The 138811-nt window shown below is 58.5% G+C and overlaps 5 protein-coding genes across 5 annotated transcripts in view; 1 reads left to right on the forward strand and 4 right to left on the reverse strand.

Moving 5' to 3' along the window:
• Positions 1–4498: 4498 nt before the first annotated feature.
• Positions 4499–14967, reverse strand: RAB36 (RAB36, member RAS oncogene family). Its single transcript, XM_052655015.1, has 10 exons — positions 14899–14967; positions 10691–10782; positions 10121–10186; positions 9626–9727; positions 8972–9036; positions 7565–7616; positions 6855–6936; positions 6538–6628; positions 4759–4878; positions 4499–4563 (listed from the first exon to the last, which is right to left on the reverse strand). The coding sequence occupies exons 1-10, from the start codon at positions 14965–14967 to the stop codon at positions 4499–4501; spliced, it is 804 nt and encodes a 267-aa protein (XP_052510975.1).
• A 5558-nt stretch (positions 14968–20525) lies between these two features.
• On the forward strand, positions 20526–67796 carry RSPH14 (radial spoke head 14 homolog). The gene is made up of 6 exons (XM_052654501.1): positions 20526–20724; positions 22006–22108; positions 24597–24715; positions 65787–66012; positions 66229–66365; positions 67530–67796. Exons 1-6 carry the CDS (start codon positions 20526–20528, stop codon positions 67766–67768), a joined length of 1023 nt encoding a protein of 340 aa, XP_052510461.1. The 3' UTR covers positions 67769–67796.
• GNAZ (G protein subunit alpha z) lies at positions 31234–60597 on the reverse strand. Its single transcript, XM_052654500.1, has 3 exons — positions 60524–60597; positions 47283–48472; positions 31234–31592 (listed from the first exon to the last, which is right to left on the reverse strand). Exons 2-3 carry the CDS (start codon positions 48003–48005, stop codon positions 31248–31250), a joined length of 1068 nt encoding a protein of 355 aa, XP_052510460.1. The 5' UTR covers positions 48006–48472; positions 60524–60597; the 3' UTR covers positions 31234–31247.
• A 4406-nt stretch (positions 67797–72202) lies between the features above and the next one.
• On the reverse strand, positions 72203–119105 carry LOC128062146 (sodium/glucose cotransporter 1-like). The gene is made up of 15 exons (XM_052654485.1): positions 118989–119105; positions 114492–114563; positions 111448–111552; positions 109939–109998; positions 102656–102760; positions 101119–101224; positions 99897–99977; positions 94803–95023; positions 88943–89078; positions 86396–86503; positions 85095–85245; positions 78252–78420; positions 75736–75951; positions 74449–74548; positions 72203–72477 (listed from the first exon to the last, which is right to left on the reverse strand). Exons 1-15 carry the CDS (start codon positions 119103–119105, stop codon positions 72203–72205), a joined length of 2022 nt encoding a protein of 673 aa, XP_052510445.1.
• A 17513-nt stretch (positions 119106–136618) lies between these two features.
• The window catches only part of LOC128062329 (immunoglobulin iota chain-like), a 16863-nt gene continuing 14670 nt past the window's right edge, over positions 136619–138811 (reverse strand). Inside the window, exons 3-4 of the mRNA XM_052654774.1 lie at positions 137076–137127; positions 136619–136938 (exon numbers count right to left, since the gene is read on the reverse strand). Of these exons, the coding sequence (XP_052510734.1) occupies positions 136619–136938; positions 137076–137127 (372 nt within the window). The remainder of the gene's footprint in view (positions 136939–137075; positions 137128–138811) is intronic.

Here is a 138811-nt window from a genome sequence, read left to right on the forward strand (position 1 = left end):
CGCCAGTGGATCTGGCAGAACCAGAACCCAATGCCTCTGGAACCCCATTCCCTGGCCGTCAGCAGGGAGAATCCCAAAAGCATAAACTGGGTTTTTTTCCCTTGCTAACAGGGTCCCTGAGTTTCCAGGGGGTACTTGTGGGTTCATCTGGGACAATACCATTAAGCACCAGGGAAGAAAAAAATACTTTGGCCGGGGGGAGCTGCTGCACCCATCAGTGCAGTGTTCCTCTCTGGTTTGCAGGCCCCCAACTTGGCTCCGCCTTAAATCTGTATGCGTTGGAAACTGGCACTGCAGGTGGGGGTTGCACACCCTGTTCTCTTGGCAGAGCAAGTGGCTTGCTGGGCACAAGGACACTGCGAGATAGTGGGACAGTTTCTTTTGGCCCCAAGGACATTCCTCTCCTCCCCAGAGTCTCCCCCGGAAGCACCCCCGCCCGAGGTCTCTGCTCCTTCCCCATGAGCTTTCTTATCATCCCTCCCTCCAGAGAAAGGGAGGGCAGAGGAGGAATGTGGGATCCATATCCATTAACAGTCTGCGATCCCCTCTCAGTGTGTGTTCCCAGCTAGATCTAAACTTCCGAGGACGGAGATCTGTCTGTCTTGTTCCCCAGTGAACACTCAGTGCTTACGACAAAATAGGTGTTCAGTCAGTCCTGCCCCGCGGGGGGGAAGAGGCAGTGGTGAGCACAGGGGAGGGAGGAAGGGGTGAGGCGGGCAGAGCCAGGCCGCGGCAGAGGCACAGAAGCTGTGTGAGTGGGCATCCCAGAGGACGCAGAGGTCTGGGGAAGGCTGGCTGGGGGGCGACGTCTGAGCTGGTCCTGGAGATGGGGACGGACAGGCAAAGATGGGGAGTTCGGAGGTCCGGGTGTGTTTGAGAAAGAGCTAGGTTAGGGGCCAGGCTGGTGTAGACTGCAGGAGGTCAGATCTGGGGTTTCACTCACGAAAACCATCATCACCATCAGTTAACAAACATTTCCATCGCTCCTGACATTTTTTTTTTTCCATCCCAAAACTAAAATGGGACAGGAAAGTGGGATTGTCGGTGATATTTCCCCATTTCCACTTCCATCATTTTCCGGGACAAAGCTCTATAATTCATTTCAAAAGCTCAAAAGCTCTCTCTCTCACACACACACACACAAACACACACACGCACACCCTCATGTACCCTCAGCAGCAGCCCAGGGTTCTTGAACCCAAGACCAGGTTCGTGCAAGCCCCTCCTCAAACGCTACCTGGTCCCTTCGCTGCAATGAGCCGCTGAGACTCGACAGCCCCCTCTGCTGGACAGAACTCAGAACTTCCGAAGCCGCAGAACCTGGGGGATGGAAACTCGTCAAGGGAATATGACGCTGGAATATTATTTGACCATCAAAGAAAATGCAGTGCCCGTGCATGCTGAATACCCACGGACCTTGAAAGCATTACGCCAAGGGAAAGAAACCAGGCACAACAGGCCGCACATTGTATGACTCCGTTTACATGAAATGCCCAGGCCTCTGGAGACAGAAAGGCTGGTGGTCGCCTGGAGGCCGGGGGAGGGGAGGCGTGGGGAGGGACGGCCGATGGGCTCACACAGCAGGGAGGGGGGCTGCGTTTCGGAGGGCTCCCTTCAGGCGGGGATGTGGCCTCACGACCCCCCAGCTGTCATCCATCATCCTTCAGCCCCAGGGAGCTGCAGGCAAGACTGGGACACGGGGGTGATCGATGCCGCTGTGCTGTAGCCCTGCCCGTGGCGCTGTGCTGGAGGGCGCCTGGCGGGGCGCCTGCTGCAGGCCCCCAGCCCCGGCCCAGGGGAGCGGGGTCTCTGCAGGGCTTCACAGGCCCCGGGCTCCGAGTGAGTGAGCCATGGACCTTTCCTCCCCTCTTGGCTGGAACTCCCCCGCCTTCTGCCGAATCAACTATTGATGAGGCCCTGCAGTGGAGGGTGGGGGTGCAGATCCCGGTGCGCCCCTCAGCGGCTGTTTCCAGCCTCACAGAGAGTGCAGGGGCCTGGACAAGATGGGCTAGTTCCTGAAGGCCTGGTCAGCGACACGGTCCGGGCCATGGCTTCCCGTGGTCAGAGACCCAGGGCACCCTTGGGCGGGGTGGGGGGATGCCACCCTTCCGTTGGGGACCAGGGGGCGGCGGGAGGGGCCTGTGAAGAGCGGCCTGTGGACGGAAGGCCCCACCCTGCTCCCTCCTGGGGATGCAGGCTCAGACAGGTGGCCGGGGCCCGGAATGCCAGGGGGATGTCTGGATGAGGGTTGGAGGCCTGGGAGGAGGCTGCGGGACCCCACGCTACTCCCCATCGGCCTGACACACGGAGAGTGGTGGGGAGGCCGTGGCAGATGGCAGGGGAACCCGGGGCTGCTGGGCACGCGTCGTGTCGTCTTGGGGCCCCCAGCTCCCCCGCCCCGTCTCCAGGAACACGGAAGGCTCAGAGGACGACGGTCCTCTCTGAGCTGCGGCTGCTTCTGAAAGCTCCCGCGCCCCACACCCACTCTTGTCTCTGCCCCGGGACTCCTGGGTCCCAAGCGCCTTCTACAGCTCACAGGCCAGGAAGGCCCGTCCCCGCCCCCCACCCCACCCCCTCAGGTTTCTATCTGCGTGACTGTGAGTGGAGCGGGCCCCCCGCCCATCGTCACGTCCCCTTACCTCCATCTCTGGCGACCTCAGGCATCCGCCTCACGTGCCCAAGGCCCTCAGGAGCCCACGGTCCCTTGGGAGAGGCCTGTGTCCCGTCGCCAGGCTGAAGGGGGGTTCTGGACGCATCCGAGGCCCCCGTTTCCTCCAGACGCCTTGGAAGTGCTTGCACACAGCCCTGCGTCGGCGCCCAGACACGTCACTGTCTCTGTGGACTTGTGGGATCAGTGGGCCCACGGCCGCTTCAGAAGAGACGCCGTAACAGCTGGACACACGCAGGGGGCCACAGGAGGAGAGTTTCCCGCCAGGCAGCTTAGAGGGCTGGGTGCACACGAGCCGGCGGTCCTGGCTCAGGGGCCAGTGACAGCTGGACACAGGCCCCGGTGCGGGGGGGAGGGAGCCGGGAGGAGGCCAGCCCACCTGAGCAGACTCACCCGTCCCCACGCTGTCTCTCACGTGCCCCAAGCCCGGGCCTGGCGAAGCCAAGGTTGGGTCTGGTGGGCCAGCCCACGGGAGGCCCAGGTAGGCCCCTGCGGGAATCCCGAGCGTGGGAAGCTGCCGCTGTGAGGACCAGAAGCGAAAAGCCGACTGTCCCAGGGCTGGGCGGCCTGAACGGAGTCTGGCCCGTCTGCAGGAAGTCAAATCTACAGCCCTGAAGGGACACACAGGCTCGCCCAGCCTGGGAGGAAGAAGGCCGCCAGTGGGCCAGGGAGAGGTCACACTGGTTTCACAGCAAACAAGGAGCGGGAGGCCTGCACTGCTTACGTCGGGCCCACGGGAGGCGCCTCCCTGGAGGCTGAGCCCTGTGCTGGCCCATCTCACAAGGCGAATTTACAGTTCCTGCAGGAGCGCTTTATGCAAAGGAGTACCCTCTATCTACGAAAAGGAGAGCTGAGGACGTGGGGAAGGCGGAGCGAACAGAAGACGCTGCATCCCTCGGCCACCACCCACCAGCTGCCCGAGACACGCTTGCGGTCCCCGAGGACGAGGACGGAGGCCAGACGTGCGCCCCCCCGTGGCCGTGGGGTGGGGGCTCAGTAGGCCCCGTGGAGGAGCCCCACAGCAGCCTGGAGGGGGCCGGGCACTCTGGGCGGGAGCTGGGGTGGGGAGGCCAGGGCGCCCGCCTGTGCCGGGAGTCAGGAGGGCTGTGGAGACGGGGCGCCTGCCTCCAGGTGCTGGAGAAACTCCGATGTGCTGCAGACATGTGGGGCTATCATGGGGGTCCCCAGAGACCTGCGTGCGGCACCTTGTCCCCAGGCAAGTGGGAGAGAGGGGCCGGGGGTGGGCAGGGGTGTGTGTGGCCTGTTCTGCCCATCCTCGGCCCCTGACCCGGGGGGCAGGATGTCACGGGTCATGGTGGAGCCAGAGGTGGCCCCTCGGTGGCCAGAGAGGGGACCCACAAGTCCACGGCGAAGGGACGGTGGACGGCGAGGCCCAGCCCTGCTCACAGAAGAGTCGGGGCCGGGAGAGAAACCCGGCTTTCCCTGGGCTTCCGCTGACATCGGCGAGTCCCACTCGCCTCGGCCCCTGAGATGAGGGGGACTCCGAGGCCAACCCAGGAAGGCTGGGGAGGGGCCTGGGGAGCCCCAACTGTGCCCGGGGTCTGGGACCCGGGAGACAGGTGCTGTGCCTGAAGTCCTGAGCCTCTGTGGCTGGGGCTGACGGGCAACTCTGTAGGTGCAACTGGCCTTTCAGCACGGGCCCCTGGGCGGCAGTGGGGGCCTCCTCTGGCTCCCGCCCCGCTATGGAGAGGAGGAGACAGGGGGGGCCCTGGGGCTCAGCGCGATGGGCGCCCCGCGTCCCCCTCTGTGTCCCGGACGCAGCACCAGCACGTCTCGTGGAGGGTGGGGAGGCCTCTGCCGCAGGCCTGGCTAACAGCAACTCAGGCTGGAGGACCTCCTGTTGTTCGGGGTCTCGGGTGGACATCCCTCCATCCCTGCAGCAAGAGGAGAAGTCACCTGGTGTCGACCGGGCACCTGAGCTGGCTGGCAGGCGGACGGCCTGCAGCCGGAGGTCAGCGGGATGGGAGAGGGGCCTAGACAAGCTGGGCAGACGGTCGAGTCTCAGCAGAGGTTGGTGGATGCAGATGTTGGGCGTGAGCCCCTCCCCAGCCCGGGGGCCGTGCACGTACGGATGAGGTCCCCGCCGCCGACCTGCAGCGGGGCGCTGCTCCTCAGCTCCAAGTCCTTCAGTACCGAGCGCTCGAAGGCCAGGGCTGCCACGCGGCTGAAAAACGCCTTCACGTTCTCCCCTGCAGGCACGGGACAGTCATGACCCCCGCCTGCAAGCACCCTGTCGGGGGCGGGGGGAGCCGGTGGGGCAGGAGGCAGGACGCTCCCTTCCCTGGGCAGGGGACAGGCTCCCGGCCCAGCGATTAGCCCTGGCCACTCCTGACAACCTCTGAGCCTTGGTTTCCAGGCATCTAGTCTTTTAATCGGGCTTTCCAGGTGGCGCTAGTGGTAAAGAACCTGCCTGCCAGTGCAGAGACTTGAGTCATGGGTTCAATCCCTGGGTTGGGAAGGTCCCCTGGAGGAGGGGCATGGCAACATACTCCAGTATTCTTGTCTGGAGAATCCCATGGACAGAGGAGCCTGGCGGGCTGCAGTCCATGGGGTCGCAAAGAGTCAGACATGCCTGAAGCGACTTAGCTTGCACTGTTTCAGTCAATCACGGCTGAATGCCCACAGGCCAGGTGCTGGGCTGTGCAGAGATCACAAGTGGGCCTGCTTTCTCGTCACCTTTCTGCATCTGTCCAGCGGGCAGCCACGAGGATTAGTGCCCCTGGCCCCCACGTGGAGCCTTTTGTGCCTCCTCCTCCAGGAGGACAAGGCCACCCATCGGGGCACAGGGCCAGGTGAAGCCCTCGCTGGACACGCACACTGCATCTGTGCAGTTAACAACCTATACAACCGCGCAAGGCGGTCCTGCTTGGTCCATAAGGAGCTCTCTGGGAATGGGCTGTTACTCCAATAGGAGAGTGGATTCTCACAGACTTGGGGGTGCCCTCAGGAAGGGGCAGGGGAACTGGGCACGGCCACCACTTTGTGCTGGACCGGAGGAGGTGGTGCCTCCACCCGCACCCCGGGCAGGCGTCCGCGGTGGCCCCTCCCCTGGGGTAAGGACTCCGAGTATAGCTCCTGAGTGCCCACAGCCTTGGCGCCTGCCGTGCGCCAGGCACGCCGGGTTGTCTCATTGCATCCCAACAACCTGTCTGCAAAGTCTGCTCTTTGCTTCTGTGCGCTCGCTCGTTTTTCCTCAGTGAATCCTGTCTTTTACCATAAAAAGCGTGTTTTCCAGTGTTCTTGCCTGGAGAATCCCAGGGACGGGGGAGCCTGGTGGGCTGCCGTCTCTGGGGTCGCACAGAGCCGCACACGACTGAAGCGACTTAGCAGCAGCAGCATTAAAAATACAAGAGTGATGGCATCGCCCCACTTCCCGGGTGAGGATGCTGAGGCTCAGAGATGTTGGGGGCTGCGGTAAGCGGTAACCAGTGAAGCCGGGCCGACTGGGAGGGGTGTGGGTGAGAGCCGGCGGGGGCGTGGCCGCTGTCTCAGCGCCTTCTCTGAAGACGGCCGGGGAAGGGAGGGAGCCGTCAGCCGGCCCTTCCAGGGCGCATCCGTCCAGCGGGCACAGCTCGGCCCGCGGGCGCTCAGCCGCGATTGGTTGACACGGTGCGTGCTACGCCGTCAGGCGGGGCCTCCTGCCCGCGTCGGGTGGGGGGCGGGCCGAGGCTGCGGCTCCAGGGGAGGCTGCCCCTGCCTGCCTGCGATGCCGCGGGATCCGCAGGGACCTGCCCACGCGCAGGAGTAGGGGTCTCCCTGGAGAGCGCGGCTGTGCCGCTCCTCCCCCCCACGGGCCGGGCCCCCGCCCCCGATCGCCAGGCCGCGGCGGCAGCCCCACACCCACTCACCGGTCTTGGCCGACACGGACCAGTACTCAGCCTGCATCTCGTTGGCCAGGCGCACGGCCTCCGCCTCCGCCTGCTCGCACGCGGCCCCTGACTGGGGGAAGCGGCCCTGCTGACCCAGCACCCTCGCCCCCTCCCCGGCCCCGCGCGGGGACGCCCAGCCTAGGCACCCGCCTGGAGGTGATCCCGGGCGGGTCTGAGCTCCAGCGTCCCTCCCTGACTGGACGGGGATCGGGGACCGAGAGCTCCTGCCTAGGCCCTGGGGGTCACCCTCTGCTCCGCGTCCCCCGAGGCCGCCTGGCCCGCCTGGCTCCGCTCACCAGCAGGTCCTTCTTGGTCCCCACAAGGAACAGGAAGCAGGCGCCCGGCTCGTTCTCCCTCAGCGCGTCCTCCAGCCATTGCCTGGAAGGCGGGCGACAGGCTGGGACGGACCCACCCCATCCCGAGCAGTCGAGGGAGCCCGGGGCCCCCCAGGGCCGGGGGCGCCGCGAGGGGATGTGGACCAAGGGCGTCTCCAGTGGGTGGGGGCGCAGGAGCATCAGGGACTCAGGGAGCCCCGCGGCGTCCCGCACCCTGGGTCCATCCCGCGCTGCCACCAACGGGACTGACCAGCCCGGCTCCCCTCACAGGGCTGCAGACGCAGCTGTGAACGCCCCAAACCAAAGTCAGGGGCGGGGGGCTCTGGCCCGTCAGCCGACGACCCCCGGCTCTCACCCAGATCTCGGCCGGAGACAGCAGGTGCCCAGTGGTATCCCCACGCCTGGGGCCCAGGAGCGGTGAGGACGCCAGGCCCTTCCCCCAAAACTGGTAAGGCTTTCAAGCTGAGCCCTGAAGTCAATGCGGGCCGCTCTGCACTGGCCGAGCATAACAGCAGCCGCGCTGCCGCCGCCCCGTGGGCAGCTGGTGCTGACCGGCCAGCCTGGTCGGTGAGATTGGGCTGCACCCGCCGTTGGGCTCCAGCTCGTGGCCCAGGGTTGGGGAGCCCTTCAGGCAGCCTCCCCAGGGAGGGGGCCACCGAGCCCGGACTTGCCTGCTGTGCTCCAGGGTCTGCACGTCGGTGAGGTCAAAGGCCGTGATGATCACTGTGCGCATGGGGTGGGGGTGGGGGGAGCCGGTGAGCAGCAGGTAGGCAGACGGTGTGACAAGGGGGCTCCCACACAACTGTCCTGGGGGGCCCCTCAGGCACGCAGCCCTGGACCCGTGGCATGGGGACTCAGTCCCCACCCCTCTGATCCGCACCCAGCAGCCCAGCTGCAGTGGGGCCCAGGGAGGCAAGGTGAGCCCCCTGCCTCAAAGTTTCTCTGCCTCTGATGGCTGTGGGGCGCACAGGGGAGGCCTGGACCGCTGAGAGGTCAAGCGGCCTCCCCGGCCGTGACCCGGCGGGGACCGACCATGGCCACCTCGGGCCCTCAGGGTGGCCAAGGGGATTAAGCTGGAGCAGTGGTGGGAGAGCTCTGGGACCAACTTCCCATGCTGGCAGCTGGGGCTGAGCGGCCACAAGCGCCAAGCAGCTTCGGGGCCCTTGGCGGAGAGGCAGGCTCGGGGCGGGGGGGGGCCTGGCAGTGCAGCCCCCCACCCTCGACTCCTCTGTCACTGCCCTGCCTGCTCCCATTTGCCCTGGGTGGCCGCACGCCGGCCACCCCCTGCCCCGCCCAGCCTGGGGGCCAGCGCGAAGGAGCACGCTGATGATGGTGGTAACCGAGGCCAGGAGGCTGCCTGCCAGGCTTATTCCTGGGGGTGGGGGCGCACACCAGCCCCCCACCCCGAGAAGAGGCCACAGTGGGCATGGCAGAGCCGTTACTCCAGCCCACAGCTTCCTGGCTTTGCTCTTCACCAGCCTTTGTGAACACGTGACTTCTGACAGCAGCAGCGTGGATGCTGCCGTGCCTCGTCTCCTGAGTCTGGACGGGACACCTGCGACCCCGGGCCCCTGCCTCCCACAGGAACCCTCTCCCTCATCTTCCTGGTCTCCGTAGGGGCTGTACTGCCACCGCCTGCTGCCCGGGAGGCCTGCCCAATGCTGGGGTGCCCTCAGCATGGAGGCAGTGGTCAAGGAGCCCCGCTGGTCTCCACGGTGTGTGTTGGGGTGGCGGGCACCCACCTCCTCCCCTCCGGCCAAGCCCCGGCCCCTGCTCTTGAGCCAACCCGCTCTTCTCTGTGGGGTCTCTGCCCAAACACTCCCCACCCTGAGCATCTTTCTGAGCTGAAACTGGGGTTGAGACCTTCAGTGGCAGAGCACGTGCCACCCAGGGCCCCCTAGAGCGTGTGGCGGGTGCCCGCCCAGGCCCGGCTGGAAGGCCAGGACTGGCCCCCCCCATGCTTCCTCCGTGGCTCTCGGAAGACCCAGCTTCTCAGGGTGAGCCCAGCGGGGAATTCACAGGGGACCCCCAGCTGCACGTGGTTGAGGCCCCGCCGATGGCATCAGCTGGTCACTCACCCTGGGCACCCCGGTAGTAGGCAGATGCGATGCACTTGAACTTCTCCTGCCCTGCTGTGTCCCAGCTGTGCCGTGGCCGAACGAGAGAGGGAGACCAAGAGGCAGCAGGTTTAGCTATGCTCGTGGGGTCTCAGCCAGCAGGCTCGTGGGACCCCCGGCCGGAGACCCAGAGCTCTTCCCAGCAGCACAGACATTGGGAAGTGCCTGCTGCCAGCCCCCACCTGCTCTTGATCCCTTCCTAGGGTGCGCCCCCTGTGGGGTAGGGAGAAGACAGAGAGACGGAGAGAGGCAGGGGGAGGCGAGCAAGGGCAGGGGTAGGGGGATGTCCAGCCCCAGGAAGGCCTGGGGGCCACGTGACCTCCACTAGAGCCTCGCACGCAGGGACCAGTTTTGGCCCTGTTTTCCAGGCGTGAACAGCTGCTCAGAGGCCTGAAGTGACTTGCTGGAAGCCATGCCCAGGCCCAGTGCATGGGATCAGAGGGACATGAGGCGCATGGGGTAGGTGTGCCTGGGGCCTGGGTCTGCAGAAGCAGGAAGCCCAGCCTCACACAGCTGGCCGAGGCCTCCTGCTCCCTTCCTGGGGCCTTCCCCGGGGTTTCCACAAAGCCCACCGATGACCGTCGGGAGACGCGCAGGCAGACGCCAGACACTTACATCTGAAGGCTGAAGGGGGTTCCAGCGACCTCAAAGCGCTCGATCTCGAAGTCCACCCCGATGGTGGCCTTGTAGTCATGGTCGAAGACATTCTTGCAGAACCTGTGGGACCCAGGAAGCTGTCAGAGGCCACGTGTGGGGGCTGCAGGCCACGGGAAGCCCGTCCGCGCGGGGAGGCCAGGTGGCGGTGGCCACAGGGACGGGCCACAGGCGGATGGAGCCGCCAGCAAGAGCTCCCTGGCAGAGGCTGCCGCAGCCAGAGGCCACAAGTGGGGGTCAGGATGGGGAGAGGCCCATGCCCGCCGACAGGGGGGCGGGGGGACCGCCTCACCATCGCCAGGCTCCCGGGAGGCCACGCTCTCTGCACGCCTGCTGTCTCCCCGATTTCCTGCACCCCCTCCCAGCGGCCACACGGTCTCTGCTGTGACCTGGGACTGGGCCTCCCAGGCAGGCCTGACAGCGGTGCTGGGAGGGAGGGGGTGGCCGGCCGCGCACCTGTGGATGAGGCTGGTCTTGCCCACGTAGAGATCGCCGACCACCACCACCTTGGAGAGTCTGAGCCTGAGAGGGGCGTGGCGTGGTCTCGCAGGCGTGGTCATGAGGGGACCCTCACGCACACGGGCCCCTCCTTCCCCGCGGTCCCCACTCGTGACGGGGACAGGCCACCCGTGAGACGCTCTGTGGTGTGTGCCCCCCTCGCTGGCCCAGGGGAGGGGCAGAGGGCCTCCGTACCCCTGACCCCATCAGGCCCACGTCCCTGTTGTGAGAATCAGAAATGTGCACCACGGGAGGCTGAGTCCTGGGCGGAGGGGCAGGCGTGGTGGGGACTCAGAGGCAGCCCCGGGGCCCCAACCCTAAGGCTGAAGCCCGAGGGAACAGCCGCGCTCAGACCTCAGGCACTGGCCTCCCCAAGGGCAGAGAGGTTCCTGCGGCAGGTGAGGCGGGATGACCGGCCCAATGGTGCCTGGGCCGGCCGGGCTGGCACTCACGCGGTCTGCTGTCCCAGGAGCGCGTCTGCCTCCACGTGCTCCTCTCCCCACCCTCCCCCGCGGGGACAGCGCTCACCCTACGGTCCCCGTGTTCCCGCGCTGGCAGGCGGCGCTGACCTGCCCGTGGAAGTGCTCCCGGAGCTGCAGGCAGGCAGCGGGCGTGTACCACTGCAGAGAGACAGACAGGCGGCCACATCCCCCTGCGGCACTCTGGAGCAGGAGCTGGTGGCTTACTTCCCAAGGTCCCCTCCTTCCCCTTCCAAGCCTCTGTCAGGTCCCTCCTTGTCAGCACCTCCCAGGCTCCAAGGCTGTAATGTGCCAGGGAGCCCAGGCGGGGACCCAGAGAGCTGGGTCTTGTTGGAGGAGGGGAGCTGTGCCCTTGCTGTGGGTGCCTCACACCTCTCTCCCCTCTGGTGAGAGGAGGGGCAGGCTGTAAGGACCCTTTTAGCACCAAGACCCTCCTTCGCTTTCTACTACGAATTTCTGATGCTGCTTTCTTTTTAAATATGCATATTCGTGCATGAAAAATATCCTAGAAAGCACTTGCTTCGTCCACATTTTTCGGAAGGCAGGACCGAATAGTGGCCCGAGAGCAGGGACGCTCAGGTGCTGTGTGACCCTGGCCAGCTGCCTCACGTCTGGGAACTGCAGCTTTTGCATCTGGAAACCTGGCGAGACTTGGGAGCGTGAATGAGGTCGTGTTTGTAAAGCCGCCAGCGCAGAGCTGGCCTGGCACATGCATGCTGGGTGCTCAGCAAAGACACTCGGGGAATGCACGTTTGTTCTACAGGCTGAAAAAAAAATCATGTTAAACAAACAAAGTGAAAGTCGCTCAGTCGTCTCCGACCCTTTGCGACCCCAAGGACTGTAGTTCCCCAAGCTCTTCTGGCCGTGGAATTCTCCAGGCAAGAATAGCCATTTCCTTTCCCCAGGAGATCTTCCCGACCCAGGGATCGAAGCCGGGTCTCCAGCAGGGCAGGCAGATGGTTTACCCTCTGAGCCACCAGGGAAACCCAAACAAACGGTTTTTCGGTCAGATTGGCCGAGGCTAAGCGTAGGGAGGGGCCGGGGCATGGGCGGAGCCTCGCTGCCGACGGCGGCTGTGCTTTGCAGTCCGATTGGTCGAGGCTACGTGGGGCGTGGCCGGAGCATGGGCGGAGCCTCGCTGCGTTCCGCAGCTGCGCTCTGCTGTGGCCCCGCCACCTCCGTCGCCCTGGCCGGCGGCTCTCTGCCCTGGCCCACGTGCCCCCTCGCCCCGTGTGACTGCACCAGGGCAGCGAGGAGAGGGAAGGAGCTTTGCAGAGGGCGAATGCGGGGCTTCATGGAGCCCACGTCCTCAGCTGTGCGGTGGGGGCACTCTCACAGCGCCTCTTGGTCTGCGGGCTGCAGGGGCAGACGGGCAGCTCAGGCAAACGCTCAGCCCAGGGCCACGGCCACGCGGAGGTGGGTGGGCCTTCTTCTCGGGAAGGCTGGCTGCTTTTCTGTCCGCTTCTCTCCCTGTCGGCGTCAAGTCGCGGGAGGTGATGCGGCGGGTGAGGGATGCGGCGCGATCGAGACGCGGCTGTCAGGAGAGGGGGCCCACCACTAGTCCAAAAGCAATAAGGAATCTGGCCGTGCAGTGCGGCAGGAAGAAAGGCAGCCAAGACCCGACACAAAAAAATGCAGTTCAGCTGGTGATGGTAATGAGCCAATGGAAGGACGCAGCCTGGTGCCCGCCAAGAGGAGGAAGATGTAGAAATGTTGGGGACAGAACGAAGAGGGGAAAAGAACAAGATAAAACGATGCAGTGGATCCCGGATTCTTCCTAAGAGAAAAGCTTTTTCAAATGTACTGTTTTTGTTGTCCTGAATAAAGGCTAGGAATTTCTTTTCAAGAAAACTTACAGCTTAAAAATAACTTTCAGGTGTGTTTTTTTTAAAACAGTGATAAAACTTTCTGATAGGCAGTATTAATTCTATCACGTTGATATATTGCAGGTTAATGCATAATACAGGCTTCCTAGATGGCTCAGTGCTAAAAAGTACACCTGCCGAGGCAGGAGATGCAGGTTTGATCCCTGGGTCGGACAGATCCCCTGGAATAGGGAATGGGAACCCACTCCAGTGTTCTTGCCTGGAAAATTACGTGGATGGAGGAGCCTGGCAGGCTACAGTCCATGGGGCCGCATAAAGTTAGACATGACTGAGCGACTGATCACGCACCGCACCACTCAGGATACAGATTAGAGAAGTGTGCTAAAGAAGGCTGGTGGGCCCTGCACACAGGGAGGTCAGACACGTGGGATGAAGGAAGGACCGGCCCGCCCGACCGCAGAGTGCTCAGGCCTGAAGTGCTGTGTCCCCCGGGGTGCGGGTAAACCTGGCCACAAGCAGATGGCAGAGAATCTCACCTTCTGTGGAAGCAGAGGTGCCCCAGGCTGCCTCCCAGGGCAGGGGACAGTCAGAGCTTGGAGTCAGCCATGGTCCGGTCAAGTCTGGGCTGCCCCACGCACAGCTGTGTGACCCCTGGCAGGCAGCCCTCCCTACCTCTCTGAGCCTTGCTGTCACGCTCTGTAATTGAGGTCCTTCATCCCATGAGACCTGTGCCAGTCACCCCTCCCTTCCTTCAGCTCTTCAACCCCTTCATCCCCAGCCACCACTGACAAGGGAAGCAGTTGCTGGGCCTCTGATGAGATGGAAAGTCTTTCAGGGACCATCCACCAGTCAGAGGCACCAAGGCTTTGTGCGAGCTGGAGACAGAACTCAGAAGAGAGGAAGCAAGAGATGGGGAGGAAGAACCACTGCGGACCCCAAGCACCCACAGTCTACCCTCCTCCCCCACTGGCCTGAGCACAGATTTCAAGACTCAGAAGGGAGGCTTTCTGCTGCACACAGGGCGGCGACCACAAACAGCAGGGTCTCAAGCGTGCTTCCGCCGGAGAAGGCAATGGCACCCCACTCCAGTACTCTTGCCTGGAAAATCCCATGGACGGGGGAGCCTGGTGGGCTGCAGTCCATGGGGTTGCTAAGAGTCGGACACGACTGAGCGACTTCACTTTGACTTTTCACTTTCATGCATTGGAGAAGGAAATGGCAACCCACTCCAGTATTCTTGCCTAGAGAATCCCAGGGATGGGGGAGGCTGGTGGGCTGCCGTCTACGGGGTCGCACAGAGTCGGACACGACTGAAGCGACTTAGCAGCAGCAGCAAGCGTGCTTCCAGATTCTCTGCATGTGGAAGCAAACACGCACGTGGAACTGCTTCTTCTCTTCTGCACCTTTCTCACATCTGGCGCTCAAGCACTTACTTTGGCCCTCATCATCACGCATCAGCCGGAGAGGTGCTCGTCTCTCCTGCGCCCGTGTCAGGAAGCAGCATTTGCTGTCCTAAGTGGCCCCCTCTCTCGGACATCGTGTTGTGTCTGACCTTCTTGGTTACAAATTGCTGCAGAACCTGGCCCTGAGCGGCGGCGAGCAGACGGTAGGTGGAGCCTCTGCAGGGCTGGGAGACCCTGGTCCTCCCAGCCACTTCAGGTTGTATGGATTTGTGTCCCCTTCTGTGATTAAAGACGGATTTTAAGATAGCTGTGAGTTTTCAGTAGGGACAGAGGGCAGAAGGGTAAGGCGTGAGAACCTTTGATTTGGTCCCAGGAAACTGGAGGTACTGTTCAATAATGTAATGATAATTTTAAAATATTGATTGATTTTTGGCTGGGTTGGATCTTAGTTGCAGGCAGGATCACTGTGGCTTCACAATGGGCCTAGTTGCTCCAAGGCATATGGGATCTTAGTTCCCGGGCCAGGGATCAAACCCGCGTCCCCTGCATTGGAAGGTGGATTCCTAACTACTGGACCACCAGGGAACCCCTGATAATGTAATAATTATAATGAGAAAAGCAGCAACCACCACCTGGGCAAGAGACCCGTTGACCGTGAACCAGGCGTCCAAAGTGAGCAGAGCTATCCTTGTGGGCCAGCAGCTCTGAGAGGTTGAGTAACTTGTCCAGGGTCACACAGCTTAATGACACGCAGGGTTCACACCACTGTCTGACTGCAAAGTCTGTGCTCTTAACCTCCACGTCACACTGCCTTCTAGTGTCACCTTTCACCTGCCAGCCCACCTTGGGCAAGTCCATGCCAAGCTTCTCAAGAACTCTGCTGAGTCCCTGGGGTCTATCGGCGAGGGACTGGCCTCCTGATTCACCTGCCTTGCTCCCGGGGGTGAGCGAGGTGGGGAAAGCTGGGTTGTGGGCATGCTGTCCCTGGAGCAGTGCACACATCAAGGGCTGGCCTCAGGCCTCCCTACCTTAGGGAAGCTGCTGATGACGCGGTCCCGGCTCACAGAGGGCCCCAAAGGTGTCAGGGAGGACCTCATCCTTCCAGGAATCCTGTGCCCCCAACAGGGGAAAAAGAGGGTTAGGGAGTCCCCGGGGATTCCCCAGAGTTGATGCTGAGCATGGCTGTAGCTTTGAAAACAGTCCAAGCCTCCCTCTCTGTCGGGGAATGTCAGGGGCCATCTCCCAGTCTGCAGGCAGTGTGTGCAGGGCATGGGGGTGAGGCAGTGTGTGCAGGGGTGGGGGTGCAGGCCTGCGGCCCGGCCTGGGAGGGCTGGAGACCTGGGTCTGCTGCGGGCTGCCCTGCCAGGAGTGGCCCCTCCCTGAGCTCAGCGCTGGCCTCTGAGTGACTGTGGCACAGCAGGGACCCAGAGTCCTGGCAGAGGAAAGAGTAGGGAGGGGGTCCCCACTCCTGGCCTCAAGGGATGAAGGCTCTGGGTGCGCCGGGCCCTTAGGGTTCAGCCCACAACCTTTCCCAGAAGCACCCCACCCGGCGCTGGGCCCCTCCCGCAGATATCCACAGGCCCGGGTCTCCTCCTCCGGGTCAGCGCCCTCCCCACTGAGTGGCCTCGATCGAGGCCTGTGGTCCTCCGCATCGGATCCTCCCTCTCCAGACCAGCTCTTGGGGGCCGGGGTGGGCGGTCAGGAGATGAGAAGCCCCGGGGGCCCTGGCCGCGTTCAGATCGTGAGGTGGGAGGGTATCACGCGGGCTGGCGAGGGTGACAACCCAAGGGGAGTCTGACTGACCTGCGGCCGCTGACACAGCTCCTGGCGCTGCCTAGTCCCGGAGGGTCGGGAGGCCGCGATCACCATGGCAACGAGCACCCGCGGGACCCGCCTGCTTCCGACGAATCCTGGACGCTGGGGGCGGGGCTCACAGCCGAAAGAGTCCCGCCAGCGCCCTGCGCCGCCATCACCATAGCAACCAGAGCCTCGCGGAGACTGGGACGCCGACCCAGAGCGGCGATCACCATGGCAACGAGGGCGGGGCTGATGGGCGTGGTCAGGGCGGCCAGAGGTGGGGCCTGGGCGGGGCTGACCGTGCAGAGACTTGCGCAACTGACTTCCTGACGTCACCATGGTAGGGGAGAGGATTAAGTGTTTATTTTCATAGTATGTCAAATATGAATTTTTTCTGGTTATCTAAATATTTCGTGTTTTGCTTTATATCTAGTATGAGATCCCTTGACTCCTTCCCATCACATCCCATGTCTGATCTATCAGTAAATCCTGTAGGTTTTACCCTGAAAAATTGACCAGTATCTTCTCTCTCCATCGCACTTTCACTGAGCTCGCGATGGTCCCAAGCATCATCGTCTTCTCTCCCGTTAACTGACCTCCCCACCTTCCATCCTCGCTCCTACCCTCTTCCCAGTTCCGCGGTCCCCAGGGACCCATCGTTAAGACACAGATGAGATTATGTCAGTCCGGCTGCAAACCCTCCGGCGCCTCCTCATCGTCCTCAGAATAATAAGTCTTTCCAGGAGCCCAAGAGGCCCCTCGTGATTTGCCCCATTTCTTCTCTTAGCTCGCCCCCTACTGCTTCCCGCCTCCCCACCCCCGCCCCCCACACGCTCCACTGGCCTCCTTGCTGTTCAACACGCCAGGCACCCGGGGATGCTTGCTCTGTCTGTCTCCTAGGCCTGGAATGCCCTGTCCCCAGACAGCCACGTTGCTCAGATGTCACCTCTAGATGAGACATCCTATTGACAAAAGCTGCATCCTTCCAGCCCCTTCTGCTCTATTTCTCCCAGGCACTTCCTGTTTCTAACAGATTATATAACTTCCTGTTCGTGTGGACTGTCTCCCTCCACTGAGCGCAGTGAGAGCAGGGGTTCAGCCCCTCCACTGACTGCATCGGCAAAATGCCTGCACATAAGCAGCGTGGAGTGAGTGTTACATGAGTGAAGGAATATTGCACTTAAGAAAGGAAGTGGAGAACACTGTTTGAAGTATGCCGGCATTACATTAAAAGGCAAATAAATTGTATTTACTTGTATCACTGTAGTGTATCCCTGAAAAGACTCCAGTGGGTCGTACAGATGAGGACAATCCGTTGGCTGGGGCCCAAGGAGGGAAGGAGACATACTCTCATACGCTTGGGATTTTACTCTATGTGCATATATCATCTATTTGGGAAATAACTCAAATGAAAAAAACATTTGGAACTCAGAGAACACAATAACAGCCTCCATCTGGGCCCTTCGGGTCAGCCGCCTTTCCCAGACACCTCCTCCTCGCTGCAGTTGCGGCTAAGACAGGACTCTCGCTGTAGCACTGCAGCAGAGTGCCGTGCAGGGACAAGGGATGGACACGCCTCCCGTTTCCTGACCTTCATCTGCACAGCTCTGAATCGAATGATGCCCGAATATCACAGGCTGGCTTCTAGAGCTCATGCTACAAAGTTAATTTCCGTAATTAATGGCTGTGTAAAGGCTGACCTGAGTCACGGAGCTTCTGGGAGCTAGTTTCTGTTTGCAGAGAGAGGCAGGCGGGGCTCGACGGCCTCCAGAGGCGTTTGTGAGATGCTAATCGCAGAAGCGAGAAGGTAGCTTCGGAGAGAAGCACAAGCAGGGGATGAGGGCACTGGCGATGTTCTCCTGGTGAATCCAGGGGCATTCATTATATTTTTGGTCTCACAGGTGAACATATCTGCTGCACAGAATGCTGTGTGTATGTTTTCAAAGATAAGAAAAAGGAGATTGAAAATCAGACAATGGAAGGACGATTTTACAAAAAGACTCTGTAACCAAGGCCTGGGAGATGAGCTCCCAGCTTTGAGAACCTACTTGATTCAGCTCCCTGATTTCACAGGGAAACGAAGGCTCACATGTTCCAAGGATTTGCCTAGAGAGTCGGAACTAGACCTGGAACCCCCAGCCCAGGGCTCTCCACACCACCTTCATAAAAAAGCTCAGATGCTCTGGGTTAGAGAGACCTTCACGACTTGGTCCCTTGACAGCGGTAGGGGTGGGCCTCCATGGCCTAATACGGGGTCCACAGCACAGAGATCGAGGCCAGTTACCTTGGTCTCAGAGCTGAATGTGCTGGAGGCTGACGCTTGGCGCCTTATTAGTGGGTTTCACTGCTAAGGGCCCAGGCCTTGGGGTGAACTTCCCTGAGTTGCTTAGCTTCCTCCTGTGTCTCAGTTTACCCCACTGTAAAATGGACTATATACTTCAAGGGGTTTTTGTGAGGATCACATGAGATGGTGGAAGTACTTTGATTACGAAACTTGACTCAAACTCATGAACCATGCGCTTCTTCTACACTTACTGAAACCTCCTGGTATATCCCTGGAACTGGCGGGGGTGGGGGTGGGGTGGGGGTTGTGCTGTGGAGCAGGGGGATGGAACCAGGCCCGATGTGGGCTCCAGCCTCAGGGACGTCTGCCGGGGGAAACAGAGAAGTAAGCAGAGAATCAGAAGAGGGAAGCCCGCGCTGGGGTAACTGAGCTCTAGGATCACTTGCTAATTTGGAGTTGGGGAAACGCTGGGCTTCCTGGAGGAAGAGTACGCCAAGCTGTGTCCTGAAGGACCAAGAGGTGGCTAGCAGAGTGTCACAAGCAGCCCAGCAGCAGCAAAGAGTTAGCGTCTGGGGGAGTAAGAATCCAGCGTGGGTGGAGGAGGCCATCACCCAGGGCCTCCAGTGGCAGGCTAGGAGTCTGGACTCTGTCCTGAGGCCAGCGGAGAGCCCGGGGAGGGTTTGGCGCAGGTGGCGGCTCAGTCTGGCTCGCTTTCAAGAATTGCCGCTCCTGCCAGCGCTGCGTGGAGCCTGCTGCAGGGTCCGACCTGCGCCCTCACGAGCCAGTCAGCTTGCCGAGGAAGGAGCCGAGGCTAGGGCTAAGCAGTCCCGGGATCAGGCCTCTGTGATTCTGGGAAAGCTGCAGAACCTCTTTGAGATGCTTGTCCGTAAAATAAGAGAATGCATCACCTCCCAGGCTTACGCTGAGAATTAAAGGCGTGCCAAGTGCCCAGTACAGAGAAAGGCGCACACAGTCACTTGTCTTCCTTTCTGCATTACGAACAAAGCTGAGCCCGCCTTTGTTCCCCCACGGTAACCCCGGAAAATAGCACCAACCCCACTTTACAGCCAGCCCTGGCCTGGGGCCGTTTGCGCCTGCGCGGTGGGCGGCCCGGTGTGCGGAAAGCTGCCCAGAGGACGCCTCCCAGGGTCGCCTGGCAACCGGGTTGCCTGGCAACGGGCGAGTGCTACAGAAACTCACGCGCTGAGGCAGGTGAGCCGGCGGCCGCAGATTGGGGGCCCCGGGACAGGGGCTCCCCCAGACTCACCCAGGCCCGATCAACAGAGCCCGTGCCCCTTGGAGGGTGACAGGCGCCCAGCGTTTCCTGCCCGGGGAGCCCCGATCCCAAGTGGCCGGGTCCCACCTCCTCTTCCATCCCCACCTCCTCGCCTCCTTCCCTAATTACCTGCTGCCAGGAATCCAGGGTCCAGTTCACCACCTCTCTTAGTGGGGTGGATTCGCACAGGGCTGGGGCTTGTCACTGCCAAGGAAACGCAGTCACAACCACCATCCGCGTAATAACAATGGCAGCCGAACTATCTATGCCCTGGTGAGCTATGCTCCATTCTCAGCGAATACGCCAACTCTGGGTGGGGGTGGGGGTGGGGGTGGGGGTGGGGGGGGTGGGGGGAATACTATCCTCTCCCTTTCAAGCTGCTTGTTAAGGGCCATCCGTCGGCTTGGGTCTGGAGCCCATTTTTAACTACTCAGCCACACTGCTTACAGTTGCTCCAAGTGTGTGTGTAATAAAAAATAAGTCACACTTTACCCTTGATTCCTTCTCTGTGGATGTGCTGGAGGCATCCGACTGTGGGTCCCTGATGGGTGGATGTCCCAGACCTGGATTAGGACATTGGCTCCTAGCCTAGCTCATGACCTCCAAGGCTCCTTGTCCTGAAACCTCAGTTTCCTCCCGGGTCATAGAACTCCCCGCCTCCTCCTGGGGTAGCTGAGCCGCATATTAGGTATTGCTGGCGCAAGATAACCTCTAAATGGAGCTGTTCGATCAGTGTTTGCTTGTTTGACTTAGTGTGTCTTTTTCCTTTTTAAAATTCATTTTCATTGGAGTATGCTCAATTTACAATGCTGTGTTCGTTTCTGCTGTACAGCAAAGTGAACCAGTTATACACATATCCCCTTTTTTTAGATTCTTTTCTCATATAGGTCATTACAGAGCATTGAGTAAACTTCCCTGGGCTACCCACCTCATCCTTATTAGTTATCAGCTTTATATATACTGGTGCATGTATGTCAGTGCCAATCTCCCAATTTATCCACTGCCCCCCCCACCCACCCACCCAGTTACCTTTTTTCAATGCCTTTGTCCTGAGGCCCAATTTATATAGTTATCGGGAGAACACTGAAGTTTGTGGTCTGGGCTGCCACTTACCTTTGCTGTGACCTTGAACAAATTCCTTCACTGCTCCTAGTCTCTGTTTGCTCATCTGTAAAATGGAAGTAAAAAAATGCCAGGTCACAGTAGCAATGACGATGACGTCTGGGTTCTTTTAACCAGCAGTCTGCTTGGAGCTTTGCTCTGAGAGCTCCAGAGTCTCCCCGAGCAGGAGCGGGACGATGGCGGACGCCAAGATCTCCACGTACCTTCCCCCCAACGTCAACCCCACTCAGGCTGCCATTGCCTACGGCTGCCGCGCGCTGCCCAAGCTGAACGAGGAGCTGCAGTCGGATGACTTGCTGACGAGGCAGAAAGCCCTCATGGCTCTGTGTGACCTCATGCATGACCCCGAGCACGTCTACACAGCCATTAGCATCGGTGAGCGTGTCGCAGCCCAACGGACCACGACTGGGGTATGGGTGGACAGATGCAGAGCAGCTGGAGGGTGGGGGGGGGTAGGTGGGGGGAGCTGACCTGGCCCCTTCACAGCAGCCCTCCCAACCAGTCAGTGGGTCCTCAGCTGGATGCCACCAGTGGTCAGCCCCTCTTGCCAGGACTCAGCCCGGTGGCCACACATTCTCCAAAGAGGCCTGTTTATCTGTCTCGTTCACAAGGCTGTCACAGAAGCTGGGCGCGAGCCCTGCGGAAGCCACACAGAGGCGGGGACCTCTGTCCATTTTCTCCCACATTCCTAGCTTCCCGTATACATGGGGCTTCCCTGGCGGCTGCCAGTGCAGGAGACATGGGTTTGATCCCTGGAGAAGGCCACTCCGTGCTCTTGCCTGGGAAATCCCATGGGCGGAGGAGCCTGGTGGGCTGCAATCCATGGGGTCTCGAAGAGTCAGACACGACTGAGCGACTTCACTTTCACTTTTCACTTTCGTGCACTGGAGAAGGAAATAGCAACCCACTCCAGTGTTCTTGCCTGGAGAATCCCAGGGACGGGGGAGCCTGGGGGGCTGCCATCTACGGGGTCGCACAGAATCGGAAACGACTAAAGCGACTCAGCAGCAGCAGCAGCAGTTTGATCCCAGAGAGGGCAGCAGGGGTCCCAACCTGGCCTCAGAGGCTGGGTGGAACTTCGGCAATAAAGGCTGTGATTTAATGAGCCCAACTCCGGGCCGGGACCATGACGAGCGCGTGCATGCCCGTGTTTATCTCAGTCCTCGTGGCACTGGCCCGGTGAGGGAAGGCGCCTCCTCAGCCCAACACGAAAGAAACGGAGTCTCAGCAAGAAGGACTGTGAGGCCAGGGGGCACCCCACAAAAAGGCAGGATTTCTAGGCGCTTGATCTGGCGTGCCATGGTGTAACCCTTTCAAGGGTACGCAACGGCTGATGACAAGATTGGAATCTGACTTCCAGTCTCTCCAAATAAAAGGGGTCTTTTGAACCCCAGGGAGGGCCAGGAGGGCTGGAACCAGCGAGCGGCATGCACAGAAATCGGGGGGCGGTGTGGAGACAGGGTCCCTGGGGTGAGCCTTTCTGGTATCCAGAGGCCCCGACAGTGACTCTGAAGCACTCGGTCGCCCACACGGCGTCCCCACGCCCGCAAGCAGTGGAGCCCTGGTGCTCTTGACCCCAACATCGGCACACCTGTCGACTTCCAGGTCAGCCGTTTCTGAGCCTGGAGGACACTCATCGGTCCCTCTGCCCCGCAGGCTGCCTGGAGAGCCTGAAAGCCTTGCTGAAGGACACCAACGACCTGGTACGCATCAAGACCACCGAGGTGCTGTGCATCATGGCCACCCACAACGTGGGCAGGTGAGCCTCGCGCCCGGGCCCCTGCCCACGCTGAAGCTGCCGCCCTCACGAGGGGAGCGGATGGGTGCGGGGGCCTGGCCCCGTCACTGTGGGGAGTTACAGCTTATGGAGCTGACTTACTGTCGGGGAGACTCGGGGTGGGCACCCAGGCGCTGAGAGGAGAGGCCTGGACACCTCACTCGGGGCGCAGGGACGGGCCCGGCCACCTGGGGGACCCCCGTGACCTTCCCCTCCCAGAACGAGGCTGACCTCAGGCAGAGCACAGCTGGGCACTTCCTGTGTGCCGACCCGGGCCAGGCCTCACACCGAGCTCTCTCTTAGGCCCGACTGCTGCCTGGAGACCCTCACCAGGCGTGACCGGGCCCAGCAGTGAGGCGGCTAATCAAATGGAACGGTTAAAAAGCCAGTAGGGGGAGAAAAGCCGGGAAAGAGGGCCTTCTCCAGTGGCCCAGCGTTTCAGCCTTCACCTTCCAATGCAGTGGGCACGGGTTTGGTCCCTGGTTGGGCGGCTAAGATCACACGTGCCTGGTGTCCAAAAAATGGAGACATAAAGCACAAGTCATAGCGTAACAAATCCAACCAAGATTTTTTAAATGGTCCACATTAAAAAAAAAAAAAAAAGCCAAGACAGAAACCGTATATCCCCTTCTACACTTGGTCTGCGTTTGCCGCCGTGTGAGTTGTGTTCCCTGAAGCAGCAGCGCCACGCGTACACTCCACTGCGTCTGACTCCCGCGACCCCGTGGATGGCAGCCCACCAGGCCCCTCTGCCCGTGGGATTTCCCAGCAAGAACACTGCGGTGGGTTGCCATTTCCCCAAGGGGTCCTCCTGACCCAGGGATCGAACCCGCGTCTCCTGCGTCTCCTGGCAGGCGGGTTCTTTACTGCTGAGCCACCTGGGAAGCCCGACCACCACAGATCAAACCTGTGCCCTCAGCAGTGAAAGCTCGGGGTCCCGACCACTGAACCATCAGGAAATTCCCCACACAGTTCATCTCAAGCCCAAACCCCTGAACGATTAGGCAGCCGCCAATCCCTGTGCCCAGCAGACCATGTTTCCCGTCATCTTTTCTGCTTAAACCACGCCTGTACCATCATGAATCAGTAGCTTCGCTTCTTTAAAGTTAACCAAGAACTCAGACATTAATGAAGTAATCTGCAGGCCAGACCCTTCTAGAATCTTTACAGTCATCTCTCTACTGTTTCAGACGCTCATTTTTAAGTATTTCCAAAGCGTTCAACTTTGTTTTGACAAGGAAGTTTAAAAAAAAAAAGAAACCCGGAAACTAACAACTCTGCTCTCATCGGATTGGCTCACAAGCATGCTGAGTCCCCTCCGCCGTGTCTGACTCTTTGCGACCCCATGGACTGTAGCCCACAGGCTCCTCTGTCCATGGAGATTCTCCAGGCAAGACTCCTGGAGTCAGATGCCATGCCCTCCTCCAGGGAACCTCCCCGTCTTCCCCACCCAGGGATCAAGCCCGAGCCTCCTCTGACTCCTGCACTGCACGTGGGTTCTTTGCCGCTGAGCCGCCGGGAAGCCCTCGAATGGGCTTACCTGACAGTTAATGAACGTATGTCATTGTAACGACAAGCACAACAGGCTCACGTGGGTTTGGAGGGATGGGCCTGGATGGAGCACAGGTGTGTGTCCGGCAGGTGGAGAGAGCGCGGTCAGCCCAGCCCAGTGCTCAGGGAGGTCGGCCTCTGGCTTCTGTCGCCCGGAGTCCTCCACCACAACTCAGGCGGGCTCGATTCAAGGACCACTGCAGCCTCTGCCTTCTCCCCAGAGGCTGCAGGGATGCAGTCTGTCCCAGCCGGCCCGGGCTCAGGCTCCAGCGGGTTGAGGGGGGTGCGGACCCCCTGCCTCTAGGTTCTTATTGGGTCCTCTCCGGGCACAGCCTTCAATTCAGTTCAGCTCAGTCACTAAGTCGTGTCCGACCCCATGGACTGCAGCACGCCAGGCCTCCCTGTTCATCACCAACTCCTGGAGTCTACCCAAACTCATGTCCATTGAGTCGGTGATGCCATCCAACCATCTCACCCTCTGTCGTCCCCTTCTCCTCCTGCCTTCAACCTTGCCCAGCATCAGGGTCTTTTCCAATGAGTCAGCACTTCACATGAGGTGGCCAAAGTATTGGAGTTTCAGCCTCAGCATCAGTCCTTCCAATGAACACCCAGGACTGATCTCCTTTAGGATGGACTGGTTGGATCTCCTTGCAGTCCATGGGACTCTCAAGAGTCTTCTCTAACACCACAGTTCAAAAGCATCAATTCTTCAGTGCTCAGCTTTCTTTATAGGCCAAAGCTCACATCCATACATGACTCCTGGAAAACCCACAGCCTTGACTAGATGGACCTTTGTTGGAAAAGTAATGTCTCTGCTTTTTAATATGCTGTCTAGGTTGGTCATAACTTTCCTTCCAAGGAGCAAGCGTCTTTTAATTTCATGCCTTGGCCATGTCTAAATCTGACTTTTCTTCCCCAGAGAGGGCTTTTTGGAGCATAATGTCATCCAAGCCCTGTCCTTCCTGCTGAGTGACCCCCAGCCAGCCTGCCGGGAGAACCTCTACACGGCTTTCAAGCACCTGGCCCAGGTGCCTGCAGGTAAGCTCTCCATGGGCACACAGGCGGCCCAGGGGCCCTTCTCCCGACAGGCACCTGCTGTGCCAATCACAGTTTACAGCTTTTATTGAGATACAACATACCTGTTAAATGGGACTTCCCTGGTGGCTCAGATGGTAAAGCATCTGCCTACAGTGTGGGAGACCCAGGTTCGATCCCTGGGTCGGGAAGATCCTCTGGAGAAGGCAATGGCAACCGACTCCAGTACTCTTGCCTGGAAAATCCCGTGGACGGAGGAGCCTGGGGGGGTTGCAAAGAGTCAGACGTGACTGAGGGACTTCACTTCCACTTTTCACCTTCATACCTGTTAAAAAGGCCGACGTTGTACATGAACACTTGATTAACTTGTACCAAGTGAGCCTGCCACTTCTGGGCACCGCTGCTGCCCAGATCAAGAAACGTGCCAAGGGTCTACCCCCTGGAAGTCGCCGCCCCTCACCCAAAGGTCGCCGGTTCAGTTTGTCTCTAGTTTATTAGGCCGTAGGTTGATCTGTGCTTCTTTAAACTTTGCATGGGGCTTCCCTGCTGGCTCGGACAGGCAAGAGTCTGCCTGCGGCTTGCAGGAGACCCGGGTTCGACCCCTGGGTCGGGAAGACCCTCTGGAGGAGGGCACGGCCACCCACGCCCGTGTTCTGGCCTGAGCCGGTGGACACAGTCTTAATATTTTGCCCCTGGCTTCTCTGTCGCTGCTGTGTGGTCGTGTGTGGCTGGTTCTTGCCGATTTGCGGTGCAGTGTGGTACACACGCTGTACGAGGGGACTACAGTTTATTTATCCCTTCTGTTGCCCGTGTGGGTTTTCGTTGAGAATGTGTGAATTGTTTCTGGTGTGTGGCAGCTGAGAATACAGCGGCCACTAACAGTCTAACCTGTCTTTCGCCGGACACGCGTATGTGTTTCTTTTGGGATCCGCCTTGCAGAGAACTGCTGAGCACAGACAACTGTACGTCCAGCGTTAGAAGGTCCTAGGAATGATTTCCTAAAAGAGCTTCGCCAATATGCGCCCCCCCCCAGTTGTGCGAGGGAGCCCCGGGCGGCCTGTGCCGTGCCCCACGGGGTCTTTCGGCGGTGCTGGTGGGCGGGTGGTCGTGTCTCATTCCGGTTTGCACTGGTACCTCCCTGGTGACGAGAGCCCTGTAAACACCCTCTTCCGAGAAGCACCGGAGCGCATTTTTAAGGACGGAAGACCCCTGGGTCACCATCCCTCCAGCTGACCACTTCTGCTAATCCGATGAGTCCAGGCCCACCACCACCCGCTGACTGACCGCGACTAGAGGGTGGGGATTTGCGTCAGGGTGACACTCGTCCCGTCGCGTGACGCAGTGAGCGTTTGTAAATGAGGGGCTCCTTCCGAGAGGCAGGAGGCCAGGCCTTGGAGGGAGGGCCTTAAGCCTGACCCAGGCCTTAAGATGTCAGGCACAAGGAGTCGGAAGGGCCGGGTCCATCTGCTCTCCCCTGGAGCCCCGCGCACCCCGGGACAGGCTGTCTCCTCATCGGGAAGGGAGGCTGATGGGACTGTCCCCGCCTCGGACGCCCGCAGTGAGGACCGAGTGGGGTGCTCCCTGAACCCGGGCCCAGAGACAAACGGCCAAGGGAACCAGTCAGTACAGAGGGGCCGGCTGAACGGAGCAGAGCTCCGGGGCTGCGACTGCGGCCAGCAGGCGGCGGCGGGGACCACGCCCTCCCGCAGCTCGGCCCGAGGGCACAACCCCAGGGGGTCTTTTTAAAAAGTCCGCTCTGGGACGACCCTGGGGGTCCAGTGGTTAAGAACCTGCCGTGCAATGCCGGAGACTTTTGTTTCCATTCCTGGTCGAGGAGTTAAGATCCCACGTGCCGTGGAGCAGCAACGTCCACGCGTGTGACTAGATTCTGCACGTTACAACTACCACCCAACACGGCGGAATAAACACACAAATCAAAGACCCCCCGCCCGCGACCCCGGCCCACGTCTTCCTGAAACACCCCTTGCCTAGCTTCTCCTGGGCGACCACGCTCGAGGGCTTCTGGGAGATCGGGGCGTCTCCAGGAGGAACCAGTTCTGGGGCTGAGCTTCACCTTTGCTCACCGTGTCGGGGCACCCCTGCTCGGGCTGTGGAGACAGGGCACTTGCCGCTCTCACCCGGGACTCGTAAAGCTACTGTGACCTCTGTGAGCATTTGGGGGAACAGAGAGGCAATGATAACAAACATCAGGAGCCACCGCCAGCTTTGCTGAATCTCAACATTCTACCACCCTGCACATTTGCTTGAGATTTCTGCTGAGAAAGGTACAGTCCCCTGTGAACCGCAACACCGCCCCCCACCCAGCATACTCCCTTCTGCCCTCCCTGGAGCCGAGAGTGGGTTGCTACACCCACAACACACGCCTCTGCATATTACCACAGGCGTAATTATATACACTGAGCTTCCCTCGTGGCTCAGCTGGTAAAGAACCTGCCTGCAGTGCGGGAGACCCGGGCTCGATCCCTGGATTCGGAAGATCCCCTGTAGAAGGGAAAGGCTACTGACGTCAGTATTCTTGGACTTCCCTTGTGGCTCAGCTGGTAAAGAATCCACCTGCAATGTGGGAGACCTGGGTTTGATCCCTGGGTTGGGGAAGGAAACGGCTACCCACTCCAGCATTCTGGCCTGGAGAATTCCATGAACCGTACATGGGTCGCAAAGAGTCGGACACGACTGAGCGACTTTCACTATCATGAATTATATACAGATCTTGCCTCACCTGTTTTAAAAGCTGTATATAGGTGGATCTTGTTGTACGTGTCTGCCTGGTACTTTAAACACCGAATGCCACGACTAGGGATGTATCGACGTGTGTCACGGGCTGTTTCCTGATGGCAACCTCCGCCTGCCCATCCCGTGTTGGAACCTACAGTTATTTTCAGTAAACTCGCCCCAGCCTGGCTGACCTTGCATGTGCTGGTTTCCCCTGGGGATGGTATCACGGGGCTGCAGATACAATCGCTTCTCAGCATTCCCGTCCCGGCCGGGAGGGCCGGGCGTGCCCCCTCATTGCATGGTGCTGGCTGCATAGCCTTAGCTGTCGCTGACTGTGGCTCTGCAGAGGTCCCCAGGCTGGCAGAGGGCTGTCTTCTCTCCAGCCAGAGCCTCTTGGGAGCCCGAGTCCATTCTGTCCAGTTGTTTGCTCCGCGTCATCGATTCAAGGGAGTGTTTCATTTCTCCCAGATTCTACCCTTAGCTGGTCACACACAATGCAAACACCATGTGCCAGGTGGTTTGATAGCTTTCCACTGTTTGTTCATTTGAATAAACAGTTACTTTGTATTTAATAAAAGGGCAGTTTTTCATCTGAATAGTAGTGCGCTTCCCTCAATCTTCTCCTTTGTGGCTTTTGCTGGGGGGTGCCATTTAAGACTTTGGTGCTAAGAGCTCATGGAGGCATTCTGTCACATTTTCTTCTAAAAGTTGAGAGTTTTGCTTTTCACACTCAGCTCAAGAAGGGACCACGGTGGATTTCTGTGTGTTCTGAAGCCAAAAGGCCCTTACCAGCCCAACACTGTCTTCCCACTTTCCATACAGAGGCGCTCTATGGCCTCCTGCAAATTTTTCTGAAATTCACAGGGGCTAGGCTCACCCAGGGAGCAGGGAGGCCAGAGTTTCACCCTTTATCTCAGGATTTCCTGGGCGCTCTCATCCTCTGTGACCCGCCCAAGGGAGGCCGGGGACACTCTGGGGAGGCGTCGGCGGCAAGCGGTGGGCAGCCTGGACGGAGAGAGGGGGCAGGGACAGCGCGCGTGGCGGGCGCCCCGGGAGGACCTTCTGGGGGCCCTGAGCGCCGGCCTGCGGGGCCGTGTCCCGGGGCGTGCCCTCGCTGGGGCCCGTGTCGTGGGCCTGAGTGGGCGAGGGCCGCGGTTTCTGGGTCCCCTCCCCGCGGTGGCCGGCAGGGGGCGCCGCAGGACCGGCCACCGCCGCGCGCGGCGGCTCCGCTTCGCGGGGCCCGAGCGAGCGGCCGGCCGCCCGCCCCGCGCGCGCACAGCCCCGGAAGCGCTCCCGCCCCTCGGGCGCTCGCCCGACAGGGGCCCCGAGCGCGGGCCGGGCCTTCCTGGGGTCCCTCCTGGGGGCCGGACAGCGGTGGGGGGCTGCGTCCAGGCGAGCGCGGGGTGGGGTGCGCGGGCGTCCTCAGCCGGACCCTCTCCCCGCTCAGGGCCGCCCTGCTTCAGCTCCAGCCGCCTGCCCCAGCCCCCGCGCTGCTAAGCCTGGGCCTCTCGGCACCGCGGCTCAGCTCGTGCCTTCCCGGAGGGAGGCGGCTCCATCCTCGCCAACGGCCCAGCCCTGCCTGCCCGGCAGAGGGGACTCCGGAGGCCCCGGCGGTGGGTCTTGGGCCCCCTCAGCAGAGGGATCAGCTGGTCAGAGGAGGCACTGAGCAAGTAAAAGGCTGTCGCAGGGAATCTTCTCGCCTCCTTGAATGCATCAGGGCAGGAGGCAGACGCCTTCTGTTTCCCTCCAGTTGTGTGCTTTTAGTTAAAGACGCTCACAGTGAGGCTACGGCTCTTATCCCCACTGGCACGAAAGCACAGAATAAAGCCTCGAACAGCTTAACTCGCAGGTTCTTCTCATACAAAAGCCTCCCCCAGGGTTTCCGCTGCTTGGGGATGAGCAGGAGGCCTGCACACACTGTCTGCGTCCCTCCCTCAGGGCGTCGGCCCGGTCCTGGGTTTGGGACGGCGCCCTGGGGTGGCTGTGTGCACCCCCATCCCCAGGCCCCTGCCGCAGCTGTTTGGGGGCAGAGCTGAGCAAAGACCCAGGCCTTGGGAGGCACTGGCCCCCAGCCCCGTCTCTGCCCCTCCTGGAGAGGATGGCTCCGCCGCCCCCGCCCCCGACCTTGGGCACTTTCCATCCTCTCGTCAAATGGGTTGCCACTGACACCCCAGAGGACCCCGTGCAATGAGGATGACCTTCCCTGAGGAGTGTTTCCCACCCTCGGCGATGCCGCTCCCCACCCCGCCGAGTCAGCCGGTGCTGGGCTGGGACCCTGCTCCACACCACCAGCCCGCCCTGCAGGGATGACTCTGACCCTGGATGTGGTGTCTTCAGGGCAGAGGGAGTCCAGGTGACTGAGCAGCTTGGGCTGGAGCCCCTCGGGACACGCAGGCGGGCGGGCCTCCGTCTCTGTTGGGCTTCTTGGTTCTTGACGTCCATCTCCAGATGGTTTTTCTAAAGGGGTGCAGGAAGCGGGCAGAGGGACCTGGGCACGGCCACCGTCCTCCCCGACCCCGCGCCGCACACAGAGGACTCGGGGACGAGGCCTGGCTCATTCAGGGTATTTTATTTTCATAAAGGAGACAATCTCGGACTTTCGCGCCATCCCCCGGCTCCTCTCGCCCCCTCAACAGTCCTCAGCTGCGACTCTGGGCACCGACCTTGGGCTCAGGGTCCCGGATGAGGGACCAGAGGGGGTCCGCCCAGCGAGGGCTCTGTGGGCAGCCCTCGGCCGGGGCCATCCACGTGGCGGGGGGTGGCCCCGCGGGCAGGAAGGGCCCCCCTCAGGCGGCCCAGCCTTCACAGGAGGCTGGCTGCCCCTCAGGCCTCCCATCCCTTCACATGCAGAGAAGCCACAGGTCGTTTCCCGTTTTAAACACCGAGACACCGAGCTACTGCTCATCCGCTCCCGCGGTGAAGGGCCTTCTGTGAACAGGGCACATTTATTTTCTGAAAGAAAAATGAAGCGGAGGCCGCACCAGGGACGAGGGGACGCTGCTCGGGCCTATGTACAACTCGGCCCCGAGGCTACCGCCGGGCAGACGGACAGATGCGTCCAGTGACAACTTTGACACTCAGCAAGCCAGGACACGAGAAGGGCCACCCGGAGGGGGGGAAAGAAAAAATAGGCTTTGAAACTCTGCGTTTAGAAAAGAATACTCAACTGCATTGGAAATTTTCTGTATCTCTGCGAAACACCACGAGATTTGCCCCCCACTCCGAAAAACAAAGGATATCAGAGGAGGAAAACCAGGGTTCGGTTTTATAAAACGTCCGACTCGTAGGAGAAAAGCAGGAACCCAGCGGGCCGCGCCACGTGGGTCACCGTGCGGCTTGCTGCGTGTCCCCCAAGCGCGTCTAAAAGGGCGGTGAGTGGCTGGAGGGCCAGTCAGCGCTGCGGCCGGCCTGGTGCCCGGTGCCCGCGTGTGCCGGTGGGGGCGGCATGGCTCCGGCCCTGGGTCTCCTCCCGGGGAGCCGGCCGCCCGGCCCTGTGGTCCCCCCGCGCGGAGCGGGGCCGCGTCGGGAAGGCAGAGTGACGTGGCAGGAGGGTCTGGGGATTTGGGGGCGGACTTGGCAACAGCTCCTCAAGCCTTCACGGACCTCAGCCGGGCGGGGAGCCTGCCCGTCTGCAGAGAGTGTGTGTGTGCGTGTGTGTGTGCACGCGCGCAAGTGTGTCTACCTACCTAGCAACCTATCCGTATATAGTCGTGTTTGCAGAGCCGCGGGGGCCGAGGGGGCGGGCCGGGGACGCGCTCCGGCCCCCGCCCCCGCCCCCGGGCTGGGCCCCGCCGGGCCCTCAGCAGAGACCGATGTACTTGAGGTTGTTCTGGATGATGACGTCGGTCACGGCGTCGAACACGAACTGGATGTTGCTGGTGTCCGTGGCGCAGGTGAAGTGTGAGTAGATCTCCTTCGTCTCCTTGTTGCGGTTCAGGTCCTCGAACTGCCGCTGGATGTAGACGGCGGCCTCCTCGTAGGTGTTCTGGCCGCTGTACTCGGGGAAGCACACGGTCAGCGGGGTGCGGCGGATCTTCTGCGCCAGCAGGTCCTTCTTGTTCAGGAAGAGGATGAGGGACGTGCTGACAAACCAGTTGTTGTTGCAGATGGAGTCGAAGAGGCGCAGGCTCTCGGCCATCCGGCTCTGGGGGGAGGGGCGGGGGCGGTCAGCACAGCCGGGCCCCAGCAGGCCCCGCACAGCCCCCCAGGGGTCACGGACCCCACGCACCTTCAGGGCTGCCGGCCGGGGACCCCCCCACCCCCGCCACAGGCCAGCCCCTGCCTCCCACGGAAGACCATCCACGCCACAGCCCCCTGCAGCGAGCACGTGGCCAGCCCCGCCTGCTGAGGGTGGGCCGGTAGGGAGCCTCCATCCCACCAGGCGTCAGACCTCACAGAGTCTCAACGTGCAGGAGGCCTCTGTTCCTAAAAGGTGCCAGGGCGGAGCTGGGCCAGCCTAGCCCCTGGTGGCTGAGTGCTCACCTGGTGCCCCACACACAGGAGCCCTCCGCCGCCCCCGAGGAGGTGAGGACGGCCCCCCGGAGCCCCCGTGACTGCAGTGTGGCCCAGGGGGCCCCTTCCACCTCCCCGAGAGAACCAAGGATATGCGTGCAGCCTGCGGGCTCTGGAGGAGCCCAGGGCCTTCACATGCTCCCCCCTGCCCCCCACAACTGATCTCCTTGCTCCTAAAGGGACACCTGCGGGTGGTGAGCTGCCCTGTGTTTTAAGATGCACAAGATGAGTGTCCCAAGGGCAGGGCCAGTCTAGAGCTGAGCTGTTAGGTGAAGGACTGTTCTGAGCATGCGCAATGAACAGGGACGCCCTGCTGACCGCCCTCGACCTTATCATCCCCATTCTGCGGATGAAGAAACCGAGGCCAGGAGGGGCCAGAAATGTGCTCCAAGGCCCCCGGGCTCGCTGACCCTCCGGGGCAGATGTGCAGAGCTGCTGGCCCCACGGTGGGGGTGCCCAGGGCCACCCTCATCTCCCAGAGGCCTGGCCCTCTCCGACGTACAGGGTCTGATGGTATCAGGGCTGACAAGGCACCCCTCCCCGCCACCCCCTCACCACGGAGACACAGACTCCAGGCCCCTGCGCTCTACCTGGGAGGCTGGTCTCCCAAACCCTTCCTGTGCTTTCGTTAGAAAGAGCCTGGTCTCAGGTCTTGGGGAGGGTGTGTGTTGGGGGGTGATCGTGTGTGTTGGGGGGTGATCGTGTGTGTTGGGGGGGTGATCGTGTGTGTTGGGGGGGTGATCGTGTGTGTTGGGGGGTGTTCGTGTGTTGGGGGGTGATCGTGTGTGTTGGGGGGTGATCGTGTGTGTTGGGGGGTGATCGTGTGTGTTGGGGGGTGATCGTGTGTGTTGGGGGGTGATCGTGTGTGTGTTGGGGGTGATCGTGTGCTGGGAGGTGATCGTGTGTTGGGGGGTGATCATGTGTTGGGGGGTGATCGTGTGTGTTGGGGGTTGATCGTGTGTGTTGGGGGGTGATCGTGTGTTGGGGGGTGATCGTGTGTGTTGGGGGGGTGATCGTGTGTTGGGGGGTGATCGTGTGTGTTGGGGGGTGATCGTGTGTGTTGGGGGTGATCTTGTGTGTTGGGGGTGATCGTGTGTGTGTTGGGGGTGATCGTGTGTGTTGGGGGGTGATCGTGTGTGTTGGGGGGTGATCGTGTGTGTGTTGGGGGTGATCGTGTGTTGGGGGTGATCGTGTGTGTGTGTTGGGGGTGATCGTGTGTGTTGGGGGGTGATCGTGTGTGTGTGTTGGAGGGTGATCGTGTGTGTTGCGGGGTGATCGTGTGTATTGGGGGTGATCGTGTGTGTGTGTTGGGGGTGATCGTGTGTGTGTGTTGGGGGTGATCGTGTGTGTTGGGGGTGATCGTGTGTGTGTGTTGGGGGGTGATCGTGTGTTGGAGGGTGATCGCGTGTGTTGGAGGGTGATCGTGTGTGTTGCGGGGTGATCGTGTGTATTGGGGGGTGATCGTGTGTGTTGGGGGGTGATCGTGTGTGTTGGGGGGTGATCGTGTGTGTGTGTTGGGGGTGATTGTGTGTGTTGGGGGGATGATCCTTCCCCAGACAGAAGCAGGATGCCAGCCCCCAGCATGTCTGAGAGCAGGATGGAGTCGCCCTTGCCGTAGCTGGTGGTCCGGGAACACCGCCTGCCACTGGGTGGCAACGAACGCTAATGGATTCCCGGAAGCCGCGTGGAAAGGACCAGCGGCGGAGCTGTCTGTCATTTCACGGAAATGATGTCTTAATCAGGGTGCTCCCGACCCCAGATCTCACACGTACAATAAACAACAGATGCGGCCAGGAGCACGTATTCACCAATCACCGAGCACACACTTGCCGAGCATGTCTCTGGTTGCGGGCGGGTGCCAGAGCCCAGAGACCGGAGGCCGAGTGGCCGGGGGGCCCTGCATGTGGCGGAGCTCCAGGGGGGCTGGGCCAGCACGGGGCGGGGGCAACAGCTGTTGGGATATCCAGGCATCTGGGCCCTGCTGGGTCACCGGGGTGGGGGGAGACAGGCGGCTCCTGTGTCCAGCCCGCCTGCCGAGGGGTCACTTGGGGCTCTGCTGGTCCACCCTGCAGTGGTGGGGGGTGGGACCCCGTTGGCACGAGTGCGGTCTGACCAGCCCCTGGGCAGGAGGGAACAAAGGCCCGCCCACCCCCACAGGGAGGCTACCTCCCTGGCCAGCTCGCGGGGTCTCTGGCCTCTGGCGGGGAGGCGGAGAGGACATGGAGGGTCAGGGCGTGTGGGCCACTGGCCACCTGTCCGTGGGGGCCCCCAGCACCTCCTCCCACCCCGACAGCCCCTCCAGGGGCCCCGGAAAGCCCGGCCCGTCAGCATCCCCGCACCCTCTGCCGCTCAAGCTGGCTCCCCTCACACCTCCCCGGCCTCCCCGAGCAGCCAGCACCCCGCTCTGCCAGCCTCCAGCTGTGTGTCAGGCCTGCTGCACCCCCGGCAAAGGGGGCTCTGTCGGCCGCCCTCCTCCAGAGGTTGGAGGCAGAACGGGACCCCCATGGGAAGCTGAGAGGCCCCGCGCTGGGCACCAGGGCCCGCAGCAGCCATCACGTGCTGACTTGGAGACGCAAGGCCAGATGTCCTGGGGCGGCGGCGGGGGGCGGGGGGGGGGGGCCTGGTGGCCAGGAGGGGGCGGCAGGGTGCGGGCCGGCGCTTGCTCGGCTCCTTGGAGCCCAGCACGAGGTCCTGGCCCAGGAGGGCCCCGGTCTGCCTGCTGCAGGACCAGCCTGGGGTGTTTGTTCTCGGGAGCCGTGAACCCAGCTTTTCAGGCGGGGAGGCTGGGCTGCAGGCGTGAATAAGCTCCATTCACCACAGTGCCAGGCACTAAGGGCGCCGAGGGTGGGGGCTGCCAGCGGGGACGCTTGGCGGCACCTGGCTCGGTGGGCCGAACGGGGAGGGTCCATCCGGGGCTGGACGTCGAGGCGGGACCGGCGGTCCTCGGGGTGTGAGGGCGCTGCTGGCCGCAGGCCCGTCAGGGGGGCCCATGCTCAGCGTGGCACTGACCGCCCCCTCCCCCACGGCCTGCAAGGCAGCTGAGGCCCAGACAGCCCTGTGCCCTGGGTGGAGGAGCCCCCGGGACCTCCCTGGCCCGCCCTGAGCCCTGCTGCACGGGTCTCCTCTGCTGAGGACAGGGCGAGTGGACCCCGGCCTCACACTCCGTCTGTCCCAAGGTGCTGGCAGGGGCACCGGCGGTGGGGGGGGGACCCGTGTCAGCTGCACCTGCAGCTGCGGAGACAGGCTTGTCACCCAAGTCGGGGGCTACAGCCTATGGCTGAGAGTGGGCTGTGTCGTCTCCATGCAAAGCTGCAGAAAAGTCTAGCACAGCCTGGGGGTGCTGGGGGCCCTGCTGGGAGGCTGCGGGTTGGGGGGGCAGGCAGAGGCTGCCAGCCCCCTGGCCCTGGGATCCACAGGAAAGGGACCGGGCCCGGATCGCAGGCTGCGCGGCGGTTTGAAGCCGTGGGTTGCCCCCGGCCCATCCCCCCCAACCCCGCATCCACTAAAGGTCCTCAGCCTCCGCTGTGAGTTTCCCTTTGGGCTCCAGCTTGTCGTGAGTCAGGGGCAGGGTGTGCTCGGGGGTGCAGGGCCCAGCTTGTGGCTACAGCCCTCAGGCTGAGGGGCGCAGGCAGGAGGGCCCCCTGGGGACAGGGAGGAGGCGGCCAGAGGCAGAGGCTGGAGGCCTGGGGCTGCGACCTAGACTTCTGGCCCCGGGGATCGCGCGCCCCCCGTGGACAAGTCCACGAGCCTGGCTCAGCCCGGCCAGCGTGCAGCCACCACCGCCCCGTGCAGATGGGGGGCGGGGCAGGCACGGTCCCGGCTGGCCTGCCCACAGGGGGCCTGGGAACGCCCATGGCCCCTCGGGCCCTTCCCACCGCCAAGTCTGTGCCACCAGGGCAGCTAAGCGCAGTCCTGCCGTTTCCACGGCAACTGGGGAGGCAGCCTCCACCCTCAGCTTTGCACAGCGTCGCAGACCCAGACCCTCAGGCTGGGCCAGGCGGCCCTCTTGGAGGGGCATAGAGGCCCGGGCTGGCTGGCAGCCAGGCGACACTGTCCACCACCGTCTACTTGCACCTGGGGGTTCAGGAGCCCTCGTGGCCCCCCGGGGCACGGGGCAGGGAAGGGGGCAGTCCTCCTGGGGACCTGCTGCTGGTGGGTGGGGGACGGGGTAGTTACTGCAGGGAGCCCTGAGGCCGTGTTGGCCTCGACGGCCGCCCCGCAGGCTGGGCCTTGCTCCTCTCCATGGCCCCCGTTTACCCCACGTGGGGGCTGGGCTGAGGGCCCCTCTGCGCCAGGGAGAGCCTCTGACAGCCGGAGCCACCTGCAGTCCCTGCTGGCCCACACCCTAAACCCTGCTCCCAGCGCCTGGGGAAAAAGCTAGACAACTGGGTCGCGCCCAGGCCGATCGAGTCAGCGCTGCCCACATGTTCCTCCCGCAGGGCCAGGCGCCGGCTGCCCCGGACCCAGGACTGGGTTAGCGAGGCTGATGGGCGCCGGAGCCCCGTGGTGTCCGGGGCTGGTCGGCGGGGGCGGCTGCAAGCCACGGTCGGGGCGGGGGCAGCGGGGTGAGCAGGCCGCCCGCCGCGTCTCCTCCTGCCCGGATCCGCGAGCCCTCGGAGCTGCCCTGGCCCTCGACCCCTTGGGCCCTCAGGGCCGAGACAGCGCGGTCCTGCCCGGGGTCGGTGCTATGGCCCCAGGACCCGACTCCCCGACTCCGAGTGCCCTCCGCCGGGACCCTCCCCCTCCCCCAGCGTCTGCCGCCCCCTGCAGACAGGCAGCCCGGTCTGGGTCAGGGGTCAGAGTGGGGGTCAGCGAGCAGCACTGGGATCAGCAGTCGGGGGTGGGGGGTGTGCCCGCCCACCGGGCACTCACGGCCCTCGGACCCCCACCCCCAGGGACCAGAAGGGGGCTCCGCAAAGGGCCCAGCCTGCCCCCACCCCAGAGGGTGGCTCCCTGCATCCTGGGCAGGCAGGGGTGGGCGGGGCGGGGGCGCTGGGCCCCACAGGCCTGGGGCCATCGACAGATGCAGCTTCGCGGGGGGTGGGGGGGTGTTGTGTTCTGGAGGCCCGTCCCCTGCCCGCCCTCCAGGAACAATTGTGAGGCTCGTGGTAACCGTGTGGCCAGGCCAGCCCCTTCAAACAGCAGGGCTGTTTAAACAAGATAACAGGCTGCGGGGAAGCTGTGCTCAGGCCCTGATGGAGCACCTCGCCGGCTGCCCCTGCCGCCCCGCCCAGCGCCCCCCCCGGAGCAGGTCCCGGATCCCCCCACGGGGAGGCTCGGCAAGCTGGGATGAGCCATCTGCATAGGGGGCCTTAGAGGTCTGCACGAAGGCGCCCTCAGCCTCCCAGGGGCCCGGCCCCCGGACAGGAAGGAGCACGGCCTGGGTCCCACTGGGGCGCCTCAGGACAAGCGTGCTCGACCCTCACAGCCATGTTGGCCTGGGGGCGCCCCGCATCCTCGGGGGCCAGGCGGGGACAGCCCACGGCCACACGGGCAGGCTGCCAGCCCGCTCTCAGGACCAACGCGGGGGCCCTGCCCACCCGTGCAGCAGGAGTCGCGTGAGCGGCCGGACGCACGCATCAGGGACCCGCTCTCACGGAACCTCAAGGGCCGACGGGGTCTCAGAGCCAGAGATGGCGGCTCCCGAGCCCACGGGCGGCCGCAGGGCCCGGGCAGGGGCACGGGGACAGCGGGCGGGGAACGAGTTAGGGTCGACCCCCAGAGTCCCAAGGCCATGCGTGGAGCGCTCGCCCTGATGGGCACGGAGCCCCCGTATGCTGTCCCCGCCCCGCCTGGAGTCAGGCCCAGAGGGGGCGGGTGCTAGCCTCGAGGAGGCCCAGGCTCTGGGTCCCACCTGCGGTCACATCATCTCCCCTCGCCCCCAACGCCCTCACCCTTGCCCTGCAGGGAGCACGCCTCCTTCGAAGCCCCCGTCTTTCCTGGCTTTGGCTGAAATGAGACTTGCCTGCTACTTGTCTTTCTTAAACTTTGCGGGCTTGATCCACGTGCCCCTCACCCTCCGAGCGTCTGTCACTGATGAGAAATTAGCCAGCGGCGGGACGCAGGTGTGGGCGGGCCTGGCCCACGTGCAGACCATTGCCACCACCGCGGGAGGGCCGGCGGGGGGCCAGCAGCCGGCCTGGGACCGGAAGGGGGACCCCAGGGGCCCAGCCCTCTTGCCTGACGCGGCCCAGCAAGCGGGGCTCCTGCAGCCCCGGGCCGCCCCTCCCCGAGCGGAGGCAGTGGGTGGGGAGGCATCCCAGTGCGGAACCTCTGCCCCGGGCTGACAAGACGGTTTCAGAAGTGCTCGCCCTTAGCGGGCATCTGGGTCATGACCGCCCAGCACTGGCTTCTCCATCAGCGGGGGTGCGGGGTGGGGCTGGGCCAGGGCCAAACAGAGCCTCTCCTGGGAAGGACGCCCACGTGTGGCCAAGGGCCTCCCGAGGACCCTGGGGCCATGGCAGGCCAGGCCTGGGCGGCAGCCGGCACTCTGCCCAGGATGCTGGCACAGTGGCTGACCCCAGCCCCCGCCCTGCAAGGTGCTCCAAGCCCCGCAGCCCCCTGCCCAGGGGAGGCGAGGGGGTGAGGAAGCCGGGCGGGGCCCCGTGTCTGGTTTCCAAGCCACAGTTCCCCCAAGACAGACAAGACGTGCCCTTCAGAGGTCACCTTCTCCCTGGTGAGTCCCTGAAACCTGCCCTCTCCAGCTGGGACTCCCTGGATCACTCCCTGGGTCGAGTCGGCAAACTAGTGTGGCAGGAAGCGTCTGGGCCGTGGGGTCACAGTGGCTGTGCCTGGGGCTGGGCTGGAATCACATGTGGGGGCCCCGCCCAGGCCCTCCACAGCCCTCGGGGACGGTCCGTTTTCCCGCCCCTATGGGCTCCCGGCTGTCCAGCAGAGTGCCCTGCCCTCCCTGGAGCCCTGCACCACCGCAGCAGGGCTCGGAGGCCCCGGGGGGAACGGGTGCTGTGCTGGGGCCCCCGGCCAGCCTGCTAGGTATGGGCGTCAGGGGAGCGCCCAGTGACAGCGTGGCCTGGCACCGCCTCCATCCCTGCCCGGGGTGGCCTCTGGCCTTGGCAATGCCGCACCGGGGGGCACTTGCAGCCTGACCCTGGCAGGCCTGAGCCGGACTGCGGGAGGCGGGGGAACGGCAGAATGGCCACCAGCGGGCTCCGAGGCTCAGCTCAGTCATGCTGTGATGGGCTGGTCTTGACCTTGATGGCGTCGTGCTGCGTGGGGGCCCAGCCCACCTGTGCGTCCAGCTCTCTCGTGTGAGAGAGAGGAAAGGAGGCGGCCTGGGGTTCCCATAGCCTTCCTAGCCAGCACACCAGGCCAGCGAAAGGGGTCTACACTCCACTGCCCGGCGGGGATCTCCATCTGAGCGCCAGCCCCAGAGCCCCAGGCCCCGCGGGTGCCAGAGACGGGCGCCAGGAACGGCAGACGTCAAAACTGGGCCCTGTCCCCGAGTCACAGGCCTATCGCCCAGCTTTGCGGGTGGGAAGGCGGGGCTGGACCCTTATGGCCGAGGGCTGCCCTCCTGCCTCCCGGGGTCCCATCCTCCGGCAGGTGAGCTGGAGGGGGCGGCTGCACTGGAAGCACGGGCCACCCGGTCGCCGTGCCAGTCTCCTCCGGCTGGCCACAGGAGGCCTGGGCCTCCTCGGTCAGGACTGCTGGCACGGTCGCTGGAGGGCAGCAGAGGTGTGCAAGGCTGCGGCCTGGGCGAGCCTCAGAGGGAACCTCAGGGCAGGCCCCCGGGGCCCGCTGAGCTCAGCTCCAGATCTGAGGACCCGAGTCCAGTGGGGAGCCAGGTGCGGGGAACGGGGCGGGGCGCCTGCTCTGTGGGGGGACTCCCTCCGCGTCGCTGACTGTATTCAGACCTTAACCCAAACGCTGGGCTGTCAGAGCCGGCGGGGCCTCAGGGGCCGCCCTCCACGTTCTGTCAGCACCAAGGCCACCGAGGGGGTCCCCCGGAGGTCTCAGCCTGCTCCCTGCAGCCTGTCCTTGGTAAACAGAGGAGCTGCCTTGCAGCTCTCGGGTCACAGAGACCCTTTGAAAGAATAATAACCTGCGTCTTAAGCCCCAGGGCCGCTCTGATGAGTGTGTGTGTGTGTGAGTGTGTGTATGTGTGTGTGTGGAGCAGGACGAACACGCTCAGGAAGTTAATTACCCCACTGGCCTGGCGGCTGCAAGCTGGGAGGGTCCTCTGCCCCGAGGTCTCGCTGAGCACAGACACGCTGGGGGGACGTGGGCGGACAGAGCTAGGGGCTACGGAGGCCTGGTTGTGACTGCCACCCCAGAGACCAGGCTGTGGGCTGGACTCCCCTGGGAGGCCCCCCAAACCCCTTGATCCTGCCTCGAGGGGCTGCCCCCGGCGAGCTTGGCAAGGGGGAGCCCCGGCCAGCACCCCCAGCTTTGCCCCAGGCCGTGCCCCCGACGTCGGGCCCTTCTGCCCACACGCTGGTCTCTGGGGCAGGAGACCCCCCCCTGGCTGCTGCTTGGGGCTGCCTCCCTGCCAGGCCCCACGGAAGCCAGTCTCAGTCTCCAGAGGCTGCGCCATGCAGTCCCCGCGTGACCTCAGGGGAGGAATGGGGGCTTGTCCTTGGGCCAGTGCGGGGGAGGACCCCGGGGCTGGCCACGAACACGCTGACGGACGCAGCAGTGCCCCTGGCTCCCGGGCGGCCCATCTGCACACAGCATCGATTTCCCTGCCTGCAGAGAGCGTGAACCGCTCTGGCAAAGGGCCGTCCCCCAGCGGGGCAAACGCGAGCAGAAATGACGCGTATGGCCGCAGGCCCAGAGCAGGGCGGCTCTGAGGGGTCGGGGGCGGCTGGCCCGGCTCTACGAGGAGCCGGTGGTGAGCACCATTGTTCACTGAAGACCGAGCCTGCTGGGCAGGGACGTGGGGGAACCACTGCCTGGAGGAGGCGGGGGCCGTTTAACATCCACCTGTGGGGGGTGGTGGCCGTGGCACCTGCGGATATCCGCGGCATCACTGCTCCCACCTGGCTGATCTCAAGCTGCTAATGTGGTGTCCACTGCCTCAGAGGACGGGGCTGCAGCGTAGCGGGGGGCAGCCCTGCCTACAGAGCCCAAGACCTGGCAAGAAGCTGACCCCGACCCGGCTGTGAGGCAGAGGGCCCCAGCCTCAGATCCGAGAACACGTGGACACCCCCCGGCAGAATCCACCAGGTCACGCGGCGAAGGCAGAGCGACCGGGGGTGGAGGGAGGGGGTGTATCCCAGCTGCCCTGCTGTGTCCAGTGACGGCCTCGGGGGCAGGCGGGGGGCCTCCAGGGTCACGGCAAGAGGCAACCCCCATGGAGGGGCGAGTCCACAAGGACCCAAAGTGAGCAGCGGGGCTGGAGGAAGGCCCTCTGAGCGGCAGGCATCCTTCCGTCCAGCTGACGGCTGGCGGAGGATGGACTCTGGCAGACGCTGAGCGCCAAGGGAGCAGGAGGCAGGGGCTCTGGGAGCACCCTGTGGGGTGGGGCGGGCCCCGTCTGGGGCTGAAATGTCAGCGGGCACGTGCCCACCACCGGCTGCCTGCAGGCGCTGGGGAGGCTGACCTGCCGGGGGAGGGCCGCTGACCTGCAGGAGGGGGGCCGCCACGGGTGCTGCCTCTCCACCCGCCCTGCCCACCCCCAAGTGAAGCCCAGAGCCTTCGAGGGGAGGACCAGATGCCCCCCGCCACCAAGGGGGGCCGAGATGAGGGCTGGGTGGGGGAGCAGGAGCCCCAGGCGATGCCAGGGCCGGAGGCGCCCGGGCGGAGGCGGCCAGGGCCCATGAGCCCTGGCAGCCGCTCCTGGCAGCAAGCGTGCGACCGGCCCTGCGGGCTCCCTTGGGAGGGGTGACGGGCCACAAAGAGACAGGGCCGGGCCGAACACGCCAGGGACACCTGCGGGGAGGGACAGTGTGGCCAGCTGAGCCCTGTGCCTGCTGCAGCTGGGGTGGGAGGCGCCGTCACGGCCCCGCCAGGGACTCAGGGGGTCCTGCTTCCAAGGTCGGTGCTGCTAGGGCGGCGCCAACCCAAACAGCCGCTCAAGCCCCCCAGGCCCACTCGCTGTCTGCACCCTGGCTCCCAGCCCTGGGCCCACGATGGCGACCTGAGCCTCGGGCTCCCCGTCTGCGGAGCTGGCTGGGTAAGGGCCCTGGAGGCTGCATCCAGCCCCTCCCAGGCTAAGCTGGGCGTCGCCCACGCTGGGCCCCCTCTTCTGGCCACGTCTGTCAGACAAATGCCTCTTGCTCTGCCACCAGCAGATGCTGGCTGCTGGGCCACACTCCCGGCAGCACTGCTCTGCAACGACGGTCTTCTTACGGCAATGAAACGTGCGCCCTTTCGGGGCTGAATGACAATACGCGGTGTGCGGGTGGCGGGTCACAGGACTTGCAGGACAGCCTGGAGCGGCCCCCCTCAGCAGCACCTGCAGGGGCCCCCTCTCAGCTGTGCCCTAGAAGCCAGGGCCCCAGACATTGGCTCTTCCCGATCCTGGCCACGTCTATGGCACGCCACTGTGTGCTAGCCCCTGCCAACCATCTGCGGGTAGGGAAAGGCTCCCCAGGACCAGGAGGGACCGCTAAGGCACACACTGACCCCTAAGAAGCATGCCCCTGTGTCCCCTGCCCGAGATCCTCAACCCAGATGACACAGCTGACCGGATACTGCTGGGTAGTGGTGGGGACACCAGGCCTCCTGCAAGGAGCCCTGTGAGAAAGTGAAATCACCCCAGGGAGATGTGCCTGCCAGGTCCCGGAGGAGGGGCAGAGTCCGTAGGCAGCAAGAGGGTCTGCAGACATGACAATCAGCTGTGCCGGGGGGAGTGCCCCCACCTCAAACCCTGTACCCCAGACACTCGGGCTCACCATGGCATCTGGCCCCACCTGGGCCTCATACCCACAGCAGGCACATGGCAGGCGTGCAGCAGGCGCACAGCAGGGATACAGCAGGTATACAGTAGGTGCAAGGCAAGCATATACCAGACATACAGTAGACATGCCTGAAGCAAACAGCAGGCGCACAGCAGGTATAGAGCAGGCACACAGTGGGTATACAGCAGGTGCACAGCAGGTATACAGCAGGCGCACAGCAAGCACACAGCAGGTATACAGCAGGCGCACAGCAGGCACACAGCAGGTACACAGCAGGCACACAGCAGGTATACAGCAGGCGCACAGCAGGCACACAGCAGGTATACAGCAAGCACACAGCAGGTATACAGCAAGCACACAGTGGGTATACAGCAAGCACACAGCAGGTACACAGCAGGCGCACAGCAGGCACACAGCAGGTATACAGCAAGCACACAGCAGGTATACAGCAAGCACACAGCGGGTATACAGCAAGCACACAGCAGGTACACAGCAGGCGCACAGCAGGCACACAGCAGGTATACAGCAAGCACACAGCAGGTATACAGCAAGCACACAGCAGGTATACAGCAGGCGCACAGCAGGTATACAGCAGGTATACAGCAGGCACACAGCAGGTATAGAGCCGGCACACAGTGGGTATACAGCAGGCGCACAGCAGGTGTACAGCAGGTATACAGCAGGTATACAGCAGGCACACAGCAGGTATAGAGCAGGCACACAGTGGGTATACAGCAGGTGCACAGCAGGCACACAGCAGGTATACAGCAAGCACACAGCAGGTATACAGCAAGCACACAGTGGGTATACAGCAAGCACACAGTGGGTATACAGCAAGCACACAGCAGGTACACAGCAGGCGCACAGCAGGCACACAGCAGGTATACAGCAAGCACACAGCAGGTATACAGCAAGCACACAGCAGGTATACAGCAAGCACACAGCGGGTATACAGCAAGCACACAGCAGGTACACAGCAGGCGCACAGCAGGCACACAGCAGGTATACAGCAAGCACACAGCAGGTATACAGCAAGCACACAGCAGGTATACAGCAAGCACACAGCAGGTATACAGCAGGCGCACAGCAGGTATACAGCAGGTATACAGCAGGCACACAGCAGGTATAGAGCCGGCACACAGTGGGTATACAGCAGGCGCACAGCAGGTGTACAGCAGGTATACAGCAGGTATACAGCAGGCACACAGCAGGTATAGAGCAGGCACACAGCGGGTATACAGCAGGTGCACAGCAGGCGCACAGCAGGTATACAGCAGGTACACAGCAGGTGCACAGCAGGCGCACAGCAGGTACACAGCAGGTGCACAGCAGGTATACAGCAGGTACACAGCAGGCGCACAGCAGGTATACAGCAGGTGCACAGCAGGTATACAGCAGGCGCACAGCAGGTATACAGCAGGTGCACAGCAGGTATACAGCAGGCGCACAGCAGGCACACAGCAGGCGCACAGCAGGCGCACAGCAGGTATACAGCAGGTGCACAGCAGGTATACAGCAGGCGCACAGCAGGTACACAGCAGGCGCACAGCAGGCACACAGCAGGTATACAGCAGGCACACAGCAGGTATACAGCAGGCACACAGCAGGTATACAGCAGGCATACAGCAGGTGTACAGCAGGCACACAGCAGGTATACAGCAGGTGTACAGCAGGCACACAGCAGGCGCACAACAAGCCTGCTGACAGCCCACAGCCCACAGCATGGCAAGCCACTGAAGGTGCTCCCATGAGAACTGACACCTCGCGGCCGCCTGGCCTGTCCCTTCTGGGGGCCCCGCCGGCGAGGCTAGAGCAGGCTGACAGCAGGGTGCTGGGGCCCCATCTGCGGGGCACTCACGGGGGCACCTGGGGGCTGTCCGGGTGGGTGGGCACCCGCGGGGGCCACAGCTGAGCTCCTCATCTTTTCCACCCTGACGGAGGCCGGCAGCCAGGCGGTGGGGGCGGGGGGGGCGCTCCACAGAGGGTGGGTGGGGTGGGGCGGCCTGGCTGGGCTGGTGGGCTCGGCCTTCGAGCTGTCCTCACGCCAAGACAGGGACCCGGGCACCAGCGCCGGCCCATGGCGCCCACGGGTGACGCCTGGGCTGAGCTCCGGCAGCCCAGCACGGGGGACGGGGCCCGGGCCGACTCAGGACCCGTGAAATCCTCCTGGGACAAGGGCCCGGCACCACGCCCGAGGCTGGGCGTGGCTTCTGCGACCCGCGGGCTGCCATGGTCCACGGATACCCCGGAATCTGCCCCTGCCCAGGGGCTGCCCTGCACGCGCCTCGAGCCCAGCAGTCTTGACGTCACCCTTGGCAACACGCTGACGCAGAAGCCGGCAGGGGCGGGAGGGGCCCTGGTGGGGGGAGACAAGGCTGCAGACGCCGAGTGGGGGGCAGGGGGAGCTCCGCCGGGCCGCGTCCGGAGCCTGGCACTGGGTCGCAGGCCCCTCTGGTTTCTCGGGGCCACCCGGCTTCCACTGGGGCTCTTGGAAAGGCAATGGCGGGGGCAGGGCAGGGGGCAGCCCTGCAACCCCCCTCCCTGGCAGCCAGCCCCACTTGTGGACTCAGGGCGGCATTGTCTCCACCCGGCAGTGTTTGTTTTCCATCGAGATACTGCTGGTGGAGCATGAAAGGTCAGAACCACTTGGAATCCAGTGAATTTCCAGCCCTGCTTGAGTTTCTCATTGAGAATCTCCTTTTCTGGTGAACAGTCACCTCCCCAGGCCTGCCGAGCCCAGGCAGGGGGCAGGCTGGGGCTCTATTTATTGCTCCAGGAGACACCGTGACAACCCACGGGCCTCGGAGAAGCCGCCTGTCCACCTGGCCATGCACTGGGCTCAGCCAGGCGGCTGCTTGCCCACACACGACGGGGCCCCGGTGTGCAGAGTGGCAGTGTGTGGGCGCCTGCCGGGCGGGCGTGATGCCTGGGCTGAGACCTGATGGGCAGGGTGGGGTGCAGGGGGCAGGGCAGCCGCATGCCTCCATGGAATGCAGGGCGCCCCGGGGCCTGGCCCCCCACGCCCCTCTTGACCCAGCACTCCTGCAGGCGCAAGCTCTGTGGCAGGATGTGCCGGCCGACAGCCTGGGCACCCCGCCCGGCGCCCAGGGAATTCACCCCGCCTGTCCTCTGGTCCTGGAGATGACAGAGGAGGTGGCCCGGAGATCCGGGCCTCAGGGCCCAGGGCCATGACCAGCCAGCCCCGGGGGGGGGGGCAGAACCAAGCCGGTGCCAGAGAGCCGGGGGGCGGAGCCCGGGTGGGCGCACACCCATCCGGGCGGCCCCACGCCCTCGGCCGTGCTCAGCAAGGAGCCTGGCCTCGCCCTGCCGCTGCCCAGGACCACACGCCACACAGAAGCGGGGGTGGGCAGATGCGGGCACAGTGCTGGGAGTGAGATGGGCTGGCCCCTGGGGCTGTGGGCTGGCCAGGCCCCCCACGCTGGGATCGGAAACCTCTGCCTGCCTGACTCAGACCCTCCCCGGGTCCTGCCTGTCTCAGACCCTCTGCTGGGGGGGCGGCCCGGCCACACCCACCCCTGTACAGCTGAGCGGCCCCCAGCACTGTGGCTCCTGGCGCCCGGGGTCTCTTGCCCAGCTGGGCCTGCGGGGCACTGCCCAGCCTCCTTGCCGGGGGCCTGCCTCCCAGCCTGCCCAACAGCTCCCGTCAAGCCCCAGTGGCTTCAGCCCCAGGCCCAGCTGTCCCTCGGCAACCTCCTATACTTGCCCACACGCTCAAGGCTGAGCCTATAGGGCAGTCCTCAGCCTGGGCAGAGGGCCTGAAAGAATTCCCAGTCCGTCCTCGACCCCAGGGATGAAGCCTCAGAGGAGTTCCTTCACCCTGCGGCTGACGGACGCTCAGAACTGGGTCAGGTCGTGGGGCCGAGGTTCCCGGGACCGAGCCTGGTGCTCAGCTGGGGGGAACCGCCGCCCAGGCCCACGACTGGCCGCCTGCCCTCCTTGGTCCTGCCGAGCAGCCAGCCTCGGTCCTGCCTCCTGGGCCCCTCCCCACACACCTGCTGCCCCCGACCTCACCTGCAGCGAAGCCTCTCGGGGTGCCAGCCCCTTTCCTCCCTGCCCTGGGAGGTCCATGGGCTCTGAGGGCTGGGGGGCAGGCCCCAGCTGGCCCGCTGTGCCTGAGAACAGCAGGCACGGGGTGTGGCCTGCGCGCAGCACCAAGGTGCAGGCCCCCTGGGCACCGGGCCCCGCTAGCACCCTGAGGGCGCCATGGCCCAGGGCAGTCTCCCTGCCCGGGGCTGCGGGTATAGTGGTTACTTGGTCAGAGTGGGCCGGGGGTCCTGGAACGGAGTGACCACCGAGAGCCGCGCTCTGGGCGGACGTCCTGGCGGCAGGTGCGACCCTGCGGTCCTCGCGGGGCCGATGGCCGCCGGCTCCCCCTTGAAGGGGCCCCCGCCCCCGGGGCCGGCGCACGCGGCAGCGCGGAGGAGCCGCGGCGCACTCACCGTCTGGTTGTCCTCGTAGAGCTTCAGGTCGTAGCCGCTGAGCTCCACGCAGAAGATGATGGCGGTGACGCCCTCGAAGCAGTGGATCCACTTCTTGCGCTCCGACCGCTGGCCGCCCACGTCCACCATCTTGAAGGTGAGCTCCTTGAAGGTGAACTTGTTCTCCACGATGCCCGTGGTCATGTCCCGGGAGCGCAGGATGTCCTCCACGGTGGGCACGTAGTCGGGCGCGGCGATGCGCTCCAGGTCGTTCAGGTAGTACGCCGCGTTGTCCTCCAGGTGGTACTCGCTGGAGCGGCCGAAGCAGGCCTGCGCGCCGGGGTCGGCCCACAGCCGCCGCATGACGCCCAGCAGCTCGGGCGTGATCTCGCCCTTGCTCTCGGCCGGGCCCGTGAGCGCGAACAGCTGCACGGCGTCGTAGGCGCGGTCGGGGTTGTGGAAGTCGATCTTGAGCGCGGCCAGGGCGCGCACGATGCGCGTGAGCGAGTCGATGGCGTTGTAGACGATGAGCGGCTTGTACTCGCGGCAGGCCTCCAGGTTGAAGCCTCCGCTGTGAAGGATCTTCATCTGCTTCACCACGGTGCTCTTGCCCGAGTTGCTGGTGCCCAGCAGCAGCAGCTTGATCTCGCGCCGCTGCCGCTGGCTCTCCGAGCGCAGGTGGCGGTCGATGCGCCGCGACCGCCGGGCCGCCTCTTTCTCCTCTGAGCTTTGCCGGCATCCCATGGTCCGGCCGGGCAGCACCGGGGGCCCACCAGCCGCGGGGGGAGCGACGATGCTGAGACGATGCCCAGACGGGAGGCTCGGGCCCGACGCACGCACGCACGCACGCACGCACGCGTGCCCCGGCGGTGGGAGCCGGTGCAAGGCGGAGGCGCTCAGCGCGCCTCGGGGGGCGAGGCCATGGCCCGCTGCAGCCCCTGCCCCGGCGCCCCCGCTCCAGTTGGCATGGCGCTCCCGCCGCGGGAGGCGGCCCAGCCCCTCCTCAGGGACACTCCGCCGCCCCCCAGGCCCGCGGGGCCACCTCCGTCATTCCCTGTCCTCCGGATGGCGGGAGGCCGGCTCGGCTGCTGGTGGCTGGGGTGCGGCTCCCAGGTGCGTGACTGGAGGGCGGGTCCCCGGTATCGATGCTGACGTCCAGGGCTCTCCCTGCAGCCCCGGAGGCCTCGATCATCCGATCATCCGCCCTTCACCTGCCAACGAGAGAACAGCGTGAGCCTCCTCCCACACAGGCCAGCAGGGCGGGGAGCCCTGGACGGGCCTGGTGGGCGGGGATGAGGAATCAGAGCCCTTCCCTTCCGTGGAGCTCACCCCGCAGCCCAGGGCGAGGGGCGCCCCTGGAGACGCCCCCGAGACGCCTCTGCTGATGGCAGTGACTGTACGATGATGGGCCAGTCGGCGCAGCCCCAGCAAGGCTGGCCGTTTAGCTTAGAGCAGAGACCCCCAGACGATCCCCGCTGGGCATGCAGGGGCCGCACAGAGCGAGTGCTGAGGACGACGTGAACACTAAGTTGGCAACAACCACACGCGTGAACCCCCAGTGTGCACGTGTGCACACACGTGAGCAAGGGCCTGTGAAGTCGCCCCAAGCAGCAGTGAGCTCTAGGCTGTGACAGTTCCAGGGGCTCCCCCATTCACGCCCTAAGAAAGGTCTGCAGACAGGAGTCCCCGCCAGGAGCCGGGCGGGCCCAGCGGCTGCTCCGTGGTCCGGGTGCTGACTCTGCCCAGCCCTTGGCCAGCGGCTCTGCATGTCTGGTTCTGGCCCAGCAGCTGCCCAGGGCTCCCGGGGGCCCAGCCTCCTGAAGGTAATGCCTGCCACATTACCGGGGTGCCTGGTGGCGTCAGTTCTGATTTTCTCAATTTGGGGTCATGTGCAGGCCCAAGTGACCAACTCCCTCAGCTGGCCGGCGACAGGGACAGAGGTCACCCAGGAGAGCAGGTCCCTCCCGCTGTCCAGGGCCACCAGAGATACACAGGCCCCCCGAGGTGACCCCCACACCCCTCAGGACACAGTCCAGCCCAGGCAGGTGACGCGGCCCGGGGTCCAGCGGCCCCTCTGCGTGCAGGGTGGCGTCCGGACAGACAGCACCGATGGCCGTCCTCGCGGTGCTGCGCACAGCCCCTCCCCGGGGGGCCTGGGGGGCCCACCCACAACCCACCTGCTCCCTCATGGGCCTCCTCAGGCCCCCGTACCCCCCCAGTGGGCTCCCCCCTCCCCACCACGCCCACCCCTTCTCAGGCCTCTCCTACCAGGTTGAGACCCTTACCAAACACCACATACACAAAAATTAACCTAAAAAAGAGCAAAGACCTAAAGCTATAGAACTCGCAGGAAAAAGCAGAGCAAAGGCTGCCTGATCCTGGGTCCTGGCATCCATTTCTGGGGCACAACGCCAAACACACACACAATACCACAAACTGGATTTCATCAAAAGTTAAACATTTTGTGCATCAAAGACGGCGTCAGCAGGCCGAGGCAAGCCGCAGAATGCAGAAAACGTCTGCAAACCGTGCACCTACTGAGCAACCAGCTTTGAGAGCATGGAGAACTCCTAAAATTCGCGAGAACACACAACCTGAGTCAATGCTGGAAACGGACTCGAGTGCACGTTTATCTAAAGGCACGTGAATGGCCGAAAGCACATGAGGACGCTCAGAATCGCTGATTATCAGAGAAACATAAATCAAACCCACACTAAGGAACCACCTCACAAGCTGTAAGGAGAGTTACTCCACGAAGAGGGTGGAATCCCTGCAGACTGCTGCTGGGAAAGCCCGCTGGTGCGGTTGCCGTGGCAAAGAGCCCGAAGGAAGGGCCCTCAGAAAACGAAACACACATCTACTCCACGACCCCGTGCGCCCACTTCCGGGTGCAGGCCCGAAAGCACCGGCAGCCGGGTCTCAGCGAGATGCCCGTTCACCCGTGTTCACAACAGTGCTGTCCATCAACGGCCAAGAGGGGAAGCAGCCCCGCGTCCACCGACGAGCCCGAGGGGCCGACAGACTGGGAGGGAAACGCACACGGGAACGTTCTTCAGCCTCGAAGACGACGACGCTCGCGACGCGGGCCACAGCGGATGGACCTTGGGGCCACGACGCTCAGTGAGGCCGGCCTGGCCTCAAGGACAAGCGCTGCTGTGTGATTCCCGGCGGTCCCGACCCGGGTCACAGGCGCAGAGGCCGGAGGGGACGGTGGCGCGGGGCTGGGGGCGGGAGGGGCAGGGCTTAAGAGGGAAGGCGGCTCGCTTTAGGGAGACGGGCAGGCTCTGGAGACGATGCCGGTAGTGGTTGCACGACGTGAACGTGCTTGATGCCGGGGGACTGCACCCGTTTACACACGGTTGAAGGGGCTTTCCTGGAGGTCCCGTGGCGAGGCATCCACCTGCCAGTTCAGATGTGGGTTCGACCACGGGTTTGAACCCAGAGGGTCCGTGTGCCGAGGAGGTGCAACTACCACGCCCAGAGCCCGCGTTCCACCAGGACAGCAGCCTCCGCAGCGGGGCCCCCGCGCACCCCAGCCTGGGAGGGGCCCCTGCTCCCCGCACGAGAGAAGAGCTCCCCGCGGCCAGAGGACCCAGCATGGACAAATGGAGGCGAGTGAAGACACGTTTAAAGAATGGTTACGCGGGTAAATCTCGTTACGCGTATTTTAACACCCCCGTGAAAAGGTGGGGCTGCTCACGTGGCCCCTGACCGGGGTGGCCACAGGGCACCGCGGGGGTCACAGGGGAATGTGGCCGGGGCAACCGTGCCCGATGGGTAGGCCGTGCGTGGATTGTCAGAACCAGGCCCAAGGCCCCCAAGAGCCTCCCTGCAGCTCTGCAGGGCTCAGCCACAGCCTTGGGGGTCTCCGCGGTGGGGCTGGCACTTTGGGTCCGATTGCGCTTCCTGGGACCCCCGAGGGGGCCTCCAGTCAGCCCAGAGGCACAGGCCCGGGGCCGACGCCACGTTCCGCCCTGGCCAGGAGCCGCCCTCCGGTCCCCAGCACCTGACACCTGGGAGCCCCGCTGTGGTGCCGCTGGGTCCGCCTAGATTCCATTGAGGTGTGGGGCTGGGAGAGGCAGGCGGGGGGGCACAGGGGATGGACTGACCAGGGAACTTAAAGACGGCAGGACCCTGACAGGAGGGGAGAGACGCGGGCGGGCGAGCAGGCCGGCCCAGAGCCCACGGTGCACGCCGGGGACCGCGTGGTGCGCGTGCCGACGTGCTGTGGCCACACGCATGCAGGTCTGTGCGCCGTGCGTGGTGTGTGATGAGGGCTGCACGTGGACTCAGGGCCCTCACCCACAGTTACTCACTGGGCTGGCCGGCGGGCAGCGGAGGTCTGCTGGAGACCCTCGACCGAGGAGGGCGGGCATTGGACCAGAGGCGGCAAGTGAGCGGTGATGGGGGCCCGGCTTTAGAGCGCAGGCTGGGGTGGGGTGCTGGGCTGCGCAGGGCCGGCCTGGGGGAAGCAGAGGACGCGTGGGGCTGGCCCGACAGCGGGGGGCGGCCTGCTCTCCGGGTCGGGTGGGCCGAGTGCCGCACTCCGTCTGGGTGTGAACAGCACCCCTGGACGCAGAAGGCTCTGCACGTAGCTGTCCCAGGGCCGGAGGGGACGGCTGCAGCTGGCTGGTGGGGGCCCCGGGGTCTGGTCCAGGCTGGGAGGGGGGACCCTGGTGGGAAACGGGCTCAGTGTTCACAGGTGGACCAGCCCGGGCTCCCCGACAGCTGCGAGGGCAACCGCGTCCTCTGAAGCTCCACCCTGGCCCCCTCAGCGGCCTCGCCGACCCGTCTGCCTGTGGACCCGGGGGGCCACCTGGGCAGGACCCCAAACCCAGAGCCCACTCAGGACCCTGCGGCTGGAAGCCGCCCTCCCTCCCACAGCCTTGAGAGAGATGCTTCCCCTTGGAGCCTCCCTGTTCCGACCTCGACCCCCACCCTGGCCCCCTCCCCGGACACGCCCCTCTCAGGCCTCAAGTCACAGGGCACGGGGCCACCGGGGCCAGGGCGGGGTCGCGGGCTCGGTGGGGCCCTGCACATCCAGTAAAGCTGCACCCTGGACGCCCCCCGGGGCCTGGCCCGGCCCTCCAGCCCCGTGATGCCCGGTCCTGCCGCTGCCCTCCCCGCGGCCGCGTCAAGAGCTGGAGCACGGCTGTGGGATGGCAGCCCCCTACTGCGTGCCCAGCGGCCCCCTGCGGTCCCCACCCCTGGTGCAGGCAGGGAGGCCAGGGCCAAGGTCACCTAGGGTGTCGTGCCCAAGCCGGCCTAAGCCAGAGGGTCTCTGGGACGGGAGACGGCTTATCGGCTTAGGGGGCCGAGGAACCCTGGACCCGGCGGGCGGGGCGGGCTCGTCCCAGGGCCGGCTTCCTCCAGGGAGGCAGAGATGAGACAGGGGAGCCCCCGCCCCCAGGAAAGCCTGCTCTACACTGAGCCCTGGGCTCCCAGGCAGGGCTGGGCTTGAGGGGGCCTGTGGGGTCCGAGCAGAGGTCACTCGCTTGGCCAGCCGTGCGGGGGGGTCAGGGGAGAACCCCAGGGCTGGCGCGGCCAGGCAAGACCACCCCAGCACCGGGCCGCAAGCCTGACGCTCTAGAGAGCTGCGCCTGGACTGACGCCTCCATGGGGACCTGGGGGCCGCCGGCCTGAGCCCCAGTGCCTGGGGCCTGGCCACGCGCCTCTGCCACGGGCCTCTGGGCCGGGATCATCTCTCACTCGGGGCCCCGGCCCCGCCCTCCTGGACCGCGGTCCCTGCTGACCCCACCCCCGCCTCCCAGGAAGGACGCGTCTCTGCCCCCCGTGTAGGCCCGCTCAGCTCCACTCCCACGTCCCGAGACGGGTGGATACTTGTGTCCGAGCACCAGGCCCCACGTGCCCTTGCTGGGCCTGCCGGAGCTCGGCCTAGGCCCATCTGCGGCCCCCGCAGGCCTGTGTCCTTCGCCTGTGCCTCTGACCTGCCTGCACCCACTGAGCGCGAGCTGTGGCCCCAGGACGCGGCTTTGACCTCGGGGCTCGTGGCCCCGCCTGGCTGGCCCAGGTCCGCAGACACGTGGGGCGGTCTGCTCGCGTCCTCGAACTCAGGGCAGCTGTGGGCTGGGCCTCGGAGACACTGTGTCCCCGGGAAGCTGGCGCAGTGGGGTCCGAGGGAGGGCCTGGCTGCACCCTCGGTGTCTGGGACCCATAGGGCACGGCCTTCACTGCCGTCCCGCGGGCACAGCTCCCGCGTCACCCTCACGGGGTGCCCGGAGCTGGGCATGGCGCCCCGGGTGTAGGACTCAGGTCTGGGGAATGGGCAGCGCCCCCGGGGCTGCCTGTGGGGTGGGGGGCCCTCCGACCCCCCAGGACCCCTGGCGCCAACACAACCGGTCACCTGTTCTTGTCGTATGTGGCCCCGTCTTCTCTAAGCTGATTGCCTTCTCACTGAGACATCTCTGCTTTAAAATTGCCCTCGCCGTTCCTGCTTCGCAGGAAAGCCCGCGTCGCAGCTCTGACAGAAGGACCGAGACCAGCGGGGTCGTAGCTGCCAGTGCAGGGACTGCCAGGGGCAGGCCATGGGCCCGCTCCCGCTGGACAGTGGGGTCAGCAAGACCGGGGGGTGGGAGCACGCAGCTCACGGGCTCCAAACGGGGGCTTTCCCCTTAAGGGAAGGGACAGAGGAGGAAGGCAGCCGACCCGGGTGAAGGGTACTTCTCGCAGCTTGGGGTCTCAGGCCCTCTCTGTGGCCCGGCGACCACCCAGCCCCCAGCATGCAGAAGGGCGCACCCAGGCTGAACCCTCCCTGCTGGACCCCCGGGGCGGGGGTCAGTGCCGTCCCCTCGGCCTCGCTTGGCATGGACGCTGTCTCAGAGAACTGCTCCGCCCTGACCCCCTCAGCCCACTTCATCAGACCACAGCCTGAGGCCCTCCCGATGGGCGACCATCCTCACCCGGGCCCGTCTGACCACTGTGGTGCCGTCGGGGGCCTGAGCTGGGTGTCAGGCTCCACTCTGGGCTCGGGGACACAGGGGTGAGCCTATGTACCCGGGGCTTGCGTTCTGGTGGGGGAACCCGGGAAGGGCAGCGCCATGGAGATGGGAGTAGGGTGTGTGTTGGAGAGCTGCCCCAGGGAGTGTGGCGGGAGGTCCAGGGAGCTGACGCTGGGGGAGACAGACCATCACACGGGGTGGGGGAGGCCAGGCTGGGGACACCTGGGCTGACACTGCCCGAGAGAGGGCCTGGTTACAGGCAAGCCTGCCCCAGCAGCGTCCCTCCCACGGTTCCCCAGGGGGTGGCTCAGTGTGGGCTCCCTGGCAGGGACCCCCAGGGCCCAGAGCGCAGAAAGTGCACGCTTCCCACCCGGAGACGCCCATCCTCCAGAGGCGGCGCTGCTGGCGTGGGAGGCGGGGGCCTGGCCGACATCACTGCGGCAGAACCAGACTCTGCTGCTCCCGGACACACAGCACCTTCTGAGGTGACCCCTACGTGCCCAGACGCCAGGAGCACTGGACAGGACGGGGCAGGCCGCCCTCCCAGCACCTGCCCCCTGCGCAAAGCCGGCCTCCCTCAGTATACTCCCCGCTGCCCACGGCACCCTGCCCGTGCCCCCCGCTGCCCACAGCACCCTGCCCGTGCCCCCACGCTGCCCACAGCACCCTGCCCGTCCCCCCACGCTGCCCATAGCACCCTGCCCGCGCCCCCATGCTGCCCATAGCACCCTGCCCGTGCCCCCACGCTGCCCATAGCACCCTGCCCGTCCCCCCACGCTGCCCACAGCACCCTGCCCGTGCCCCCCGCTACCCACAGCACCCTGCCCACACCCCGCCAAGGCCAGGGAGACTCTGCCCCTGAGCGCCCAGCCGTAGCAGCGCCTTTGAGACCTGACGCCTTTCCCAAGGGACCCTGAACCGAGGTTCTGGGGACCCCCACCCAGCAGCGGGTCAGGACCTCCCCCAGGACAAGGCCTTCCTCAGCCTCGCCCGGCCCCTGCCCCTCCTTCTTGCAGGCCGAGGCCCCAGGCCCTGCTCTGGACTGCCCCCGACCAGCCAGCAGGCCCCGGCTCTCTGCTCCCCGGGGACACAAGGCAGAGCCGCTCTGAGCTCAGCACCCGCCGCCCCAGCGTTATTTATGACCCCCCCCATGACACCGTGGCTGCCTAACCTGTGGCTGGATCAGCATGTGCGGCGGCGCCCTGGCGCCCTCACGCTCGAGGGACGCTGGTTCCGCGGGTCGGGGCGGGGCGGGGCGGGGCGGGGCGGGGGCTGTGGGCAGGTCCTGTCACTAAGGTGTCCCTCGACCCACAGGTACCCGGCAGGAAGCAGTTGCCAGATGAACACACCCCGCCCTTTGTACTGAGCAAGGGAGGGGCCCACTCGGGGCAGGGAGCGGCCCCGCGGGGACTTCTGGGAAGCCTTCCAGCAAGGCCAGGGCGACCCTCGCCACAATGGACAAGGTGTGTGCCCCGACACACCCTGACCCAGCCTGCCTGCGAGCCCCCGACCCAGGCTGGCCCTCAGGCTGGTAAGCCTGCAGGCCCCACGCCACTCGCCCCACCCTGAGGCCCCTCGCAGGCCCCCCACACACACCCCCACCCCCATCCTCAGCACCCAGATGCCGTGCACGGCCTTCCCTTCCTCCCTCTCCCGCCCCAGAAGCGCCCAGGACAGCCAGGAACAGGACTGGCATGCCTCTGCATTTCCAGAGCGGGGGCTGTGCTTCCACCCCTGGCCGGCGGACAAAGACCCCCGCGTCTGCGCAGCAGGGCCGAAAAGCAGGCCAATGCGCCTGGAGAGCGGGCCGCGGGGCCGTGTAGGGCAGGGCCCAGCCCGGGACGGGGTGGCTTCCTGGAGGCGGCAGGCCATGCTGGGGAAACCAGCTGCCGCCCGCCGGGCGAGGCCAGGGATGGGCACGCGTGCGTGGAGGTACCACCGAGGCAACCGATGCCTGGCACCGGCCCAGTGCTTCCGGGAGAGGAGCAGATTTTGGCCGAGGACAAAGAGAGTTTGATTAATCAGAAATTGGATAATGGAGGCAACACTCTAATTATTTTTTCTTCCTAGCATTTTCTGGAGAAATATGTTTGCACAGCACGTCGGAGGTAACGGAGAGGGTGAGGGGGCGGCCACGCCGGGGGAGAGCCCCACACCCACACGTGCCGGCCAGGGCTGGGGGGGGTGGGCTGGCTCGTGGGGATCACTGTGAGGGGCCCCAGGAAGCAAGGGGGGACAGGTGGGCAGGCCGGAGGCACGCACACACCTCGGGTCAGCTGGGCGCTGAGCAGGAGGTCAGGGCACCACAGAACCAGGAGAGGCGGGGACCGGAGGAGCTGGGGAGGGCGCGGGTGGTCAGCGGCTGCCGGCCGCAGGTGGGACCCGACGGTCTGTGACCCCCACCCCCCGCCCCAGCCCGGAGGGTTTTAACAGGCTCCCTCCTTAGCACTTTCACGGATCCTCCAGGGAGTTCTCTGCAAGAGAGTGCCACTGTCAATTTAGAAGGGAGTAGCTCCAAGCTCTGCGACGTGCAGCAGGTTCCTCTGGAAAAGAGACGAACTCAGGCAAGCCACTATCCGTGAGGCTGCGCACCACGCGTGCCCGCTCCTGCCAACGGGCGGCCCAGGCCGCCGCCATCTGGCCGTGCCTCCCGCCCGAGGGCCAGGGCCTGTGAACAGAGCAGGAGAAGCGTGGCGGGAGGGCAGGCGGCCCCCGAGGCCAGCTCCGGCCCAGCCGCCCATGGGCCGGGGGTGGGCGCTGGCCTGGGGCGCCACCCCACGACGGGCCTTGCTGGGCACGCACACAGGGCCCCCTGGCCTGACTCTCTGCCGCCACGGGCCTCACAGATGCTTAATGACCTGTAACGCAGGCCCCGCAGACGGTGCAGCTGGCCCTGCTCTCGGTGCTGAGTCCCCGCAGGGGACGCCACCCCTCCCGCCAACATGCTCCTCCAGGGCCCACCCCATCCTCGACCCCGAGAAGCCTCGCCGGCCCCCGTGCCCCGGCTCCTGGTGTACGGACCCCAGGGCTCCAGCACCCGCCAGCTCTCCCCTCGGACCACCACATGCGCCTGGCTCCCCGCGTCCCATGCAGCTTCTGCGGCCTCCTCGCCGAGGCCAGCCCCGTCCTTCCTCTGCCCCGTCGGCGGGCCCGCTTTCAGTTGACCCCTGCGTCCGACCCCTTCTCAGCGCCGGGCCCCGCCCTGGGTCAGCAGCCCCTCACCACGAACGCAGCGGTGGGCCCCACGCCGTCCACCAGGTGGGTCTCTTTTAAAAGGGCGATCCCACCCGCCCGGCTCCCCACAGCGGCTCCCTGACCCCCGGGCCTTTGCAGCGGCCACCCTCCCCCTGGAGCTCTTCCCTGGGGGGCATACAGCTCGACTGTCGCCTCTCCAAGGCGCCGTGTCAACAGCCGCGCCACAGAGACGCCCCTCCCAGCCACCGCGCTGGTTTCCTTCACAGCAACTGTCCTGCCTGACACCGGTCACGGGGTGTCCGTCAGTCCTCGGGGCCTGAGTGTGCCTGCCCCTGCACTGGGCACGGCCCGAGCCCTCGCATAAAGATCAGCCGAAGGAGCCCAGGGCTGAGCCGGGCGAGCGGGCGAGGTTCCGCTTCCCCAGGGGGGGCGTCCAGGGAGACAGGTGGTCCCTGCAGGCTGCTCCCTGTTAGCTCACTTGCGGGGAGTGCCCGCCCTGGCCGTGTGGACGCCAGGGAGGACCACACAGGGGCGGGCAGGGCTCTCCTGGATCTGCCTGCGGCAGGGACGGAAACAGGCTGGGGGGCCAGGGGGTCTGTGCCCGCCCGCCCTGGGGCTCGCCGCGCTCCCCGAGGCTGCACAAGTGTCTCAGGGCCCCCACCAGGGCTGAGCCTCAGTGTCCGCCCCGACGTCTGTGTCCGCTTCCCGGGGCTGCCTCCCTGCCAGCCCACAGAACCGGCCCTGGGGCTCGGCCGCCCTAGGCTTCCTTCCTGGGGGTGCGTGGTGGCTAACCCACCTCCTCCAGGGTTCCCGCCAGGCCAGTCGCGGCTGGCAGCCGGGAGCACGCCACACAGAGTCCGGGTTCTTCGAGGGGCGGCATGGGGCAGTCAGGGAGGCTGTGTCCTCGGGGCTGTGCAGGAGGGCAGGCGTGCGGTCATCGTGTGTGCTCACGGGGCAGCCTCACAGTGGGGTCCAGGCTGCTGGGGCCATGCCCTGAGTCTGAGGCCAGCCTTCCCCGCCACTTGGCTCTGCGTCCCCCCTCCCCAGCCTCCTGCGTGGGCCCTGGGCAGCCTGGCCACGTGCCCCTGGCTACCCAGAAGTTCCTGGGATCGCCGGAGAAGCTCCAGACAGTTAGACCAGGAACCTGTCCTCCCGGGACTCCAGGAGACAGAAGGGCTGAGAAGCAGGGGGGAGGGCAGGGCAGAGAATTCATTCCCTGTGCCGCCGTCTGGAGTTGCGTGGCGAGCAGCTCCAGCCCCCTGAGCACAGGCCGCACCCCACGAGGGCAGGCAGGCGGCCCCGCTCTCCCTGCAGCGAGCTGGGCCTCAGCCAAGAGCGGGTGTGTGTCTGGGGGGGGGCGCACCACACAGATAGACACACAGCCCCTTCAGGGGGAGGGCAGACACACCCTCGGCAGCGGGCAGGCAAACAGATCCAGAGCGGAAGGTCACCCTGGCCTGCCGAGGGGCATGGAACTGACTCTTCACCTCCCGTCTGAGAAAATCAGTGTCTGTACAACACACGCGCTCTACCCCAGACGCCAGCGTCTCGTCCGTGAAGCGTGAGGCACGCTGAAGGCACAGTGCTGCCTAACCCAGGGCCTCCCATGCCATCGGCCCCTCCCCGGAGACCCCCACGTCTCCACGGTTACGGCTCAGGAAGGTGTGCACCCCGGAGGAACAAGGCCACCAGCTCAACACCATCACCCTCCGTGCGGGCCAGGAAGGGGGAGCCGGTTACCCAGGAGCCCAGCCCTGCTTGGAAGGGCCGGCGGAGGCCGCCAGCACCTCGGGGTCTTCCAGGCTCTTCCCCGGTCCGCGGGCCACGCCGCTGCTCCTCACTCGGGTGAGGACACGGCAAGTCTCCCCAGAAGCGGCCACCGCTGACGGGCCCGGGGGGTCGGCTGTTCCTCCCGTGTTCCAGCCTCGGGCAGCCTCTGCCCTTTCTCGCCTGACCTCCGGTGCCCCTGCCAGACCCAACTGCCTGAATGGCTCCAACATCCGAGCCTCAGTCCACGCTCTGCCCACTGCCCGCCAGGCCCACCCCAGCCGTGCCTGTGTCCTTCAAGCTCCAGTTCAAACGTCATTTTGCCCACAGGGCCCAGCTAAGTCCGGTCCTACCCAGGGGCCCCCTGACGACACCCACCCTCAGGGCTGAATTCTCCGAGGAGCAGACACTTGTCCCTCCTGGGGCGGTGAGTCAGTCCCGGGAGGGCAGGGCCAGTCCACTCCCACCCCAGCACTGGGGCCTAGGGGAGCAAAGGCTCAGTAAAACATTTGCTTAATTGAATTTGGCCAAGGAGCCTCCTCCAGACGGGAGCAGAGGGACACGATCTCCGTTGGGGGTGGGGGGAGGGAGAAACCAGCAACCCTCCTAGCAGGTGGGCCCCTGCGTCCCCAGACAGACACAGGGCTCCCAGCCTGGGTGCCGCCCTCCCATCCCCTTTCTCTGCTCACAGAGAACCCCGATTCTCGGCCTAGGCGGATTTCTGCCACCGACGCCCGGGGAGGCTCGGCTGCCACCCTGAAGCCAGAAGAACCCTTCGGGCCCCGGGCAGCAGGGCACTGAGCCCCGGCCCAAGGCCCGCTCCTCCCCCCACCCCCCGCACCCCAGGGCCCCCACCGCCTTTTAAGGGAAACAGAAACATCGAGCCGGGAACCCATCGCAACGGCAGCGGGTCGATATTCGCCTCTCGCTCTAAACGCCTGCGAGGAGCCTGCTCGGGTGCGAGAGCGACGACCGAGAGCCGTGCGTCCCCCGGGGGCCCAGGCCTCTGGGGCCCACGCCTTCCGCTTCAGCCCAGGCCACGCGCCGGCCCCTCACCATCACCACCGCCGCCCCGGGAGGGAGACCCCGCCGGCCCGCGCCCCGCGCCCCGCGCCCCGCGCCGGCGGCCGCCCGGGGGCCCCCGGCCCGCCGCACCCCCGGGCGCGGGCGCCCCTGCCCGCACCTGCCGGCGCGCGGCGCCCCTGCCCGGCGCGCGGCCCCCGCATCCCGGCGCCCCTGCCCGGCGCGCGGCCCCCGCATCCCGGCGCCCCTGCCCCGGCCCGGGCGGGGCCCCCCACCCGCACCAAAGGCCCGGGCGGGGTCCGGGGGCCGCCCGCTCACCTCAGGGCCGCGGCCGAGCTGCTCCGGCGGCGCGGGGCGGCGGCGCCCGCGCGGGGACGTGACCGGGCCGCGGGCGGCGCACACGCTCCGCCGGCCGGGCTCCCTCCGCCCGGGCTCCCGCGCCGCCGCCGCCCGCGGGTCCGCCCGCCCGCCCCGCGCCGCCGGCAGAGGGCGGAGCCGCCAGCGCGCAGTGTTGCCGGGCCAACCGCGGGCGGAGGCCCCCGCGCCCGCCGGCCCGCCGCCCATTGGGCGGGAGCGGCTGACGGACAGGCCCGCGGCCCAGCGACGGCGGGCCGAGGGGGCGGGGCCGGGGCTCTGCGCGCTCCGCGGCCCCGCACGCGCGCGCCGCCCGCTCGGCCGGCACCCGGAGGGGCCCTGCGGTCTCACTGCGTCGAGGCCGGGCGCCCACCCCGCTCCCCGCCGCTGCCCCCGGGAGGCCGAGTGCGCGAGCGGTGCGTGGCTCCGGCCGCGTCCGGCGTCCCCGGCCCAGATCCCAACCTAGCCTGAGCTCCGCGACCTTGGACACCCGGTTGACCTCTGTGAGGCCTGTTTGCAAAGTGGGGCTAGTGGCACCCGCTGCCCTGACTTGTCGCGACGGTCGCCTAGGACGTGGGAAAGGGCCGTGCGGACCCAGGAGGTTCACGCCAGCGACGTTTTGCCGCCATGGAAGGGGGCTTCGTCGTCTTTGCTGCTCGGGCCAGCAGGGTTGGGGCTCATCAGGGTTCCTGGCAATCCTGCCACAGAACGTTTGCCTTGGAAGGGAGGGTAAGAGAGTGGGAGGGGCCCAGGAGCGGCGCCTCCAGACCAGCGAGGCGGGAGGGAGCCAGTTCTGTTGAGGCCAGGGTCCATGGGCGCCATCGGGAAGCTCACAGACTGCTCGGATGCTCAGCAAAATGCAGCGAAGGGCAGTCTGCCAGATTCTGCTTTCAGTTTCAGGGGGAGCTCATCTGCGGGCCCCGGAGCCAGGAGCCCCTCGTCCCTGTGCTTAAAAAGACTCAGGCCAGAACCGAGATGTCAGTGCGCCCCCGTCCTCCCGTGCGCGCCGTGCGTCTCAGAGCCCCAGGTATATGCAAATGCTCCTGCAGATGCCCCTCGGTAACCCTTCTTTACCCCCCTACACCTCCTGGTATGGTCACAGTACGAGGGTCAGGCCACTTGTTGGCTGAAGGAGATGGGGTGGTGGGCCAAGCCCAGGGACCGGACAGATGTCGGTAGTGGACATCCTGAGGTGGATGACTCACTGAGGGCTAGACTGGGTCTGACGTGTGCTGGCTGCAGTTGGCCCCTGAGGACCAATGGGAAGTGACAGACCCTGCTCCGGGGTGGTGCAGAGGAAGCTGGGGGTGAAGCACAGCCCCGACTCCGCTGCCACTCCCTGTACACGCTTGACGAGTTACTTCACCCGGATGAGCCTCAGCCGCTGCTCCTGTCACAGGGGACACGAGCAGGTGGTCGGTCCCGAGAGGGTGATTCTGATGGGAGATGCACGTTGACACGTGTTCAGAGAGGGGCGGGGGCACCTGGGGGACCAGGGGTCCAAATTCAGCTGTTTGCAGAGGCACGTGTAGCTGCGAGCATGGGGAGACCCCGCAGGGCAGCCAGGTATGAGATGAGGGGCCCGATGAGCCTGGCTGCTGCCCACCGCCCCCCCAAGCCCCCCAGCCCCCTGACTGCGGAAGTGAGTGCTTCCCCCACCTCGAGCAGCGACCATCATCCTCCTTTCAGCAAAGCGCTCTCTCTGTGCTCAGGATGGAGGGGGCCCGCGAGCTGGGGCAGACTGCCGAGCGTGAGCCACGTGCAGCCGGGACGAAGCCAGAGGCCCAGCCCAGCTGGAGCCCCGAGGGTGGCAGCCACCCAGGCTGGGGCAGGTCAGGGGACGGTAGCAGCTGCTGGCGGCCCTTGGATGGGACTGCGCAGCTTGGCCTAAGAACCGCGGGAGAGTTTTGGGTCTCAAAATTTAAGGAGGAGGATGGCAAGGTTCACCTCCATTTCTTTTTACAGTCTTCACGTTTATTTACGGTAGGCCTGGTCCCACAGTGTGCAGTCAAGTGTAGAATCAAGTATGAAAACGTCAGCAAGTCAGCCCAGGGACAGGAAGAAAGAGTCCGTCTGTGAGGCTCAGGCCAGGCCGGGAGAAGACGGGTGACCTGGCATGTCTGGGAATGGCCCGATGGAGGCTGGGGGCCAAGAGGAGCCAGTGCGGGGAGTGGGGCAGGATGCCAGAGCGAGGGGAGGCACTTGTGAAGCCCTCGGAGGAGCCGCTGGAGAGGTGCAAGCTGGGAGGGGGCGTCCCAGGGCCGCAGGGTGGGGGCATCTTGGGAGGAAGACGTGGTCACCGTGTCAGGCGCTCCTGAGGGGCCGAGGAAGTTAAGGACAGAGCAGGGTCCCCATGAGCCAAGGCAGGTGCGAGGGTGGAACAGGGGCCGCAGGAGGCTGAAAAGACGGACAGGCAGGTGGAGGCCAGGCCTGCTGAGGTCTGGGCACTGGGGCGGATGCCAGGCCCTGGGGCCGGGTCCACACTGCCCGAGAGCACAGGACAGGAGAGCACAGCGCAGGCTCCGTGGGAAAAAGGGGGACGGGGCTCCCTGCTGATTGAGCCCACTCAGCATTCAGGAAGTGGCCGAACCTCCACCCCAGCAGTTCTATGCCTGGGGATCACGACCCTCGGTCCCAGCCATTCCTGGCCCAGCAGCTGCGCTGGACCCGGGTCTCCCTGGGCACAGGCAGGGGTCACACTGTTGCCCCACGAGGCCCAGCTCCCCCGGGGCCTCCGGGGCCCCTAGGACCTGGAATGCCTCATCTACGCGGGTCAGCTCCAGGTGGACGACCGTTCTGCCGACTTTCGCTCTGGCCTCCCCACCGCCCTAGGGCGCCCCCTTCTGGCCAGCTCTTCTCCGAGCCCCACCTGCCCATCCTGCTCACCCCAACCCCGCCGCTGGGTCTCGGGCTGCCGGGGGTCCTGATGGGTTTTCCTGCCAGGTTTCTTTGGGGTCTGTGCACCACCACTGCCACCCACCCCCCCAACTAGAACAAGCCAGATCTGGGTTAGTTATAAATAGCCAGGCCTTCGACTCTCCTTTTAGCTGAAAAGCAGCGAAGGGAGCGAGCAGAGAGGCGCACCCCGCACGCGTTTTATTTTTAAATCTCCCGTTTCCAAATGAGCCAGGCCCAGCAATGCTGGGAAGGAAAGCCCTGGGCAGCTGAGGGCCTTGCCTCTCCCTCCCGCGTGACTCTCGCTGCTCCCCTGTCCACAACAGCACCTTCCCTGGGCTGGCTTGGGTGCGGAGACCCCACTCAGCCCTGATGGGTGGTGCAGCCCCCAGGCAGGAACCACATCCCTCCGTCGGCCAGCACCGTCCTTCTCGGAGGGTCAGACTGTCACCTCCGCACTGTGGGCTGGGGAGCGGCAGTCCAGGCGGCTGTGGCCGAGCGGGACTGGCTGGGAGGCCCGAGCGGAAGGCTCGGGTGTGCTTATCTGGTGGTGGCCGGGCCGGAGAGCAGGGCTGAGGGGGAGAGGGTGCTCAGACCCCCCGAGGGGCGGGCAGGGACCACCGAGAGGTGTTCCTGCAGGGCGGGAACTGTGCAGCCTTTGTCTGATCCCCCTCCCACCCCTCACCCGCACCTATAGGCCCCGGCCTGCCTCTGGAACTCCGTGGGCTCTGAGACCCTTGCTGTGCCAGGCCTGTGTCCGGGCACACGGGGATACTAGTCCCTGACGCTAGCCCCCTCCCACCCCTCCTGCTCTGACACCGCACTGCCCCCTGCCAGGTGGGCTTGTGCCAGTAACGACACCAGGCTCCGTGAGGGTGGGTGGCTGTCTAAGATCACACGGCTGGATAGTTAGGAGTCCACCGTGGTTAGCCTTCTGCCTTTAATCTGTGTGTGTCAAACCACGGGACTTCCCTGGCAGTCCAGTGGCTAAGCGTCGGCTTTGCCGTGCAGGGGACATGGGTTCGAGCCATGCTCAGCGAACTAAGGCCCCACGTGCTGCAGGGCGGATGCTGAGCCCGTGAGCCACGACGGAGACCTAGGGACGCCAAAAGTAAATATTAAAAAACCCCACAACTTAGAGAAGCCAGTACTCTCGAGGCAACAGGAAAACGCTTTTCCTGAGCTGTGAGTGCCCGGAGCAGAAACGGGCGGCTCTGGTGGCTCCACCTGACGCCCCAGCAGCGCGCCAGCCGGGGGCACCGGGGGCACCGGGGGCACTGCACGCACTGCCCTTCCTCTCCGCAGGCCCCTGTCACTCGAGCTCTCGAGGACCGAGGGCAGAAGGCTGCGCGATGTCTTCAAAGGGGAAGTCCCTGGGTGCTAATTGGCACGCAGAGACCTGTAGGCTAATTAACCTGTTTATTTGTCTCTCTGGAGTAAATTAGAGGGTTGAGCCGGGGAGGCAGGAGACAGCGGTGGCAGCTCCGGCGGGGGACTGAGGACGGCTTCACGGTGGGCGGCCTGGGCTGCTGGGGCGGGGTGGGCTGTCGGGCGCCCTCCTTGGGGGCCCACTCCCTGCCCCGTGGGGGCTGCTCCGCCAGCAGCTCTGAGCACTCAGGAGCACCCTGGGGTGCTGCCTGGCCGTCTCTGGGGTCTCCTCTCGGCAGCCAGCTGTATGCTGACGCCCCGGGTGGGCAGGCTGGGAGGAGTAAGTCAGAAGCTTTCACGGGGGTTGGGCAGGCGGCTCCAGGCAGGGCCCCTCCCTGCTGGGCACTGGGCCCCTTCAGACCCCTCGGCCAGAATCCGTGGACCGCCTGCCCACTGTGGTTGGGGGCGCAGCCCTTTTTACGTGAGACGCTGTGCTGTTCACTCTAAGCCTTCCTCCTGTACCCGGCCAGCTCTCTCTCCCATCCCCGGGGCTGGCCGGGTATCCCAGACACATCACATTGTGGGTGGAAGGAGAGACTGATGCCCCCCACCTCCACCCCAGGCTTCCCTCTGGTTCATGGTGGTCGGGGAGGGTCATGGACCCCCCGTGTGCCTGGGTCCCGCAGGGGCGGCTGCTGCCCCTCAGGCCACTGTTCCAGGTGGGTGCCCCCCAATCCCAGGTGGCCAAGGGCTGGACCTTTTGGGACCCTCCGTGACCTCACAGTTCCCACCCCAGCATATCAGCCGTGGTTTCAGGCCCCCGCTTGGCAGCAGGAGAGGATGGGATTTGTAATTTATCTGGTCGAATACTGCAGGCCCCCCTTGCAGTCCTCCGGCTTCCAACACACGTGACAGGTGGTGGGTGGCCACCGGCCCACGCTTCGTACCCGCTCCCGTCCTGCAGGGGCCCTGGGCATCGTCAACAGCGGCCTGATCCCCTCACTGGTGTGGAAGCTGCAGCGGGAAGAGGAGGAAATCCAGGCGCTCCTGCTGGACACGCTGGCCGCCTGCCTCACGGAGGACGCCACCGAGGCGCTGGCCAGCCGTGCGGTGCCCTTCCTGAAGGAGAAGCTCCTGAGCGCCAACAGCGGCATCCGCAGCAAAGCCGCCCGCACGCTCATCGCTGTCAGGTGAGGCCCCGGCTCGCCGCCCCCCCGCCCCCCGCCTGCTTGTGCCCTGGGGGAGCAGGACCCCTCCACCTAACCCCAGGAGGCCCCCAGTCCCGCCCCCTCCCGTGAGGAAGGGACGCCCAGGAGACGCCATCTGCACAGTCGGGACAGGGAGCCCAGGGCGTTGAGTCCCTCGTGAGCCAGGGTCGCCGTGCTCACAGCCTGTGCCCGGCGCAGTGTCCCCCTGGAGGGCAAGGTCCAGGTGTGGCAGCACGACGTCATCCCCATCCTGGCGCACCTGCTGAAGGACAGGGACGAGGAGGTGCAGGCCAACGCGGCGGGGGCGCTCATGAACGCCGCGGTGACCACCGAAGGTGAGGCGGCCCGGGCGGGGGTCTGCCGCCTGCGCCGGGGTCGCCGCGCCCCCGACTGGCCGGGCGCCGCCCCCTCCGGGGCGGTCCTGGGCTCCGCCCTCTTCTTCCGGGCCCCTCCTTGTCATCCTCTCGGTTCTGTTTTGGAATTCCTGCCTCTGACCCGGCCCTTTGTGAACCAAAATTCTCAACTGACTCGCTTGCCACACCCGTGAGCCAGTCCTCCTGAGGTCCCGGCGGACGGACGGTGGAGCCCAGCAGTGCTCTCCTCAGTGGGCGGGGGCGGGGGGCGAAGAGGAACTGAGGTTACCCCCCACCCTGACTCCCACACTCGTCAGCACCCTGGGTGGTCGGAGGGGCCCGGACTGGTTCCCTGCCTGGAGGCGGGGTCCGTGCAGCACCTTCCGCCGCCTGCACCAGCCGGGTCCACCGAGCTTCCTTGCTGTCCCCCCCTGCTGGCTGCCTGGGCCTCTGATCCTCAGTCAGTGGCAGACCCCCCAGCGCTGGGAGTCCCGCTGCTCCCCATTTGCCCTGAGGAGCCCCCCACAGCCCCCTGGCCACCCCCCACCCCCGCCCGCTCTGGGCCACGCTTAGTGTTTCCCCCGGGCGTCCTGGGTGGGCGCCTGGAGGGCTGGGGGCTCTCAGGGGACCCTGGCGACACGGGAGTTTGGGCACGTGAGGCCACTTTTCCTGAGCTGGCATTCCTGCCGAGGGACCCTGAGCTCCTGCGGCAGGCCAGGCCCCGGTGGTGGTGGGGCGGCCAGTAGAGACGCGGATGCCTCGGCCTCTGAGGTCTGCAGCTTGGGGGCCTGGGGCCGCGAGACAGAGCAGAGGGGCAGGGTGTCCTGGGGGCGGGGGTGTGGGGTGGACCCACAGGATGAGGGGGGCCGCCTGGTCCAAGGGGGCTGGCCAGCCTGACAGCAGCGAGAAGTGATTGATGCAGGAGAGTGAGGGCAAGCGTGGCCTTTCAGCGGGCGGGGCGGGGGCAGCGACTGGAATTTAACTTTCAAGAGATCCTTCGTGCTGCCTGGCGAGGCACCTGGTGGCTGGGGAGAAGCCAGTGTGGGAGCTGGTGGGGCCCAGGCTGCGGGCAGGGACAGCCAGGGGGCCTGGGAGGTGGGCAGGGCTCCCCCCACCCCAGGACTACTTGGCATCGGTGGCCGGCAGGGAAGTATGCGGCCCTGGACGTGGAGGCCACCCAACCGCTGCTGCAGCTGCTGACCTCGTCTCTGAGCAAGGCGCGTCTGAACGCCATCAAGGCCCTCACCATGCTGGCCGAGGCGCCCGAGGGCCGCAAGCTCCTGCAGTCCCACGTGGCCACCTTCCGGGCGCTCGAGGAGGACCTCAGCCCGGCCGTGCAGCGGGCGGCGCAGATCGCCATCAAAGTCATCGAGTGGAAGCCCTGAGTCTCCTACCGCACCCCTGGCCCCGCGACTCCACGCCCGAATAAACGCACGGGGTGTCTCTATCTCGGTCCGAATGGTGGCACCCGATGGGTCTGGAGTGGGTCACGTGTCTCCTCTCTCTTGCCAAAGGGGAAACGCCCGGCTTGGGAGGACTGGGTCACAGGCTGACCTCGGGTCCCGGGGACGGGTGGGAGGCCTCCCTGCACCCCCTTGCTGCAGTCGAGGCCCCTGGGAGGGCAGAGCGCAGGGATGAGGCGGAGGAGGGGGCTGGACACTGGGGTGAATGGGCCCTTGGGATGCGGCCCTGCTCCCTGGATCAGCCAGCTTCCCACATGGGATGGCAGGAAGGAAGGTCATGGATGCCACCCCTGTTGGGCTCTTGCTGGAGGAGGGTGAGTTGTAAGAGGACCCCCCCACACACCCCAGGGATGAGTGCTCCGCACAGGGTAGCCCCTTAAGGCCTCCCCCTCAAACAGCTGAGCTCCCCAAAGCCAAGTCCCCTAAGTGAGCCTGGGCTGGCCTCCCCCGGCCCTCCCGCTGCTGTCTGCAGGCTAGAGCGTCTGTGTCTGCATCTGCGGGGATGGGAGGTGACGTAGCAAGGAGAAGCAGGCTGCTGGGATGGGCTTGTGAGGGGACGAGGAGGCACGGGGCCCCGGGGGCCCCCAGCCCACCCTGGCTGGCGGTCTGGCTCCGTTTCAGGGTTGGACTCTTTTGCCTGGGCTGAACCAGGGCCTTGCTCTCCAGGACTCACACCAGCTTTTTTTCCCTCGTTCCATCCGCAAACAGCAGCCCCACTTCCTGTGGGAAAGAACCTCCCACAAAACTAGCATCCCCGGGGACTGAGTGCCTTCCCCGCGTCCTCCCGGGGACTGAGGCCTTCGCTTACCTAGGAGGGACACAGGGACGCCTGCCTCCCGGGGATGAGCCCCAGGCAGGGCCCCTTGTTCCGGGAGAGGCCGGCTGCCGGGCCCAGGGGGCTTTCAGATTAACTCTCATAAAGCGGCGCTTTGCTCTGAGGGGCCCGTCGGCCTGCCTCCAGCGCGCCACCTCCTGGCCGCCGAGACCCGTGCACGGGGCCCCTCCCTCCCTGCGGCCGCCGTCCTGGCCCTCCGCCCGGGGCCCCGGTTGCGCCCCGCTGGTTTGCTCTGTAGAAAGATCCCCCTTTCCTAACCTGGCCGCTCTGTCCCCCTCTCCCGCACCGTCTCGCCTGCCTGGCGGGCTTCCTCTACCAGCTTCCCTTCTCAGCTAGGGCGGCCCGCTGTCTTCTTTCCCTGCAACCTAAGTCGCTACCGCCAGCTCCTCTGTCTCCCGTGTTCCGGACCCCTGCAAGCAACTTGATACCGACCCTTAAGTGACTCCCGGGTGAGAATTAATACCAACCCTTCACCAACTGCTTTGAAAAAAAGAGAATAGGCAGGGACACTTCCCAGCTTATTCCATGAGGCTAATATCACCCCCATCCCCAAACCAGGCAAAGACCTCACGAGGAAAGAAAACTATAGACCAATGTCCTCTACATGAGCAGACACAAGAGCTCAACCAGATGCTAGCAAACCAGACCCAGCCGCGTGGAAAGAGCCTCATATGCCACAACCAACCGGCATTTCTCCCAGTGATGCAAGATGGGTTCAACGCGAGACGAGGAACCAACGAACAGCGAGCGAAGAGAATAAAGAGCAGAAATCCCACGGTCACCGTCACAGGCGCAGGAAAAAGCACTTGACAGAATCCAACACCCATTTCATTAAAAAAAAAAAAACACCTTAAAACTAAAACAAAATAAAAAACTCTCAGCAAAAACGTCCCTGGTGCTCCAGGGGCCAAGAACCCGCCTGCCAGGGCAGGGGACACGGGCCCGGGCCCCAGGCTGGGGAGACCCTCCACGCCCCAGAGCAGCTAAAAAGCCAGAAATACTGAGCCCCCCACTGCAAGCACAGAAGCCCATGTGTCCGAGGGCCTGGGCTCTGCGCAGGGGAAGCCACCCCAGGGAGAGGCCCCCACTCCCTGCAGCTAGAGAGCCCAGGCACGGCAGTGAGGGCCCGGCACAGCCAAAAATAAACACGGAAATAAAGCTTTGAAAACAGCAACATAGGGATAGAGGGAATTTCCTCACGATCACATCTGCAAGAACTCACTGCTAACATCACACTCGACCGTGAGACGCTCGATGCTTTTCCTCCAAGACCGGGAGCAAGACAAGGATGTCCGCTGTCACCGCTCCAAACTCGACGCTGTACCGGAGGTTCTAGCCGGGGCCGTTTAGGCAAGAGAATGAAATAAAAGGCATCCGGGTTGGAAAGCAGTTGTCCGTACTTGCAGATTACAGGATTTTATGTGTGAAAAAATTCCAAGGAATACACTTTAAAAATATAAGAATTAACAAATTCCACAAAGTTACAGGTTCCAAGATCAAGACACAATTTCTGTTTTTCTGCACCTGAGCAATGACCCATCTGAAAATGCAATTAAAATGAAGGGCAGGGGACGAGCAGAATCCATTGTGTAGAAAATAAATAAGCTACAAGGATGTACTGTACAACACAGTAAACAAAGCCAACCTTTTAATATAGACGGTGTGACCTTTAAACATTATGACTCACTGCGTTGCACACCCGTAACTTACCTAGTATTGTGTATCAACTGTATCTCAACTTTAAAAAAAGCCTCATTCACTGAAGCATCAAAAAGAATAAAATACCCAGGAATCAACTTGGACACGTGAAACTTGAGTGCTGAAGACCACATGCTGTTGAAAGCAATGGAAGGGGCCCTAAATGCCAGGAGGACGTCCCACGTTCACGGACCAGAAAGACCGGACGCAGTCAAGATGGCAAAGGGCGTCTTCACGCCACTCGGAGTTCGCGTGCCCCACACGGAGCCCCGCCTCCTCCCGTGCCTGCTCCCGTCCTGCGTGGCCCAGCGCTGGGGCTGCGGCATGTGCTCAAGCTGGAGAGCCATTGCTGGGCCCTCCTTCCAGAAGCCCAGTGACCCGCGTCCTGTGACTTCTGCTTGCTGGCTTCCCTTGGTGCTGACTGGTTCCCTTGTCTTTTCTGCTGCTGACTTGCCTGGATTCCTCTAACAGCCTCCTGGTGGGTGTTCTCGCCTCCTTTTCACCTCCCCAGCAGCAGTCAGCAAACCTGGTCCTATTCCTTCATGGCTGAAGCTCCCAGCGACTCAGCATCCCAAAGCATGTGAGGCCTGCAGGTTGGGCCCCTGCCCACGCTTGCCCTCCCCGCCCTCACAGCTCTGCGCCCAGGCCTGCTCACACCCTTGCCTCACCTGTCCTCCCACACACTGCCCCTGTCGCCCTGCTGGCTCGCTGACCTCTGCTTTAGTCGAGGGAGGCCTCTTCCCTGGGGCGCTCCTGCCGCTGTGAATGTGTGCGGAGGGCCCCCTTTACTGGGTTTCCTGACTGAGCTCAGTCTCCTGCCCTGTGAAGCGTGGCTGATCTGGTCCTTCCTCCTGGGCTGGTTCCACGGCTTGAAGGTGGTGACGGCCCCGGGCAGGGCACAGCGGGCCCCACACTCGGCACTGCCCATCACCACCAGCACTTCGCTCTGCTTCCCAAGACCACGAGTTCTGCCCATGACGGTTTCCCAGCAGTGCTGGGCACAGCAGGCACTCAGACATGTCAGCTGAAGGACTGAACGGGGGGAGGTGGGCTGGTTCTGACCACACCTTCAGAGGGTGAGTTTGCAATGCTTTTGGGCCTCCCCCAAATCCCTTTGACGTATCTGAGACTTTTTCTAAAGACTCGAATTATTTATTCTGGTCTGAGAAGAAGAAAGAGGACGGGGTGGCTGAGGACGCCCCTGCAAAGACACAGCCCAAGAGTGGCCTCAACCCGACCGCTAAGGGGATCCAGCCCAGGGCTCGACTCCCAGTAGCAGGCAGACTGGGAGGCGCTAGGCGGAGCTCGGCAAGGAGGGACGCTTCCTCTCCGTCTGTCCCTGAGAGGCGCAGCCAGACAGAAGCGGGCTGCAGGGAGGCCTGGTCCTCAGGCAGGGAGCAGCTCAGCCCACCACCGTCCAGGCAGCTGCCAATGCCTCTGTCCATGGAAGCCCTGGCCTGTGTGACCTTTGGCGGTGGGCTCAGCCCCTGTGGGTGGGCATCTTTGCCAGCAGCTGTACCTTTCCAGAGGAGGAGAGAACACTGCCAATGGAGGTGGGCACGGGAAGGAAATGGTGGCAGCGGACGCAGGCAAGGCTCCCAAGGATATCAAGAGATAAAGCGCCGGAGTTAGCGTGGAAGCCAGTGTCTGCGGCGGGGCGGTCTGTAGGGGGTGGCTCAGTGAGCAGAGGGCAGGCGTGCTCACCGGTGCCTGCCCTCGCCGCCCGCGGGCCGCAGCCCTGGGGCTCGGGGTGCACGCTCGGCGGAGTGGCCCGGCGCCTCGTCCGTGGGCCGCCCCGGGACGTGCCCGCCCCCGCGCGGCGGTTAGTAGAAGTAGACGTGGCAGAGCCCCGTGAGCAGCAGCAGGAGGAGCCCGCAGAGGCCGAGCACCTTGCCCCAGAGGAGCTGCTCCTCCAGCGCCTCCTGCTGCTCCGGCCCTCCCGACGTGGCGCCGTGCGCCGTGCCTTCAAGCACGTCATCCTGCTCTGTCTCAGGCACGACCACCTCTTCCGGGGCCAGCTTGGGGCTGGGCAGCAACTCCAGGCCACAGAACACGTCCCAGGCCTTCCAGAGGCAGCCCCTGTCCTCTACGAACATGTCTGGAACCGAGGGGATGGGCAGGATCAGGAGGCCGGCACACAGGAGGGGTCTTCCCAGGGTCTGGCGTCTCGTGGGGAGCCCCGAAGGGAGGCCGGTGGCCCGGCTCCCGGTGCGGACAGCAAGCCTCAGCCCTGGCTGCCCTGGTAGGGGTGCCTCCCACCAGCCTCGGGGGCACGGAGAGGGGCCGGGGGCCACGATCGCCTGGCATCAGCAGAGACTTCGGCCAGTCCAGAGCCCGGCTGGCACAGGGCAGGCCTCCCCTGCGGGCCCACACTGAGCCCAGCTCTGCAGGTCCAGGGTGAGAGGCTGCGCCTCGGAGGACAAAAGAGCCCCGCTGCCCTGCTCTCTCTGCTTAGCAGCCCTGGGAGTGTCTTCTCCAGGCAGCACCAGCCTCACGGCCCGACCCGAGGACCTTCTGGGTCCTTGGAAGGGGAATTGGTGGTTTTCTCCAGGAGCGTGGGGAAGCCCAGGAATTATAGGCAAATTTCCACCCGTATCTCTGGGCCAAATCAGTGAAACGCCTCCCTCTGGGGCTTGGCCTGCCTCCGGCGTCTGGCAGTACGGCCCGCCCCGGCCAGCACCACGGCCAGCTCCACGCGCACGCGGCTGGGAACAGTGCCCTCCCTGATGACAAGCAGTGTGCCCAGCAGTGCCTGCGGCCTGCTCTGCGTCTCCTCCCCTTGGGCAGCGGCCGCACCCGCTGGGTCCCGAGGCTGAGGCAGCACCTGGGCTTGTGGAACTCACCAGCCACTGCTGCTGGGGCCTGTGTCACGGGGGAGGGGCCGCCGCCGGGGACCCCAGAGACGAGGCCCGGCCTCTCAGATGCCGCTGTCAGCTGCCAGGCCCAGAGGGCTGACCCGCCATGTGGCCACAGCCCAAGGGCTGTATGAAGGGAGGTGGGACAGGCCAGTGGCCGAGAGCGTGTGCTCTCGAGTCAGCCCGCCTGTGCCCGACCTCCCAGCCCCACCACCGCTGGGTCGTGTGCGAGCCGGGGCAGACACTTCCTGGGTGGGGCCGCAGTTTCCCCGTCTCTGAACTGGGATGATAATGGGCCGGTCACACCCAGCAGCTGGCACATCCCCTGTGCACGGCAGGTGTGCACAGTGTCATCATGGTCATCCACCCATGACTGAGGACAGGACTGCGAGGGGCCCCAAGGACAGGCCCTGCACACTGGCCCTGACAGGCAGCTTCCCCCGTACTCCAGGGAGAGCGCTCCTGAGAGCGTGGCGCCCTCCAGAGACCCGGGGCCACCTGGCTGTGGGTGTCAGGAGAGGGCCCCTGGCGGCAGTGGAGGCGGGGCCCCAGGACGATGTCCCCAAGACATGCCTGCCACAGCGCCCCCTCCGCACCCCCGCCCCAGTCCCTTGCTGCAGACTCAGGACTAATCCTGTTAGGCTTTAATCCCGCTTGCATCAGAGCTTCAGGAGGTGCAGGCGCCCTCCCCATGGCCCCACACGCCTCTCTGACCCCCTGCTGAGCGCTTTCCCCTGGGCCTCCTGGAGACCCCGACCCAAGCCTCTCCTGGACACTCTTGCTGCTGGGACTGAAACTCAGGTGTCCATAGAGGCGTCCCTGGCACCCTCGCGGGGGCAGCTGCCCACTGCTCCTTGAGGACAACGCCTGCCTGCTCCCAGAAGCCTCTGGCTTGAACCGCTGTGAGAGGTGCCGTGACCCGCTGTCCCTCCCCCCACCCCGTCCTGGGGCACACGGTAATCCGTGCATCCCTCCCGCCCCACCGCAGACACTTCTAGATCGCCAGACACTTCTGGTTCTCTGCCCTTAGCTTTGGGCCAGACCCTCCCCTCCTCCCCCTGCACGTGCTGACACCTCCCACCTCCATATTCCTGGGCCAGAACCCCAGAGGGGGGTCTCAGAGGCACCACGGGGCCTCCACCTCGAGGCGCAGACCGAGGGCTCGGGGGCGGGAGCAGGCCCCTCCGGTCACTGGCTTCCGACTTCCCTCTCACCTGGCTCTGCCTGGGGCTTGGGGCTCTTCACCTCTGTGTCCTCGTCTAGGTCCACCCTCTCTTCCTGGCTGTTCCGCAAACTCCAACAGAGGCGGTGGAGCTGAGGGGAGACAAGGGGCCTGTCACCACCAGGGCCCTGCCGTCGGGCTTACGGTGTCAGAGCTGGGCCCCAGGGTCTCCAGGGGCTGAAAAGAGGTGTGGTCACTGGTTCCAACAAGGGAGGAAGGAAGGGGTGGGGTGGTGAAAGCGTGGTGCTCGGGAACCCCAGGTCTCAGTTCTGGCCTCGCAAAGGGCGAGCTCAGTGTCCTGGGCTGGACACTGTGGGTACGAGGCACACCTCAGTACCAGAAGGCAACTGAGGTCCAGGAAGCTGTGCCCTCCAGGCTGGGAGAAGCGGCCCCTCACCCCTGGTCTGCTGCTCCTGAGTCACCCACAGGGCGGACCCAGGGGCTGATTTCCTACCGGAAGAACCTCCTGGCTGTCAGAGACCAGCGCTCACGCACAGCCCAGGGCAGGCTTGGCCTGCCTCATCTTGGTACCCAGTGGCCTGGCCCCGGCAGGGCTCAGCCACTCACACTCAGCAGGTGTCTGCAGGTGCAGAAAGCCGGCCCAGCTCTCGTCCAGACCCAGGGGAAGGGGCCTCACAGGCCCCTCCCCCAGAGCGCCTCCTCCAGTTTCTCACCCTGGATACCCAGGACCTCCCTGCTGGCCTCCAGCTCAGCCAAGCCCTGGGGAGCCCTGCTAGGCCCTCTGGCCACGCCCTTGCGGGTGACACACCGGCGTCTGCTCAGGCCCAGCAGGGCCGCTGGCTGGTCTTGGAGTCAGGGACAAGTGACCACACTCCTCTGAGCCCAGGCATTTTATATTCCAACTAGAGTAGCAGACACCTCCTCCTGGGCAGGGCCAAGCGGCTGGGGCATGCGGGCCGCTGGCCACAGCTCTGCGGGCAGTACCGCCCCCCCCCCCCCACCAGCACCCCCACTGGCCAGGCCAGCGGCCAGGATGACCCTGCTCACATTAACTCACACCAGAGTGAGTGACCTCAGCGCTTCACAGAAAATTTGTGTTTTAAAACTCAAACATCTCACTCTCGGTGAATACCTCATCGGAAGATCGCCTTTTAGTTCGGCTCTGTGCTTAAGGCACGGAGGTCACTTGCCTATTTCTGACCCGTATGTCACCCCGACTCCCAGCCCTCCGGCTTCTCTTCAGCTGCTTTCCCCTCAAGCTGCTCCCAGGAGGTAGGGGCCGCGGGCCGACCCGGAGCACGCCCGCCGCGGCACTCACGTGTTTGTCTGGAATCGGCACGGTGAACATGGAGACGCCCAGGACGGTGAGGAGGCTGACGGTGAAGAGGGCCACGGCGAAGTAGAGGTAATGCACGCCGCAGATGGCCCGGGGGCACCTCCTGTTCTCGGAGCAGCTCCAGGGCCCGTAGGCAAGCTCGGCCAGCATGCGGACGGAGCCGATCACAAGGCCGCTGGCCAGCCCCCAGAAGGCGCCCTGGCAGAGGAGGGGCCCGAGTCACCGGGAGCAAGGCGGCACTGAGCCGAGTCGCCCGGTTCCGGAGCTGACCCCGGCACGGCAAGGGCTGCACGCACCTCGCAGAGCCGTCTCGGCACCGGGAGACACCACCACCCGGGGCAGAACAAAGACCCGAGGGGCGCGCACACTCTACCAAATCCATCGGAGAACTCAGGGAGTACTGGAGACATGTCTAAGTCAGATGATGAGGACGCATCCCAAACAGTGTCTGAGAAGACCTCAGTCTCGCCTGCTGCGGTGGGGGCACCTCCATCTCCCCAGCTACTCAGGCGCAGACCCCAGGAGTCATCCCTGGCTCCTCCTCCGTCCACCCTGCCCTGCCACCGATCCATCAGCAAGTCAGGCTGTCATTTCCACGGAGACCACCTCCGTCACAATCATCCGCTGTTTCTCACACAGGGGGACGCCCTTCTGGTCTCTGCTTGCCCGCAGTCCGCGGAGCCCGCGTGAGCTCTTCGAAGCGCGGGTCAGGGAGCGCCCTGCCTCTGCGGAAGCCCTGGTGGCCCTCCTGGCCGCCCTGAGAAGCAAGGCTCGGCGGCTCAGCTGACCTCACCTGGCTCCGCCCTCCTGTCGGCCCCCTCCGGCCACCAGGCGTGCCTGCCCCGTCTGCCCGGCCTCTGCACGTGCCCTTCTCTCTGCCCTGGTCTCTCCCCAGACCTTGGTGGTTCCGGCTCACCCTTCAGGACTCCGGCTGCAGGCCACCTTCTTAGGAGAAATCTCCCGCTGCCCTGGCTGGTGCCCTTGTGCCCCACGCCCTGCCCCAGCGTCTGCCCTGCTCACCTCCATGATACTTCTTTACTTTCCCCCCCTTCTTTACTCTTAAGCAGCACTACTCCACTCCCAGAAATCTTATCTGCTAGCTGGGTATCATCTGTCTCCTCCGCCGAGACACTGCACTCCTCAGCGTGAGGACTTCGACTTGGGCTTGGGGCCAGGCTCAGGGAGGCTGGATGTCGGAGGAGGAGAGGATGCAGTGTGTGTGGGAAGAGTCCTGGAGAAAGAATTGAAACCAAAGGCCGGGTGAGCGGTCCACAGGCCCCATTTATTGAAGGAGACGTGCAGGAAAGGGCAGACCAAGCAACAGATGAGGGTGAGGGAGACGCCTGGAGAAGTCCTCTAGGCCAAGGAAGGGACCCACAATATGCTGTGACCTTGGACCAGGGTAGCCGGACAGCCACTGACAAGCTCCCCAACCTCCCTTGGTGGCAGGCCCCAACACCCCGAGAGTGACTCAGAGGTGGGAGGCAGGTCGTCCTGGCCGCCTGCTCCTCTTGCCCACACGGCTCCCAAGCAAGCACAGGGAGGAGGATTTCCGGAGCCCAGATGCCCCCTCACCCCATTCTCGGTGCTAAACTGAGTCCTGGTGAGTGGAGCCGTGGCTTGGTGGTAAAGAATCCACGCCAACGCACGAGACTCAGGCCTCGTGTGGGTTCGATCCCTGGGTTGGGAAGATCTCCTGGAGTAGGAAATGGCAACCTACTGCAGTATTTTTGTCTGGAAAATCCCATGGACAGAGGAGCCTGGTGGGCTACAGTCCAAGGGGGTCACAAAGAATCAGACACGACTGAGTGACTGAGCGTGCGCCCACGAGCTGAGCAGAGCAGGAAGCACTAGCCAGCTGGCCTGGAGGACTGAGCCTGGCCTGAGCCTGCAGGAGCCAGCAGCCAGATGGAGGTGGACGAAGACTCTCACGGTACAGCAAAGACTCCGTGGGGAAGGAGAGGGGCTGCGGAGGGCAGGGGACAGGCAGTCAGCACCGCACGTGACCAGCAGCGGCCGGGCCCGGGGGCTGCGTGCGGAGAGGCCAGGGCCGTGGGCAGGCAGGAGCCAGGTCTCAGGGGCGCTGAGCTCAGAACGTGTGCAAGGCAGGAGAGACAGGTCAGGCTGTGACTCCACTAACCAGTGAAAACGTTCTGGCACACCGTGCTTCCAGTCTTAAGGGTGAGATGGTCAAACGGTTAGCTGGGATCTTTCTTTATCTAGTTCTACGTGTGGTGGAGGAGACGGTCTTCGTGCAGGGAAGGTGGTAGGAGCCCGGGACTGACCATCTCCCTGAGTGTCCGACATCTCTGAGCAGGAAAGCATCCTCCTGCAGAGACCAACAGCAGAGGGCCCGCCTGTGGCCAGACAAGCGTGTGGGAGGGCCCCACGCACGCTGCCCCACGCACGGCACAGCTGGAGGTGGACGGCCGTGGGAGGGCAGAGGACAGATCAGAGGCTGCCTCCCGCCAGCCCACCCTGCTGTGTGAGCCACCTACCTGCTCAGTGACTCTCTTGCAAAATATGGCCAGCAGGAACACGGCAGCCACGGGGGGCGTCAGGTAGCTCAGCACCGAGTGCATGTACTCAAACAGCTGCTCCCTGTGAGCCACTTGCAGAGCAGGGACCCAGGCGATGGAGACAGCGAGCAAGACTATAACGAAAAACCTGGAAGTGAAACCAAAAGTCAACGACAGCTTGATGAGTTGTTGTTGTTTTTTTTAACCTGCCAATAAAATATCTGCAAACCATAAGCTATGAGCTCGTCCTGATTACGCCTCAGGTCAAACTCGGACGCCTGTTCCTGAAGTGTGGCAGAGACAGCCACACCCCTACACTCTGACAGGGCCCGAGGGTTCCTAAAACCCCTTCAACTTCTGGACTGGATCGTGGGTAGATTTCCATCACATTTGGAGGGTGCGTCTTGAGGTGGTCATGCTTAAAATATACAATACATGGAGAATGTTACTTTCTTGAGGGATAACACATTTCTACACATTTCAAATGGAGCAGTGATGCGCCTGGCTTTACAGATTGGTGTCGGCTCCCTTAAGCCCTCGGCTGCTCACGCCGGAAAACTGCCCAACAGTCCACAACGAGCAACCGAGCAACCGGTGAAAGACAGAAAAGGCTGAGCACAGATTCCATTGCCTGCAGAGGGAACTGCCTAGGGCTTTCCACTGAAACCCCTGAAGAGCCATGCCTTGGAAGCAGAGAGTGTGTCCGGGACTAAGAATTCATGATAGGACTAGAGAAAACTGACACGGAGGCGCTCTAACCCAGCATAAGCGCGAGGCCCTCTGCGTCAGCCCGGAGGGGCGGGGCGGGGACGGAGATGGGAGGGACGCTCACAAGGGAGGGGAGATGTGCACGCCTCTGCCTGATTCATGCTGAGCTTTGACAGAAAACAACAAAATTCTGTAAAGCAATTATCCTTCAATAAAAAATAATCAAAAAAAAAAACAGGCCTCCTTAAGTTCAAGGGAATCAGCTAGGAATTTACCTGCATACTTGAACAAAAGCCAATATTCTTCAGAGGAACATGATCCAGAATTCCTATTATCTACAATGTTAAGTATATAATAAGCTTTTCTAGGAATGGGGAGAAGTAAGAAAATGTAACCTATAGTCAAGGAAAACAGAGGTCAATAGAAATCAACCCCAAGATGGTTCAGGTATTAAAATGACCAAAGACTTCAAAGCAACTACTACAGTTATCGGAAAGGGTTCAGAGGAAATTAGAGTTACGAGCGGGCAGATGGGAAATCAAGACAGAAAATGGAATACTATAAAAAAGTTTTAAAACAAACCAAACAGATACTCCAGAGCTAGAATTCCAGTTGAAAATACGAAATGAAAAACGCACAGGTTGGCCTTAACAGTAGATTGGAAATGGCAGAAGAAAGGGCCAATATCCTCAAGGGGGACTGATGAAAATGGAAACTGAAGAACGCAGAGAAAAAAAAATTTTTAAATAAACAGTGCCTCAGTGAGCTGTGGGACAATATCAAACGGCTAATATGTGTGTAAGCAGAAGAGGGATGCAGCAGACAGATATGCAGAGAGATAATGGTCAACGATTTCCCAGACCTGGTGAAAAACATTAATTTACAGATTAAGAATTTCAGCAAAACCCAACCAGCACACCCATAACAAAACTGTCGAAAACCAAAAATGCAGGGAAAGTTGTAAACGCACAGGAAAGAAGGCGCGTTACGTACACAGAGCAGCGCTAGGAATTACAGACGACCGCTAATCAGAGAGGAGGAGCTCGGCAGCCTCGGCAGCAGTGACAGCAGGCTTGAAGACGGACAGAGGGCCTGACAGACACTCTTCCGAAGAAGACGTTCAAATGGCCAACAGGCATACCAAAAGGTGCTCACCACCACTAACCAGGCAAAGGCAAAAAACTGCAACGAGATACCATCTCATACCCGTTAGAACAGCTGCCGTCAAAAAGACGAGAGATGACAAGCGCGGTGAGGAGGTGGAGAAGAGGGGGCGCTGCGGACTGCTGCTGGGAGTGAATACTGCTGCAGCCACTATGGAAACCAGGATGGAGGTTCCTCGAGAAACTGAAGACAGAACCACAGCTCAGGTCAGTTCACTCACTCGCTCAGGCGTGTCTGACTTCTGTGCGACCCCACGGACGGCAGCACGCCAGGCCTCCCTGTCCATCACCAGCTCCCAGAGCGCACTCACACTCACGTCCTTCGGGTCGGTGATGCCATCCAACCATCTCAGCCTCTGTCGTCCCCTTCTCCTGCCTTCAATCTTTCCCAGCATCAGGGTCTTTTCCAAGGAGTCAGTTCTTCGCATCAGGTAGCCAAAGTACTGGAGTTTCAGCTTCAGCATCAGTCCTTCCAATGAACATTCACAATTTTCTTTAGGACTGACCAGTTTGATCTCCTTGCAGTCCAAGGGATTCTAGAGTCTTCTCCAACACCACAGTTCAAAAGCATCCATTCTTCAGCGCTCAGCTTTCTTTATAGTCCAACTCTCACATCCATACCCAACTACTAGAAAAACCATAGCCTTGACTAGACGGACCTTTGTCAGCAAACTAATGTCTCTTTTTAATATGCTGTCTAGGTTGGTCATAGCTTTTCTTCCAAGGAGCAAGTGTCTTTTAATTTCAGGGCTGAAGTCACCATCTGCAGTGATTTGGAGCCCCCCAAAAATAAACTCTTTCACTGTTTCCACTGTTTCTCATCTATTTGCCATGAAGTGGTGGGACTAGATGCCATGATCTTAGTTTTCTGAATGTTGAGTTTTAAGCCAACTTTTTCCACTCTCTTCTTTCATTTTCATGAAGAGGCTCTTCTTCACTTTCTGCCAGAAGGGTGGTATCAGCTGCGTATCTGAGGTTATTGATATTTCTCCCGGCAATCTTGATTCCAGCGTGTTTCTTCCAGTCCAGCATTTCTCATGACGTCCTCTGCATAGAAGTTAAATAAGCAGGGTGACAATATACCGCCTTGACGTACTCCTTTTCCTATCTGGAACCAGTCTGTTGTTCCATGTCCAGTTCTAACTGTTGCTTCCTGACCTGCATACAGGTTTCTCAAGAGGCAGGTCAGGTGGTCTGGTATTCCCATCTCTTTCAGAATTTTCCACAGTTGATTGTGATCCACACAGTCAAAGGCTTTGGCATAGTCAATAAAGCAGAAATAGATATTTTTCTGGAACTCTCTTCCTTTTTTGATGATCCAACAGATGTTGGCAATTTGATCTCTGGTTCCTCTGCCTTGTCTAAATCCCACTTGAACATCTGGAAGTTCATGGTTCACATACTGTTGAAGCCTGGCTTGGAGAATTTTGAGCATTACTTTGCTAGCGTGTGAGATGAGTGCAAATATGTGGTAGTTTGAACCTTCTTTGGCATTGCCCCTCTTTAGGATTGGAATGAAAACTGACCTTTTCCAGTCATGTAGCCATTGCTAAGTTTTCCAAAATCTGATGGCACATTGAGTGCAGCACTTTAACAGCATCATCTTTTAGGATTTGAAACAGCTCAACTCGAATTTCATCACCTCCACTAGCTTTGTTCATAGTGATGCTTCCCAAGGCCCACTTGACTTCACATTCCAGGATGTCTGGCTCTGGGTGAGTGATCAGACAATTGTAGTTATCTGGGTCATTAAGATCTTTTTTGTATAGTTCCTCTGAGTATTCTTGCCACCTCTTCTTAATATCTTTTGCTTCTGTTAAGTCCATACCATTTCTGTCCTTTATTGTGCCCATCTTTGCATGAAATACCACGTGACCTGGCAATTCCACTTCTGGGTATATATCGAAAGGAAACATGGATCGCTATCTTGAAGAGATCGCTGTACACCTTATCCTGTTTTTAATAGCCAAGACAGAGAAAAGCCTAAATGTCCGTTAACGGATGGATGAATAAAGAACGTGTGGTACACGCACACAGCCTATTTTTCCTCTTCTTCCCCCTCCCCCACCTCAAGGCATGTCAGATCTCAGTTCCCTGACCAGGGACTCAATGTGAGCCCCCTGCACTGGAACCACAGAGTCTTAACCACTGGACCACTGGGGAAATCACTCTATTACTTGTTTTCTGTTCAACCTACCTTTCACTTAATTTTTACTCTCCTGACTTCTTTTGGGCTAATCAAATATTTTATTGGCTCGTTCGTGTTTTACTGACTTGTTACGCATCCTAGAGCTGTCCTTATGTCGTTCAGTCTGGAGGCCACACATGCACCCTTGGCACGCCTCGGTGTGGTGCCAGAGACCCTGGGACCATCTCCGCTCCCTGCAGCCGCTCTCGCTCCCGCTGGGATTCCCGGTGTGTGCTCTGCTCCTCTGGCTTGCTGCCCCCACAGGCGTTTCTCCTTACTGATGTCAGCACCCGCTCTCTTCCATTTCCCATATACTCACACTTGATGGCACTCTCCATCCTCCTCTGAAGGTCAATTCTTCCATCCAGGTTATTTCTCCTGCAGCCTAAGACTCCCCTTCGGTATCTCTCATCATGAAATTCCAGTGGAACACAGTCTCTCGCCTTGCATTCATCAGGAAACATGTCTGTTCCACTTTCACTCCGGAGGCTGTCCTGACGGGCACTGAATTCCAGGTGGGCAGCTTGAAGACGCCATCCCACTGCCTCCTGGCCTCTGTGGCTTCTGCTGAGAACTCCACTGTCTGCGCCCTGGCCACCGTTTGCAGGCGATGCGAGTCCCTTCCTTCTGGCTGCTCCAGAGGTCGTCCAACTCCGTCTCCAGCAGCTCCACCGCCATGCAGTCTGGGTATGGTCGCCTTTGGATTTATCCCGCCTGAGATTTGTGGAATTTCCTGCATCTCTGGATAGCTGTCCAGATATTTGGAACATTCTTGGTTGTTATCGTTTCAAAATTGCTCCTACAGTTACACATATATAATTCCAATAACATAACATATTATATTCACCTGTGTTCCAGGTGTGTCTTTCTTTTCCTGCATGCTTTATCTCGGAAATTGTCGACTGATCCGTTTTCAAGCCACTTACTGTGTCCTCTGCTTCAGCCAATCACTTGTTAGCCCACCGAGTTGTTTTTTTTTTAACTCATCTGTTTGGCTGCCCCAGGTCTTAGCTGCAGCGCACAGGATCTCTGCGTAATGTAGGGCCTTTCAGAGCATGTGGGCTCAGTGACCCTGAGGCATGTGGGATCTCAGTTCCCTGACCAGGGGTCAAACCTGCCTCCCCTGCACTGCGAGGGGGAGTCTTAACCACCGGACGAGCAGGGAAGTCCCCGCCACTGAGTTCTTAATTTCAGATATTTGTTTTTCAATTCTAGACCTTCTCATTTTTACAAATTCTAACTCTTTGGAAAAACTCCAAATTCTTTCCATCTATTTCCTTGTACATACAAACCATGGGGATTTCAAAGTCTCTGTCTGCTAGCTTCACCTGTAGGTCTAGTTTTATATATATGATATATTTTATTTTGCACGTGTGGTAGTATGAATACAGTGGTAGAGAGGAACATTCTTTCCTTGTTTCCCTCTTGCTCCATTAGACATGACTTGATTTTCAGGGTGATACAGATATATTTTACTCGGTTGAAAGGTACCTATTTTATGAAATACTTTTTCATCATCTGGATATATACGATTCCCTCTGTTGATCTATTAATATGGTAAGGTATATTACCACATTTTCTAATACTGAACCACTCTTGCACTTCTGGAAAATAATCACAGCTGGCAATGAAATGTCATTCTTTTAACTTTCTAGTATTTTGTCGGAGTTGTGTCCACTGTTTTATTCACTATTTTTGCACTGGTATCTAACAGTGAGATGAGGCTTTAGGTTAATTTCTCCTGTGCTGTACTTGTTGGGTTTTGGCATCAATATCTTGAACTTTATAAAATGAATGTCTTCTCTCTCTCCCCATGTGCTATAACAATTTACATAAAACTTGTATCTGTTTCTTAAAGTTTCTCACAAAAGTGCTTTCTAACGAGTGAACTGCTAATCAAAATGTCACAGCAAACTCAACTTGCAGGGGTCACACAGGGAAGACCGTGAGCAAGAGGCGCAGAGCGAAGAGAGCATCCGAGGTTCAACGCAGGCCAAGTTCAGCGTGTGCGGTTCGAGGTGGATCACCCTATGGAAGGGTATCAGGGCCCAGGTCTACACGTTCGTACCCCCGTCTTATGCCCAGCATTTGTGGCCTCCTGGTTGACGGTGTAGCCCTGAGACGGGTGAGTTCTGCTTACCACGTGGTCAGGCAGACCAGCTCCCTTTTCTGAGCCACTACCCCCGATTTGTATAGTAAAAACAAGAACTAAAATATACCTTTAAAGGCTGTTCTGAGGACTGAAAGAGACACTGGAATAAGGAGCACACGCTCGTTCATAAGGGCTACTCTGGGGGGTGTTAATAGGCTATGCTCATTATCGCTGTACTCGCCACTTAATCTTCTCCCGAGTGGAAACAATTTCCTTTGTGATTATAAAAGCAATACATCTTCATTGCAAAACTGCAACAAAAAACAAGCAGCACCATACCACACGTAAAGATGCTAACCCCATATACAACACTTCGGTCCAGTCGCTTAGTCGTGTCCGACTCTTTGCGACCCCATGCACCCCAGCACGCCAGGCCTCCCTGTCCATCGCCAACTCCCGAAGTTCACTCAGCCTCACGGCCATCGGGTCAGTGATGCCATCCAGCCATCTCATCCTCGGTCGTCCCCTTCTCCTCCCACCGTTGATCTTTCCCAGCATCAGGGTCTTTTCTATTGAGTCAGTTCTGAGAGCCTAAATGTATCACGTAATGACTTATTGGGGGCATCATTTCACTGACAGCAGACACTCGTGAGATTAGAGGAATACTGCACCTTCCTGTTATCATGAGCTCCTTCCTCGTGGCCGTTGGCCGGATGTGGGGGTAGATGTCCATGGTGAACACAGCGCTGGCGCTACTGAAAACAGCAGTCAGGGAGGACATGAGAGAGGCCCAGAGGGCAGACACCACCAAGCCGCGAATGCCTGCGGGAGGAGAACGCTGCCTGGGCCTCCAGCACCCCGGCCGCCCCAGGAGGTGCCTGAGGCCTGCCAAGGAGCATTCTCACGCACTGAATTTGCTCAGGGTGGCAGTCCCGCCAAGCTGGGTCAGTGCATGAAGCTGTCCTTGCTCTGTGACAAGCCTCGCAGTCTCCTGCTGGGTCCTTGTATAATAACCAGAGTGGTCACTTTGGACATCAGCCTGAGGGCCCCCCTGCAGCCCTGTGGAAAGGAAACCATTGGTGTCCCCCTTTGACAGATGAGACCCAGAGGACCAGAGCATTAAGCAAGTGATGCAGCTCCTGAGCCTCACCGTTCCCATCTGAAAGGTGGGTTTAAAACTACCACACAGGGCTGTCGTTAAGGTGAAGACAATGCCCAACATTGGGCAACTACTCAACAAACGCTAGCTATAAACACGACAAGCTCAGCTTTTGACCTGAAAGGCTGCTCAGTGGCAGGGACTTTGGTGAGCGAGTCCCTCATGCCACAGGAGAGCCTGGGGGGTAACAGGGCCCGTGCAACAGCGCCCCCAGCCCCGATTCATCGGAGACAGGCCAGGCAGCCCTCTCAGTGCCCCACGGCCCGGGCCGCAGCCCCAGTGCACGGACAAAGGCTCGGCTGGCGAAGCCAGGTAGCCTCCTTCCTGAGCTGTGGGGCAGCTGGCGCTTCCTTCAGGGGAGCCGTCTACAGCGTATTTTAGGGGAATCGATGTCTCCGTGCTGTTGGCCTGCTGGTACACAAAGCTAATGTGGAATTTAAGAACCTTGTACTCTTGGCTCGGCTCCTCTGGAGGTGGGGAAGCAGGTGAGAGGAAAGCCACCCCTCTGTTGTCCCACTGGCCTGAGCTCCCTGCAAGCAGGATGCTGCCTTGCTCTGCTCTGTGTCTCCATGAACCATCTGCGGTGGTGGGGTGGGGAAGATACTGGCTCGGCGGGGAGGGCCCCCACCCAGGGGAGGGGCCCCACCCAGAGGGCCACCCCCTACTTGGTGCAAATGCCGGTGAGACCCGAGAGTCCAAGTGAGGAAGCAAGAGGAGGCCCCGAGGCTCCAGCAACGCGGAGGGCCTCTGCCACAGCCTCCGCCTCCCCTGGGACCGTCAACTCCCAGCCCGAGGCACAGCTCCACTGCTTACCGCTAGGCAGCAGCTCCAGCATCAGCAGGGGGTAGGCGATGGGGCTGCAGCTGGCTTGGATGCCACAGTACTTCTTACACTCTGAAGGCACCGCACACGCCACCTTATCTGCAGACAGACAGTTGCACCAGCATGGGCCCCCGGCTCACCAGGAGCTCGGGGTGGAGTTTGGGGGAGGCGGGGCTTCTGCCGGCTCACTGCTCAACCCGCAGCCAGTCCTGTGACCCCAGCAAGCCTCCCGGTGACCCAGTCGGTGATGGAGAAGCAAACAGTGACTCGGCCTCACACTGACTGGAGGGCCGCTGTTGACCTTACTCCCTTCATCTTGCAGGGGCTGTTGTTTCAGAGGGTTTGGGGAGACATGTGGACAAAGGCAAGTAAATAAGGGAAAGTGATAGGCCATCGAGAGCTTAAACGAGGGAGAAAAAGCTGCCACCTCAGAGAAAAGCAGAAACGAGGCATCCTCGTGGACTAGGAAGAGGCAGGCAGGCCTGGGTTTACTCGGAGAGCAAGCAGCGTCACAGGGGAGGTCAGGGGAGCTCGTGAAAACCAAGGGGCGGCTTGTCCTCTGCCCGGCCCCGCCCCCCGGCCAGCAGGCCCCCGGGCCCCCTCCGTGTGGCCCGAGAAGGGCCCCCCGGCCCCCGGCCATTCTGGACACACCTTCCCCCACAGGGACTGGCCCTGCCACTCAGGTGGGCTCGCTGAGACTCCCCGGGCATTTATGCCCAGAAAGGAAGCACTCTTTCCGGGGCTTTCTGGGCTGGAGGGTGGAAGCCTGGCGCCACTGGTGGTCAACTCACAACAGAGAGACTGTGAGAACACCAGCCTGAAGGAGCTAAAATGACATCATGTTCCACCTAGAGCCCTAACTAACACGGGGACTGCCCAGCAGACCACACTGATGGACCACCACTTGGGGGAGTGCAAACCCCGGCTCTGGCCGCATGAGACCCAGAACCCAGGCCTGAGGCCTTCGTGCTACTGGAAAGCCACGCTCTCCCAGGAAGCGGGTGGAGGCCCAGCTTTTGGGCTGAGCGCCTCTCTGGCTCTGTTCAAACCCCAGGCTTGTGGACACCATCGCAGGGTCTGGCTCTTTCTAGGACTGAGAACAAGTGGTCCCAGGCCCCAGTGCAGTCCCCAGGGCACTCCACCAACTCTCTTCACCTGGTGGGTAGGCAGAGTTGGGGGGGGCAGGCGTGGGAGGTTGGCTCTTCCTGCGTCCCACCGCCCTCCACCACCCCCTCAGCCACCGCTAGAGTCCAGGAGTCGCAGGATTTCGCCCAGTCTTCCTCCTCAGTAGGTGGGGTGGTCTGTGCTGTGCAGGGCGGCTGCGGAGGCAGGGCTGCCAAGCCCAGGGGACTCTGGGGTCCTAGGGAGCAGAGGGGAGGGGACTATTTTCTCTTTTTATACAGTTTACAGACTTCTTTCAATGCGGGTCACTTTTTAAGTCTTTACTGAACGTGTCACAATACCGCTTCTGTTTCTGGTTTGGTTTTCTGGCTGAGGCACCGGGGACCTCAGCCCCCTGACCAGGGACCGAACCCACGCTGGAGGGCAGCGTCTTAGCCACTGGGCCACCAGGGACGTCCCATGGGGCCTGTTTTCTACCCTCTGAGGGGGCACCACCGATGAGGCTCCAGAAAGAGCTGCCTGACAGCCAGACAGCAGACCTGGCATGCGGAGATGGAGCACGCCTCTCTGCTGGGACTGCGGGGAGTCAGCAGTAAGAGCGGCACGTCTCCGGGGCAGACTGGCGGCTGGACTGCGCTGAGCCACGCCTCCTGCACGTGCCCCTTCGTCTGCCGGGGCTGTCGGGCACTGCGGCAGGAGGCGCCATGGGAGCGGCCCGCTCTGCCCCAGTGGCCGCGCCATCGGAGCACGTGCGCCATAAAGGCGTAGAGCTCTGTCCTCAGTCATGTCCGACTCTATGCGACCCTGCGGACTGCAGCCTGCCAGGCTCCTGTCCGTGGGATTCTCCGGGCGAGGATACTGCAGTGGGCTGCCATGCCCTTCTCCCCATAAAGGTGTAAGGGATAAGCAGATCTAGTACCGAGAGGCAGTACAGCCAGTACAACAGGGCTGAAATGGGGGTGAGGGGCATCACAAAATTATGACGGCTCGCTCAGGGGAGCGGGGACGTCTTTGTAGTGCTGAATGGGAAGAACGTGGGTTGTTTTGGGGGTTTCATACACATGCTGCCCCTGGGCTGTGAGAAGGGTGACGGCACCCGGCACCCAGCACCCGGGAGGGCTCGCACAGTGATGCCCGCGGTGACCTCCCCGAGGCCTGGGCCTCAGCCCCGTACAGAGACCCAGCAGCGGCTGCAGGGAGGGTCAGCCTCTTCCCCCTGTCAACTTGCCCCTCTGCCATCCTCTCTTTCCACCTGCCTCCATGGTCCCTGCCAGACTTCCGCTCAGGCACGCCCCTCATCTAAACCCATCGGCCCCCAAGAAAGCACCCTGGGGCACCCTGACACCAGCAGGCTGCCCTCCCGAGGCGGGAGAGCCAGGAAGGCGCTCAGTGTGAGCGCGGCAGAGCAGGAGTTACCTGTGTACAGGACGCGGCTGATCATTCCTGGCATGACGATGCTGAACATGGGCAGCAGCTTCAGGAACCCACACAGGACACAGCCGCCTTTCACGTGGGACAAGTTCTTCCCTGCCAGGCAGCCCTGGACGAAAGTCTGCAGAGGAAACGCAGGTGGGGGTGGGGGTGGCGGCTTTCTCAGAGTGTGTGAGCCTGGGCTGCCTCTGCACAGACAGGACAGGAAGGCTGGGACCTGCAGCAGCAGGGGGTGCCGGCCGCTCACCCCGCTCATCCAGCGCCCCCGGGCACGCAGGGCCTCAGGAGACACGTGGACAGAGCAGCACGCCCTGCTCCGCGCACAGCTGCCCGAGCGGATGGGGGCAGCCTGCCCTTGGCCTCATCGCTAAGGCCGCACGCCCAGCACAGCGGTGCGGCGCTTACCAGCTGCCCCCCGGCGAGGACGAGACTCCCTCCCAGAGGACACAGAGTGCCTCTGCCCATGACATCAATCCCAGCGAGGTGTGTCCCTCGCAACAAATGGGCGTTCAGAGCTAGGGCCAACCTCACTCGTCCCAGCGGAAGCCAACCAGTGTAGACCCTGCACACCAAGTCTCCTGGGGGCACGTCACGGCCCGTGTCACGGGCTCTAAGAGGCGGTGTGCGCGCCACCCGAGCAGGAGCGCGTGCGGGCAGATGGAGAAGCGTGTGAGAAAGAGCATGCAGACGTGCTCCGCTGCACGGAGAGGAGGCAGCATTCTGCAGGCGCGAAATGACGCGCTCAAGGCATACTGCAATCGTGGGGAGAGCACTCGGCGCGGGACGGCACGGGGGCAGCAGTCGCGCTGAGGCCACGACTCTGTGCCTAGAGACAGTCCGCAGGGGTGAACTGGCGCAGCGCCGGCGGCCAATCCTGACGGGCAGGAGTCTCCTGTGTTCCTCTAATGCTCTCTTGCTTTTCCAAATGCGTTACTTTATTAATAGAAGGAAGAACCCCAGAGTGGTCCTGCCTCACGCAACAGGCACTGCTTCTCAGGGAGCCAGGCGGCATCCGGTGCCCTGGGGGCCTCTGCTGAGCAGGTGGGCAGCTGGGCCGCACTTCCCTTGTCTGCTTAGCCCTGTGCACAGAGGATGTGGGCTCTAAGCGAGGGGCGGGGGGAGGGCTGGGGCCGAAGCCGACTCCTGTTCTGAGGACAGGACGGTCGTGGGGCATGAAGTCGCTGCATGCAGAGGGCCCTCAGCACTTGCGTAGGTGGCCATGTGTCACCAAGTGGGGAGGTGGACGAGTTCTTGTTTAAAACGGCGGGCACGTTGTTCAGTCGGGAAGTTGTGTCTGACTTCGTGACCCCGTGGACTGCAGCACACCAGGCTTCCCTGTCCTTCACCACCTCCTACAGTTTGCTCAAACTCACAGCCATTGAGTCAATGATGCCCTTCAACCATCTCAGCCTCTGCCATCCCCTTCTCCTCCTGCCCTCAACCTTTCCCAGCATCAGGGTCTTTTCCAATGAGTCAGTTCTTCACATCAGGTGGTCAAAGTAGTGGAGCTTCAGCTTCAGCATCAGTTCTTCCAATCAATGTTCAGGGTTGATTTTCTCTAGGATGGACTGGTTTGATCTCCTTCCTGTCCAAAGGACTCTCCAGAGTCTTCTCCAGCACCACAGTTCGAAAGCATCAATTCTTTGGTGCTCTGCCTTCCTTAGCATTCAACTCTCCTATCTGTACATGCTTACTGGAAAGACCATACCCTTGACTATACACATCTTTGCTGGCAAAGTGATGTCTCTGCTTTTTAATATACTATCTAGGTTTGTCATAGCTTTCCTTCCAAGAAGCAAGAGTCCTCTGATTTCTTGGCTACAGTCACCATCCACAGCGGTAGGCAAAGGAAAACAGTTTTCCTTCTGTCCGTTTATTCGCCTCTTTTTTAAATAAAATTTTTTCTTAAATCATTTTCTTTACTAGTTTGCAAGTTAGAAATTCTACTTTAATGCTCTTAATAATTACCCTTAACATTTTAACATGGATACAACTTCAGATCTAAAGAAAACCAGTATTCGCACACTCCTCAACAGTTTTCAGGTGCACAGACAGATTGAACTCCAATTGTGGTCTCCGAATTTTGCTCTGTTCTGTGTTTTACTTCCGGTGAGCATAACTACAATGACTTTCAGGCAGCGCTTTAGATCTGTGCGTGTGCTGGCCAGCATCTCTAACCATCCCTTCTGCCCTCCAGGACCTCCTTTTACCTTACGCACCTCGTTCACTATCTAGGGAAGGTTATTACTTTTATTAATATGTATTTATTTATTCGGCTGTCCTGGGCCTTAGTTGCAGCATGTGGGATCTAGTTCCCAGACCAGGGATTGAATCTGGGCCCCCTGCATTGGAAGAGTGGAGTCGCAGCCACTGGACCACCAGGACAGTCCCAGTATGACTTTATTTTGCCCTCACTTCTGAGTAATACTTAGCTGGGCACCTAACGGAAAGCGGGCATCTTCCTCAGTCCTTCAAAAGGTTTCCCCCTCTCCCTTGGGTCATGCTGCTGCTAAGTCTGCTGGGATACCTGTCTTCCTCCACAAGTGATCTTTTATCTCAGGGGCTTTCAAAGTCTCATCTTTCATGTTCTGAAACTTCACCAAGAGGTGACGCTGTGTAGATTTGCATGGGAGTCACTGTGATTCCTAAATCTGAAAAGTCCTGCTCTTGCAACGACTGTAAAAATTCTCAGTTATTTTCTCTTCAAATATTGCTTCTCCTCTCTCCTCCAGGAATTTGAAGGAAGTATTTCAGCTCTGCCATCCACGTCACCTAGTCTCTCGTCCGCACTTTTCTGTGCGGTTGGGGCAATCGCTTCAGTTCTCTCGTCTACGTTGCTCACTCTTTCCTTCAGCTATGTTTAATCTGTTATTTTAACAGTTACTGAATTTTACATTTCAGTAAATGTAAAATGTTTTGCATTTCCAGGAGTTTGATTTTAACCCTAACTGGTCATTTTTGATGGAATTGTGTGCTCATGTTTTCAGGCCCACTTTTACTTCCTTCTATGCGTATTTTGTGTTTGGTATCTTAACACCTCAGGTCTGTGAAGTGCGGGGGTTTCTTGCTTGTGGTGGTTAGGTTCCGGCCTGTTTTCTACTTTTTACAGAAGGATTTTTCTTGTCTTCGAGGCAAGACAGCATAACGAGACACGTGATGAGCACAAGAGGAGGAATACAGGTAGCAAGGCCGTGCCGCACCACAGAGCACGCGGGGCTCCGGCGCTATTCAGGCTGCCAGCCCTCCTCCTCTGGCTGCCCGGCCCTCCGGTCCACAAAGGTTGGTGCTCCGTCAGTGCTGTTCCGGGCACGGCGGCCCCGTGGCTGACAGCTGCGAAGCAGTCCTCAGTGTTAGCAACCCCCGCCACCCAAGCCGGTCTCATCCGCCCACCTCAGTCCAATCAATGCTGTCATCAAGGCCTCACATGTGGTCCGTTGTGAACCTGGGTGAGGATTTGGGGGTGCATTCTGGGGAACATGACTGCTTGGTCACAGAGCACAGCACACTAGACTCGATTCAACACACAGTCCTCCAGAGCAGGCGAGTCGGGTCTGCACTCTCACCAGAACCGCACGAGGATCCCTATACATCCACGTCCTCCCCGGCGCCTGGCATCATCAAGCGTCCTGGTTTCTGCCAGTCTCATGGTGGTTTTAAATTGCGCTCCCCTGATAATGCGCCAAATTTCATCTTCTAAATTGCCTGGCCCTGTCTTTAGTCCCAGTGGCTGCGTGGCTGCTGGAGTGCCTTTTTCCTGTGGGTTTGCTATCAGTCCCCTGCGCATTGCAAACATTCCCAATGGTCTCCTCCAGCCCATCGTCTTTGTCTAGGGCACCTTTGTTAAAAACGCCCTCAGCGCAATGTGGTCAAATCGCTATGACTTACACTCCCCACAACTAAGAAAGTATTCAGCAGCATTACCTTCCCTTATTAGCGTTCGGGTTTCCTTTTCACAGTGAAGTCTTTAATCCACTGGAAGTCTCCCCTGTTGATTGGTGGAGCCCCCAGAACATGCATTAAATCCCTACAAGTGCGTGAGTCTGTCTCTGAGCTCTTGACTCTGCTCCATTGGTCTGTATGTCTGTTCCTGGGAATTTCAAACTGCTTGCGTTACTGTAACTTTGTCGATGCCTAAATATCTGGTCGGGCAAGGTCTCCCACTTTGTTCTTCATTTTCAACCTCGGGTTGGCTATCTATGACATCTCCTTTCATAAAAGGCTTAAACCCTTTTTATTGTGATATAACACACGGAGGTATGCTATAGCACATCACGGAGCACTGTAGTTCCATTACCGTGGAGCCACCAGCCAATTCAAGAGGTGCAACTCTGCGGAACCCCAGAAGCCTCTCTCCGTGACCCTTCTTTTAAATATCAAGGTGAAATTCACATAACATATAACTATCCGTTTATCTTTTACTTTTTGGCCATGCTGTGTAGCATGTGGGATCTTAGTTTCCCAACCAGGGATCAACCTAGCGCCCCCTGTGTTGGAAATGAGGAGTCTTAGCCACTGGCCTGTCAGGGACGTCTCTGTAATTAACCATTTTAAAGTGAACAATTCAGGAGTGGTTAGTGCATCCCCGAGGTTGCATGATCTCCAGCTCTTTTCAACATCAAAACCTTCTCATGGCCCAGAACAACACCCAGGCCCACAGAAGTGGCCACTCTCCACTCCGCCTCCACTCCTCCCCCGGGAGGCACTGATTGGACTTTCGTCTCCATGGATTTGTCTGTCCTGAATGTTTCATATAAAAGCAATCACACAACAGGTGAACTGCTGAGCCTGGCTTCTTTCACTGAGCTTAACGTTCTTAGATTCATCAAACAGGCTGCATGTAACAGAATTTCATTTCTTTTCATGGCTGAATAATACTCCCACACATGGATACACGCTTTGTTCATTCATTCCTTGGTGGATATTCGGGTCATTTCCACTGTTTAACGATGGTCAATAACGCGTTTTGTGTGCCTCTCTTTAAGCTCAACTCTTCCCCTTGCTTCAGAAATGACGGCTTTAATGGCCATCTTGTTTCCTCCTTGCTTTTCTGTATAATCTTTCGCTACTTGATCGTGTGGACTGAGACATGGCGCGGCACTGTCTGTGCTCTGCTCTGTGGGCATCGTCGCGCAGCCCCGGCCTTCTGCGTCCGGCTCCTCTCACTTGGCGTCACGCTCTAAAGGCTCCCTCAGGTCGCGCCGTGAGGCTGTACTCCCTTCTCTTTACCACCTTTCCACTGGACGGACATTTCACAATGTAGCGGTCGACCGCTGATAAAGCCGTGTCATCTTTAGAATAAGCTTTGAGTCCTGAAAAAAAAATCAAACTGAAGTACTGGTTGGCAGCATTTGATTTTAGACGCGGTTTGGGAGAACTGACATTGTTCATGAGCAAAAACAGGTGCTTTGCAGACAATGAGAGGGAAGAAGAAGAAATGAAAGCAGGTGCTGAGCTACAGATGGGACTGGGGCAGAGACCCCTTTTTTAAAATTTATTTTATTATTATTTTTTAAACATGTGGCATTTTTTAAAGCTTTTTTAAATGTTTTGGCCATACCCCACAGCATGTGGGATCTTAGTTCCCCAACCAAGGATGGAACCCATGTCTCCTGCATTGGCAGGCAGAGTCTCAATCAATGGACCACCAGGAAGTCCTCCGCCACCACCTTTTTTTTTTTATGCCACATTAAACTTTTCCAAATTTTAGAGACCTCTTTTAGACAGCGTGTGGCGCTGTGGCATCTGGGCACCGCACAAGGCTGGGAGGGAAGCCTGCCTGTGGCCGCAGAGACCTCGAGACCCCTATCCCCCGGCGCAGACCCCTCAGCGCTGCGTGTCTCATTACCTGGTCGGTGCACCAGTAGTACAAGGAAATGGTGGAGAGGCCAAAGATGACCCCAGGCCAGGGGATGTCTCCAGTGATGGGGTCTCGGAAGATATGGAAGGCGTCCGCGCGCGGCATGAAGCACTCCACTGGGGCAGTCCAGTTCCCTTCCCAGGTGAGGGCTGGCTTGGCCTCCGGGTACCTGCTCTCGAGCTCCTGGTATCCACCTATCTCGTTAAAGGCTTGAAAAGACCACACAGTCGGTCAGTACCTTCAACTGCACAGGAGCCAAGACAGCAACGTGAGACTCGACAGGATGGCAGATAGCCGACGCTGCGTGCTGAGAGAAGAGACCCTCTCCTCCAAAGTGGGAGCAGAGCAGAGTGGGCGCTGGGAGCTGTGTGCCCGGCTCCCCGTCCTCCTGCTGCTGGGGACAGAGCCCTCTCTCCAGCTGCACTCCACCCTGCATGGCTCAGGGGGGCCTTGTTAAACCGTCCACCATGCATTCTGATCTGGCACGTGACCGAGGCCTGGCCAGTGCTCCTGTCCCCGGGCAGCTGATGTGTCAGGAATGGACTTGAGACCCAGGCCCAACTGATTTAAACAGGACTTGTCCCAGGAACCTTCTGCTTAAGGCACCAAAAATGCCTGCTTCCTTGCTTTGGGGTGCTAAGCAAGAACGGGAGTGTGAGGTCCTTTTGTCCACCTGGCTCCTGCAGAAGCCTGGGTCAAGCCATGCTCAAAAGTAAGATGCCCTGGAATTTCCAGTCATGTGAGTCAAGGAAGTTCTTAATTTGCTTCAACTAGCTTTGAACTAGAGTTTTATCACAAGTTACTCAAAGAATCTCAACTAAATCAGAAATTAAGATTCATTTTCCTGCAATCCCAGCAAAATATTTGTGAGACTTCATGTTTGGGATTCTCCTCAGTGCTCAAAGCATTTCTTCCTCCATATCCTAACCGGTGTAAAACCTTATTCTTAAATAAAAATGTCTTTAAAAGGCACTAAAACACACATAATCCCACCTACATAACTGAAAAACACCTTGAGAGAGTGAAAGTCGCTTAGTCGGGTCTGACTCTTTGCGACCCCAGGGATTAGAGTCCATGGGATTCTCCAGGCCAGAATACTGGAGTGGGTAGCCTTTCCCTTCTCCAGGGGATCTTCCCAACCCAGGGCTTTGGCATAATAAACCAAGTTCCTCTGAATTTTGAAATGGATCCCGAATCATTTGGAGTCAAGACTAGTCAATGAAAGATACTGAGTGACTATGAAGTGAGTAAGACACCTCACGGCATTTCTAAAAACAATTTCCACGTGGATTTTTAAGAGGTGAGCTACAAAGCCACCTAGATATTAGAAGAAAACAGGAAAAGTATCTTTTATGACCTTGGGTGAGGGAGTAGAACATTCTTAAAGCACAGAAAGAAAAGAGAGGTTGATAAATGTGATGCTAAATTTTCAAACTTCTATAAAGGATGGAAACCAAATAAAAAATTTGTTAGACTGAAACAAGAAATCGGCACCATATATGAAGGATTCACACCTCAAAGGCCAAGGAAAACTGTTGGAAAGAAATACGTCAGTGAACGTGAATGTGAAATTCACAGAGCAGGAAGTACAGATGGCCGTTAAGTGTGTGAAAGGATGCTCAACCTCACTAGTGTCCGGAGAATTCAAATTAAAACAAAAATGAGATACTTTCACGCCCTTTCACCTATTAGGCCTATTTTTATTATTTTTAAACTTTATTTCTTTCTTTGGCTGTACTGGGTCTTAGTTGCTGCATGTGGGGTCTAGTTCCCTGACTGGGACTGAGCCCAGGCCCCTGCACTCAGGGTGGAGAGTGTCGGCCCCTGGGCTGCCAGGGAAGTCCCTGGGCCTATTTTCAAAAAGACTGAAGACATCAGGTGTTAGATGGGAGGTTAGGAAACACACATTCTCATACATTTCTGAGACTGTAGTTAAAACTGCCACTTAGGAGAGGAATTGAGGGGTTTCTTGACAAATCCAGGAATGCAAGGGTAACACTCAAAACAACCTGATCACCTAAGCAGGTGTGGAAAAAACAAATGTTTTTCCACTGTTCAAAACCTGCTCATTATAATCTTAGCAAGCTAGGAACAGAAGGGAACTTTGTTAGTATGACAAAAAGTATCTACCAAAAAAGTGACAGCAAATATTTAACGGTGGAACAGCCAAAGCTTCACCGCTAAATTGGAAGAGAGACAGGGAGGCTGGGGCCTTCCCCCTGCCATGTATGTCCTCGCCAGTGTAACGAGGCAAGAAAAAGACACAAACGGTATAAAGTTTGGAAAAGAAGGAAACAAAAAGGCAACTCTCCTCCTGGGGGCCGGATGCAGGGTGCGCTCACTTGGTGATGCTCGCCCTCACTACCTAGTTTCATTCGTACCCTTTTCAACGAGAAGTTAATACCAAACACAGCGCAGACACAGTAGGTCTCTATCTACTGATATGAACATCCGCCTAAGATAGAGCTCCAGGGGGGAACACACACGCGGACGTTCCCGTTCTGTTGAGATGCGCACCTCCAGACGCACACACTCGCACAGACGCACACACATGCGCACACACGCCCCTCACTTTGTGTTTTGCTTCACTGCACTTTGTGGATGTTGCGCTGCTTGTTTGCTTGTGTTTTGCGAACTGACGGGCCGGGGCTGCCCTGCAAGGAGCAAGTCCCTCAGTGCCGTCCTTCTAACAGCGCTGGGTTGATTAAGGCATGCACCTTGGTTTCAGGTACACTACTGCTGTCCACTTGACGCAGTACTGTGCTCCGCTGTGAACGCAACCCTCTTCTGTACTGGGAAACCAAGAACCTCGTGTGACTTGCTTTGCGGCGGTATTCGCTTCATCGCTCTCATCTGGAGCCAAACCACACTCCCTCCAAGGTCTGCCTGTACGCTATCTCTGGAAGGACATACACAAAACTTAGGAGACTGGTTGGCTCTGGGGAGCCACGCCGAGAAAATGAGAGCGATAAACATTTCACCTGGTGCCCTTCTGTTTTGTTTACCTTGTGTACGCATGCATACACGCGTGCTCAACTGCTTCAGGCATGTCCGACTCTTTGCGACTCTATGGACGCTAACCCGCAAGGCTCCTCTGTCCGTGGGATTCTCTAGGCAAGAATGCTGGAGTAGGTTGCCAGGCCCTGCTCCGGGGGATCTTTCCAACCCAGGGACTGAACCTGCACCTCTTATGCGTCCTACATGGGCAGGCAGATTCTTTGCCATTAGTGCCACCCAGGCCGCCCGCCTTGTGTATACACTCATTAAAAGTTAAAAAAGCTGTATGTGCATCAGTTCCCACAGCGACTGGTTTGAAGACAACATTCATTTGTAACTACAAATTTTTGTGTATTTTAAAAAGAAAACAAGCCCCACAACAGTTTACTTATCAGAAGAACTAGCATGGGTACCCCAATTAAAAAAAAAAAAACATTAAATTTCTCAGAAAATGTCACAGTCTGTTTGGGCTGATGTAACAAAACACCAGATAGTGGGTGGCTTACTTCCCACAGCTCTGGAGGCTGGGACTCCAAGCTCAAGGTGCTGGCCGACTAGGTGCTGTCCATGTCCTCAGGTGGCAGAAAGGACGAGGGAGCTCTCTGGGGTCTCTTTCACAACAGTACTAAAGCCATTTATACAGGTTCTTCCCTCAAGAACTAACCACCTCCCAATACCATCACACTGGAGGCTAGGATTTCAACTTATGAATTTTGGGGGGATAGAAAAATTCAGACTGTAACAGTAAATGATACATAATTATTTAGAGATATAACTCCTAACATTAAATGGATTATTCTACCTGCCCCCAAAGTTTAACTGGATATCATTCTCAAGTATTGGGATGGTCCTGGCAGATTTTAATAAAGTTTATATTTAATACTAGCACACAAAGAAACACAGTGACTTAAAGAGTATTTTATAGTTTATAATTTTGTCACTCAAATCGGTCATTCCTTCCCAGATCCTTTACAGACTCCCTGGACCATGCCGGAAGCGTGTTCTGTCCCAGAAGCACGGTGCTGAGTATACCTCAGGGAGCCCTAATGCTTCCCGAATGGTGAGACTGTGGTTTGTGACTCTGCGGGCCTACATGTTCTCCTCCCGTGGGCTCAGTAATCTGCTCTATGGAACCATGATCCTTCAACTCAACTCAAGTATCACTTCAGTAATTTTCCAGTACCTGAGCCCAGAGCTTTTCCTTCTAAGTTTCTGCAAGACAAAGCTATGACCCACCGCCAAGCTCAGTAAGGCTCCCCCAGCCAGTGGGTACCGGCACCGTAAGAGGCTGTTTGTGTATCGGGGGCTTTCGTGCTCGAGGGATGCGGCTCGGAGTTCTACTCTTGGTGTGTTTCATCAGCAAGTTATTAAACTGAGTAACTCGCCTTCCTCATCAGTCAACTAAGGACAATAAAAACAGCAAGGCCTCCTGGTTCTGTGACGGTTAAATGAGACAGGACAGACAAACCCCTGCCTGGCACCTGGTTCTCAGCTCGTATCAGCTGTCACCCTCACTCGTGGTACTAAGCACCTACTGTGGGCATCAAACTACACACTGTGTGAAGGATATGATGGCTCTGGTTCTCAGAAGCTCTAGACCTGGGGGCGTGACTTATTTCTGTAATGCAATGAACGATCAAGTAAGCACCAACAAAGCACGTCACGTTGGAAGCAAGCAGGCGCCATGTCGCGTGCTCGTGAGGCAAGTCCAGAGAACAAGGGTGCAGAGGTGTGACAGTTATGGAGCCACAGGTTTGGGGCGGGTTTTCCGCTGACCCTGACAGACGGGTTTAACTCAATGGACAGAAGGAGAGGGGCTTCCGATGGAGAGGAAGGGCATGGCTCAGAGCGGGGCCAAGCGTGCTGGGCCGCTCCCGACTGCTGCTCAGAGCCCGGGGTCTGCGGTCACGCCCTGCTCCTCGACTCCTCTTTCTCCACGAGCAGAAGTTTCCACCCCAGGTGGTCAGCATGACCTCAGACAATGTTCACCCCTGTCTGTGAGAGGATGGTGCTGAAATGGCCCCAGGCAGTGGCCAGAGCCCCCCAACCCCACCGTGGTGCCCAGCAGCCCCTAGATTTACTTACCATAGACCATTAAGAAGACAGAGCCCAGAACCATGAAGCTGGCGTGTAAGATGTCAGTGTAAACCACGGCTGCAAAGCCACCTGCATGGGTGAGAGAGGGGCGAGGCAGTCACTGTGCGTGCCGCGCGCACACGCGCGTCCCCGTCTCCACACCCAGCTCCTTCCTCAGTTCAGCGGGCCTGGCTGCGCGCGTCCCCGTCTCCACACCCAGCTCCTTCCTCAGTTCAGCGGGCCTGGCTGCACGCGTCCCCGTCTCCACACCCAGCTCCTTCCTCAGTTCAGCGGGCCTGGCTGCCCTCTATGCTGAGGCCAGGCGAGTGCTGCTCTTCCCCTTGAACAGCCTCTGCGATCTGCTGCTGGAGTCTTACTCTGCCTAGCTATATCCCAATTTCCTTTTACTCCCATTTTCTGGATGAAAATCCGGTCGTTTTCCTAAGCAAAAAAGTATACAGGTCTTCCCCACTTTGATGGGATTACATCATGAGAAACTCATTGTTAAGCTGAAGGGATCACTAGATTGAAAATGCATTTTCTGTAACTCACCCCCCAGACATCACAGCTTAGCCCTGCCTGCCTTGAATGAGCTGAGAACATACACACTAGCCTACAGCTGGGCAGAATCATTGCCACACCTAGTTTATCACGACATGTTGGTCATCTCGGGCAATTTACTGAAGACCATGCTGCAGACTGTCTGGGCAGAGGATGGTCGCCCCCGCGCCCCCCGCCATGGTCTTGTGGTTGATGGGGAGTGGCTGCCACCCAGGACCATGGCCGTATCACGTCACGTGTTGTTAACCCAAGATGGAATCAGTATTAAGAATTGAAATGTCCACCTAAAAGGTCTCATCCGATGGCCTGCCCAGGTCACCAGGCAACCAGGATGACCTGAAGCGGGCACCTCCCTTCTCCCCATCTGCACCCCCGCCCCGTCATCCCAAAGCCTGGTGCATCAGGCCGGCCCCACCCCAAACACAGCCACTGCCAGCCCTGCCCAGGCCCCTGGAAAGCCCCTGCCAGCCTGATGAGATTTCCAGGACCAGGGCACCACTAGGGCAGCCCTGCCTCGCTTTTCAGTATTCAGCTCTCTCAGGCCTCAGCAATATGACTTGCAGTCTCAGGGAAAGTGCAGAAGCGGGACCTATCTCACTGTCTTCGGGTCTCCACTAAGAAGCAGAGGTTTTGTTCAATACAAACACCTGTGGGGGTCGAGCGACCTCACCTGTGATGGAGTATATGCCGGTAACTGACAGCAGAACCATGGAGGCCAGGTAAACATCCAGCCCCAGCAGCAGCCTCATGAACACGGCGCCCGTGCAGATCTCCACCTGAAATGAGTCCGGAGGCAGTGGCTGCACTTCCGCTGCCCAGGAAGACCCTGATCTCAGAGGCCTTCTCCAGCCATCAGACCCACTGCCTCCCCAGTGGACACGAGGGGGGCCTCTCCATGTTCCGCTGGGCGGCATGGCTGGTGGCCGTGAGTTCAGCCAAGGGCAGCACTTTTAAGGCTTGGGCTAATCCAGTTAATGCAACTTAGCCTCTTCCTGATTGGAGCCCCAGAGCGGGGAGCGTGCTCAGAGAGCGGGCTTTTTCCGCAGTTCCACCAGTGGGGCAGGCAGAGTGGACAGCTTCCTAGGACTGGCAAGCTTTTTCTGTAAAGGGAAGATGCTGAACGCTGTGGGCTTTGCGAGATGTAGGCTGTTTCTGGTTTTTACAACCATTTTTAGCTCAGGCGCTGTACACAGCAGACCCCTTGGCTGACGGCCTGCGGGTGGCTCTGCTGAGCGTGGGCTGTGCTTTTGCTGACCCTGCAGCGTGTGCACTCCACTTACTGGCTAACCTGCCGCTTGCCCCTCTGGTCACCACCCCCAGGGGCACCGATCGGCAGAGGTCTTCCCAACATATCCGTGCACACACGGTGGACACTCGGCAGGGTTCAGAGGGCCCTAGGGTTACCGAACTCAGCCAGTCCTCAAGGGGGACTCCCTCCTAAGGAGGGGGGCAGACCACCAGATAGGCAGTCTTCACGCAGTGTGGTGAGCGACACTCACTCAGCCACTCAAAGAGCACTTCTCTCAGTGTTTCTGTGCCAACCATGTTCTCAGCAAGCTTCCGGCCCCAGAGCTGGCTGGGAAGGCAGGGAGCAAGCCAGGCAAGGCCTAGGGGCTCAAGAAGCTCATCCTGGAGTGAAGACAGACGGGAAGGAAGGAAACAGACCAATCTTCTCCTGTGGTGGCATGTATTAGGAAACAGAAACAGGAGAACGGATGGGGGCCCCCAAGGGAGGCCGCTCCAGGGAGGTGAAACTGGAAAGGTCTGGGGGAAGAACATTCCAGACATGGTGCAGAGCAGGTGTCAGGGGCTTCAAGTGGGAATAAGCTCGTAGGATCTGAAAACCAGTACGGGAAGGAGACCACGTCAGAGGCAGGGTCTGGCCCGGAAGGCCTCACAGGTCACAGCTGGGGGTTCCGGTCTCTGTGAGGGTGGACGGACGTAGACTGGTTGAAGGAGGGGAGGGGCGCCTTCGGATGACATGACGGGAACAAGCCCAAGGTTCTCTGGGGACACAGGCTCGGGAGGCAGAGGAGGTGCTCTGCCATTTACCTTGTGTATTAGCTATTTTCTCTCTGCTTTAGTTTAGATAGTGGAGGCTGACAGGTAACTTAGGAAGCCCCAGAGCAAACTCCTGGGGCACACCTGGTCCTGCCTATCGATTTTTCTGTGTTTCCCTTCCGTGGACTCGCCTTCACACCACTCACCGAGATCTTACTGAAGATATGGATGAGTAAGTACAGAATGGCGAGGAGGAGCTGGATCCGGTAGCCACCAAACCTCTTCCTCAAGTATCTGGGCAGCGTCACTACCTGGAGAACAGTAAGGGAAGCCCGTGTGAGGCAGGGGGCTCGCAGAGTGCTGGCGGGCACGGAGACACAGCCCAGGAGTCTCAGGTGCTCTACATGAACACCTGCTAAGGTGCGGGGTATCAGGGAGGAGAGGCGATACCGCTGTCTTCAAGAAGCCTGGAATCTAGCTACTGTCCAGTCTTTGGAAAGCGGAAGTAATGACGTTGTCTATGATGACAAATGACTTTCGTGAAATAATCACACAGCAAAATCAAATGTTTTATCAGATACTACAAATATACCATGTTGTTGAGAGACACACACGACCTGACTCCACAGCTCTCCCGGCCCTCCGTGCTCGCACTGCTCGTGTGCGTGCGGGTGTCCAGAACCATCCTGCTCATTTCGGCCTCCACCACCTCACGCTGCGTGTGCCCAGGGGCAGCAGCACCCCCCTCGCTCAGCAGACGCCTGGCCCCAAGCACAGCGGCTCACGGAGGTAAAGGCACCCCCGGCAATGAGTGTCCTCCTATGCGCTCACCCCTCTGCTTCACACGTGCGCGTCCTGGCTGCTCCCTGCAGCCCTGGCTGCGTGTGTGACACCCGCAGCTTCTACTCGTTTCCCCTCCGCCTGGTCCTCAATCACGCCTGACGCACTCCGCTGACTTTCCCAGTCAGCCCCAAGCCGCCCCACACCCAGGGCCGCCAGCACAGGTATGGCACAGCGGCTCCGAGAGAGACACACTGCCGTGCAGCCCCAGGGCCGGAAGCGTGGGGTCAGGGGCCAGTTCCCCTGGGCCACGAGGAAGGACAGGCCCGGCCCCTGCCCTCAGCTGGCGGAGGCGCCTCCCCGTGTCTGCCCAGCCGCCCCTCTGTACGCATCTGTGTCCAACGTCCTCTTCTCATAAAGTCATGCTGAATTAGGACCCACCCTCACGACCTCATGCTAACTCAATTTCTGCTTTAAAGACCCATCTCAAAAGACGTCACAGTCCAGTCGCAATCTAATTTCAAGCGTTAGACTGCAAGGCAAACCAAGCCTTTCACGATTTTCATGCCCTCTCCACAAGTATTTCAAATGCTTAAGTCTTATGAGGCATGGTTTACACACAGTAAAATGATCCCATTTTAAAATCTGAGGAGTTTGGGTAAATGCACACGGTTGTGTGGTCACCATGACACTCAAGATATAAGGCATTTCCAATGGCCCTCAAAGCCCCCAAGGGTGTGTGTCTGGGACCCTCTGCACCCCTGATCCTGGATATCCAGCTCACCTTCCCTGGAGCGCAAATCCTGTCCAGCTACTTTCCCCTGCCGCCACGCCCTGTAGGTCAGCGCGCTGGCACCTGACTCCTTAGGGCCACCGAGTACCATGCTGCGGGCTGTCTGTCCGTCCCCCCACGATTCAGGTTATTTCTAGGTTCGGCCATTAGACCAGAACTTCCTGTACAGTCTGGGTGTGGACCTGACCTTCATGTCTCTGGGGTTGGGGGGAAGTGCCACACTCAGGAACAGATTAGCTGGGTCCTAAGGCGTAACTGGGCAAGAAACTGCCACCCTAGAGCTCTCTCTGGAAACGCAGGGGGTCCCCGAAGCTCCACAGCCTCTTCTGCTCTTGACACATCAGCCCTCTTTATCTCAGCGGGTCAGTGTGTCCATGTGGGACCCTAAGTAGCCTTTCCCTAACAATCAGTGAGCGTGAACATCCTTTCATGTCATTATCTGTCATTTGTAAGGTGAAATGCTGTCTTGTTATAAATTATGAGTTTTTTAAAAAAAATGTGTATATTCAGGACATCAGTGTTTCATTATGAATCATTTCAGTTCAGTTCAGTCGATCAGTTGTGTCCGACTCTTTGAGACCCCACGAACCGCAGCACGCCAGGCCTCCCTGTCCATCACCAACTCCGGGAGTCCACCCAAACCCATGTCCATCGAGTCAGTGATGCCATCCAGCCATCTCACGCCCTGTAGTCCCCTTCTCCTCCCACCCCCGATCCCTCGCAGCATCAGGGTCTTTTCCGATGAGTCAGCTCTTCGCACGAGGAACGTGTTCTATAAATATTCCTCCACAGTTATGACTTCTCATTTTCTTAAAAATCTCTTTCAAAGAGTTAAAGTTTAAAATTATTCTTTGAAGTCCAATATATCAATTTCTCCCCTTACGGTTTGTGTAAGAAACCAATAACCTTCATTATTTTCCTTGCAATGGTTCTTTTTTTTTTTAATTTTTATTTTTACTTTATTTTACTTTACAATACTGTATTGGTTTTGCCATACATTGACATGAATCCACCACAGGTGTACATGCGATCCCAAACATGAACCCCCCTCCCACCTCCCTCCCCATAACATCCCTCTGGGTCATCCCCGTGCACCAGCCCCAAGCATGCTGTATCCTGCGTCGGACATAGACTGGCGATTCGATTCTTACATGATAGTATACATGTTTCAGTGCCATTCTCCCAAATCATCCCACCCTCTCCCTCTCCCTCTGAGTCCAAAAGTCCGTTATACACATCTGTGTCTTTTTTGTTGTCTTGCATACAGGGTCATCATTGCCGTCTTTCTAAATTCCATACATACGTGTTAGTATACTGTATTGGTGTTTTTCTTTCTGGCTTACTTCACACTGTATAATCGGCTCCAGTTTCATCCATCTTATCAGAACTGATTCAAATGTATTCTTTTTAACGGCTGAGTAATACTCCATTGTGTATATGTACCACAGCTTTCTTATCCATTCATCTGCTGATGGACATCTAGGTTGTTTCCATGTCCTGGCTATTATAAATAGTGCTGTGATGAACATTGGGGTACATGTGTCTCTTTCAATTCTGGTTTCCTCGGTGTGTATGCCCAGCAGTGGGATTGCTGGGTCATAAGGTAGTTCTATTTGCAATTTTTTAACGAATCTCCACACTGTTTTCCATAGTGGTTGTACTAGTTTGCATTCCCACCAACAGTGTAGGAGGGTTCCCTTTTCTCCACACCCTCTCCAGCATTTATTGCTTGCAGATTTTTGGATCACAGCCATTCTGACTGGTGTGAAGTGGTACCTCATTGTGGTTTTGATTTGCATTTCTCTGATAATGAGTGATGTTGAACATCTTTTCATGTGTTTGTTAGCCATCCGTATGTCTTCTTTGGAGAAATGTCTATTTAGTTCTTTGGCCCATTTTTTGATTGGGTCGTTTATTTTTCTGGAACAGACTCCACCAGAAAATTACTAGAGCTAATCAATGAATATAGTAAAGTTGCAGGATATAAAATCAACACACAGAAATCCCTTGCATTCCTATACACTAATAATGAGAAAGTAGAAAAAGAAATTAAGGAAACAATTCCATTCACCATTGCAACGAAAAGAATAAAATACTTAGGAATATATCTACCTAAAGAAACTAAAGACCTATATATAGAAAACTATAAAACACTGGTGAAAGAAATCAAAGAGGACACTAATAGATGGAGAAATATACCATGTTCATGGATTGGAAGAATCAATATAGTGAAAATGAGTATACTACCCAAAGCAATTTACAAATTCAATGCAATCCCTATCAAGCTACCAGCAATATTTTTCACAGAACTAGAAAAAATAATTTCAGGATTTGTATGGAAATACAAAAAACCTCGAATAGCCAAAGCAATCTTGAGAAAGAAGAATGGAACTGGAGGAATCAACTTGCCTGACTTCAGGCTCTACTACAAAGCCACAGTCATCAAGGCAGTATGGTACTGGCACAAAGACAGACATATAGATCAATGGAACAAAATAGAAAGCCCAGAGATAAATCCACACACCTATGGACACCTTATCTTTGACAAAGGAGGCAAGAATACACAATGGAGTAAAGACAATCTCTTTAACAAGTGGTGCTGGGAAAACTGGTCAACCACTTGTAAAAGAAGGAAACTAGATCACTTTCTAACACCGCACACAAAAATAAACTCAAAATGGATTAAAGATCTAAATGTAAGACCAGAAACTATAAAACTCCTAGAGGAGAACATAGGCAAAACACTCTCCGACATAAATCACAGCAGGATCCTCTATGATCCACCTCCCAGAATTCTGGAAATAAAAGCAAAAATAAACAAATGATCTAATTAAAATTAAAAGCTTCTGCACAACAAAGGAAAATATAAGCAAGGTGAAAAGACAGCCTTCTGAATGGGAGAAAATAATAGCAAATGAAACAACTGACAAACAACTAATCTCAAAAATATACAAGCAATGGTTCTTTTTTAAATTGATGTATAAATGACATATAACCTTATATGGGTTTCAAGTGTGCAACATAATGTTTCAATTTGTACATATTTCATCTTCACTTTTATTTTGACCACACAACTTGCAGGATCTTAGTTCCCAGACTAGGGACTGAACCTGGCCCCTGGGCAAGGAAAGCATAGAGTCCTAACCACTGAACCTGCTGGGCACAGAATTTGGGGTTGACAGCTTTTTCTTCCTTTCAGCACCTGACTGCGTCACTCTGCTGTTTTCCGGCCTCCGCTGTTCTGAGCAGAAGGCGTCTATCGAGCGTGTCGCTGCCCCCCGGCGTGCACTGCTGTGGTTTTCCCTTGCCGGTTTCAGTGTCCCCTTCGTCTCTGCTTCAGCATCTTCACTATGCCATGCCCCTACATGTAGTTTCCTTTCTGTTTACTCTATCTGGTGTTGGTTAAGCTGCTGAATCTGTAAATTAACATTTTCACCAGAGGAGATATTTCCAGGTATTATTTCTTCAAATGATGTTTGGGGTTAAAATGCAGGGGGCACCTATGAGCGTCATGATCTTGGCAAGTCAAGCCTTTGCTTAGATTCGGGAAGTTCTCAGTCTGTAAGCAGCCTTTCCGCCTGCTTCTTCCTCTCTTCTCCTGGGGCTCCAGGAGCATGCTGACTGTTTCTATGATGGCGTCCCATCGTTCACAGGGGCTTTCTTCACAGTTTTCATTCCCTTCCCTTCGCTCTCCTCTGACTGAGTGTGCGTTCTCAGTTGCCAAGTCGTGTCTGACTCTGTGACCCCAGGGACTGCAGTCTTGCCAGGCTCCTCTGTCTATGGGATTTCCCAGGCAAGAATACCGGAGTGGGTTGCTATTTCCCCCTCCAGGGGATCTTCCTGACCCAGGGATGGAACCCACACCTCCTGTGTCTCTGGCACTGGCAGGCAGATTCTTTGCCACTGAGCCTCTTGGGAAGCTGCTTCCCCTTGACCGGATAATTTCAAATGGCCGGTCGCTGAGCTCACAGAATCTTTCTTCTGCTTTGCTAAGTCTGCTGTAGATGCTTCCAACTGCAGTTTTCACTTCATTCACTGCAATCTTCAGTCCAGAATTTCTATTTGGTTATTTTTATGATTCTTCTCTCTGTTGAGCGAATTTCCTTTATGTGCTGTTTTCTTGATCCTGCTGAACTGTCTTTCTGTGCTTTCTTGTGGCTCACTGAGTTGCCTTCAGACGACCATCTTGAGCTCTCTGTGGGGCAGGTCTTTGGGGTCCGTCAGTGTTAAACTATCGGACTCCTCGGGCGCCGTCACGTGCTCTTGATTGCTCCTGTTCCCTGTGCTCTTCTGCTGCTGTCTCTGCACTGAGGCAGTGGTCAGCAGCTCGTTCCCCTGACTGCTCCTGGAGAGAGACACCTCCCATCAGTCCTGCTAGGGCTTCTGAGACTTCCTCAGACTTTGTGGACGCACTGGCTTCTCACGCCCTCCTTGATCCTACAAAGCCAGGCTGTGTGCTGACAGCCTTCCCGAGGGTGGGCTGAGCACTCCTCTGTGGCTTTCCCAGCTCCACAGGTCAGGCTGGTTTTCTGCATGTGACGCTAGCTTTCCGCCGGGGCTCAGCACACTGCCACTGGGGATAAGCAGAGGGAGCTGGCTGACGGGTGGAGGCATACGCGGGTGATGCACGCAGCACAGTAGGGGTGTCTGTGAGCAGCTGGGGAGATCTGCAGGTGAGGAGCCCCCAGCAGCTCGCTGGCAGTCTTCCTGGTAAGAGTCCGTGAGGGGGCTTTGTGCTCCTCTGATGCCGTCTGAGAGCCCTGGGCACACAGCACACTGCGCATTCTGGAGGGAGGGAGAGCCAAGTAGGCCCTCCTGGCAGCGCTCCGCATGGCCAGTGCAGCTGAGCACGTCCACGCACTCCCTCCCCTCATGGGAGAAGTCTCAGGCTGGGCCGCTCTCTCTTGGCACAGAGGCTGTGCCACCTTGGGGTCGGGGGTGGCGACATGGGTAAAGTGGACCTGCCCATCTCACCCTCTTCAGTGCATCCAGCCTTGGATATTCTTTTCCAAAAGCATGACTCCTGTACTTCCACAAAGGGCCCCGTCTGTGGTTACCATCTAAAGTGGATTCTCCGACAGAAAGCTCTGCCTACCACGCTGGTGGCATCACTCCAGGCACCCCTGTGGACGTTGGTCCCGGACCTCTCTTCTCTGTCCCCTCTCAGCCAGGCGCTGACACGGCTTTGTCCCCTTATCTCTTGTGTACACTCCAGAATCAGCCTGTCCAGTTCCTCATACATCCTCTTTCGGATTTAGGGAGAACTAAGGAGATCAGCCCTGGGATTTCTTTGGAAGGAACGATGCTAAAGCTGAAACTCCAGTACTTTGGCCACCTCATGTGAAGAGCTGACTCATTGGAAAAGACTCTGATGCTGGGAGGGATTGGGGGCAGGAGGAGAAGGGGACGACCCAGGATGAGATGGCTGGATGGCATCACTGACTCGATGGACCTGAGTCTGAGTGAACTCTGGGAGTTGGTAATGGACAGGGAGGCCTGGCGTGCTGCGATTCATGGGGTCACAAAGAGTCGGACATGACTGAGCGACTGAACTGAACTGAACACTGTTAGTTCTAACAACATTGTTAGGCTGCTGTCTTCCAGTTGTTAACAGAGTTGTTCCCTTCATTAATTTACGTCTTATTTTTTTAACAAAGTTTTAAAATGTTTTCTATAAAAGCCTTCAGAGGGGAACCCTTGAATAAGGTCCAGAATGAAACACTAGCAGTTACTGGCTCCTGTTTATCCATGTCAGCTGATATAATTTCAGGCATTTCTTAGGATTTAGGGATGTCGGTACAAGAATCAAAAGACTGAGAAGTTTAACTTGTTCTCTAACATGTTTTTATGTACAACTATATAATATTTGTCAGAAAAAATACTGCAGAACCAGGCTAACTGATCACAGATACTCACCCCAGACTTCATGTAAACAGGAGAAAACACCCAGCCAAGAGCACAGAGGATGAACGCAGCCTGAAACCAAGGAGAGAACAGCGATCACGTCAGCGTCCCATCTCCACCAGGCTCTTAAAGGGGCGGCAAACTCGGCTACTGACTGTCTTGAGCCCAATAAATGCATCACTACTGGGAACCTTGCAAACAACAGCCCAAGAATAGACCCTCCAGGAGAACAAAATTAACTTACAAGCACTTGAGCTTTGCCTATAAAGGTGCATTCTTAATTTTTTCGGGGTCGGGGGGTTGTGTTTAACTAAGCCAATTTTCAAGGTATTTATTAAAATTTATGTTTCCTTAGCTCTAGATAGGATCAAAGATAATTGATCATTAAACAAAGAAAGACAGGTTGAAAAAAATCAGAATTTAAATCAAAATTTACACAAGTTATTGAAATTAAGTAATACACTTGCTTCAGCTTTCTTTACAAAGAAGAGGTAAGCTGAATATAAGGAGATGCTAGTAAATTCTGAGAGGTAAACTGTGGTAAAGACCAGGGCTCCTTCTTAGGTTTGGAGCTGACTCTGTTAGAAGTGTTATTTCTTTTTGTAATCTACCAGGAGAAAGATGAGACCCAGAAAGAGGGAGCTTTCTGATTGATAAAAAAGGTCAGGTGATTTATATAGATATAGGTTAATTAACCCAAAACTTATAAATTCACTTATAATTTAGGTGAACAAACTCTACATCCTACAACAAATATATCCATATCCCACAGATTAAAAATAAATAATCCATTTTATAAGTTTTATAGTTGAAACTGGTATTAACAGATCAGTTAGGAGTTTTATAGTAATCACTTGAAAAAGAACTCAGCTGACCCTGTTCTCAACGTACAGTTGACCAACTCCCATATAGGGAAAAATCTGCATAATGCTGAATCTGCCTCAAAAACAAACTGAAAAATGACTCACCCAAGGGTGAAGCTGAAAGAGTTTGGACAGAATCAGGACTCAAACCCTAGTTCTTTTGATTCCACATACAGTGATCTCTAATCAAACACAAACTGTCCCCACTTAAGTCAATTTAAAGATCTGTGAAATGAAAACACAGGTACTGTATTTACGGGAAAAGATCTGTGTGTAAGTGGACCAGCATAGTTTAAACGTGTGCTGTTCAAGGGTCAATTGTATACTGGAAATGTATATATACAGACAAATACACACACGTATATACACATGTATCTGTGTGTATATACACGGATGTTTATGTTTGCATGTATCTGTTACCATGATCCTACCTGACTAGTCTCCCAACTGTATTCCCATGGTCCCTGGAATAAAAACACTCTCTGTCTCTCTATTACTTTACTAAGGAGAATGAAAACCAGCACAATCTTTTTGAGAAGTGAAAGGCTTGGTTCCTCTCTTCCATGACTTCCCAAGGAGTCTTGCACATTCACTCAGGCCTCTCTGAATTTCATCTGGACAGAAGTGGAGGCTCGCTGCCACCAAAGGCACTACTCACGTTCCACTCGAAGGCCCCAACAGCGATCCCTGAAGACACCCCTTTTCCAGCCAGACCCATAAAGTGGCCAGTGCCAATATTTGAGGCAAAAAGAAAAGCACCTATCTGAAAATCAAAAGACAGTTACAGGTCAGAACTCTTAACCAACTCCAAAAATCAATTTTCACAAATGTGACCTCAAACTGAATTTCACAGTTCCTCAGAAGAGATTACACCTTGGGCAGAATTCCCATTTGTATTTTTTCTATACTAAAGCCTCACCATAAATTAGAAGCCAAGTAAAAACAGGGATGAAGTGAAAAAAGCCGCACCGCCCTTCTTATGTTGCCCTAACCCCACTGACTTACTTGCAACTGCAGAAATATTAGCAGGAGTATAGTCTCATCACTGTCTGAGGTTAATTTAGAAATACTTAACAACTGGCCTGACTATAAGAGAATGGTTAAAATACTAAGGCAGTGAATATGACGAAGTACAGTGTAGCCTACGGAAAGACCAAAGGAGCTCTATCCAGTGACGCAAACAAGGGAAGCAGCATTTATAACGGAATCTTATCCAAACGCACTGTGTGCATAGACACTTGTGCACATGGGTGTTTATATGCAGACGGGTGTGACTCTGGCCGCACATGTATGAAAAATACTTTTGGGGGCTGGAATCACTGCTATAGGAATAGAATAGGGAGAAAATTTCAAGTTCTATAATTGGATTTTGACTTTGTGTGTGTGTTTTTTTTAACAGCCAGCATCTGGTACTTTCAAAATAAAAAATCCCAAAGGCATTTAAAATGAACAAAATCCCTCCTAAACCAATAATAGCATTTTAGTTGAGTAGACATAGCCATAAAAATCCAAACCCAAATACTTTGCTGTGTTTGACAGAAGATCACTGAAAACCAAATTATTAAGAGAGGCTGAAAATAACAAGGCCTTTTAGGTAAAAACAAAAAAACAAAGCACTGACAAAATTACCCTAAGATAAAGTGGCATTCAATACCAAGAGCGTTAAATATGACAGGGGTTTGTTGGTTATTTTAAACCACGAAATGTAAAATGCACAGTTGTGTGTAGTTAATACACAACTGAGAACATACAGGCGCCAAACATCTTAGCAGCAACGAATAGAAGGCAAAGAAACCTTATGAGAGGCACCTAATTACCCAAGTGGTTATTTTACTTGCTACCTTTATCATAATAATGAAAAACTACATACAGTTTAAATTGCCCAAAAATATGGTACGTAAGTAGTGGACTGTCCATATGACATACCACGATGCAACTGTGTATAAAAGTCTATCTATCTACCAACATTTATAAAGACTCAGGGAGACCTTAGTACATTATTAAATGAAAGTGTTAGTCACACAGTCCTGTCCAACTCTTTGTGACCCCATGGACTGACACCTGCCAGGCTCCTTTGTCCATGGGATTCTCCAGGCAAGAATACTGGAGTGGGATGCCATTCCCTTCTCCAGTTAAATGAAAAGGTATGCTAAAAAGTCATCATTTATTAAGTATCAATAAATGTCCACTGCGAACTATGTGCCAGGCAGCATTGCAAGCACCAGACATTAGTGAGTAAACAGATCCTTGCCCTCATGAAGCTAACAGTCTGTTATACAAGAGTCTAAGCAGAATAACTTAGGGGATGGTTTTGCAGCACAGCGGCCAGTGGTAAGCAGTAAACTCCTAGAGAAGGAGAAGGCAGGAAGGCAGCCAGGAAGCGCCGAGCAGCGGGGCGGGCGGGGCTGGCCTTCCTGAGGAGGCTGAGGGCGGCCCAGCGGCCCCGAGAGCGAACCTCCACACGGGAGCAGCGGAGTCAGAGTCCCTGAGGGAGGAGCTCGGCCGAACCTCTCAAGGCCAAGGAGGGAAGGCGGTGCGGGCCAGCCACCTGCGGCCTGACAGACTGGCTTCCGTTCTGGGGGCCACAGGAAACCCCAGAGCGCCGAGGCAGTAAGGCGGCACGCCCTACCCCTTGGCTGCCTTGTTGAGGCTGGGTGTGGAGGAGCGTCGGTGGAAGGAGGGGGTCCAGAGAGAAGCTGTTACAATGAATCCGCATGAAGGATGATGAGAAGCGGTCAGATTTCAAATCTGTTTTCTAAACGGAGTTGCTGGACTTCCTGATGGACTAGAAGATGGGGTGAGAGGGAATGGAGAGTCTGACGCGACTCCCCGGGTGTCAGCCTGAGCAGCTAGAGGGCTGACGCTGCCCTTCCGGGATGAGAGACGGCGGGCCGGGGCGGGGGGGCAATCGCACAGAGGACGTGTCGTGTGCAGTGGCTGGCAGGCCTTTCAAGTGAGGGGCCAGATGGGCAGAGGGACCCAGGACTGGAGTTTTGGCAGCAAGCTGGGGCTTGCCAGCACTCCACCAAGTGGTCTTGAATGCCAAGTCGCCAGGTGGAGTGTAACTGCAGTGTTAAGAAGCCAGGGGGGTGGGAAGGAAGCAGCCAGGGGCCCTCGAATGAGTGGCTGGTGAAGCAGCAGGAAAGGGGGGAAGCCCAGAGGCAACACGGGGCAGGAGGGGGCCCTGAGTGTCAGTCTCACCACCACGGAGCCAGGTAAGAGGAGGCCTGAGCACCAACCCAGGAATAAGCCGCATGGAGGCCCCGATGAGAGCAACGCACACCCACGGGGCATTCACTGCCTGAGTAGAGGTATGAAAGAAAGAAAGCTGGAGTGGCAAGACTATTCTTTGATTGCAGTGCCTTTTAATAGCACCACACCACAGTTTATTCATTAGGCAGTAACTCTGAGAATGAAAACAGGAGTCCCATCCAACGCCCACTCTGCTCCGTGCACTTCGGAGAGCAGGGCGCGCTCCATCTGCTCTGGGTCCCAGACCAGAGCAAGGCTCCGTACCTCCCAGGCACCTAGAGAGCTAAGGGAGCCCTTATGCAAGAAACTGCCTGGGAGCTAAGGGAACTACTAACGCGCTGACTTTCCTGATTTAGCGACTTTAAATCATGCAGGGTAAAAGGCATCTACAGGAAAGCCATAAACAGATCCACGCGCAGCTCCACAGGGGGCCACACAGGGGCTGCTCACCTGCCACCACACCAGGTTCCGTCCAGCCAGGAAGAAGTCCTCTACCGTCCCACGACTGCACGACAGGATAACCTTAAAATGGGGTGGGGGAGTCCAAGCAACCAGTGATGACCTTCGTTTACAGGTCAATGTCCTCTGCAGAGATCCCATTCCCCTCTTGGTTTTGTCTGTTCGTTTAGGAACAGAAGTCTGCCCACTGAGCTAGAGGAGGGCCCATGGTCCCTCCCAGCTGTGAGACTGCATGGGTTCTGTTTGTTTAGGAACAGAAGTCTGCCCACTGAGTTAGAGGAGGGCCCGTGGTCCCTCCCAGCTGTGAGACTGCACGGGCTTTCCCATTTCTTTACACTCCTGTGAAAACCATATTGCTTTATTGCCCCCCTCCGCCCCGCCCCAAATGGTTAACCAGTGCCGTGGTTCCCATCAGAGTCTGAGAGATGAGTGGCGTGCAAATGCCGTAACCGACTGGGAATGGAGAAGGTGAACACAGCCCAGCTTCTTCCAGGAGGGCAGTCACGCTGCTAAGATTATGGTGTCCTCGCCACATACCCAGAGGCTCTCTTCTCCGATCCCCAGCTCTGATCCTCAGACTCCAATATGGTCAAGGGACAAGCCCAGGCTTTCCTGGATTGCCCAAAGCAGCAGGACCCAAGGATGACCGCTGGCTGACAAAAACGCATTTCCGTGGAAAGAGAGACCTTATGACAGCCATCCAGAGTATCTGCATTATAGCCAAGTCCCCTCACATCACCAAAGAAAAGCTCTCTAAGTCAGGCACTTGAACCCAGTCTCATTCGTCCATCCACTAAGTGCTAATCAAGAGCCTGTGATGCCAGAGCTGGCCTTTCCTAAGGAAGGCCTCAGCAGGGTGCAGGGACATGTGCCTTAGAACTTTTAGAAGGAATTTACCAAATGTTCTAAGACGAATAAAATCTCTCTCTCTTTCCATTAGAGAAAGAACCAGACAGGAAGAGAGGAGGTCCTGGGAGGAACGTGGTTACACACGACCATGGCCCTTCCTTCCTCCCCGCCCTCCTTCTAGAATGATCCACCAACCATGGCCCCTTCCTTCCTCCCTGCTCTCCTTCTAGAATGATCCACTGACCACGGCAGGAGGGCTGCTGGGGTGGAAGGTGCATTCACCACTTTCTCAAAGATCCCAGGCTGAGATTGATAACAGAGACAAACAAACAAATATGTAAATTTTTCCCCCTTAAGCATCTTAAAGGACCCAAGACACCAGCAACAAAGACAAGCTTTCCCTGTGGGGCTTCATGGACAGAAGCTGCTGGATGATTTCAGAAAGGAGCAAATGTGGCCAATTCCTATCAGTAAAGAAAAGGGTGGTTTACTTAATAACCAGAAGAAAATAAAGCTCGGGTCTTCCATCACATTATATACAAAAGCAAATTCCAGATGTTCAAGAGATTTAAATACTTGTAAAAATCCATAAAATATTAGAAGAAATTTAGAATAATATTTGTATATCCTTGGAGTGGGGAAAACTTTCCTGAGCAAGCAGGAACGAAATCGAGATGTAAAAGAAAGGAGAGGTATTTGATTTACTGAAGTGTCAGAAAGATGCCAGTAACAGTCTAGACCAAGGGTTCTCAACCCCACCCTCCAAGGGACACCTGGCATTGTCTGGAGATATTTCTGGCTGTGAAGGGGCAGGGCTTGGGGTGCTTCTAAGCATCCTATAGTACGCAGGAAAGACCTCCACAGCAAGGAGTTATCTGGTCCCCACGTCAGTAGTCCTGAGGCTGAGAACCGCTGGCCTAAAAAATGATAGTTTGGGAAAAACAGATTAGCCAACTCAAAAGACAGACAAGCTGATAAATGCAAGGTTGAACAACCCAATTCAAAAATGGGCACATGATCTGGCTATTCACAGAAGAAGAAAATCAGTGGACAACAAGCTCGCGAGGAGATGGTCAGCTTCACAGGAGGCGGAGTCTAGAAAGTGCAAGGCAAAGCTGTTATCACTGTTCATCAGCCTGCCCCCACCTCCTTCCCAAAATCAAAGCAGAAGCAACACACCAGGTCAGCGAGAGCTTGGGGCAAGGGTGTGCCCATGTGCTACGTAGCAATTCCGACTTCAGGAATCCATGCTACACAGATTAAAAGCACAACACGTTAAAACCTACAACCCAGCAATATCCTCAGTGTCGGTGAGTAGGGAAGAGCTGAATCACACACATTTGTCTGGCTATCGTGCAACTGATACAGACACGAGCTAGACCTCTACTTATAGCCCAGAAGCACTTCACGTCGTGCGGTAAGGGGGAGAAGCAAGCTGCAGAGTCCTGTGTATGACATGACCACATTGTTTGTAAAACCAAAATGCAAAAACTGCCTGTGTGTCTGTGGTGCTGTTTAGGCGCTAAGTCATGTCCAGCTCTTTGGGACACCATGGACTGTGGCTGCCAGGCTCCTCTGTCCATGGGTTCTCCAGACAATACTAGAGTGGGCTCCCACTTCCCTTTCAGGGGTGTGTCACTGAGAAAGGGGAGGAGGAACACATGGCCCCTGGGGATCTCGGGGGCTGGGGAAGGATGAGGAAAGAGCAGTAACTGCTTCTGACAGCTAATGAATCTTTTTACTTCTTACAATTAACATGTGATTAAAAACAATATATGAATTTTTAAGAGGACCAAAGGAAAAATAACAATACAGAGAAGGAAAAAGATGGAAGCATTCTGGACAACAGCGCATGCTTTTGGGCCCCTAGCGGAACAAAAGGAACAGCAGGTTTCCTTTGGAAGCGTCCAGATGGTTCACAGGTCCTCTGAGCTTGGCCAGACCTCCCCCAGCTGGGCCCAGAAGAAAACTGGGTGGGGCTTCCTAATTAAGGGCAGCTGGGGGAAGGGCCCCAAACAAGTGCCCACTGCCTGGAGCCCAGCCGAGGCTGCCTAGGAGGGTGCTTCTCACGTGCGAGTGTGCTCAGTCATGGCCGACTCTTTGTGACCCCACGGACTGTAGCCCACCAGGCTCCTCTGTCCATGCGAGTTTCCCAGGCAAGAATACTGGAGTGGATTGCCATTTCCTACTCCAGGGGATCTTCCCGACCCAGGGATCGAACCCTCATCTCTCGCATCTCCTGCACTGGCAGGGCAGAATCTTTAGCACTGTGCCACCTGGAATGTTTCTCATAATGAAAGCCAATTTAGAAAAAAAAAAAATCATTCATTTGAATGATCTAGATAAATCTCAGACTTCTTTCCACTTGGAAGAGATAAAAAACATTCTCTTAAGAAGATGAAGACCATATTTCCATTACTCTGTCTGCCCACTCACACAGCATGGTGAGCCCTCAAGAGACTGCCCAAAGATCCCGCTTGGAAGGGTCAGATTCTGCACACTAAGATCCTGCTCATAATCTCATGAAGCACTCCGCTTAAAGGTCACATGGGCAGGAAAGCTCCAGCTGGGAGGGAGAGGCCCAGAATGAAATCTCCCCCCAGTCAGCAAAGAGTGACATTGCCACCAGGTACTCCCGCTCATAAAGCAGGCCAGGGAGAGGCTTCTGATGGCTAACAGCTTAGCCATACCAGGATCAAAGCCAGAGCCTTCTGCCCTGCCCTCTGACCTTTTGCTGTCTGGCTCTGAGGGTATATCTTCGGGACATCTCTGTGAGTGCTTACAAGTTAAGCCAGGAGCCGACTCATTGGAAAAGACTTTGATGCTGGGAAAGGCTGAAGGCAAAAGGAGCAGGGGGCAGCAGAGGACGCGATGGTTAGACAGCAACACTGACTAAATGGACATGAACTGGAGCAAATTCCGAGGGACAGGAGCTTAGCGTGCTGTAGTCCACAGCGTCACAAAGAGTCGGACACGACTTAGTGACTGAACAGGTGAAACGTTAGCAGGCAGATGGCAGTACCACAGACCCGGGACCAACCTATTAAGAGAACTTCACACTCCAGAGTATGTAAGCGCTCAATTCAAATTCAGTGGAATACTCAGGGCCCTGAAATACACGTGACCTCCGAGGTTTTGCCAGCTAGGGCCTCTGCATGGTTACCCTCATGCCTCAGGAAGGGGCAGCTCTAGGTTCAAAGCTGCACGCCATCATTCCCTGTGGTTACTCAGCCTCCTCAAACCTGTTTTTCCTCATCTGTGACCCACAGCCTGGTTATGCGGATGTGCCACCTTAAAGCCCTCAATACCCAACCCGGCCCTGCAGGGGCCTGTGGCCACTACTGGGCAGCGGTCACTACTGCGACCGTCACAACAGCAACTCCGTATTACACGCAGCGTGGGTCCCAGGCCGTGCGCACTGGTCCATCTGACCTGTTTATTTGGGCGGGTGGGTAGGGAAGATGGGCTTGGATTTCCTTGGAAGATCGGCTGCACAGGAATGCTGGAGAGTTCCCGGCAAAGGGCTGCGCAGGAGCAGGACAGGAGGGGGGCGAGGGGGGACCAGGTGACAGGCAGGGGAGGGTCGGGAACTGGCCTGGGGTTCATCCCTCCCCTCCCCCCACTCCAGGCCCCACTTACCCACAGCGCGATGCCCAGAACCAACAGGAAGTACAACACTATCACCAGGACGTCCAGGGTACTGATGGAGGTGAAGAGCTGAGCCGTCCAGCCGAAGCCCTGCCAAGCGGATACCATGGTGGTGCCTCCCGGCGAGTGAGCACCACCCGCTGACCGAAGGTTGCAACGGCCTCAGTGGGGCTCTGGCGCCTCGGCCGCGGGGCACGCTGGGAAGGGCCGCGGGGCACGCTGGGAAGAGCCGCGGGGCACGCTGGGAAGGGCCGCGGGGCACGCTGGGAAGAGCCGCGGGGCACGCTGGGAAGGGCCGCGGGGCAGCCTGGGCGTTCCGGCAGGCCCCGCGCGGCCCGATTCCTACTTTCTGGAGGCCGCTCTTTGAGGGCAGCCGGTTGACTGCCGGTCCAGGCACAGCGCCGTCCGTCTGGTAGCCAGGATCGCTCCGCCCTGGACCGAGAGCTGGTCATGGGGTGGGGCTGGCTCAAGGCTACCGAGCCGCATGGAGCCTGGGGTGGTGGAAACCAGCAACACCCCTCCTGTCTTTATTTACCATTTCGATCTTCTGTTCCTTGTGGGTTTGGGACATTGACTTGGATTTATTAAAATATTGCATTTGAATATTATGTATCCAGAGTCCTGAGTTTTCTTGGTTCCCCCCCTCTTAAATTCTGCATCGAGGAAACTGCCTTGCTGACCTCCCCCAAATCATGGCCCTGAGTGGACCAGCTGATCACAGAGGGTCCTCAGCTCTCTGCAGTCTGACCTTTTATGGGTAATATGCGAATTCTCAAGCTGGGCCAAACCTTACTCTCCTTGGTGTGCTTCTCTGCTGAGTTGAAGTTCTAGAAATCTTGGTCAATAATACAAATAACAGTAACAATAATAAGAGCCAACACGTAGACTGACTTCTGTGCACTTTATATGTATTAACCCGTTTGTATGCATGCTAAGTCGCTTCAGTCCTGTCTGATTCTTTGCGAGCCCGTGGACTCTAGCCGGCCAGGGTCCTCTGTCCGTGGGACTTTCCAGGCAACAATACTGGAGTGGGGTGCCCTGCCCTACCCCGGGGGTCTTCCCCACCCAGGAATGCAGCTGCATCTCTTAAGTCTCTTGCATTGGCAGGTGGGTTCTTTACCGCTAGCTGCCAACTGGGAAGCCCATTAACCCATTTGATTCTCCCCCAAAACCAGTCAGTCTGTGGCTAGGACTGCAGGGCATGAGGTTTGCAGCTGGTCAGAAGTCTATGGCCTCAGCTTCTTGAGCAGAACTCTGTGTCCTAGCTTAGATCAGCGCTATTCAAAAGATTTATAATGTGAAGCACGGATCTTCATTTTTTCCAGCTTGATTGAGGTATGATTTGCAAATAAAAGTACATTTAAGATGTACGATGCAATGTTTGGTATAAGTATACATTGTGAGATAATTACTATAATCAAGCTAATATCAATCAACTTAGCTGCCATTTTTCCTGTGTGTAGTAAAAACGCTTGAGATCCCTCTTAGAAAATTTCAAGTATACAATATGTTATTAACAGCACAGTAACAACAGTCCGTCTAGTCAAGGCTATGGTTTTTCCAGTGGTCATGTATGGATGTGAGAGTTGGACTGTGAAGAAAGCTGAGCGCCGAAGAACTGATGGTTTTGAACTGTGGTGTTGGAGAAGACTCTTGAGTGTCCCTTGGACTGCAAGGAGATCCAACCAGTCCATTCTAAAGGAGATCAGCCCTGGGTGTTCTTTGGAAGGAATGATGCTAAAGCTGAAACTCCAGTACTTTGGCCACCTCATGCGAAGAGTTGACTCATTGGAAAAGACTCTGATGCTGGGAGGGATTGGGGGTAGGAGGAGAAGGGGACGACTGAGGATGAGATGGCTGGATGGCATCATCGACTCGATGGACATAAGTTTGAGTGAACTCCGGGAGTTGGTGATGGACAGGGAGGCCTGGCGTGCTGCAGTCCACGGGGTCGAAAAGAGTCGGACACGACTGAGCGACTGAACTGAACTGAACTGAGTCACTGTGCTGTACTTTGCTGCTAAGTCGCGTCAGTCGTGTCCGACTCTGTGCGACCCCAGAGACGGCAGCCCGCCAGGCTCCCCCGTCCCTGGGATTCTCCAGGCAAGGACACTGGAGTGGGTTGCCATTTCCTTCTCCGATGCATGCAAGTGAAAAGTGAAAGTGAAGTCGCTCAGTCGTGTCCGCCTCCTAGCATACTTTGGGTCTCTAGAATTTTCTCCTCTTATAACTGAAGGTTGGCGTCCTTTGATCCATATCTCCCCTTTGCTCCTAGTCAACATCCTTGTATTCTCTGTTACTATGAAGGTTTTGTTTGTTTTGTTTAAGATTTCACATGTAAGATCATGCAATGTTTGTCTTTCTCTCTGGTTTATCTCACTTAGCATAGTGTCCTCCAAGTGCTTCTCCATCGTTGCAGATGGCAGGATTTCACATTTCTTAATTCATTCATCTGTTCATGAGCGCTTAGCTCTTTCTGTATCTTGGTTGCTGTAAATAATGCTATAATGAACAAAGGAGTGTAGACATCACTCTGAGATAGTGATTTTATTTTCTTTGGACATATACCCAGAAGTGTGACTATTAGATCATAGGATAGTTCCATTTTTAATATTTTGTGGCAACTCCATGCTGTACATAGTGGCTGTACCAGTTTACATTCCAATCAGCAGTGTACTGGTATTCCCCTTTTTCCAGTACTTGCCGATACTTGTTATCTTTTGACTTTTTTGCTAGAAGCCATCCTAACAGGCGAGAGGTGATATCTCACTGTGACTTTCACTTATATTTTCTTGGTGATTAGTGATATTGAGCATCTTTTCATATACCTGTTGGCCACTTTTATGTCTTCTTTAGAAAAATGTCTATTTGGGAGCTTTGCCCAGATTTTAATCTGGTTGTTGTTGTTTTGCTGTTGATTGTGTCAGTCCCTTATGCGTTTTGGATATTGACCCCTTGCTGGATGCATTGCTTGTAAGCATTCTCTCCCATATTCTTTAGGCTGCTTTTTCACTTTGTGTATTGTTTATTTGCTGTAAAAATTAAAAATTTCTAGTAGCTACATTTTAAAAAGTAAGCAGGTGAAAATAATCTAAATAATAAACATTTTAGTTAAGCCAATATGTCCAGTAATCCCAAATATTAACATTTCAATATACAGTCAATGTAAAAACTGTTGGACTATTGTATACCTATACATTTCCACATTAAGTCTTTGAAACCTGGTGTATATTTTACACTTATAGCACGCCTCAACTTGCATGCTACCTTTTCATCAGAAATGCTTGATCTGTCTTTAGATTTAACAAAATTCACAGTTGGAAAAAAGAGATTCACTCACTATGTTGCTCTAAATATACCTGAAACTTTTCCAGGAGCTGAATATACTACCAAAATTTCATTTTCCCTTGTTAATGACAAAAACAGTTCATCTTTCTAGATGAATTGATTTGACTTTGATGCAAAAGCCCAGCAGGTTCAAAATTATGTTTTTCCAAATTAAGTAATTCACTAACTCTTGTTGACTGAGTATCGTTAACATTGAATTCGGAGGCATGATATAATTTGAGAAGTGTCTCTAAATTGATCAATATCACAAAGCATTCTTCCTTCAAATTTTTCCTTGATTTTTTTGCTATCAATTACATAACCACAGCCAGTTAAATTTAAAATCTTTAACATATTGATATGTCAGAAGAATGTGTAAAATAATTATTATAGATTTGTATTATGAAGCTTCCCAAGTAACAATTCATATACTCAAGTAAAAATTCATATACTCAAGTAACAATTCATATACTCAAGTAACAATTCATATACTCAAGTAACAATTCATATACTCAAGGATAAATTTTTACACTTGGGTAGCTGGCTTATGGACTTCCCTGAGGGTTCAGATGGTAAAGAATCTGCCTGCAGTGCAGGAGACCCGGGGTTTCATCCCTGGGTTGGGAAGACCCCCTAGAGGAGAGCATGGCAACCCACTCCAGTATTCTTACCTGGAGAATCCCATGGACAGAGGAGCCTGGTGACCTACAGTCCAAAGGGTCACAAAGATTCGGACACGACTGAGAGACACAGCACAGCACAGCAAATAAGCTTTTCCTGTTTTCAACTATTCAAACAGCTCATTCATGCTGCTGCTGCTGCTAAGTCGCTTCAGTCGTGTCCAACTCTGTGCGACCCCATAGACGGCAGCCCACCAGGCTCCCCCGTCCCTGGGATTCTCCAGGCAAGGACACTGGAGTGGGTTGCCATTTCCTTCTCCAATGCATGAAAGTGAAAAGTGAAAGTGAAGTTGCTCAGTCATGTGCGACTCTTCACGACCCCATGGACTGCAGCCCACCAGGCTCCTCCGTCCATGGGGTTTTCCAGGCAAGAGTACTGGAGTGGGGTGCCATCGAGCATAGGTATGTATAAATACAGACTGCCATTTTTGGACCTTCGATTATTGAATATTCAACAAACATTCCTTTCATTTCTAGAAAATCTTGAATTGAAATTGACATTACAGTAATTCTTTGTAAAACTTCCAAGATTTGGCCAATGAGCATTGGCAAAATCACATTGACAAACCCATAGCCTTCTATTTCTCTCAACAGTTCTGTAAAATAGTGATGGTTTGTATTAGTTGCAAATATACACTGAGTGATTTAAACAATTGTACCTGTCTGTGATGCTTTTCATAAAGTCTGCTATAAAAACTAAGCACAAAATTTTTAAATATATATCACAAATTTGAATAAAGCAGTTTACCTTTTGTATTTTATAATCCCATTAAATCTGGAGTTTTAACCTGAACGCTGGTAGAACGGTGTCTGTCACGATAAAAAACAAACAATACAGCAACTATTTTCCCTTCAGATTTAGCTAAAATTCTTCTTTGACAATGTCACAGGTTTAAAAGATCCAAGCCACAAATTCAATCTTTTTTTTTTTCGCTCTGCAGCTTGTGGGATCTTAGTTCCCCAAACAAGGATCAACCCCGGGTCCCCTGGCAGTGGAAGCAGGGAGACCGAACCACTGGACCACCAGGGAATTCCCAAAGTTCAATCTGCTCGGTCACTGATTGGTAACATTTCCTCCTAGGTCTGGCTGTCCTCTGAGACGAAAGGTATTCAGAATATTCACTGGGCAGGATCTCCTATCACATGACTCGACTAAAACTAAAGAGAAATACTTGCAACGTTTCAAAGTTTGAACCCATTTTTGCTGTTATTGGAAAGACCTTGTATTCCAAGGGCAATTGTTTTGAGGCTTTCATTGAAAAATCTCCCACTTTCTGCAAAATATCTTTTGAATAGTATTTTCCTCATAATTTCCTAACACATTTCCACAACCGAAACAACTCCCTTTGTCAGCTGTCCATCTAAATTGTTTTTCTTGTTAGTGCAAGATTCAACATCGTGTGGTTTCAACATCGTGTGGTTCTCTGTTCGGCCCATGTTTTCGGTCTTTTTTTTTCCCCACTAATCGACGTATGTGTATGCGTGTGTATGTGTGTGTGCGTGTGTATGTGTGTGTTTCCATTTCACTTCCTTTGCCAGTTCACTAGCTGTAACCCCTCGTTGTGTTTTCAGTGGTTGCCTTAGGGCTTCTGTTATACACACCTCTTCACCCTAAGCAAGCTCACCTTCAAGTGATACTTACTCCACGTCGGCTACAGAGTAAGGGCTTTTTAACAGTGTACTTCCATCTCTCCCCTCCTAGGCTTTGCAGTGTTTTTGTCATCTATTGTTATGCGTTTTGCATTTTTATTTATAACTGGTACTATTTCTCTTCATAGCTTCTTATCCTTCAACAAGATGTAAATAATTTTACAAGTCTCTATATTTGCCCACTTTGTTACCATTTCTAGCTAATGGGAATGCTCTGGACACAAGTCCCTTGTTGGACATATGAGTTGGAAATAAGCTTCATTGATTGCAGCTGATTGCCCTAGCATCTCGACCAAACCCCAGGGCTTGAGTTATTCCCAGACTGATCCAGTTCAATCTGGGCTCGTTTGCAAGGATCGTTTCTGAGGTCAGTGTCTGAGACTCGTTCTGACCTCTTTCGAGTTGTCCCCTCTCTCTGGCAGCTTAGCGGCCTGTGGTCCAGCTCACACCTCAAGACGCTACAGCCTCCTTTTATTCGCTCTTGACCTCAAACTCAGTTGCTTTGAACTTCCTCGTACTCTGCTGCAAATAAAGTCAGCTCGTTTATGGAGGGCTTAGAACAGGGCTCTTTCCTCTCTCCCCGGAAAAGGACTCTGAGCTACCGCTCTGAGGCTGGGGCAGGGGCCGTGGTGTCATCTCTCGGGATGACAATCCTGTTTTAGGAGGTGGCCGTCACCAGGGCACCTTTGATCTGCGTGACTCGCTTCTTCCAGCATGGAATGCGCGCTGTACAAGTGAGTCGGGCTAGGCTGATGGATGTCTTGGTGTTTTCCGCGTGCAGAACCTCCGTGTCACAAACTTCACTCACCTGGAATGGAGCCTCTGCAGCAGGTGGCTAGGGGAGGCAGGGTGGGATGGAAGCCACTGAAGACCGCTGCTCTCAGGAAGATGTCACTTTGGTCTGGAGCTGGGTGGGGAGGGTGCCATGAATTGCCTGCACCCAGGGGGAGTGGGGGTGTCATCACGTGGGACTGGTGGGGGGAAGAAGGAAGCAGGTCGAGGCTGTGATGCCCCGGACTGTCGCTGCCTTTGCCAAGCTTTAGTAGATTTTCTTGAATAAATATTTCATTTTCTGTATGCCTTTAGGCTGATTTCCAGAGACATTAAATATATAGAGACTTTACATGTATATAAAGATGGTATATATTTATATAGAAATAATATATTATTTCTTAAAATGTATATGTATAGACTTAAAATGTATAAATAATAAACACAAATAAATATACTTGTATATTATATCTATATGGTATATATTTGGTATTATATAGGATATATATTTATATAGAAATAACCTGCTGCTGCTGCTGCTAAGTTGCTTCAGTCGTGTCCGACTCTGTGCGACCCGAGAGATGGCAGCCCGCCAGGCTCCCTGTCCCTGGGATTATCTAGGCAAGAGTACTGGAGTGGGTTGCCATTTCCTTCTCCAATGCATGAAAGTGAAAAGTGAAAGGGAAGTCACTCAGTCATGTCCCAAATTCGTATGTATAGATTTAAAATATATAAATAATAAACACAAATATATAATGTTATACATACATAACTATAAACCTATATTCATATGTTATGTAAGTATATAACTAAACAAATGTATTTATGTAGTATTATAAACATTTATTTGTATATATAAATATGTAATTCTAAATATAGAAATAAATATATTTAAAACCATAATAAATTTAAAAATAATTTTCACGACTTTCTCTGGGGAGTGTGTCTGTGGTTCACTTCATGCTGTTTCAGAATGGGAACTGTCCACCTCCCAAATGGGCTTTTGAGATTCCAAAAGTGGACACCTAACTGGATGCTTAGAGGACTATCGGGAAGGAAGAAACAGGGAGACTTGAGGTTAGACATTCCTAGTGAGTCAAACCTATCTTCTTTTTTAATTAAAAAAAATTTTTATTTTTTTTTTTGCTGGTCACACATTAGTTGATAGACTAACACTCTTGTTACTGTGAGGTTTAACTTTCTGAGCCCTTTGGGGGTGAAGAACACTCATAACCTCATGCCACCTCCCATTTCCATCTCCCACTTCCCTCTGGAAGGTGTCCTCTGTTTGGTTTTGGCAAATATATACATACATTTAATTTTTATTTCGAATCCACATCCCCCTGCCACAGAAGCTGGAGTCTTAACCACTGGGCAACCAAGAAGTCCCAGTTCTGGTTTTTAGATCCAAGCAGCAACAGTCTGGAGATGACCCCTGTTTCTAGGGCGACTTTTGATGCTGGGTCGTGTCAATCACGGTCGCGTCAGGAAACAAACCACACTATTAATGTGAGACCCAAACGTTCAGATCGCGGGTAGATAACGCCTGGAAGGGTAATGGAGGGTGCTGAGGGGCCTCCTGTGCTCTACGCAGCCCTGCCAGGGAGAGGAAGGCTGGACCGTGAGGAAAGCGACTCACACAGGCTGAGGCTGCCCCCTTTCCAGAGGCAAAGCCACTGGCCACGGGGCAGGGCCAGACCTGGACCCTGGAAGTGTCACCGCTGCGGGGGGTGTGGGGGCGATCGGAGGGCAGGAGCGGCTCCGGGGTGGCGACACGTGGCCTGAGGACGCAGCGGCAGCAGGAAGACAGAAACGGCAGCCGGGGATTTATATGTGGATTAATAACCTTTCCCCCGACTGCCCGTCCAGAATCTGGAAAACGGAGGCCAGGGCCTTCTAGAAGATTCTCTATTGCAGACAGTCGAAGACAAACCTTTGGTGGTCAGCAGTCTGTGGGGTGGTTGGGAGTATGGAGTGCTATGTAATAATGGTTTTACATTTGTTACGGAACCTGGGTTTATCTTTTTTTCCCCATGGGCAACAGTCCCAAACACTGAAACACCAGAGGTTTGCAGCAAAGAGCGGGTTCATCCACAAGGCAACCAGGCAAGGAGACCAGAGCCCGCTCTGGAATCTGCCTCCCTGCGGGCACTGGTCTGGGCGCTCACGGATGAAGACCAAGCAGCAGGTGGCGCGGGGCGTGCGGAGCCTGCGGAAAGCGATGGACAAGGTGCGCGGCCCGCGGCCCGCGAGGTGGACCCAAGCTCCGCCTCTGCGCTCTGGGGGCGGAGCTTCCAGGGACACGCGGCCACGCCCAGTGGGAGGGTCAGCGGTTCCTCCGGTCCTAAGCTCAGCTCCAACGAGACGCCGCTGAGTCCGGCTTTCTAGACAGCAACCCGGGAGGGTATTTTATTGTTTTAGCTTCGTGACTGGAGGACGTTCAAGTCTTAAAACGCCCTTGATTAGAGCGGGCAGGCGGAATGGATTTGACTGATCACGACCCGCAGTGTCACCATCTCAGGGGCCGCCCTCACCCCCACCTATCCTCCCAAAAGGGGGGGCATCGGTGCTGAGATCGGGGCCACACGTGTCCTAGACAGTCGGTCAGCGCTGCTGCTGAGCGGACCCGGGTCCATCCTGACACCGTCACTGGCCCCTGTGCTCAATGAAAGGAAGGAAAGCGGGAAAAGCGCTTTCTGGCCGCGGTGGCCTTGCGCGTTCCTCCATCACCATCTGCTGGCAGAGCCTGGCATGACACCCGCAGCACAGAAACCTCGGTGTCCATTTGGGTGCCCCGTCCTTGACCCCGAGATAGCACTCTCCGTCCAAAACGAAGGACACCTGCCTCCAAGGGTCTTTATACTCATAATCAATTAACTGTTAATTCCTCCTCAAGTCCAGTCACAGCTCCACGGAGTAAGTGTGCTAGCCTCCAACACCTCTATATATAATAATACTGAGAAGAAGAGAACGTGGTTAATAAATGCAAATACACCAGCAAAGGGGCAAAGAAAAAAGACGCAGTCTCCGCAGTTCTCCCTTCTTCACGGCTCATGAATAGGGCTGCAGATAAAACACAGAATGCCCAGTTCAGCTCAGTCGCTCAGTCGTGTCAGACGCTTTGCGACCCCATGAATCGCAGCACGCCAGGCCTCCCTGTCCATCACCATCTCCTGGAGTTCACTCAGACTCACATCCATCGAGTCCGTGATGCCATCCAGCCATCTCATCCTGGGTCGTCCCCTTCTCCTCCTGCCCCCAATCCCTCCCAGCATCAGAGTCTTTTCCAATGAGTCAACTCTTCGCATGAGGTGACCAAAGCACTGGAGCTTCAGCTTTAGCATCATTCCCTCCAAAGAAATCCCAGGGCTGATCTCCTTCAGAATGGACTGGTTGGATCTCCTTGCAGTCCAAGGGACTCTCAAGAGTCTTCTCCAACACCACAGTCCAAAAGCATCAATTCTTCGGCGCTCAGCCTTCTTCACAGTCCAACTCTCACATCCATACATGACCACTGGAAAAACCATAGCCTTGACTAGACGGACCTTTGTTGGCAAAGTAATGTCTCTGCTTTTGAATATGCTATCTAGGTTGGTCATAACTTTTCTTCCAAGGAGTAAGTGTCTTTTAATTTCATGGCTGCAGTCACCATCTGCAGTGATTTTGGAGCCCAAAAAAGTAAAGTCAGCCACTGTTTCCACCGTTTCCCTATCTGTTTGCCATGAAGTGATGGGACCAGATGCCATGATCTTCGTTTTCTGAATGTTGAGCTTTAAGCCAACTTTTTCACTCTCCTCTTTCACTTTCATCAAGAGACTCTTTAGTTCTTCACTTTCTGCCATAAGGGTGGCGTCATCTGCATATCTGAGGTAACTGATATTTCTCCTGGCAATCTTGATTCCAGCTTGTGCTTCTTCCAGCCTGGTATTTCGCATGATGTACTCTGCATATAAGTTCAATAAGCAGGGTGACAATATACAGCCTTGACGTACTCCTTTTCCTATTTGGAACCAGTCTGTTGTTCCATGTCCAGTTCTAACTGTTGCTTCCTGACCTGCATACAGATACTCAGGAGGCAGGTCAGGTGGTCTGGTATTCCCATCTCTTTCAGATTTTTCCACAGTTGTGATCCACACAGTCAAAGGCTTTGGCATAGTCAATAAAGCAGAAGTAGATGTTTTTCTGGAACTCTCTTGCTTTTTCAATGATCCAGCGGATGTTGGCAATTTGATCTCTGGTTCCTCTGCCTTTTCTAAATCCAGCTTGAACATCAGGGAGTTCACAGTTCACGTGAACTGGCTTGGAGAATTTTGAGCATTACTTTACTAGCGTGTGAGATGACTGTTTTGCACACTGGCGGTATTTATTAGTGACCAGGTGAGGATGATGGTCCTTTACTAGGAGGCACGTTTGGTGCATGTTGGCTCAGGGGGCGAGCTATCAGCCTGCATTGCACCCACAATCATCGCGTCCCCCTGGACCGGGTCAGCTGTGGACTGTCCAGACATGGGCTTCCCGGGGCCTCTGGCCCCGTGTCCCTCCCAAGTCAGTGTCCAGCGTTGCCCTCCTGGTTGTGGACTTGTGCAGCAGTCTCAGCAGATGTAGGGGCGACCCTAAAGGATGTATTGAGGCATCTCAGCACCGTCGCCACCCAGGTTTGCTGGCCAGCAGTGACGTGACTGGGAAGAGGGGCTGCTTTGGGGACCATCGCTTTACAGTCAGACCTTAAGGGCATAAAGCATCTGGGCCCCTCCTTGTGGGGGCTCCCACCATCTCAGACCCATCTGTCCCCACCCCCTGAGCATCAGAGCCAGGGATCCTCACCCACTGCCTTCCAGCAGAGGACAGTCGCCACAGTTGATCTGACCAAAGGTGTCCCAGCACCCCGGCCCTCTGCTGGAGGCAAAATGACCCGAGCCTGTGACCCAGCGGCTCAGAAGCCTGTTGTCCTGCGTCCACTCCGAAGCTGTGACCCGCCCTCCTGGGCTGGGACCGCTGCCACATTGAGCTTAATTATCTGCTCTGAGACCACTGTCCTTATCTTACACATGAAGGATCTAGAAAAAGCCAAGTGTGGCCTCCTTGGGGGCAGTTTGTCCTGGAAGGTAGGACTTGATCACGTCACCTCTACTGTCCTCTCACCTCCTGTGAGGTTTCCTCTATGAAAAGCCCTAAACGGAAGGATAGTCATTTTTCAAAACCGTGACAATTTTTAAATTCAGGGCTACTCCTGAAGCCAGCACGTCTGCCCTCGAAGCAGTGGTAAGAGGTGTGGGAAGAGGACCAGGTCTCCTGCCCTCCTGACACTCGGAAGCGGGAAATGTTCAGGGGACACAGAGCGGAGTGTCTGGGCTCCCTGTCACAGACGTGGCCTCTGGGAGAGGTGAGGGGGAAGGAGAGCTGGTCTCCCCGCTTGCTGACGTGCCTGCAGGGTTTTCAAGGACGTGTGCATGTGGTCCCCACCTGTCCCATCTTCTGGGTCCCTGGGAAACACATAATTCCTTTACACACCCCTGGACGGGCCCCTCCGGCCACAGTGTCCTGGGGGTGAAGCTCAGTAATCCTGGAGACCCCGCCCTGCACGGCACGGGCTGGAGGGAAGAACTTCAGCCTCCTTCTGTGTCCCCCACTCCAAGGCCACACACTCACCCAGCCTCCAGGACTTGGGTGGGGCTGAGGCTGGAGACTCACCCAAGTTTGCTACTCCTCCCCTCAAGGCCTTCCCAGAGCAGCTGCCTGAGTCCTCATGCCTGGCCCCTCCCCTCTGGTCCAACCCCGTGAGGGTGGGCCGGCCTGGGTCCATGCCTCCTGCCGTTCCCTGGGCCGCTGGCTGTCTGCAGGTGCGGGGTCCTGGCCCAGAGAAGCGCCAGCAGAGCCCAGAGGCCGGGAGTGGAGCGGTGAGGTGAGCCCCGGAGTCTCGAGGGGCCAGAGGCAAAATACTGCGCTGTGTCCCCGGAAGGCAGTTTCCCACGAAACCTTCGATAGAGGCCACCCCAGATGACCAGCCTGATCTGCTGTGGAGGCGTGGACCCCTCCCCGTAGCGAATGGTGATTGGGTTCTACCTGGACCGGGGACTTCTGTTTATATTATAATCTTTTCCCCACTTTCCCTCCAGGGATCTGGAAAACGGAGGCCTGGGCTAGACGGAAGCTTCCTCCAAGATTCTTTATTGCAGGCATTCGAAGATAAACTTAGGTGGTCAGTAATCTGTGGGGGATGGAGGGGTGAGTGCTACGTGTAACGGTTTTACTGTCGTTACTGGACCAGTTTTGATGTGTTTCCCCCTTCAAGAAGCAGACCCAAACACTGAGATGCTGAGGTTAGCAGCAAAGAGCGGGTTCATCCACAAGGCAACCAGGCAAGGAGACCAACCAGAGCCCGCTCTGGAATCTGCATCCCTGCGGGCACGGGGCTGGGCGCTCACGGATGAAGACCAAGCAGCAGGTGGCGCGGGGCGCGGGGAGCCTGTGGAAAGCGATGGACAAGGTGCGCGGCCTGCGGCCGGAGCTCCCAGGGACACGCGGCCACGCCCAGTGGGAGGGTCAGCGGTCCCTCCAGTCCTAAGCTCAGCTCCAGCTAGACGCCGCTGAGTCCGGCTTTCTAGAGAACACTCCGGGCGGGTATTTTATGTTCTGGCTTCGTGATTGGAGGACATGTGAGACTTTTTAAAAACTTGATTAAATCTAATCAAGGCCCTTGATTAGGGCGGGCAGGCGGAATGGATTTGACTGATCACGACCCGCAGTGTCACCATCTCAGGGGCCGCCCTCACCCCCACCTACCCTGCCAAAGGGGGGGCCTCGGTGCTGAGATCGGGGCCACACGTGTCCTAGACAGTCGGTCAGCGCTGCTGCTGAGTGGACCCGGGGCCATCCTCACACCGTCCCTGGCCCCTGTGCTCAATAAAAGGAAGGAAAGTGGAGTTGGGGCCGCAGCCCCACCCAAACCTCTGCCAGGACAGGACGGCCCCGGAGGAGACGCAGACTCCGCCCCGGCCAGGCCCGAATCCTTCCTTCCTGCAGGTCCGTTGGCTGAACCAGGTCACACCCGCCTTGACACGCTGTGTTTCCATCTGTTTGGTGTGGGTTTTATCGGCACAAGTTCATGACCCAGCGAACTGAAGATCCCCTGGGGGAGAGAGTCAGTAGAGGTTTTTGGTTGTTTTTTTTATTTAATTCACATCACATGAAATTATCCATTTTGAAGTGGATCCCGTGGATTGGTACAGGCATCATGTTGTTGCACCACCGTCTGCATCTAGTTCCAAAGTACTGTTATCGCCCCAAAGGGAGACCCTGAACACATTGCGTGCTTGCTCCCCATCCCCGCTGGCTCCGGACCCGGGCAGCCGCTAGCACTGCTGTCTGTCTCTCTGGCTTTCCCTGAATTCTGGCCAGCTCATGTAAATGGAATCATACGACAGGTGACTTTTGTGTGTGGTGTCATGCACGAACTGTGTTTTTCTCGCTCATCAGTACTGTATCAGCCCTCCATTCCTTTTAACGGGCAAATGAAATTCCACTTCCTGTATATCAACATTTGTTTATGCATTCAGCGGTGGGTTGACTCTTGAGTTCTTTTCACCTTTTGGCAACTGTGAACAGTGCTACTGTGAGCATGGATGAGTAAGTTTTTATGTGAATACCTGTTTTCAATTCTTTGGGGTACCTGCCTAGCCGTAGAATTGCTGGACTATATGGTGGTTCTATGCGTAACCTCTGGAGAAACTCTCAAGCTGCTTTCCACAGCAGTTGCACCATTTCATAGTCTCACCCTCAGTGTACAAAAGTTCTGATTTCTTCACATCCTTGCCAACACTGGTGATTTTACATTTTTTTAAACATTACAGTCATCCTGTTGGGTGTGTGACGTGGCATCTCATTGTGGTGGTAATTGTTATTTTCAATAATTGCTAATGATGTTGAGAGCAACTTGGACAGCAAGGAGATCAAACCAGTCCATCCTAAAGGACATCAACCCTGAATATTCATTGTAAAGACTGATGCTGAAGCTGAAGCTCCAATACTTTGCCACCTGATGCAAAGAGCAGACTCATCGGAAAAGACCCTGATGCTGGAGAGATTGAAGGCAGGAGGAGAAGGGGACGACAGAGGCTGAGATGGTTGGTCGGCATCACCGACTCATTGGACATGAGTTTGAGCAAGCGCGGGAGTTGGTGATGAACGGGGGGCCTGGCGTGCTGCCGCCCGTGGGGTCGTAGAGAGTGGACCCAGGTGAGTGCCTGGACGGCAACAGTGGCTTGAGCGTCTCCTCATGTGCAGCTGGGCCTCCTTCACAGGAGCAGCAGCTTCTCCTTTGTCAGTGAGGGTCCTTGAAGGGGGAGGTGAGAATCCCTGTGGTCGGGCCTTTCAGGACCCCAGGACCCCAGGACCCAGGATGGGGAGGACGTGCTGGGGCGGGCCAGGCCCAGACCAGGGGCAGCTCTGCTACCCCCACCTGCAAGCTGCACAAATATCCGGCATCAGCCCTGAACCTGGCCTGTCCCGCCGTGCGGGCCACACCTGTCCCCAGTCCCACGCCCCGCCGACCGCTGGCTCGGTTTTTCTTCCCCTTCTGGCTCCCTGCTGTCTCCCAGAGTTCTGTTTAGGGCAAAGTTAGACTTAGCTTTCACCTGGAGATTCCCAGGGGTAGCCAGCTGCGTGGGGGTGAGGGTGCCCGGGGGTGCTGGCCTGAGGCTGCTGGGCCCCGAGCAGCTGGTCACCAACGGCAGCAGCAACTGTCAACCCCAGAGGCCACAAACGTTTATCTTCCACCTGACCGGCCCTCCCAGCCCTCCAGGGAGTGAGGTTCCATTATCTCCAACCCCAGCTGCAGGGAGGGGACCCTGAATCAGGGCCATCCTGGCCCCTGGCCACCTCGAGGCCCCAAATGTGTGGGGCGATTCTCCCTGGGCGGGCAGGGAGCTGGCCTAGGGCTGGGGGATGTGGTGGCGTCAGTGGTGGGCTCCTTGCCATCCCCCAGTGCACAGGCAGTTCCAGAGCAGGTGGTCCTGAGCCTCTGCCCCCAGCACCGGCCCACAGCGGCGCTCACTGAGGCTTTGCTGAATGAGTGAGTGAGTGAACGGCTCGTCCCGGCTGAGGGGCCAGGGAAAGAGTGGGGGGCGGGGCTGAGGTGAGGGGGTGCGGCTGGTCAGCCAGCAGCTCCCACTGTGTCCCGGGGCAGGTCCCAACCCCTCTCCTGCTGTCTGAACCTCAGTTCTCTCCTCTGTGAAATGGGCCCACAGAACCTGCCCTGCTTTGCTATATGGACTCAGAGGGTCCGTGACCCCCTCCAACCTGCCCCCCTACCCCGTGCCAAGTCAGCATAGATTGAGGGACCAGGGACCCCCACCCCACGGAGCCTCCGGAGGCCACTGACATCCAGGGGCTGCGGGGTCATGGGCCCAGCTCCTGGCTCCTGGGGATGGAGGTGACCCTGGGAGAGGCCCTGGGTGCCCACCGCGGGTGTGTGGTCCCGAGCAGGCCCCTGGAGGCTGCCTTGGCTCTGGGGACCTCAGTGTCCTCACCCATGAGGGGAGCACCCTCCTCCCAGGGTGGCCTGGGGCCAGGAGGGAGAGCAGGACCACCGGGCAGCACTGGCCAGCCCCATCCTCACAGCAGAGAGACGACACCCGCGGCTGAGCCCGGGACAGCCAGCCCCCGGCCGGGCGGAGCAGGCGGTGGTGCTGGCCAGCCAAGTTGGTCGCTGTCATCGGGGGGCTCTGTGACGCCCACCCAGCGCCCAGCGGGGCCCCTGGGACATGGAGGGGGGCAGCCAGCTCCCCTGGAGTCCCCATTGCCAAAGACCTGTTCCCAGCTGCACTGAGCAGGTCAGTGGCCGGCCGCTGGTGGGGCCCGGGCCTCGTCCCCGATCCTGACCGGAGGTGTGAGAACCTGCCTCCACCGGCCCCGGGAACCTGGGATCAGGAGTGGGGGCATGCCAGGGAGCAGCTCCTCTCAGCCCCCACGCACTCAGTCAGCCCAGATCACCGGGGTTCAGGGTCCCTGTGAGGGTCACGGCAGGGCGCTGGGGGGCAGCAGGTCCTCCTGGCAGGTGGGGACCAGGTCTGTCAGCCCAGTGGAGGGGTCAGCAAGACCGGAGTGCGGGGAGTGTGAAGCTGGGGCCTCGGGGGACGAAGACGCTGGGCTAGGGGAGCTGGCGCTGGGGGCCAGAGGCAGCAGAAAGCGGGTCTGGGGAAGGGACAGGGACCTGTCCTGGGGGCTTGGCCTTTGAACTCTTTCCTCAAGATGCTGCCGCTGGGCCAGGCAGGCCCTGTGCCAGGTTGGCCCTTCCGGTGGCAGGGCTCAGGGAGCACCCCTGCCCTCCGCCCCCAGCCTGGAACTGGGACTGGGGCAGAGTCTCTAGGAAGAGGCCGCCCTCTCCCAGCCCCTCCGTGAATGCCCGGGCCCTAATTCCTGACCCAGAGGAGGGGCCGGGGCGTGAGGAAGCCCGTCCCTCCGACCCAAGGCCCCACAACTCCCTCCCTGAGGCCGTGGGTCCTGGGGGCCAGGAACCTGGATCCAGGAGGGCTTGGAGCACTCGGGGTAGAGGGAAGCTGTGCCCCAGAGCCAAAGCTAAAGTCCAAGCCCCCTCCCCGTGAGCCCAGGGGGCCAGGGAGAAAGGAAGAGGGAGCCGGGGCTGGGAGACCCTCAGGAGTGGCCCAGCCCGGAGACCTGGCAGGACACGGAGAGACGGATGCAGGCCAAGGTCCCGGGTCAGTAATGGTGACAGCCGTCATACCACAGAGAAAGGACAAGCCGGGGGCAGGCAGGTGTGGGGGTCCCCACCAGGCAGGGATAGAGCGCTCCTCTGGACGACACCAGCCACGGGCAGCTGTGTCTGGCCAGGTGGCAGGGCTGGGCACGGCCCTGTGCTGGAGGAGGAGAGTCGGTGGGGGAGGTTCCTGACTAGTCTCTGGGCAATGCCTGCCCCCCGACCCCGTCACTGTGAGCCTCTCCCCTTGGGGTGTCCTCTCCTTGGTGCCTGGGATTCCTGAATCTCCAGAATCCTGGAGAGGTTGCCGATTAAATACGAGACAAGGAAAAAACGAGCAGCGGGCAGGATTTCTGAATGACGATGAGGCCGTTTTGTTGCAAGCAGACTGGGTGCAGGAGGAAGGGACGTAGGGGACCACGTGGGAGGGGAGACCCTCACGGGGTCCCGGGGCTCCAGGAGGGTGGGGGCCCAGGGCCCTAAGAACACTCGGAGGGCTTCACTGTCTTTGTCACGGTGCTCCCCTCGTGCGTGACCTCGCAGCTGTAACTGCTTTTTGGGTTCCACTCGCTGCCCATCAGGGTCAGGTAGCTGCTGGCCACGTACTTGCTGTTGCTCTGTTTGGAGGCCTGGCTGGTCACCACGCCCCGGGTGACGGGGGTGCCGTCTGCCTTCCAGGCCACGGTCACGTTGCCCGGGTAGAAGTCGCTGATGAGACACACCAGGGTGGCCGTGTTGGTGCTGAGCTCCTCCGTGGAGGGCGGGAACAGGGTGACCGAGGGTGCAGACTTGGGCCGACCTGCGGGTGGTAGGGAGATGGAAGGTCATCGGGCCAGCATCCCTGGTGGAGCCCCTGACCTCGGGAGACAGAGAAAAGTGGCTTTCCCGAGAGAGCAGAGGGTGGGACAGGCTGGGGAAGGGGTGAGAGCCACTTACCTGAGATGGTGACCTCGGTCCCGCTGCCAAAGACATACCACGGTAAGGAAGCCTCAGACCAGACGCCAGGCCAGCACCTGGGGCCCGTCCCCCTGGGGTCCGGCCGGAGTGGGAACCTGCTGGGCGTGATGGACACCGGGCTGTGTCCTGTGGGAGTGGGTGTGGGTAGCCAGCCCTCCAGCAGCCAGGGCACCCCGGGTGATGCTGTCTAACCAGCTCACCCTCCGCCGCCGCCTTCTCCTCTGGTTACGGTTACCAAGGGTGGGAGAGGGAAGAGATCAACTGGGAAATCGGGACTGGCATGTACGCACTACTGTGTATGAAGCAGACAGCTAATGAGGACCCGCTGTGCGGCGCAGGGAGCTCTAGCCGACACTCTGCCGTGGCTTACGGAACACAGCTTTGATCCCTGGGGCGGGAAGATGCCCTGGAGGAGGAAATGGCAACCCACTCCAGCCTTCTTGCCTGGAAAATCCCACGAACAGAGGAGCCTGGAGGGCTACAGTTCATGGGGTCGCAAAGAGTCAGACGTGACTGGACATGGCATGGAATGGCTCACGTGGGGAAAGAATCTAAAAAAGTGTAGATAGATGTCTACGTCTGACTGATTCACTTTGCTGTACAGCCGCTGCTGCTGCTAAGTCGCTTCAGTCGTGTCCGACTCTGTGACCCCATAGACGGCAGCCCACCAGGCTCCCCCGTCCCTGGGATTCTCCAGGCAAGAACACCGGAGATGGTTGCTATTGCCTTCTCCAGTGCATGAAAGTGAAAAGTGAAAGTGAAGTCGCTCAGTCGTGTCCGACTCTGTGCGACCCCGTGGACGGCAGCCCACCAGGCTCCCCCGTCCCTGGGATTCTCCAGGCAGGAACACCCGAGTGGGTTGCCATTGCCTTCTCCAGGCTGTACAGCAGAAATAAGCAACTCGACTATACTCCAACAAAAAACATTTTCAAAAGAAAACTGGTCCCGAAAAGGTTGCTAACGGTACAATTCCATTTATAGAACCATCTTGAAGGGGACAAAATTAGAAAAGAAGACCGGGTTAGTAGCTGCCAGCTCGTCTGTCCCGGCTGGGGAGGGAAGGAAGTGGGCGTGGCCAGGAAGGGCTCAGAATATTCTGCAATTGACTGCATCCTGGTCGTACCCTGGCTGTGGTTTTTTTATATTACAAGACATCACTGTTACGGGAAGCTGGATGAAGGGTACGTGGGACCCCCTGTATTACGTTCTTACAGCTGCATGTGAATCTACAAATATCCCCAAATAAAATGTTTGCTTGAAAAAGAGGTTACACACAGCGTGATGACGCCGATATCTGGAAAAGGCAAAACTATAGGGTCAGAACCATAGGGAGTCCCTGGCTGTCCAGTGGCTAAGTCTGCAAGCTTCCATTGCAGGGGCCATAGGTTCAGTCCCCGGTGGGGGGAACTATAGATACCACCTGCCACTCTGCGTGGCAGATCAAAGGAAGAAACCAGTGGTTTTTCATGGCTGGGATAGAAAGAGGACTTTACACAAGAACCCAGAGAAATCTGGGGAGGGTGGTAGGAATGTTCTGTATCTTGATTGGGGTGGGGGTTACGCAACTCTATGATCTCATTAGCACGTGTTCATTGGAAGGACTGATGTTGAAGCTGAAACTCCGATACTTTGGCCACCTGATTCGAGGAGCTGACTCATCTGAAAAGACCCTGATGCTGGGAAAGACTGAGGGCAGGAGGAGAAGGGGACGACAG

This window comes from Budorcas taxicolor, chromosome 17 (genome assembly GCF_023091745.1).
Source record: "Budorcas taxicolor isolate Tak-1 chromosome 17, Takin1.1, whole genome shotgun sequence".
NCBI classification, from domain to species: Eukaryota; Metazoa; Chordata; class Mammalia; order Artiodactyla; family Bovidae; genus Budorcas; species Budorcas taxicolor.

Excerpts from the sequence above, each read along its gene's own strand:
- GNAZ (XM_052654500.1), bottom strand. The coding sequence starts at position 48,005 with ATGGGATGCCGGCAAAGCTCAGAGGAGAAAGAGGCGGCCCGGCGGTCG. Across the intron at positions 31,593-47,282 it reads TCTACGAGGACAACCAGACG|AGCCGGATGGCCGAGAGCCT; the intron begins GTGAGTGCGCCG and ends CCCTCCCCCCAG.
- RAB36 (XM_052655015.1), bottom strand. The coding sequence starts at position 14,967 with ATGAGGTCCTCCCTGACACCTTTGGGGCCCTCTGTGAGCCGGGACCGC. Across the intron at positions 10,783-14,898 it reads TCATCAGCAGCTTCCCTAAG|TGGTACACGCCCGCTGCCTG; the intron begins GTAGGGAGGCCT and ends GTCTCTCTGCAG. Across the intron at positions 4,879-6,537 it reads GTCCGTGTCGGCCAAGACCG|GGGAGAACGTGAAGGCGTTT; the intron begins GTGAGTGGGTGT and ends CCGTGCCTGCAG.
- LOC128062146 (XM_052654485.1), bottom strand. The coding sequence starts at position 119,105 with ATGGTATCCGCTTGGCAGGGCTTCGGCTGGACGGCTCAGCTCTTCACC. Across the intron at positions 89,079-94,802 it reads ACTACTGGTGCACCGACCAG|ACTTTCGTCCAGGGCTGCCT; the intron begins GTAATGAGACAC and ends TTTCCTCTGCAG. Across the intron at positions 85,246-86,395 it reads GCTGGAGCTGCTGCCTAGCG|GCATTCGCGGCTTGGTGGTG; the intron begins GTAAGCAGTGGA and ends CTCCTCCCGCAG.
- RSPH14 (XM_052654501.1), top strand. The coding sequence starts at position 20,526 with ATGGCGGACGCCAAGATCTCCACGTACCTTCCCCCCAACGTCAACCCC. Across the intron at positions 22,109-24,596 it reads GCCACCCACAACGTGGGCAG|AGAGGGCTTTTTGGAGCATA; the intron begins GTGAGCCTCGCG and ends TTTCTTCCCCAG. Across the intron at positions 24,716-65,786 it reads CCTGGCCCAGGTGCCTGCAG|GGGCCCTGGGCATCGTCAAC; the intron begins GTAAGCTCTCCA and ends CCCGTCCTGCAG.